This window comes from Hyaena hyaena, unplaced genomic scaffold (genome assembly GCF_003009895.1).
Source record: "Hyaena hyaena isolate Hyena2069 unplaced genomic scaffold, ASM300989v1 scaffold_449, whole genome shotgun sequence".
In the NCBI taxonomy this organism is placed as follows: domain Eukaryota; kingdom Metazoa; phylum Chordata; class Mammalia; order Carnivora; family Hyaenidae; genus Hyaena; species Hyaena hyaena.
The window spans coordinates 863,254-1,005,484 of NW_024081076.1; the positions used below are offsets into that span (position 1 = coordinate 863,254).

The window sequence follows — 142,231 nt, forward strand, 5'->3', positions numbered from 1 at the left end:
GATCAAGATGAGGAGAAGGAGAGAGTTTTGAGGGCACTAAGGAAGGCTATGGTCCAGTTGGGAAGAGCCTTTTGTGTTGGGCTTAGAAATTTGGGCTCTATCCAGGACAAAATGTGCATATTATTTCTCTAACTAGATCATAAATTCCCTGATGGTTTAGAAGGTAAAAAATTTATCTCTCTACCCCACTGCCACCCTACACTGCCAACCGCAAAAATATACAGCAGCAAGCACAGTACTTTATACCTCACAGCCAATCAATAAAGTCCTTTCAAGTTAAGTAGAATGCAGATGACAACAAGTTGAGATAAATTTATAATAAAAGAATATAAATAAAAAGCCAAAGCAGGGCAATATTAGGAAATTAGAAAGGGCCTTGTTCATGTCCAGCTCCTTCAACCTACCCTTTTTAGGGCTCTGGATACACCTCTTTCCCCTATTCTCCCCTTCCCTAGAAGATGCACAGGGTAATGGAGGAAATGGCACTTAAATATGGTATCAGTTACACTTGTGGCGATGAGCACTGAGTGTTATGTGGAAACTAATTTGACAATAAACTATTTGTAAAAAATAAATAAATAAATAAATAAATAAATATGGTGTCAGTTAGACATGACTTCCAATCCATGCTCTGCTGCTTACAGCTATGTGACCATGGGTAAGTCCTTAAGCTCTCTGCTGTTTAGTTTCCTCATTCACAAACAGGGACTCATGGTAGCGAGCTCACAGTTGTGATAGTTTAACCTAACAGGGAAGTCCCTTTCTGTTCCCACTGCATTCCTCTTAGTGAGGCACCAAATCCAGCCCTGACCTTCCTGCAGCTTTCCAATGCCCCAGGATTCCTTTCTCTCCTTCTCCCCTCCTGTGCCCAGCCTTAGGTTCTCCTCCATCTTAAAGGGGATAGCTTGTGATTCATATAAATGAAACTTTAATGGTGTATTTAGAGGCAGTTAGAGAAATATCTTTGTCAGCACAGCACCCAGGGTCGTTTCCATAATATTGATTGGTAATCGCTTTCACCTACAATACATCTGCTAGGTACATTTCAGCCGTAATGTACAAAATTAATAAACCATTAGGAGGCAGAATAGAGCAGAGATGGAGAGCATGATTTCTGGGGTCTATTCACCTCCATGAAAATTCTGGTTCTGGCAGTTACGGGCTATGTGACTTTGTGCAAGTTACTAAAACAATCTTTGCCTCAGTTTCCTCATCTGAAAAAGAGGGAGGATAGCCTCTGTTATGTGAGGTTGCTAAAAAAATTAAATGAGTTAATATAGGTAAAGTCCTTAGAACAGTGCCAGAGATAGAATTGAAATCAGTGGATTAAAATGAGTAAGAAAAATATCCCTAAATGTGAAGAAAATGATATTCTTGTATGATTAACTTTCTGTTATTCAAAACAACTGAACATATAGTGTGAGCAGACTTGCGAACTCTGACTCAAAGGTAAACATTTCAAGCTCTTACCAAATGAAGGTAAGGCACCAGAGATTTATGAAGTGTGACACATACTAGTCATTCTTTCATGCATTGAGAAGAAAAAAAATAGGTGACCTGAGCCAAACACAGGCATCTGTAACCATCTTCTTCTCTTTCTCTGTCTGTCTCTCAGACACACACACACACACACACACACACACACACACACACACACACTTTTTTTCCTATCTGTCTTTTATACTAAGTTCATATCTTGTCTGAAGGATTATTAATTTGTATGCAATTTGACTTTAATGCCATTATGAAAACTATAGTATAGTATAGTTATGAGTACAAGCCCTGAGCCATACTTAATTTCCTTATTTTTCTGCTTGTTTTGCAGAAAACAGATTGAGAAAAGGAGATGTTAAGATACTTGCACAAGAATATTCAGAAGTGGGACTATTTTTACTGAGTGTCTATAATGGGCTAGAGATTTTAGAGTTCATGCCTCATTTAATCTCTATAATTCTTCATAAAAGGCATTATGCCCATTTCACAACTGAGGAAACTGAGCTCCAACAAGAATTAGAAGTTTGTGCAAGATAATAAAGCTAGTAAGTAGCAGAATTGTGATTTAAAGTTCATTTTGCCCACCCACAATGTCATGATTTTTCTTGGTTTCTCAACTCTTGTAACTGATTCTTCAATAGTTAGATGGAACCATAGTAACGGATATGGAATTTTTATGTCAAAATGGCCAAATTTGGGAATTTCATATAATTCAGTGTGTACTTAGAGGTATGCTATGCAGAAATCATGACAACTCCTTGTTATTAGTCTTGCTTCCCTATCTTTTACTTTTTCAAATTCACAGCTTGACAGCCTAATCAGTAGGTATTGACACTGATTTGAATGAAACACTGTTGGGAAGGATTTTGGAGAATCTAAGGTATGGTCTCTGCTCTCAGGTGACTATAATCTGGTTGGGGAGATAAGACAATCACTAAAGAAACCAGCAAAGAGCAAAACAATGAAGGGGAAATTCATCTGGCTATCCATCCATGAATATTTGATATTCCATCAAGCCCTGTCCTTGCCTCAGATGGATGCAGTGATGAATAAAAGAGACATGGTTCGTGTCCTCATGGAGTAATGGAGGAGCGAATAGTGGACAAATAATTAGATTATTACAGATGTAAAATATGCTTGGGGTTCCCATCAGTTCTTTTCTCTTTCAGCTAACACTCTTCTTACCTGGACAAGTTGTGTTTCTTTAGACCCTGTCCTGGGGTCCATCTTCATGGACTTCTCTGACGTCAGTGGAATGTATATTAATTTTCAAAGCAGACCTGTTTTTATTTTATGGACTCCCATTTCTTTGTTTCTGAAGAATGACTTTTCTGGCAATTCAGATTAGAACCATCCCCTTAATGTAAAGCAAATATGTATTTAAGTTGGGTGGGCTCATTTTTTTTTCTGTGACTTTGCAACTACAAATAAGCATCCAGCTTGGGAGAGCTAAATAAAGAATGTGATTAAAAACTTTCTCCTTAAAACATGAAATTACAAACCACAGTGGGCTCAGTTTCAAGTATGCTCATGATTTGCGGAGAGACAAATGTATTCTTGATGCTCTTATGCTATTAGTGGAAACCATGTAGCCACTGGGTGGAGTACATGAAGGAGGATTTAATAAGGTAGATAAAACCCCAGATGTAACCATTGAGGCAGTGAAACTCTTTAATCACATTTTCTTTGTATTATGGTTGAAATTGTAACCAAATTAGATACTTTGAAGATAGATTGTGTTTCATAAACATATTTTATAAAAGGCCTGACTAACTTTAGCATACATTATGATATGCTTTCACTAACTTGAACCTCCTGTATTTCAATCAAGTTTAGCATTCTATTTAACCCAAGTTTTAAGGACTTGTTTAGAATTTCAGTATTGGGTATATTTTAGGGAATGCAAATTGGTTGAAGGATATTTGAATCTGAGTATTAAATCATCTTTTAATGGGAGCCTACTATTTCTCAGAAGCTTTTATTTCATTGCCACAGCATAAAAGATGTCTCAATGCTACATAATGGAGCACTTTAATCAATATGTGAGTCCATTGGGTCATAAGAGTTCCTTCCACTGCTTCCAGCAATATTTATATTGACATTTTTATGCATTGTGCACTTGGTTTCAAAGTCCAGAAATCTTTGGGCTTGGTTCATAGATTAGTAGAAGTATATTGACTAGTAAAAATAAATCCTTTCACACACACACACACACACACACACACACACCCCAAAGGAATGAATAAGCATTTGACAATATAAGGCACTAGCTTCTCCAGAACTCTACCACTTAAAATCAGCTCAACAACAATAATAGGAAATGTGATAAAATGAATATGGCATGCTATAGTTTAATATTTAAACAAATGAAAATATAGGAATTATTATATTATTGCACCAAACAATCCTGTGAGTTAGGAATTATTTTCTCTATTTTATAAATAAGGGAACTGAGGCTTAGAGAGGGTTAGAGCCTCACCAAATATCATAGTTAAGAACTGAGAGAGTTAATATTTGAATCAGGGATATCAAACCCCAAAGCTAACACACTTATCTGTAAATAATATTGCCTGATGGGAAGGAAGAAAATCAGCTATCAGGCTGTCAAAGGCATCTAAAAAGGAGGCTGTAAGTTGATAGCAGTAAGAAATTACCCATTGTGGTTTCCAACTAGATAAAAGCATTTTCAATAACTGATGAGTGAGACATTTTAAAAGAAGAAATGACAGAAAACTGGTAATTTAGATATACATCATAAGCATATTGGATAAAATCAAAGCTAATTTTAGTTTCTACCTTGAAAAGCAATATAGTGATTAAAAGAGCATGAACTGTGGAGTCAGGCTCTTCTGGATCCAAGCTTTTGCTTTGTTTTAGTAGCCATGCAATTCTGGGGAGTTAATTTCTTCCTTTCTTCCTCTCTCCCTCCTCCTCTCCCTCCTTCCCTACCCCCTTTCTCTCTGTCTCACTTTCCTCAATTTCCTAAATGCTTTAAAAATAGGGTTACAAAAAATGATTCTATCCTAGTGTGGATTTCCCCTAATAGCCTGAGGTAAGACTTATGTGGAGGAAATGGTATTATTTTGGGAAGTGGTTTTAAGGAAATGGAGTAGTGAGGGAGGGAATACTAGGAAGTGTCAAACACGAAAGGAAGAAAAAGCAGATCCAAGGACAAATGGGGGATGGTCTTTCTGGTATACCTTTGAAGAGCTAGGTTAAAAAAATTATTTTTTATTTTTTATTTTCTTTATTTTTTTATGTTTTATTTATTTCTAGGAGAGAGAGAGCGCCAGCGCGAGCAGGGGAGGGTCAGAGAGAGAGTGAGTCACAGACTGAAACAGGCTCCAGGTTCCTAGCTGGCAGTCAGCACAGAGCCCGACGCGGGGCTCGAACCCACAAACCGCGAGATCATGACCTAAGCGAAAGTCGGACACTTAACCGACTAAGCCACCCAGGCGCCCCCCCCCAAAATTTTTTTAATGTTTTATTTTTGAGAGAGAGAGATAGAGACAGCATGAGCAAGGGAGGGTAAGAGAGAGAGGGAGACACAGAATCCGAAGATAGGCTCCAGTCTCTGAGCTAGCTATCAGCACAGAGCCCAATGTGGGGCTCAAACCCACCAACCATGAGATCATGACCTGAGCTGAAGTCAGATGCTTAACCCACTGAGCCACCCAGGGGTCCCTGAAGACCTAGGTTAAATGCATCTCAGAATTGTTCCATCAAAGAATGGCAATAGCCTTATTATCAGAGCCATCTCCTGTTGTGCTAACTTCCTCCTTAAAGCTTTGCACATGTGTCAGAGTAGCAGAGTGGACATACCTAGGAACCCCACTTCATGGTGGTAGAGAGACCTTAGGGCAGAAAGCATGAGATCCTCAGGGGGATTGAGGCGAGATCCTTTCAAATTATACATGTGTAGAAGTAGTTGCTATAGTACAAACCGGAATGGAAAGGTAAGCCCCAATACTAGTGATAGAAAGAATATCAGTGATTGCAGGGGCCAGGGGATGGGATAAGGGGATTGACTACAAACACATGCAATAATTTTGGGAAACGTTCCATGTGGTGAAAGTGGTATTGATATACATGTCACAAACTTTATCCAATTGCACCCTTAAAATTGGTGAATTCAATTATTAATATAATCATAATTATTATAAATTACACCCCAGTAAAGTTGATTTTAAAAGAAAGGGTGAACCAAGAAGATGTGCAACACAAACAAGAGGTATCTGATAATAAGTACCTACCTATGATAATAGTACCTACCTAGCTACTATAATAATACCTACCTCGCTATTATACAGTATAATATATAGTAATACTATATCGTATATAGTATAATATACAGTAATATATAATTAATATAGTTTATAATGTATATAGTATATAGTAATAATGATAGTACCTACCTAGCTATGATAATTATTATCAGTTGCTTGAGATAACCGTAATAACTTTGAAGTAAGTGGGAGAGCTGGAGTTGAACTAGTTTGAAGGAAGATTGATTTGTTCAAATTAAGCTAATGTTAGAACATACAAATAACATAAATTGTGAGCAATGTAGAATTTTTCAGTGAGAAGTGTGGAGCTGGATTTTTGAGAGAGAACCTTAAGGAAGGATAGTTAATGGAGAAAAAATAGTAAGTGAGAATAAAAGGGACATTTTGCTGAGAGAGGATAAAAGAACCAAGGAAATCATTGAGTGTACAAAAAGATGAAAACCCATGCTCATTTAATGCCTCCTGTGTGCCAAGGACTTCATCACCACACCATTGAGTAGATACAACTGTTTCCATGATATAGATGAAAGAATTAAGGCTTAGCAAGGTAAACCCACTAGCTCAAGGGTATGCAGCCACTATGTGGCTGAGGGGGCATTCAAACCTAGGATGGGTCTGCCTGATCCAGAACAGTCTGATTTTAATGTGCACTTTTGGAGTGGGACAGTGAGAATTATAGAGACTTAGAATGGCATAGGTCCTGAGAACTAATGTAAGGATTTGGAGACACTTGATATAATAACTGATACACAGCCGTAAAGAATAACCTCTAACGGTGGTGTGTGTGATGACCTTTCAGTGTATAATAAGGTTCAAAAAAAGATGTGATGGTAAAGAGAATGTAAAGTTAGTGAACATAGACTCACTGATGGAAAACTTTGTGAGATGAGATGGATGAGAAATATAGTAATATAGGTATAGCCACTCAAGGCCCAGGATACAGATTTTTTTTTTAATTCAAAAAGTCTTTTACATTTATTTATTTTTGAGAGACGGAGTCAGACAAAGCATGAGCAGGAGAGGGTCAGAGAGAGAAGGAGACACAGAATCTGAAGGGGACACAGAATCTGAAGCAGGCACCAGGGTCTGAGCAAGCAGTCAGCACAAAGCCCGACGTGGGGCTCAAACCCACGAACCATGAGATCATGACCTGAGCCAAAGTAGGAGACTCAACCGACTCAGCCAGACAGGCACCCCCCAAGATACAGATTCTTATTTAATGCAGCCAGTGTAGACTATATGGGTTAACTTTATTTTTTATTCCCTATTTATGTTTATGCCAAAGAAAAAAAGACAATATGAAACATCTGCATTTAGACAAGAAAATGTGATTACATTATACTAAAGGACACTTCTTGGGGCATCTGGGTGACTCACTCTGTTGAGTGTCCACCTTCAGTTCAGGTCATGATTTCATGGTTCTCAAGACCCTCATGAAGCTCACTGCTGTCAGCCTGTCAGTGCACAGCCCCCTATTGATCCTCTGTGCCCCTGTCTCTGCCCCTCCCCACTTGTGCTCTCCCTAAAATAAATAAATACTAAAAAAAATCTGAAGGATGCTTATTGATACAGGAAGATAGTGGCACTGAAGCAGATGGCTCTTGGCTTGCTTCTTCTTGTTATTTGCTGCCACTGTTTGCCAAAGATCCAGCATCTGTGTTCCAAGAGAAGCCAAGAGGCTGGTGCTCAGATGGTGAGATGAAGACCTGATTTACTGTCTGTATCTGTGCTGATTTTACCAGTTCCTTTAGTTTTTTATTAAAAATTTTTATTGGAGTTTTATATATTTTTTTTTTTTTTCAGAATTAGATTACCTTCCCAGCTGCTAGAAAGCATGGGGCATTGGGGGAGTCAGCTACTGCCTGGACTAAAAGATAGAAAATTTGGTGCTAAACCTTGGGTATATCATTCATTCATAGTTCTTGAGAGTCTTTCTGCATCTGGCACCATTCTAAGTGTCACAGAAACCATAGTGAAGAAGCAGCAAAACCTGAGCCTCTATGTAGAGCATATACACAAGTAAATGTGCGTGAGAGAATAAATTAATTTATAGAGTCAGAAAGAGATAAATGCTATAAAGCAAAGTAACACAGGTTAAGAGTATAGTGATGTGACGTCATTATCTTAGGGTGGGTGGCAAAGTTCTTTCCAAAGAAGTGACATTTGCATAGAAGCTGAATCATGTTAGAGAGTTAGCTATTAAGCATCTGTGTGAAGATCTTTATGCAGGGAGACTAGCAGATGCAAAGTGCTCGGGGAAATAATGGATAAGTGCTTTTTGTGATTGAGGAACAGCAACAGGACAGCATGGCTGGAGCATGATGGGAGATGTGGGAAATAGAGATTTAGCCAAGCCCAGATCATGGAAATACAGTATTGCAGCCCCACTGACAAGAAAGACATTTAAATTTTCCCTTATGTGTGATAGAAGGCCATTGGCAGATTGCAAGCGGTGGAGTGTCATTTCTAACCTCAGGCTCTGTCCTAATTAGGCATGGGAGAGAATAACACCCTTGTTCCTTATCATTTGCTGAGACAGTTCCCCATGATCCGTGTAGTCGGGGAACCAATGCCATTTTCCTGGTAACAGGGCAGAGTTGAAACGCCACCCTAGGCATTTATCTTGGTAATTACCAACATGCGCATGAGTGCCAAGTATTAAATCAGTGTTTGATGACCACAGTGGTTCCAGAGGCTAGCCTGCAGAGTGAGCTTTTTCTAGGAGAGGGAAGAATTATGAGATGGTAAGCTGTGATGAAGGTGCTAGTAGACAGGACTAGAGCTTATTGTAAAGCTGCAGCACCTAAAAAAAAAAAAACAAAAAAAAAAAGGTCAAGATTCAAAGAGATAAATTTTGCAACTAAACAGACATGGCTAGGCCTTTGAAACCAGGGAGTAGTGAATGAGGAATCTGTATGGAGTCAGAAGGTACCTACAAATTCCATACACATGGCTGAAGCAGCATTTTTTTTTTTAATGTTTTTTTATTTATTTCTGAGAGAGAAAGAGAGAGAGACAGTGTGAGCAGGGGAGGGTCAGAGAGAGAGGGAGACACAGAATCTGAAACAGACTCCAGGCTCTGAGCTAGCTGTCAGCACAGAGTCCGACGCGGGGCTCGAACCCACTAACCATGAGTTCATGACCTGAGCTGAAGTCAGATGCTTAACTGACTAAGCCACCCAGGTGCCCCTGAAGCAGCATTTTGAGAAGAAAAACAACACCCACGACTGGTATCCCTACCTACTAGTAAATCTAGGACTTTGCCTCTGTCAGTCAATAAAACTGTCTCATGTTTGTTACTTTTTTATGGTTTCCAAACTCCTGTCATGCTTATGATTTGTTTGACTTTCACAACAACTTTGAGAGATAGGCAGAACAGGTAAGAGCCTTAATATTCAAAGATGGGGTACCTGTGGGTCAATGAAACAAAGTCATCTGTTCAAGGTCATTGTGCTGTTCAGATTATCATGGGTCAAAGACAAGAATAGAGTGTAGGTCTTTTGATTCCTGGTTTAAAGTTCCACACCTTAGAGCATGCTATTTTATGAGGATTGTAGTGTGTTAAAAAGTTGATCCTTGAACCCCATGGGTTTGATCTACTTTTGCATGGTATTTTTTTACAAATATAATATAGTACTATAAATGCCTTTTCTCTTCCTTATGATTTTAACAAACTTTTCTCTAGTTTACTTTAGTGTAAGAATATAGTATATAATACGTATACTATACAAAATATGTTTATGTTATCTCCAGGCTTCTAGTCAACATTAGGCTATCAGTAGTTAACTTTTGGGGAGTCAAAAGTTATATGCAGTTGTTTGACCATGCAGGGGTCAGTGCCCCTAACTCCCACATTATTCCAGGGTCAACTGAAAATGGAGTGAATGAAATTTTTAGGGGTTAAAAAGTAATAAATGCCTATTTGTCCCAAAAGGAGGAAACTGATTCTAGGAGATAAAGTCTTGATATGTAGAGAAATCAAGAAAGCAGACGGATCCAGAATATAGACTGGAGGTGTCACGTCCTTTCTTTGAATACCAGGAGGGTAGAGGGTGGAGGATTCATCAGATGACTTCTCAAGGCCCTTCTGGTCTCCAGAGTATAGCTCATGAACTTGTCCTCTTCAGAGCTAAATCCATCTACTCGATCAGGTTGCTAGAATAAAACATTACTCATATGCAGGTGTTGCTCAAGTGTATACATTTAACTTCCATACAGCTCAGGCTTTCATACATTATATACTGACACTCCTTAAGTGTGTTCCCTTTTTTAATTACTTTAGATAATGAGAGAGAGAGCATGAGCTGGGGAGAGAGGCAGAGGGATAAAGAGAGAGGATCCCAAGCAGGCTCCACACTGAGCCCTGAACCCCATTTGAGGCTCTATCCTGGGATCATGACCTGAGCCAAAATTCAGAGTTGGAAGTGCACCCAACTGAGCCACCCAGGCACCCCTAACATGTCTTTCCAATAGTAAATTCATACTTTTACTTATCAGTTGGCAAACAGTTATTTCAATCTGCCAGTTAATAGTTTTATTTTCGAAGTATCACCATTTATGTCTTTATAGTTGTGTTTCTATTTTTACTTAAATACTTCAGCATACCACCCTTAGTCTAGGAAACAAAAGGCAATTTTTTAAAGTTTTTATTTTAATCATCATGACAAGTGGACTCCTTAATGCTCATTAACAAAGGGCAATTAAAAAAAATAAAAGTGCTACCAGATGACTGTAGTAACATTGAAGCAAAGGCCAAATATTCTTGAAACAAAGGGAGAACTCATTTGGAGGGCTAAAGAAAAAAAAAAAAGACAGTTTTTTTTCAAAGACAGTTTTATTTTTTAAAATCCCAATCCAATACTTAACTGTATATTTGACTGCATTAAAAGAGCATGTATTCATTATTCAGAACATAATTCTGGAAAGGTATGGTTGATGATTCTGTTGAAAGACGCAGGATGTAGCAATGGAGGAAAGAAATAGATCCTTAAATTGTAAATGGATAAGCAACATAAAATATTTCAGTGATAAGAATACAGAGAAAATTTCTTAAGAGCTCAAAGAGTTGTGGGTAAGATAGAGACCTTTATCAAAGGAACAAAAGAAGTTGATATTATATAAGCACAAACACCATAAAAAGTTCCATTTACTTTGTGCAAAATCATCAACATTAAATGTTTGCTCATATATGTCACTTCCAATATGGGACAGAATCAAGAAATATAAAACACCATTTTATAAAATTATAGAAAAACATTATCACATTTATTTTTATTTAATCTACATAAAACAAAGACCGTAGTTATCTGTTCAGACCGTAGGTACTCCACAGTACCTAGCAGAGTTCTGGTATACAGGAAGAACATGAAACAAATCATGTTGTAAACATCTTACTAGAATAAAACAATGATCAATATTCAAGAAGAAAAACCAAATACTTGTATCATAACTAGTGATTTATCTTGATCACATTTAAGACTATTGCTTGACATATGTACATTCACATTTCAAACACAATTCCAAAGCATATCAAGTGAGGAATTGCCTACAGTCTCAGATTGCTTGACCAGAACTGATGCATTCCTAGGTTTAAATAGGGAACAGATAGCAAGGTATAGAGATGGAAGGAAGGAAGGAAGGAAGGAAGGAAGGAAGGAAGGAAGGAAGGAAGGAAGGAAGGAAGGAAGGAAGGAAAAAAAAGGGGAAAAAAGAAGGCAATTTTTAGTTCCACAGTTAACCATGACCTTCACCAAAACATTTACTAGGCCTATGTCCTCATCTGTAAAAGGTAATTCTCAGTTCCAAAATGTCAATAGAAAGGGGGGAAAGAAAGAATAGCCTAAAAATGAAGAAAGGTCAAGTCTTCCCTGGTCATCTCCTCCTTGTTCTTAAATCACTGAATCCCTACCCCAAAGTCAGTCACTCCCTGTTCAGCTCTGTCAAGGCCTTCAGCTCAGACCACTACCTCACCCCTCAGTACACCAGAACTCATCTGTTCCCCCCACCTTAGTCGTAATTCACCTCATCTCCCAATGTTGGGGAGCTGGCGGTTTGAAAGAGTATGCACAACACAGAACCAGTTCAGAGGAGCCTGTGAAGAGTAGCGCCGTTCACTCTGTTCAAGACACTAAGGGACACAGGCGCAGGGCTAACGCAATATGGGTGAGTTCTCTGAGAGCGGCTAGATTTTAGCACATTATGCCCCACTCTATACCTACTACACCCCTGGGGAGGTGGGTGCTGTGTTCTGATTTTAAAGACGAGGCTACTGAAGGTTCCAGAAACTCACCCCACGCCATCCAACTTTTAAGAGGCATTGCTTGAATTCGAGCTCAGGCCAAGAATGTCTGACTCGTCCCCATGTGTGTTAGAGAGATATCCGGTTGGGCGCCCAGGAGGGAGGCGCCTCTAGGAGAAAAGTTGAGACCCCCGCCCCCCCCCCCCCCCGTAGCAGGTGGCAGAGGCGGGAGGGAGACGCTGCCGGAACCTCGGAGACCCGCCCACGCGCCCGGGCCCCCTTAAGGAAGGGGGGCTTTTTCTCAGCCGACAAAAACTAACTCCCCAACTGGGCGAGGCTTCCCACGCGGAAGGCGGAGGGCTGGGCAGATGGAAGAGGACCCGGCCGCTCGGCGGGGATCGCAGGAGGAGGGTTTGGGGAGAGGGGAGGGGGCAGCTGGGGAAGGGCAGCCGTCTCGGGCTTGGGACGACCGGGGGGAATGGGGCCGGCAGGGCCTGTTGGCGGGGCCGGGCGGCCAGGAGGGCCGGGAGGCGGCGGGCCCCGAGGCGGCGGCCGAGCCAGGTCCCGCGGACTCCGGCGGCCGCGGGGGAGAGGGGCAGGCGGGCCGCGAAAGGGCGGACCCCGAAGGCAGGGCGGCGGCGGGTCCTGGGGGCGGGAGGGGCGGAGAGGGGCGGGGAGAGAAGGACCTGAGCTACGGGGAGGGGCGGGCCGGGGAGGAGGCGGAGGCCCTGCGCGCCTCCGAGTCCCGCACGCTCCGGGAAGCGTCCTGGGAGGGCTCCCAGAGACGCCACCGCGAGAGGGAGGAGAAGCGCAGGGCCAAGGGCACCAAGCCGGTCGGGAACAAGAACCCGCTGGAGAAGAAGCCCAACTTGCCGAAGGACTCGAAGCCGGCGGAGACCGAGAAGAACGCCGTCCTCAAGGGGGAGACACGCAAAGCCTGTACCTTGTTGGTGTCAGAGCAGCAGAGACGGCGGCCCACGATCCGATTCAGCCTCTTCCCCAGACCCCGCCGCCCGTCGCAGTGGTCCTCGGTGTGCCACACTTCGGTCAGTGTGATTAACGAGCTGGCGAAGATGGGCGACCCGGACGTCCTGGAGATGGTGCAGGAGGAAGGTAGGAGCCGGCGGCCTCGGTGGCGCGGGGGAGCGCGGGCCTGGGCGCGGGGACCCCGGGGGACGTTGGCGGCCCTGCGGCCTGGATCCCCGGGGACGTTCGCGTGGTGGCGTGCGCTGCGCGAGACAGCTGCAAAATAGAGTCCCTGCGCCGGCGGGTGGCTGCGTGTCGGCGCACTCAATTTCCTCCGCTACTCGCACGAGCCGGGCACCTGTGCCTGGGACCCGCGCGCTTCTGCGGCCCCGTCCTTGCCCCTGTGTGCGCCGCCGAGCGGCTGACTAGCGCAGGGAGGCGAGGCGAGCGCGCTGGCCGCCTGAGCTGGGGCGCTCCGACCTCTGACTCCGACCGAGAGCCGCAGGTTGGGGTGCCTGACGGGGTGGCATGCGTGGGGAGCTGGCCCTGGAGTCCTTTCGCCTCTCTTCATTTGCTGATTACGGACCAAGCTTTGAGATCCCTGTTGATTATGCGAGCGCCAGACCCTAAGATCCATCAGCTCGGGATTCTTGTGCACCTGTGAAACGCTGCTGTTTGACCAGCTTTCATTGAATCCTGAGTTCCGCTGGGGAAATGTCTGTTCATTGTTTGTTAAGGCCGTTGCACAGACTTCTGTTCTGTGGACGTGTTTTGGTACCCACGTATTCCTGAGAATGCACGTGTTTTCCTGGGACTGTCCAGGACTCTCAATGATACTCAGTTCCCTCCGTGACTCTCTGTCTTGTTTGGTATTAGATTGAAACATGGAAACAGTGTTTTTAGGTGATAAGACATCTAAGTAGTCTTATGATTCAGTCTTGAGAGGCACCAAGAAATAAAATGCATTACTGCATCCTCTTCTCTTTTCTTAACAGCTTTATTGAGATGTTCTTTAGATACCATAAGTCCCCCATGGAAAGTGTGCAATTCACTGCTTTTTAGTGTATTTACAGAGTTTTGCAGTCATCACCCTGATGTAATATTAGAACATTTTCATCACCATAAAATAAAAACCTTAGCAGTCCCCCCACCCCACCCCCACTCCCCAGTGCCTACTCTTACCTCTAGGCAGTTAATTACTAATTTATTTACTCTGCAGATATACCTGTTCTGGACACTTCATGTAAACAGACTCCCACAATATGTAGTCTTTGGTAACTGTCTTCAGTTCTCTTACCCTAACGTTTTTGAAGTGCATCTATGTTGTAATTTGCATCCTTCCTTTTTACTGCCACCTAATACTCCATTGTTAAAGATAAATCACATTTTACCCAGTCATCAATTGGTGGACATAGGGGTTGTTGTCACTTTTTCACTACCACGAATAATGCTGCTCTGAACATCCATGTACACATTTTTGTTTGAACACGTTTTCATTTGTCTTGGGTATATCCCTAAGAGTGGAATTACTTGATCATATGCCAGCTTTATATTAAACATTCTGAGAAACTTCCAAGCTGTTTTCCAAGTGTCTATAGCATTTTATGTTGCAACCAACAATATGTAAAGGTTGCAGTGTCTCCACATCCTCTCTAACACTTGTTATTGTCTATCTTTTTTTTATTTATAGCCATCTAGTGGTTGTGAAGTGGTATCTATGTGGTTTTGATTTGCATTTCCCCAGTGATTTCCCAATCAAATATCTTTCCTACTGCTTATTGGCCATTCATATATCTTCTTTTGTGAAATACATATTTAAGTCTTTTGCTCATTTTAAAAGGTAAATTATTTCCTTATTGCATTGTAAGAATTCTTTACATATTCTGTGTATATGACTTGCAAGTATTTTCTCCCATTCTATAAGTTGTCTTTCCCTGTCCTTGATGGTATCACTTAAAGCAATTCCTCCTTTCTTAAATCAAAAAACAATTGAAGATAGAAGGAAATAAGACTACTGAAAACTTTAAGGTTTGCCTAATGGTTCTGCTAAATGATGCAATGAATTTATTTGTTAACGAAAATGATTGGTTCAGTGTACAAAGTGAAATGACTTTAAAGTGTCATTTAAAATTAAATTAAAAGCCCCTTTGTATACTTAATGGTTTCCTTTATTGCTGAGAATTACTTTTCAGTTGTAATTTTAGTAATCTGCAGGTCTTAATAGATTTTTTTTTCCACTTGAAACATTCGGTAATTCTTTATAATCAGTCCTTCTGAAATAAATTTATGAGAAGGTACAGAAATAATATTTTTCATTGAGGGAAGAGAGGAGGAAAAAATGCGGAGTATGTAACTTTCTATGCATAATGAAGAAAAAAATCTACCAATGTGGCATTACAGAGATTGACCATCATTCTCTTTCACATATTAGCAGTGTGATCTAATTTAGTTTCAGGATAATTCTGATTCCTAGAATGTATACTTAAATTAGTATAACTTCAGCCACGAGGTTAGACTTCAGCTTGAGTCCATCTCAGGAAGACTTTAGAACTTTTATCAAACTAATTTGTTTTCCCTTTACTTGGCAAAGACCTTTGTAAATTGTCCTTAGTCCCTCTTACTCTGATTGAAGCTTTGCCTCTGCTTTGGGTGGAGGTAGCAGAAAGGAGATTGATATGGAATACCATGTATCTGATGGTTGAGGGTGATGACCACATCCAGCCCAAGTTCCTGTTTCCGGTTTGTTCATAGATCCAACATCCAAGCAGGGGAGGAGCAGAGCATTGGTGAGAGCAAGGCCTAAGGTACCACTCAGATGACTCTTGGTTTTCTAAATGTTTTTTCAGTATGTCAGTTGTTTTGCTGTGTTGGTTTTACTGCCCATTACTGAGACTTGTGTTATTACTGGAGTTGTATGAAAAGTGCATTAAAACGAGGGCATATTTTTTAAAATATAATTTATTGTCAAATTGACTTACATACAATACCCAGTGTTCATCCCAACAAGTGCCCTCCTCAGTGCCCATCTCCCATTCTCCCTCCCCTCACCCCTGACCCTGTTCACCCTCAGTTTGTTTTCTGTATTTAAGAGTCTCTTGTTGTTTGCCTCCCTCCCTCTAACTATTTTTTCCCCTTTCCTTCCCCCCTGGTCTTCTGTTAAGTTTCTCACGATCCACATATGAGTGAAAACATATGATATCTGTCCTCTTACTGACTTATCTCAATCAGCATAATACCTTCCAGTTCCATCCACATTGCTGCAAATGGCATGATTTCATTTTTTTCTCATTGCCAAGTAGTATCCCATTGTATATATAAACCACATATTCTTTATCCATTCATCAGTTGATGGAGATTTACGCTCTTTCTATAATTTGGCTGTTGTTGGAAGCGCTGCTATAAACACTGGGGTACATGTGCCCCTACGCCTCAGCACTCCTGTATCCCTTGGGTACATTCCTAGCAGTGCTATTGCTGGGTTGTAGGGGAGTTCTATTGTTCATTTTTTGAGGAACCTCCACACTGTTTTCCAGAGCGGCTGCACCAGTTTGCATTCCCACCAACAGTGCAAGAGGGTTCCCATTTCTCCACATCCTCGCCAGCATCTGTAGTTTCCTGATTTGTTCATTATAGCCACTCTGACCGGCGTGAGGTGGTGTCTCAGTGTGGTTTTGATTTGTATTTCCCTGACAATGAGTGACGTTGAATGTCTTTTCATGTGTCTGTTAGCCATCTGGATGTCTTCTTTGGAAGAGTGTCTATTCACGTCTACTGGGGGGCATATTTTTTAATGTTATCAATCCAAGGGATTTTCGGAAGCCATTCTAAATAACTTAAATATATGTTTCTTCCTGGAGTTAAATGACATAGTTATAAAAACTAAAGGGTTGGTTGAGGAGGCTGAAAATGACTGGGTTCCACAGTATCCTTTTTTACGAGCTACTTTCAATTTTGTGTTTTGAAATATAAATGGATTTCTTCAAGTAAATTTACTGATACAGGTAAGCCTGGATCTTGCTTATTAATGTATTTCCTAAATCACCTTTGAAGAGTAAACATGAGAAAGTTAAACGATTGAGTTACATTTAATGAGATTTTTCCCCCCCAGAGAGAATGCTAATGTTCTACCTTTTAGACATAATAGTTAACAAAGTGTTCCTAGGATTTGTTAGGTTTTCTCAATTTATTTTTTTCAAAATTGAACACGTAAGCAGTCTTCTCCAGTTAGCTCTTTTCCCACTATCTAATAATTTTTAAAAAGAAATTGTAAAGGCAAAGCGTATACCAGAATATATAAATAGTTATGTAAACAAACACTGCTAGTAAAATATCAGTGCTGAAGTTGAACTGTTGACTGGTTGACATTGTAAGGAAGTCCTCATTTGAAATATTCATTCCTTAGCTGATTTATGACTCATTCAGCATGGGAAATGACAGTTTAACGGTTTAGCATTGGAAAATTCACTTTCACAGTTGAATGTAAAGTTTCTTGAATGTTTACAACTGCATTAAGCATTGTATTTAACCAAACCACCCTTCCTTTGGGGATGTGAATATTTATTTGATTGCATATATTTTATTTTATGCTGCTGGAAGGGATGAGATGTAAACTGAGACGATCATTTGGTAAATACAAGGGCTATTTTTGGGCTCAGGGTTTGTTGGAGTATATATTCTTAGCAACTTGCTTTCAGTTGAAAACTCACAGCTCAGTCTTTGGGCTGGCTTTACCTTTAGCTCATATTTTATGATTTCCATAGCAATCAGTATTAAACCCTTCCTATCTCTGGTTTCTAGTCCACAGGAAGAGTCTAATCATTTCCATGGGGTTTAGGGGATGCTGGAGGAATGACAAGAAGCTGATTTAGAGTTGTTGGCTTCAAATTTGCCTCCTCAGATATGTTTCTGTTTTGATAGATTTGGTGATTATATGTAGCGATGACAGCCTCATACTCTGTGACTGAGTGTGACAGTTTGTCTACATCTCTGGCATGTGCAAGCATCTGATTGTGTATGTGTGTGTCCGAGAGATAGAGGGAGCTAGTAAGCACTATGTGTGAGGGGGCGCATAGTGTGTAAGGAAATTCATCTTTTTTTTCTAAATCTTCCTGCTTTTAAGAAAACGATACAATTTACAAAGTGTACTCCTTGTTGGGGGTGGGGAGGGAGGGTGTTTACCCTCTCCTGAAGGGTGATATACTTGGCCTTGGGACTCTGAGACGGTCCACTCAGGACTCTATGACAGCAGGTAGGATGCTAACGCAGGAGGCAGATGAGGTTTCAGGCCAGCGCTGAAAGGAGGGGGTCAGAAGTGATACAGTGTGAAAAAGAAGCAATAGTCAGTCGAGGAAGAAAACGGTTGTTAGTTCTAGAGAAAGGAAGCGGCATGTTGAAAGGGAAGAGGGTAAGAAAGAATTAGTAGGGATAGGAGATAGTCCGGAGGAACTATTCTGTCCCTTTTCCACATTCTCAAATAAACATACTGCATCAAACTCTGATAGCAATTTGCAAATGTTCTTTTGAGGAGTTGTTTTATGCTAAACACAGGAAAAATAATTAGGGGAAGGAAGGGTTAGTGCTTACAGTTTTTCCAAAACCAGAATTATAAAATACTCTATAATCCTAGTTTGAGGCGTGCACTTCTTCACCCTGTACTTGGAACACTTCTTCAGCATAATGACCATTTTTGTTCTTAGGAAAATAAAAGCCTCCCCTAAGTCGGCATTCAAGTACCATACATTGAGAGATAAAGTGTGTATTCCTTAGAATCCTATTTTTTATATACTCATTATAAGACTTTGCAAGATTGGTTTGCTTCACATTCAGTATTCCAATGAGAGATGGTGGCAACATTGTGCAGTTTTGAGCTGTACATGTAGACAGTATTCATGGGTAAAATGTTTTGATGATGGTACTGGACTATGTTTTATATTTTTCAAATAATTTTTACTTCTATTTATAGTCTTTTAGATGAGAAAGCCTGCACTCAGAAAAGTTGAGTAATAGAGCTACAGCCATAGTTTGTTAGCTTTCATGCTTCGCTTAAGATAACTATTAACTTTTTTTAACAATTCTTTTTTTAAAAAATGTAATGTTTATTTATCTTTGAGAGAGACAGAGTGCACACAGGGAAGGAGCAGAGAGAGGGAGACACAGACTCCAAAGCAGGCTCCAGGCTCTGAGCTGTGAGCACAGAGCCTGACATAGGGCTTGAACTCATGAACTGCGAGATCAGGACCTGAAGCAAGGTCAGACACTTAACCAACTGAGCCATCCAGGCGCCCCACTATTGCAATTTAAAAAATTTTAACATTTATTTCTGAGAGACTGAGAGACAGAGCACGAGCGGGTGGAGGGCAGAGAGAGATGGAGACACAGAATCGGAAGCAGGTTTCAAGCTCCGAGCTGTCAGCAGGAAACTGTATGCAGGGCTCGAACTCACAAACCGTGAGATCATGACCTGAGCCAAAGTTGGATACCCAACCTACTGAGCCACCCAGGCACCCCACCCACTATTCCAATTTTTAATCGTGGATCCTGTAACAAGAAGATCTGCATACAAAAGAAATTCTTTTGTCTTTATTCTGACACTCTCAAATTTATCTCAAAGAATTAAAGTTTAAAAAAAAATCTAAAGTTTATTTATTTATTTTGAGAGAAAGAGACAGAGAGAGAGAGAATGAGAAAGAGAAAGGCAGAGAGAAAGAGAATCTCAAGCAGGCTCTGTACTGTCAATGTGGAGCCCGATGCAGGGCTCAAACTCATGAACCATGAGATGATAACCCGAGCTGAAACCAAGAATCTGATGCTTAACTGCTTGAGCCCCCCAGGTGTCCCTCAAAGAATTTAAGTTTTGAAAATTAACAACAGAATATATCCTAACAATAATAATATCATCAAACAACTAACATTGACAGACCTCAGTGCTGCATGAAGCATTTACATAAACTCATTTAAATGCTTGCACAAACCTGATGACATAGACATTAATGCCATTTATATGACACTTGAGAGCTTTCAATTTGTCTTATTCTCAGGTTGCAAGGAAGGCTGGGAAGTGTGTTTTTGTTTTGTTTTATTTATTTATTTATTTATTTATTTATTTATTGCTGGAGCACGTTGCTTCACCTAATAATTAGGGTTTTGTTAGTAAAGAGGAAGGAGGAGAAAGGATATTTGAGGACAGCCAGTGGCAGCCTCTCCTGTATTATTTAAAAGAACATTTTTTTAATGTTTTTATTTATTTCTGAGAGAGAGACAGAGAGAGAGAGGTATAGAATCTGAGGCAGGTTCCAGGCTCTGAGCTAGCTGTCAACACAGAGCCCGATGCGGGGATCATGACCTGAGCTGAAGTCAGACGCTTAACTGACTGAGCCACCCAAGTGCCCCAAAACATCACTATTTTTAGAATTATGTTAGAATCTAAATTTAAAAATAGTGACAGTATCAAATGCTAGTGAATATGCAGAGAAACTGTATCTCTCGCACTTTGCCAGTGGGAATGTGAAATGGTATAGCCATCCTGGAAAATAGTTTGGCAATTACTTTTTTTCTTAATTTTTATTATTTTTTTAAAAAAATTTAATGTTTATTTATTCTTTAGAGAGAGAGACAGAGTGTAAGCAGGAGAGGGGCAGAGAGAGAGGGAGCCACAGTATCCGGAGCAGGCTCCAGACTCTGAGTTATCAGCACAGAGCCCAACATGGGGCTCGAACCCACAAACCGTTGAGATCATGACCTGAGCCGAAGTCGGATGCTTAACTGAGTGAGCCACCCTGGCGCCCCCAGCCTCTCTTGTATTAGCCAACCATTAGTAATCTTACTTATTTCATTAAATAGAATCTTCTCAGACTGCTCAAGCCTAGAAGAGTTCTCAGTCTTCTTTGTCCCTCAACTTGCACATCTGAAATTCACAGCAGTTTGTTTTAAATGCTTAGACAGATATCAGTAACGCACTGATGTGCCTTCATACGCACTGCCCCCACTGCAGTCCACACAGCGGCACCTCTCTCCTGCTTCACTGCCGCAGCCTCCTAATGTCTCTTTGCTCCATTCCAGCTTCCTTTTTTTCTAAGCTTTTTTTTTTTAATGTTTATGTATTTTTGAGAGAGAGAGTGAGCGAGCGAGCAAGCGAGCAGGGAAGGGCTAGAAAGAAGGAGGCAGAGGATCCGAAGGAGGCAGATGATCCGAAGCAGGCTGTGTGCAGTGAGCTCAGCCTGATGCTGGGCTTGAACCCATTAACTGCAAGATCTTTTCTTGCTGAAATCAAGAATTGGCCACTTAACCTACTGAGCCACCCAGGTGCCCCCTCCCTGCCCCCCACTGCTTCCTTTTAACCCATTCTTCACTGAGGGACCAGTGCTTTTCATAAAATATAAATAGGACTTAAAACCTTTTTGGACTTGCTGTTTTACTTAGAAAAAAAACCCAGGTATACAAAGTCTTCCATAAACTGTCCCCCACTCCATCCCTCTCCAACATCAGGTCATATCACTCTGCCACTTACCTACTCATCTCTAGCTTGGTCTTAATTTCTTTGAACACCTCAAAACTGTTCCTGCTTTACAGCCTTTATGAATTCTCACATGGTTTGAATGACCTCAACTTTCAGATCTCAGTATATATATTATTTGCCTCAGAGAGATTTTATGATTTCTTCATGTCTAAACTACCCCACCCCCAGCTCTGTATATAGCATTTATCTCAAGTTTTGGTCTGCTTCCACTATAGTACTGTAAACTTCTTAACAATAGAGAATCAACAAATGTTAACCATTATCACATTATTATCATTATATGTTAATCATCAGTATCAAGAACTGCAAAAGGTCTGAGATTTTACTGTACTTGGAAGCTAACAGAATATCCTTTTACAGTTTCATGGATACTGGTAGAAGACATAAAATACATAGATCAAAGACAAAGAACAGTGTATTACTCACAGCATTAACTGTAGCCAGAATGGCTGTATTTGTGCCCATTTCCTGTTGTCACAAATCAATGCAAAGGCGGCCAGAAAATACCTGTGTATGTGGTGGGTTGCAATAACATGAGAGCAATCTGAACTCAAGGAGCTTGAGTCTTTTGTATTGGTCAGCAATTATGCCTTCCATTTGCTCTGGAGGGAGACATTACTCCAATATTCCCAGACTGTGAGCAAACCTGCCTTTTGCTACAAAAGGAGACTCTAAATCTTACAGGGGTGTTTACTCAACCAAGATCCTTGAAAAGATAATCCAGAACAAGGGCAATCAGTGACTCACCTGCAAGATGTACAGAAATGTGAGAGACCAAAGGAGAATTGTCTCCAGACAATAACTACCTTTAGGTATTCATTCCTAAGTAACATATTTTGGTTTTGCATAATTAATTTTATATAAGTGAAGTATTAAATTTCTGTCTGGTTTCTTTTTGGTAAATAATATTCTTTGGAGATTTATCCATTTTTTTAAATATAATTGAAATTCATTTAGCTTTGTTGCTAAATATAACATCTGGCAGAATTATTCCACATTGTATGTATCCATTTTACTGTTTCTGGGTATTTGAGATGATTTGGTTTTCTAGTTATTCGCAGCACTACTTTTATGAACATTCTTATGCATTCCCATAATGCGTGTATTCTGTTGTTTATATGTAAGATAGTACTGCTCAAACTTTTTATTTCAGGACCTCTCTACACTTTAAACAATTAATAAGAACCTCAAGTTAACTTTTATTAATATGAGTTATGGCCAGGGGGAGGAGCCAAGAGGGAGGAACAGCATGGAAGGTTTTTTTCTGTCTCAGGCCCATGAAATACAGCCAGATCAGTGCTGAACCACCCTGCGTACCTAGAAACCTTCTTTGAGGATTAACACAGCAATGTGCACAACCTGAACCACAGAGCTCAGCAGGTACCGGCGCAGAGAGGTGACCTGGGGGAGAAGCCGTGGAGGAAAGGGGGCTGTTTTTGCTTTCGGAGAGAGGGCGGCGAAGCTGGGGAGGGAGTATGGGAAAAGCACCCTCCCCACCACAAAAGCAGCTGGAGAGAAAGTGGAAAAGTGGAAACAGCCGCAGGGACTGAACTGAAAAGGGAGAGGGGAGAAAGGAGAGGGATTAAAGTCCATTAAGACTCTGAAACGGGTAGCGCAGTCTGAAACTCCGCAGTTGGGTACCTGGCGGTGCTCCGCGGGGAAGGGCGAATCTCCAGGAGCAGAGTGAAGTCCGGGGTCCTCGGGCCACACAGGGAGAGGCGGTTCCCCTGCTGGGAAGGCAGCGGATAGAGCTGCGGCAGCCTCCCGGTCCCAGGAGACCCCAGAGAACAACCGCGAAGCCGGGTGCCACGTGCGTGCTGTGATGTTCCTTAATCCCTGAAACGCTGCTGCTAACACGAACCCGAAAACTTTTTTTCTGGGGCGGGCTGGCACCCAGCCGCAGTCTCTGGGCATCGGCAGCAGCTCAGTCCCTCGAATGTTCCTGGGTGCAGCCGGCACCGGCCATTGCTCGGTGAGACCCCCCCCAGGGGCTCTGAGCGGGTCAAAGCCGCAGTCCCTCAGAAGTGAGGGGTCGGGAAACACAGCTGTGTCTGAGGTAACTCTCAGGAGGGAGGTGTCGCCTGGCAACCTGAAGGCATGGTCACGGATGATATAAAAGCCGGGAGTGGACGGAAGCCAGAGACAAAGGACGGGTTCACGATTTCTGATCAGGGAGAGTACAGAGATCTGATCCTAGAGACTGGGTAGCTCCGTGACGCCATTTTCACTCTTCCCGCGCATGCGCATACACTTGTACAAGCGCCCCAACAATCCCTCAGTAAGCTAAGCAGCACCGCCTAGTGGAGAACGGAGCCATTACACTAAGCACCACCCAGCTGGGCCAAACTCCCTCTTCAGGAACACCACACTTCTCCCACCTTGTTTTAAGGACTGTAAAGTGCTTCATAGGTTGACTTCTAGGGGAAAACAATGTAATTAATATCAATCACATTTCAGGCTGTTCATGGTTCATTTTTCAATTTTCTTTTTTTTTCTTGAATACAGAAAGGGAAAATTATTTTTATTTTCAACTTTTATTAAAAATACTTTATTTTTTTCTACTAAATTTTTTTACCTTTTTGTAAATTTTTCAATTTCTATTTTACTTCATCACTTCATTTTATTCTATGTCATTATATTCATTTTCTCAAAATTTCAAATGTTTTCCTTTTGTTTTTTTCTTACTTTCTTCTTGTTTTTCTTTTTTCTCTAATCAGTCAAGCTCCTTTCAATAACCAGACCAAAACACACCTAGGATCTAGCACCATTTATTTGAATTGTGTGTGTGTGTGTCTTGTTTTTAATTATTTTAATTTTAATTTTTTACCTTATTAATTCTTTTTCTTCCTTAAAATGTTAGTATATGTGCTGCCAAAGCGAGCACATTTTCTTCCTTAAAATGATGAAACGAATGAATTCACCCCAAAAGAAAGAGAAGTAAGAAAAGACAGCCAGGGACTTAATCAATACAGATACAAGCAGATGTCTGATCCAGAATTTAGAATCATGGTAATAAGAATACTAGCTGCGTTGAGAATAGATTAGAATCCCTTTCTGTGGAGATAGAATAAATAAAAGCTAGTCAGGATGAAATAAAAATGCCATAACTGAGCTGCAATCTCTAATGGATGCCACGGTGGCAAGGATTGATGAGGCAGAACAGAGAATTAGCAATATAGAAGACAAACTTTTGGAGAATAATGAAGCAGAGGAAAAAGAGAATAAAGAAAAAGAGCATGATTTAAGAATAAGAGAAATCAGTGACTCATTAAAAAGGAACAACATCAGAATCATAGGGGCCCCAAAAGATGGAGAGAGAGAAAAAGGAGTAAAAGGGTTATGTGAGAAAATCATAGGGGAAAACTTTCCTAACCTGGGAAAAGACACAGACATCCAAATACAGGAAGCACAGAGGATTCCAAGATTCAACAAAACCCGACAATCAACAGGGCATATCATAGTCAAATTCATAAAATCTTCCGACAAGGAAAGAATCATGAAAGCAACAAGGGAAAAAAGTCCTTAACCTAAAGGGAGGATAGATCAGGTTTGCAGCAGACCTATCCACTGTTTAGTGGATAAACAAAAATGTTTAATTTTTGATAGAGACAGAGAGACAGAGCATGAGTGGGGGAAAGGCAGGCGTGTGCGCGCACACACACATACACACACACACAGAATCTGAAACAGGCCGAACGCTCCGAGCTGTCAGCACAGAGCCTGGCATGGGCTTGAACTCACAAACTGTGAAGTCATGACCTGGGCTGAAGTCGGGTGCTTAAGCGACTGAGCCTCCCAGGAGCCCCAAGAATTCTTTATCCAGCAAGGCTGTCATTCAAAGTAGAAAGAGAGATTACAAGTTTCTGAGACAAACAAAAATTAAGTGGTTTTGTGACCACTAAACCAGTCCTGCAAGAAATTTTAAGAGGGACTCTCTGAGGGGAGAAAAGATGGGGGAAAGAAAAAGGCCAAAAGCAACAAAGACTAGAAAAGACCAGGGAACACCACCAGACTCCAACTGTATACGTAACATAATGGCAATAAATTAATATCTTTCAGTCCTTACTCTACATGTCAGTAGACTCAATGCTCCAATCAAAAGACATAGGGTAACAATGGATAAGGAAACAAGATCCATCTATATGCTGATTACAAGAGACCCACTTTAGGCCTAAGGACACCTTCAGATTAAAAGTAAGGGGATGAAGAACCATCTATCATGCTAATGATCAACAAACGAAAGCCAGAGTAGCCGTGTTTATGTCAGACAATGTAGACCTTAAAATAAAAACTATAATGAGAGATGAAGAAGGGTATTATATCATAATTAAGGGGTCTATCCACCAAGAAGACCTAACAATTGTATACATTTATGCTCCAAATGTGTAGTAGCACCCAAATATATAAATCAGTTAATCACAAACATAAACTCAATAATAATACTCTAATTGTAGGGGATATCAACACCTCTCTTACAGCAATGGACAGCTCATCTAAACAGAAAGTCAGCAAGGAAACAATGGCTTTGAATGACACACTGGACCAGATGGACTTAACAGATATATTCAGAGCATTTCATCCTAAAGCAACAGAATATACCTTCTTCTCCAGTGCACATGGAACGTTCTCCTGAATAGACCACATACTGGGACACATCCCTCAATAAATACAAAAAGACTGAGATCATACCATGCATATTTTCAGACCATAATCCTATGACCTTTGAAATCAACCACAAGAAAAAATTTGGAAAGGTAACAAATATTTGGAGGCTGAAGAACATCGTACCAAAAAATGAATGAGCTAACCAAGAAGTTAAAGAGGAAATTAAAAGGTACATGGAAGCCAATGAAGATGATAACACCACATCCCAAAACCCCTGGGATGCGGCAAAGGCCGTCATAAGAAGGAAGAATATAGCAATCCAGACCTTCCTAAAGATGGAAGAAAGGTCTCAGATATACAACCTTACACCTCAAAGAGTTGGGAAAAGAACAGCAAATAAAACCCCAAATCTGCAGAAGACAGGAAATAATAAAGATTAGAGCAGAAATCAATGCTATTGAAACCAGAAAAACAGTAGAACAGATCAATGAAACCAGAAGCTTGTTCTTTGAAAGAATAACAAAATTGATAAACCACCAGCCGGTTTGATCAAAAAGAAAAGGGAAACGACTGAAATGAATAAAAGTAAGAATGAAAGAGGAGAGATCACAGCCAACACAGCAGAAGTAAGAGACTCTGATTAGTAATTATATGCCAATAAAATAGGCAGTCTGGAAGAAATGGACAAATTCCTAGAAACATGTAAACTATCAAAACAGAAACAGGAAGAAATAGAAAATTTGAACAGACCCATAACCAGTAAAGAAATCGAATAGGTAATCAAAAATCTCTTAAAAAACGAGTCTAGAGCCAGATGGCTTTCCAGGGGAATTCTACCAAACATTTAAGGAAGAGTTAACACAACACCTACTCTCTTGAAGCTGTTCCAAAAAATAGAAATGGAAGGAAAACTTCCAAACTTTCTATGAAGCCAGCATTACCTTGATTCCAAAACCAGACAAAGACCCCACTAAAAAGAAGAACTATACCAATTTCTCTGACGAACATGGATGCAAAAATCCTCAATAAGATATTAGCCAACTGGAACCAACAATACATTAAAAAAATCATTAACCACGGCCAAGTGGAATTTATACCTGGGATGCAGGGCTGGTTCAGTATCTGCAAAACAATCAATGTGATCTGTTACATCAATAGAAGAAAGGACAAGAACTACATGATCCTCTCAATAGATGCAGAAAAAGCATTTGACGAAATACAGCATCCTTTCTTGATAAAAACCCTGAAGATCATAAAAGCCATATATGAAAGACCCAATGCTGATACTATCCTCAATGGGGAAAAACTGAGAGCTTTCCCCCTAAGGTCAGAAACAAGTCATGGATGTTCACTCTAGCCAATGTTATTCAATATATTATTGGAAGTCTTAGCCTCAGCAATCAGACAAACACAAAGAAATAAAGGCATCCAGATCAGCCAGGAGGAGGTGAAACTTTCACTCTTCACAGATGACATGGTACTGTCTATGGAAAACCAAAAAATTCCAGCAAAAAACTGTTAGAACTGATCCATGATATTAGCAATGTCACAGGATATTAAACCAATGCACAGAAATTGTTTACATTCCTATACATCAACACTGAAACAAGAGAAAGAGAAATCAAGGAATCAATCCCATTTACAATTGCACCAAATGCATAAAATACCTAGGAATAAATAACCACAGAGGTGAAAAATCTGTACACTGAAAACTATAGAAAGATTATGAAAGAAATTGAAGAAGACACAAAAAAATGGAAAAATATTCCATGCTCATGGATAGGAAGAACAAATATTGTTAAAATGTCAGTACTATCCAAAGCAATCTACATATTCAATGCAATCCCTATCAAAATAACACCAGCATTCTTCACAGAGCTAGAACTAAAATGTGTATGTAACCAGAAAAGACCCCAAATAGCCAAAGCAATCTTGAAAAAGAAAACCAAAGCAGGAGGCATCACAATCCTGGACTTCAAGCTGTATTACAAAGCTGCAGTCAGCAAGACAGTATGGTACTGGCACAAGAACAGACACTCAGATCAATGATTTTCAGAAGAGAGAACCGAGAAATGGACCCACAAACATATGACCAACTAATCTTTGACAAAGCAGCAAAGAATATTCAGTGGAATAATGACAGTCTCTTCGGCAAGTGGTGCTGGGAAAACTGGACAGCAGCATGTAGAAAAATGAATTTGGACCACTTTCTTACACCATGTACAAAATTAAACTCAAAATGGATGAAAGACCTAAATGTAAGACAGGAAGCCATCAAAATTCTCGAGGAGAAAGCAGGCCAGGACCTCTTTGACCCTAGCCACAGCAACTTCTTACTCAACACGTCTCCAGAGGCAAGGGAAACAAAAGCAAAAGTGAACTACTGGGACCTCATCAAAATAAAAAGCTTCAACACAGGGAAGGAGACAATCAGCAAAACTAAAAGGCAACTGATGGAATGGGAGACAAATGATTTGCAAATGACATATCAGATAAAGGGTTAGTATCCAAAATCTATAGAGAACTTATCAAACTAAACACCCAAAAAACAAATAATCCAGTGAAGAAATGGGCTAAAGACATGAACAGACACTTTTCCAAAGACATCCAGATGGCCAACAGACACATGAAGTGATACTCAATGTCACTCATCATCAGGGAAATACAAATCAAAAACATAATGAGATACCACCTCACACCTGTCAGAATGGTCAACATTAACAACTCAGGCAACAACAGATGTTGGTGAGGATGTGGAGAAAGATCTCTTTTGCACTGCTGGTGGGAATGCAAACTCGTTTAGCCACTCTATTTTTTAAAAATGTTTTATTTATTTCTGAGAGAGAGGGAGAGGCAGCATGAGCGGGGAGGGCCAGAGAGAGAGAGGGAGACACAGAATCAGAAGCAGGCTCCAGGCTCTGAGCTAGCTATCAGCACAGAGCCCGATGCAGGGCTCGAACCCATGACCTGCAAGATCATGACCTGAGCTGAAGTTGGACACTTAACCATCTGAGCCAGCCAGGCACCCCTAGCCACTCTTGAAAACAGTATGGCAGTTCCTCTAAAAGTTAAAAATAGAACTACTCTACAACCCAGCAATTGTACTACCAGGTATTTATCCAAGGGATACAGGTATGCTGTTTTGAAAGGATGCATGCACCCCAGTGTTTATAGCAGCACTATCAACAATAACCAAAGTATGTAAAGAGCCCAGATGTCCATCAATGGATGAATAGATAAAGAAGATGTGGTATATATGTACAATGGAGTATTACTTGACAATCGAAAAGAATGAAATCTTGCCATTTACAATTATGTGGAGGGAAATAGATGGTATTATGCTAAGTGAAATTAGTCAGTCAGAGAAAGACAAATATCATATGGCTTCACTTATCTAAGGCCTTTAAGATACAAAACAGATGAAGGTATGGGAAGGGAAGCAAAACTAATATAAACAGGGAGGAGGACAAAAGCATAAAAGACTCTTAAATACGGAGAACAAACAGAGGGTTACTTGAGGAGGTGTGGGAGGGGGCATGGGCTAAATGGGTGAGGGGCATTAAGGAATATACTCCTGAAATCATTGTTGCACTATATACTAACTAACTTGGATGTAAATTAAAATAATAAATGAAATAAAAATTATTAAAAAATTAATTATGGCTATTGTTATTTACCAAGGATAGTCACTTTTACCCTTCTACTAAAAATAATACTGTGAGTTGCAGCCAAGCCGCTCGGGCAAGAAAAAGAAATAAAAAGCATCCACATTGGAAGAGGAGAATTAAATATCTTTGTTCACAGATATGATCTTTTATGTAGGAAAACCTTTGAAGTCCACTAAAAAATTGTTAGAACTTATAAATGTATTCATAAAAGTAGAATACAAAGTCAGTACACAAAATTCAGTTGCATTTTTGCACACTGACAGTGAGCAATCTGAAAAGGAAATTGAGAAAATAATTCTGTTCTGTGTCTCTAGAGTAAGAGACATATCTAGCAAAAGGTTGCTACGGCTAATGTCAAGGAAGTTAACTTCCTGAGTTCTCTTCTAGGATTTTTATGATTTCAGGTCTCCCATTCAGGTCTTTATCCCAGGAGTGCACTTATCGTGATAAGCACTGAGTGATGTATGGAACTGTTGAATTACTATATTGTACACTTGAAACTAATATAACATTGTATGTTAACTAACTGGAATTAAGATTAAAAACTTAAAAATAAAGACTAAGATATTTAAGAATTAGCCAAGAATGTGAAAGACTTGTACAATTAAAACTACAAAACATTGCTGAAAAAATTTTAAAAAGAAAGCATTTATTTATTTATTTTTGTTTTATTTTATTTTATTTTTTTACAAATAGTTTATTGTCAAATTAGTTTCCACATAACACCCAGTGCTCATCCCCACAAGTGCCCTCCTCCATGCCCATCCCCCCTCCCCCCCACATCCATCAGTCCTCAGTTTTTGTCAGCATTCAAGAGTCTCTCATGGTTTGCCTCTCTCCCTTTCCCCCACCATTTCCCCCCTTTTTCTCCCCCTTATTCTTCAGTTAAGTTCCTCCTAATCCTCCTATACGTGCAAACATATGATATTTGTCCTTCTCTGCCTGACTTATTTCGCTCAGCATAACACCCTCAAGGTCCATCCATGTTGCTACACGTGGTCAGATTTCATTGTTTCTCAATGCCATGTAGTGTTCCATGGTATAGATAAACCACATCTTCTTGATCCATTCGTCAGTTGATAGACACTTAGGCTAAAAAGAAAGCATTTAAATGAAAACATACCCCATGTTCATAGATTGGAAGACTTAATATTGTTAAGATGCCCATACTACCCAAAGCGATCTATAGATTCAGTGCAATCTCTTATCAAAATTCCAATGATGTTTTTGGCAGAAGTAAAAAAAAAAAAAAATCTGTCCTAAAATTCATATGAACCCTTGAGGCACTGCTGAATAGACATTCAGTCTTAAAACAGAAGAACAAAGCTGGAGGACTTACACTTCCTGATTTCAAAACTTATTACAAAGCTGCAGTAATTGAAGCAGTGGAGTACTGGAATGAAGACAGATATACAGACCAATGGAATAGAATAGAGTCCAAAAGTAAACCCTCATATATATGGTCAACTGACTACTTTATAAGGGCACCAAGACCAAGTGGGGGAAAGGACAGTCTTTTCAACAAACGGTGCTGGGAAATTTGGATACCCACATGCCAAAAGAATGAAATTAGTCCCTTACCTTCCACCATATACAAAAATTAACTAAAAATGGATCAAAGGCCTAAATGTAAGACCAGAAACTATCAATTTCTTAGAAGAATACCCAGAGCAACAGGTTCATGATACTGGATTTGGCAGTGGTTTCTTGGCTATGACACCAAATGCACATGCAAAAAAAGAAAAATAGACAAAATGACCTCATGAGTATTAAAAAAAAAAAAAAGAGCATCTGGGTGCCTGGGTGGCTCAGTCGGTTAAGCGACTGACTTTGGCTCAGGTCATGATCTCACAGTTTGTGAGTTCGAGCCTCGCATCAGGCTCTGTGCTGACAGCAGAGCCTGGAGCCTGCTTTGGATTCTGTGTCTCCTTCTCTCTCTCTCTCTCTGCTCCTCCCCCACTTGTGCTCTATCTTTCTCTGTCTCTCAAAATTAAATAAATGTCAAAAAAATGCATCAAAAGAAAATATTAACAGAGTAAAAGGGCAAACCACAGAATAAGAGAAAATGATTCCAAATCATATATGTGATCCAGAATATATAGAGAACTCTCAAACTCAACAACAACAAAAAAATCTAATTAAAAAAATGGGCAAGGGACTTGGATAGACATTTGTCTAAGACAATATAAAAATGGCCAATAAGACATGAAAAGATGTTCAACAGCATAATCATTAAGGAAATGCAAATCAAAACTAAAATGAGATACTACCTCAAACTCATTAAAATGGTTACTGTCAAAAAAAACCTCCAAATAGCAAGAGTTGGTGAGGATGCGGAGTAATTAGAATCCTTGTGCACTGTTGGTGAGAACGTATAATGGTATAGCTGCTGTGGAAAACAATATGGCAGTGCCTCAGAAAATTAAAAATAGACTTGTCAGATGGTCCAGCAATTCCACATTTAGGTATATAGCCCAAACAGTTGAAAGGAGGATCTTGAAGAGATATTTTTAGAGCCATATTAATAGCAGCATAATTCAAAATAGCTAAAATGTGAAAATAATCCAGGTGTTCATTAACAGATGAATGGGTAAATAAAATGTGGTATACACATACAATAGAATATTATGCAGCCTTAAAAAGAAGGACATATAGTACAATATTGATGAACCTGGAAGACATTATGCTATGTGAAATAAGCCACCCACACAATGACAAATACTGTATGATTCCACTTATATGAGGGACACAGAAGAATCAAAATCATAGAGACAGAAGGTAGAATGGTGGTCACCTGAGACTGGAGGAGAGGAGAATGAGGAGTTATTATTAATGAGTATTGTGTTTCAGTTTTACAAGACATAAGAGTTCTGGAGATATATGGTGGTGATGTTGCTCAATATTATGACTATATTTAAATCCTTTGAACTGTATACTTAAAAATGGTTAGGATGGTAAAGTTTATGTTATGTGTATTTTACCACAATAAAAAAATGGGCAAAGAACAGCAAGAAAGAAAGAAAGAAAGAAAGAAAGAAAGAAAGAAGCAGAAAAAGGAAGGAAAAGCAAAAGCTATATGAATGGTAGGTTTATATTTTCTGTATTTTAAGAATATGTTCTAACATTTCCTAAAATTACAATTACTGTGGAAGGCCCTTTATTTCACTCCCACTGTGATTTTCTCCAAAGAAATGTTTTTATATGGGAAGTTTTTGACTTGAGAAATATTTCTCAGGGTTTTTCCACATTGGAGTCACTGAAGAAAATGAATCTTCTACATTTAACTTTCTGTAGTGTCAGAAACTTATTTGTAGATGTATTTTAGTCCAAATGACTCAACAGTAGCTATCACGAAGATACCTGTGTGTGAGGAAAGTAATTTGGCCTATTTAGAACTGGTAGTGGCTGTTAGTGCTTTCCTTGCAGACAGTTTGGTTCAATTCCAGGAAAACATGCTGACAGAATATTAAATCTCACACAGTGAAAACTAAGACGTAACCATGGACATCCCTGTGGGATGTCTTCCTCTATGCGGTTTTTTGGCTATGGATTAATAACTGCATTTGTCAGGGTTAATTTTATTTCTTAGTGAGTGAGATTATATCCTACACATCAGTATTTGCTTTTCCCCTAGATTATAGACCGTTTTTGGTGCTGACTTCTATTGGCAGCTATTTTGAACAACTTTGCTCCAGGAAGGTCTGGATGTCTCCTTCCCATATTTTTCCTTTGAACTTTTTGGTTTAATTTTAGAATTTCTATTTTGTGCTCACACAGACTGTTAACCTATTCTGATCAGTTGGCCATTCTAACATGTTTTTTTTTTTCTTTCTGTCTTATTTAATTTAGAGAGAATATCCAATAGAGAAGCAGAATATATTTTTGGAATGAATGAGGTAAGTTAAATGTATATATATTATCTTCTTATAAGTCAGGACAAAAAATCAAGACAAAGTTGGAAATGTACTTTGTATGAATACTTAACATCTTTGTACTTCAGTTATTTACTTATACTACATTAACTTTATTATGTCCTCTAGTGTATTTGCATTTTTGGTAAAGAAAGCAAATTCCATGTTTCATGCAGATATTCTATCTTGGTATTTATAATAAGGGAGCAAATAGAAGTATGGATTTGTTTTGATGCTCCCTGTGAACAAACTCAGATATGCTAAGTCTCTCTGTGCAAGAGAATAGTAATTGGGCTCAAAACTTTGCTAGAGGATAATGCAGGGAGGATATGGGACAGCTTTTTATGTTGCTGTTACTCGTATGTGATGAATGCTTATTCGTTCCAGTGACTCAACTCAAATTAACTAAATATATTAAATGAAATAATAAATAATAAAATGAAATACAACTTATAAAAATAAAAAATTATTAAAAAATTTTATAAAAAAACCTAAAGCCCTTATTTTATTTATATAAACTTGTAAAAAGGTCCTACAATTTTAGATTTCTTTATATATAGAGTATAAGCATTCTAAAGGTATTTTGGATCAAATAATCTTTCTGCTAGGCTCTACACTACTCACAGAGGTAGATTTCCTTGAAACGGGATATGGGTGACCAGCCGGACAGAAAAAAGTTTCTTTAAAATTATTTTTTTTTATGAATGACCAAAATTCCAACCCTGGGAAAACAAGCCACCAGAATAGGTTGGCTGTTGCTAGTTAGCTGCATAGACTGGCTGGGTAAGCTCATTGCTGAAGATTCCCAAAAGTTCTGGGGTTCCTTTAAAATCAGTGACCAAAATGCTGAGAGAAATAGAATATGAGAACCAAGGGGACCATGAAAATCATTCAGTCCAGTGATTTTTACAATGCAATTTGCAGACCGCCTGAATAACATTTATATTAAAAATTTCTTAAAAATGCAGACTCCTGGACCCAACCTTACACAATTAATCATATTGTTGGGGAATAAGGTTATGGAGTCATGATTTAGAAGTAACACCCCAGGTGATTTTTATTGCTACTAAAGTTTGAAAACCACTGTCATAAACAGAATCTCCACAACTAGAATGATGTAATGTGGTGCAGGGAGTAGGTTTATTAAATGAGTAAGTGAAGATGTTAAAAATAACATGAAAAATTAAAGTTTGTATGTCTTTGGAGTGGGCTGAAGAAAGTTATTGTGTGAGACTGATTCAATTTAAATGATAATACATACGTTGTCATTTTCATTTGTTCACATTGATATAATAGTAATATACTCCTCACAGATCTCTATATATATTGCTCAAGTTAACTTCCATTACAGTTCATATTCTGAGCATTTTATATTTATATATATTCTAAACTTTTATAAGAGAAAAACAATTTCATCAAGTCATATTTGTTCTAGTCCCTAACCCTTTGCACATTTTTTAATGTTATTTATTTTTGAGAGAAAGAGAGAGAGAGAGCATAGGGGAGGAGCAGAGAGCAAGGGAGACACAGAATCCAAAGCAGGCTCCAGGCTCTGAGCTGTCAGCACAGAGCCCCATGTGGGGCTCAAACTCATGAACCTGGGCTGAATCCAGACGCTTAACACTTAACCGACTGAGCCACCCAGGAGCCCTTCCCTTTGTACTTTTAAAGAGCAGTATTGTTTACTTGCATTCAACCTTGGATAGGTCTTCATTGGATACAATTTTGCTTAAATTTTTAAGGGTTTACATTTGGCTTGCCACACTGAGAAATGTATCCAATTAAATTTAAGCCACAGTATTTAGAAATACCATATGTCGGGACACCTGGGTGGCTCAGTCAGTTAAGCATCCGACTTTGGCTCAGGTCTGATCTCACTGTTTGTGAGTTGGAGCCCCACATCGGGCTCTGTGCTAACAGCTTGGAGCCTGGAGCCTGCTTCAGAATTTGTCTCCCTGTCTCTCTGACCCTCTTACCACTCATACTCTGTCTCTGTCTCTGTCTCTGTCTCTCTCTCAAAAATGAATAAACATTAAAAAAATAGAAATACTATATGTCTCAATTTTTAGCTCTTTTTTTATATAAGCTTTACTTTTGTTGGGAAAGCAACAAGTGAAAGGGGAATTGATTCAATTTTAGGAGAATAGCACTTTTTTACCAACCTGCCCTTTACACTCAACCTAAAGTCCTGTCCAGCATACCTTTTTTCACATAAAACACTTTGGAATAAAAACAGCATTTCTCTGCAGCATACTTGAAGAATGCCTAGTAAATTTTGGAATTATTAAATGGGTATGTTATTGAATTAATCAGTTCAAAAGTGACTGTAGCTTTTGCTTCCAGAAAGATGGAGCAGACACAACTTTCTGTGTTCTTCTTCTAAATACTACTAAAAACCCTGGACATTATATATAAAACAGACTGGACATTATATATAAAATATTATATATAAAAAAGAATACTTTGAAAGTTAGAGAGAAGAAGAAAACTGTCTAGTGACCTCAGGACCCAAGGAACAACACTGAACTTAATTACCTAGGTTTTCTGTTCACTTTATATATTACAGACTGGGTGCAGGAGAGGCATGGTCTCTCTACCATTTCTTGCAAAAGAGCTTGAGTGAGGAGACTAGACTTTAACCTCCATCTGGTGGTAACAAGATGCCCCAACTCCTCTAGAGTTTGTGCCAAAGAATTCTGAATGGGAAGCCAGGACTTTCATCTCCATTGGATGCTAATGTGTCCCTCCTCACCATCCTCTGTGTGATGTCAGTGTAGACCATGTAAGCAGTGTAGACTTCTACTCTCATCGGTAGTAACAAGGTGCCCAACCCTCTCCTGCAGTGTTGGTATCAGAGGTAACCCGAGGAGAGCCAAGAGTTTCACCACTGTCTAGAAGTAGAGAAGCCACCCCATACCACTCCCTGCCCTGGTACCAGTGAAGGCCATGTGAGGAACAAGAGAAGGCATGCCCTGACTAGCTAGCTTGAGATCAGTGAAGGTCTAACAATAACTTTGAACTCCAGCCACATTGATGAGAAATGCTTCTACCACCTTACCACTCCCTCATGTCCATGGAGGCTGAGTGGGGAACCTGGACTTCTGCCTGCATCAGAGAGTGAGGCTTCAGTCCCCCTTCACCCACCAGAGTGGTGTCAGAGGAACTTAATAAAACATGACATTTCAATAAAGTCTAGACTCATAACATAGTACTCTGAAGTCCAGATTTCTGGAGAAAAATCACATGTAATACAAGGAACCAGAAGGATATCAATTTGAATGAGGAAAGACAGATAGCAATGCTTAGCTGACACAGATGCTAGAATTCTTAGCTAAGGATTATAAAGCAACGATGATAAAAATGCTTCAGGGAGTATTTGTGAACATTCTTTGAACAAATAAAAAAATAGAAAGTCTCGGTAAAAAAAAAAAAAAAAAATTTAAAAAAGAAAAAAAAAGAAAATTTAAAAAAAAAAAAAAAAAAAAAAAAAAAAAAAAAAAAAAAAAACCTCAACAGCAAACTGGAAAGGATAAAAGAAAGGATCACTGAATTTGGAGATACAGATTCAAGAAGCTGAGGGAACCACAAAAATGAAAAAAAATACAAAGAAATTCACACCAATTCACAAAACTAAATACAAGAGAAAGAAAATATTGAAAGTAATGAGAGGGAAACAATACCCTTAATTGTGGGGGGAACAATAAATAAAATGACAGCAGATTTCTTATCAGAAACCATGGAGGCTGAAAGAACTGGTAAACATGTTTTTTCAAGTGCTGAAGAAGAAGAAGAAAGGAAGGAAGGAAGGAAGGAAGGAAGGAAGGAAAAGAAAGAAAGAAAGAAAGAAAGAAAGAAAGAAAGAAAGAAAGAAAGAAAGAAAGAAAGAAAGAAATTGATGATATGAATAGTCCCATTATTATTAAGGAAATCAAATGAGTAGCTTAAAAACTTACTCTTCCAAAGAAATCTCTAGGCCCAAGTGGTTTCACTGGAGAATTCTACCAAATGTTTAAAGAATAATTAACATGAGTTTTGTACAATCTCTTCCAGAAAATGAAGAGGAGTGAACACTTCCCAATTCATTTTAGAGGCTTGCATTAGCCTGGTACTAAACCACACAAAAATAATACCCAAAAAAGAAAACTACAGGCTAATATTTTTCATGATCATAAACACAAAAATCCTTAGTAAAATACTAGCAATAGAATATGAAAAGAATTTAATGCTCTCACCAAGTGAAGTAAGTATATCTAATGATGGAAGGCTCATTTATTGTACAAAAATCAGTCAATGTATCTCATCATATTAATGGCTAAAGAATAAAAATCAGAAGATTTTATCTATTTTTTCAGAAAAAAACATTTATTATTTTATACAAACACACATATCTATCTGTATCTATATCATCTATCTATCTATCTATCTCTATATCTCAGAAAACCAGGAATAGAGAGGAACTTCCTTACTTGAAAAAGAACATCAATAAAACATCAACATCATATTAAGTAATAAAAGACTGAATCTTTCCCACTAGGATCAAAAGCATAGCAAGAATGTCTTCATTTATTCCTCCTATTAAACATAGTACTGGAAATTCTTGCAGTAAGGTACGAAAGTAAAAGGCAGATGGATAAGAAAGGAATAAATAAAACTCCGCCAGGTGACTTGGTGGTCATTTCTATTTAGGAAAATACCAAGAAATCTATAAAACAAGCAAAAAAAAAAAAAACAAAACCCTCCAAAACCCAAAATGAAACCAAACCAAACCAAACCAAAACAGAAAAACCACCAAGACTGTCCTAAAACTAAGAAACAAATTTCATACAGAAATCAATTTCATTTCTATATATGAGCTGTGAACATGTGGAAGCCCAAATAAGTATATAGGTTAATGCAGTTACTATCAAAGTCTCAGCAAGACTTTTTGTAGACATAGACAAAAGTGTTCTAAAATTTTATGAAAATGCAAAGTAGAGGAGGAGATAAAACAGCTTTGAAAAATGAAAATGGAATGAATCACTCTACCCAATTTGAAAGACTTTTTTTTTAGCTACAGCTTAATCAATATATTGTGGTACTTGCAGAGGTCAGCATGTAGATTAATGAAGGAGAATGGAAACTGTAGGAATAGTCCCACACAAGCACACCCAAATGATTTTGGACAAATGTGTAAAAACAACTCAACAGAGGAAGAATATCTTTTCAGCAAATGGTGCTGGAGCATTTGGATATCCATAGGCAAAATAGACTTCCTCACACCTTATACAAAAATTAATTCAACGTTGATCATACAGTTAAATGTAAACTAAAACTTAAAAATTATTTTAAATGTTTATTTTTAAGAGAGAGAGTGAGAGAGAGAGAGAGGGAGGGAGAGAGAGAGAAAGAGAATGAGAGAATCTGACGCAGGCTCCAGGCTCTGAGCTGTCAGCACAGAGGCCGATGCAGGGCTAAAACTCACAAACCGCAATTATGACCTGAGCTAAAGTCAGACGTTTAACCAACTGAGCCACCCAGGCATCCAAAACTATAAAGCTTTTTGAAGAAAAAAAATAGAAAATTTTTGGAAAGTAGGTCTCAATGAAGATTTCTTAGACAGGACACAAAAGCTTGATACATGAAAGAAAAATTGATAAATTGGATTCTTTCAAATTTAAGAACTTTTATTCTTTGAAAGCGCCTGTTAACAGGAGCAGACAAGCTATAGACCTGGAAAAAATATTTGCACATCAGTTCATGTGGTTTTATAAAGAAACAGCAAAACCCAATACTAAAAAACAACCAAACCAAATGGGTAAAATACATGATGGTGTATTTCCCTAAAGAGGATATGGATGGCAGATAAATACATGAAAAGATGTTCAGTATCACTAACAATTAGGGAAATTGCAAAATAAGACCAAAGGGAGGTACCACTGTATGCCTATTAGAACAGTTAAAATGGAAAATCATGACAATACTAAGTACGGGTGAGAATGTGGAGAAAATGGATCTCTCATACATTGCTGGTGGGGATGTAAAATGGGGCAGTCATGCTTGGAAACTGTGGGGAAGTTTCTTAAAAACTAAGCATACAGTTACCCTGTGACTCCATAATCACACTCTTGGGCATTTATCCCACAGGAATGAAAACTTATAATCATACAAAAACCTTTGCATAAGTGTTTTTAGCAGCTTTATTTGTAGTAGCCCAAAGTAGAGACAATCCACGTCACCTATAGTAGGTGACTGGTTAACTGTAGCCTCGGATTACCATGGAGTACTACCTGCCACTAAAAACAAACAAACTATTGATATGCACAACTTAGATGGATGTCCAGGGCATTATGCTGAATGAAAAAAAAAAAAATCTCAAAGGCCGCATACTGTATGATTCTATTTTTATAGCTCTCGAAATGACAATATTATAGAGATAAAGAAAAAAATTAGTGGTTGGCAGAGTTTATAGATGTTCAGGGGGAGGAGAATAGATATAAGTTTAATGGAGGAGCACAAAGGAGATCTTTGTGGATAGAATTGCTCTGCATCTTAGCTGGGCTGATTCTTACTCGAATACACACATGTGATACAACAACACTGTACGAACCACACACATTGCGCACATGTCAGTTTCCCAGTTTTGATGTTGTTCCATAGCTCTGTGAAGCATTCGTCATTGGGAGAAACTAGGTGGAGGGCACATGGGATTTCTCTGAGGTCTTTGCAAATTCCTGTGAATCTATAAGTGTTTCAAAATGAAAAGTAAAAAAATAAGTGAATACAACTTATTTAACTTTTCCTCAGTGCCAACTTGATTTCCTTTTATTGACACTCAAATGCTATAAAAACACAAAATCTACATTGCAGTCAATTTTTTAATAAAACATATTAAAAGGAGAATATTCATTCAAGCTTTGGATTGAGGCAAAAATGACTAGAATAATTCAATTTAGTCCATTAAATTCATAGCTATGAATCTTTGGGCCTTTTACAAGACATAAACATTCTAGGATCACTATTTTAAAATTGTTTCATACTTTCAAATAATCTCCACTTTCAAGATTGTTTAAACTTTAAAAGGACTAAATTCTAGAGTATTACCTCTGACTTACAATTAATGTAGGTCATCACTGAACATTGTTATAATTTTTTTGGGGATCCAGAAAATGCATGTGCATTAATTTATGGTATGATAAATATATTAAACTTATGATATTGTCACTAGAAATTAAGCAAAACTTAATTTTCACATGTTTCTTTATTTTTTTGAGAGAGAGATTGAGAGAGAGCATGAGCAGGGGAGGGGCAGAGAAAGAGGACAGAGAATCCAAAGCAGGCTCTGCACTGACAGCAGAGAGCCCGATGTGGGGCTTGAACCCGCAAACCGAGATCATGACCTAAGCTGAAGGTGGACCCTCAACCGACAGTCACCCAGGTGCTCCAAAGCAAAAATTAATTTTAAAATGTCAACATTTACTGAGGTCTTCCCATGTGTTACCATATTTAATATCACTATATTGAAATTATGGCATGGAGATGTTAACTTGCTCAAGTTTATATATATAAAGTAATTAGTTTTGTGTAATTGAAGAAAAAAGTTTTGTGTAATTGGGACATTATGAAGAATCAATAAAATGAGTCCATCCATAAAATTCTGGTAATGGAATTCTTAACCCAGGTGTGGCTAATTCTAGAGCTTGCTCTCTTAATCACTCTACAGTATTCTTTTTAAAAATTTTTTTAAAATTATTACATTTATTTATTTTGAGAGAGAGAGAGGGAGAGACAGAGCATTAGCAGGGGAGAGGTAGAGAGAGAGGGAGACACAGATGCTGAAGCAGGCTCCAGGCTCTGAGCTGTCAGCACACAGTCTGACGCAGGGTTCAAACCCACAAGCCTTGAGATCATGATCTGAACCAAGTCAGACACTTAACCTGCTGAGCCATACAGGTGTCCCTACAGTATTACTTCTTTAAGAATCCTATCTAGAAGGTTTTTTTTCTTCTGAATTTTAATCTACAAATAATTGCTTCTTATGTTTAGATTAGTCAGGATTGCTACTTAGTTTTTATAGTGAGCATTGCCATGTTCATTTCATTTCATTGCATTTCATTGCATTTCATTTCATTTCATTTCATTATTTCATTTCATTCAATTCCTTAGTTATTGGGGTCAGGGAAGGAGGCAGCCTGAGACAGAAAAGCCAATGCTGTTGAAGAGGGAAATGTAGACTTGAGAACAGCACAGATTTTCCTTTGGCCTGAGACTAAGGTCAGTGACAAATGAGATTATGAAATACTCAGCAAAGAGTATGAAAGAAAGTATGCGAATTTTGCTTTGCAGTCAGCTTTTGTGTAGAAAGTCACAGCAAGCTCGGATTTCCTACAGTGAGAGATTGTAAAGTGACTAGACTTGTTGCTTTTGGGACATTTAATATATGTGTTTTTTGTACCTTCTTGTAAGTTAAACAACTGAATGTTCTATAGCATAATTGAAAATAATTATGAGGAGTCAACATAAAGTAGAGCTATCATAAATTCATATACTGTCTTAAAGGCAAGAAATGTAGATGCTTAATTTATTGCTAGAGGCTGCCGTTTCAGAATCGAGTGATCAAGAAACTCATTAGCTCACATCTGACGTAGTTAACAGAATTCATCTAAGGTTTGTGGGCAGATCACACATCAGTGAAAGAGGATTTGAGCATATTATTTACTCATAGTCTCAGTCTACCCTACTTCTTCCCACTGGTTCAATATAGCTTTTATACGATGAAATTCTTTTCGTGGAATTTATTTTGAATTCGATAATATGAAAATCGATAGGTGCTCAAAATTCTCTTCCTTGTCTTCCTTAAGAACACAGATAAATTACTGTTTGTTTTTTTTTTTGGTGTGTGTAGCACTTTCTGCAACTTGGCTTATGTAGCATTGGATGTATTTCCCAGATGCTCTTTGAGTTATTTTGCAAAACTATGTCAATAGTACTTTGTATCTCCTATTTTCAGAACTGGTCTGCCCAACATCACCCAGGCATAAATGAGATGCTGTTTGTGATTTTCCAAGAGCCAAGCAAATGAAGTCTAGTCATGAGTTTTGGGTCATTTTGCTGGCGGCTGCCTCTCCAGGCCGCCCGGCTGTTCCAGTCACTAGAGAATGACGAGAAGTGACGGGGAGTGGTCCCTGGAGCACGTGCTATGCTGTGCAATCTGTCATGGATCATGAGGGTTTAAAATCCACTGTATACCAAGGGAGGGATTGCTATTGCTTTAATTACAGGTGTTTTGTGTGTCTTTATATCCATGCATGGCTTTTTCCTTGGGTTGTAAGTACAGATCTTTAGAAATTCTGGTGGTGTGTTTCCTAAGGTATTCACTTTAATGATTCCAAACAAATGCTCAAAGGCCTAAAACAGCCGATCGATCCTACCCTTCGTTGTGGTCCTGTTCAGGGCTCCGTATCATGAAAACAATGGCACTCCTTGTTTTTTCTCTGTAATATAGTAGTCCTTAACCATTTCTTGCCTCTCAGATTTTTTTTTATGATTTGATAAAACAGCCTCCAAAATTATCATTCTCTCTCAAGCTCTCTCTGTCTATACACACATACACAACACGCACACATGCATGCATGCACACATGAGCATGAACACACATGCACATGTATCCACATATCCACACACAGTTTTGCATTCACTTTCGTAAGTCCTCTGAATTAACTGCAGGTTTAGTATTTGAGTATTGAGAACATGGAATTTTTGTTGAAAGTGATATGCTCCCTACTTGCATTATGATTAATGGCATTATATCTTCCCCACGGCGCTGTTAGCAGTCCCTGAGCAGCAGAGAGACCAGCTTTCTCATCACTGAAGAACCAGCGGTAAGCATCAGTCAGTACGATACTTTCCTGCATGGACACAAATGGGGTATTATTTTGTAGCCTGAGATGGAGATGCTCTGTTTCCAGGTCACAGTTATTTTTCAGGTCATCATATATGAAATTTGAGAATTAATTACTTTTGGGGAAAAAACTAGTTTCTTATGGGGAAAAAGTAACACAAGACATATTAATGAGAAAGACAAAGCACGGTCATTTGCTTGCATTTTAGTTTCTCAGTTTTACAAATGAAGAAAGATGAAGGGTCTGAGGGGCTTAATGAACTTATTAAAATTACCCATTATGTTTGAGAGGCAGATTCGGGACTAGAACTGGAATTTCTGAATTCTAGTTTAGTATTGTCTCTTCATACCTCGTTTCTTTCACCTGTAAGTACATGCCTAAGAATAATCGTGAAGTATAGTTTGTTAAAAATCAAATTTGAATATCAATTAAGAGGTTAGTAAAGGGATTTAAACATTTTCACTAATTACTTAGTAAAAAAAGAAAGATGATGTTTGGGAAGATGGGAAAATAGAGTTCTATTCTTATAGTGACAATTTTAACATAGGTGATATTTTGCTTTTCACTAGCATACTGGTCTTTAATCTTCCAGAATGAAGGTTGTGGTTTGATCAGTTATAATAATTGAAACTTTGCTAGGTTTTCTTTGTTTTGTTTGTTTTATCATGTGAAACATTTATATGATGCCAAAGTTTAAAACCATAGATCAAATAAGGTTGGGTGGAGCCTAAAGCTTATGCTATTTTGGTATCACTATGAGAATAGTGGTACAATAATGTACCTCTAAAAATTCATAGAATACTTGACCATGAGAACAAATTGCTAGAATGTCCTTCTAAATCCTTGGAAGGGCTGGTACAAGCAAGAAACCATGAAGCATTGCCTTCATTAGCTTGAATGTAAATCTATCACGAGATGAAATTATGAAAAAATTTCAGGGAAAATTCTCTTCCTTTTTTTTCCTTCTTAATCCTCTATAATAACCATTTTATATTTCATTTATCCTTTTAATGTGTCCTTTACTTTTCCACGTGTGTGTGTGTGTGTGTGTGTATACAGATACATATGTAAATGTATATTCCTCCTGCTTGTTACACTAGAGCCATCATGCTAAATAGACTGGTCTGTTCCTTGGTTTTCACTTAAAAGCATATCCCAGAGTTCATGCAATATTATATATAGATTTCATTCCCATTCATTTGTGTGTTGCATAATATCACATTCTGGGGGTTTAGCGTGGTATATTCATTCAGTCCCTTTATTGATGTACATTTGAGTTGTTTTTAATCTCTTGTTATTACAAATACTGTTATAATATATACCCTAGGGAATCAATCTAGCAATATTTTGGTCAGTGCTATCTTTCTAAATAGGATTTCAGTATTAAAGAATAAACAAATATGTAATTTTGCCATATATTGCCAAATTCCCCCCTGTTTTGCATTTCTAACAAGTGTAGGAGAATACCTATTGCCTACAGCCTCATCAACAATGTGTTGTCTTGAGTTTAGATTTTTGCCCATCTGATAGTGAGATAGCTAGTAGCTGTTGGGAGCCCTTTCAGTTAGCTGTGTATCTTAGTGTGGTTTAAATTTGTATTTCTCTCAGTGAGTGAGATAGTCACCTTTTCCTATGTTGATGGTCACTTAATTAATTTATTTTTTATAAATCTGTTCAGTTATCCTATTTTTTTGTCAAACTGTTGGTTTTTTCTTTTTTCTTTTGAATTTTTTGGAGATGTTTACACATTTATTGTTATCCCTTGCCCGAGATATGAGTTGCAGGTAATTTTCCAAGTGTGTCATATGCCAGTAATTAAAATTATAGATCCCAAATGATTTTAAAGTGATTTATGGTATTTCTTTTTTTATGATGACATTGTCTTTGGTTAAACAGTAAGTGGGTAAAATGAAACAGTAAGCTTCTTTTTTAAATAAACTTATTTTATTTTAACACTGCAAGGTGCTCTCAGCTCATTTTATACTTTCCCTGCATCAGTCCTGGAATCAACCATTTCTCCAGGGAAAATTTTTTTTTAATGTCACAGATGCATCACAAAAGAAAAATCTGCACTAATCAGGATCACATTGACTATACTCAGAGTAGGATAATTTGTGGAGAGCCTAATGAAAAACTTTTACAAATATAGGATGCTGAAGAATCCTGCAGTGTATACATCTAGAAAACATGTGTCTGTTATTATCCCTAGAACTGATGGAATAGAAAGAGCATCATGTACTGAAGACCTTCTTGAGAGGCCAATGACCTTCAGTGGAGGGATACAGCCTTCCTGAATCTGACTTTAGGAAGGAAGGCACTCACTCTCTTCCTTTTCTCTAATCACATTTGGGAAACCAGAGGTCTAGGGGGCTCTTTCATATCTATACCAGCCATCCTCACAAGAAAAAGCCAGGTAGAGAGCAAAAGAGAGGATCTGCTGGGATGAACCAAAGATATCCAGCAGAGTATCATTGTACATGTTTTCATTTTCACTATTAGTGATTCTATAAATAGAGAAGAATTTACATAATTTAACATTTTACTTGAAATAAAGTGGTCAACAGTAGATTTCATTGAGTGACTAGCTAAGTGGCTAGCTAAATTGCTAGAAGACACTAGAAGGACCCTAAAGCCATTAACTAGGAAAATTCAGAAATTCAGAAAAATTGGAAAGCCCATATCTAAGAAAACTTGTCCCAGAGCAAATACCATCTGTGCTTGGGGTATAATTTAATAAGTATTTAGAGTTTAAAGAGGGATGGATGGAATTGGAAAGTTAAACTAAAGGCATGCTTTAGGAACAGTAATGTGCCATTGACAGGTTCTGAAGGGATCTGGGTATTTAACCTCAGGGATGATATTCCAGATATTTAACAACTTATATGACACAGAAGCTACCTTTGAATAAATGGACCAGAACCAATCAGTATAAGTATGGCATAGTATTTATAATTAATCAATGTATATATTTAGATGTGGTTACTCCAGGGCTCAGAGATTTAATTCACTATCCTGGCTTTAAATACCATTGGTATACTGTCAACTCTCAAATTTAAGTTTCTAGGATAGACATCTTGCCTGAACTTAAGACTGAAACATCCAAGTGCTTTCCCATCATATGCACATGGATATCTAAAGATGTTTCGAGATTACTATGTCTGAAATCTAATTTTTTTCTTTCTACATAAACAAAAAAAATCTCCCTGATGAAGTGTTTCATATTCCAGCTCCACACAGTCTAACCTTCTAGTCATTCAAGCCAAAAACTTTAAGAAATTATTTTTATTTTTATACATTACATACAATGAAATGCAGTATTTTAAGTGTATGGTTTAATGAGTTTTAATAAATCACAACAGTCAAGATACAGATTTCTATTACCTGCTGTTTCACCTCTGTTCTGGGCAACCAATGATTTGTTTTTTATTTTTCTAAAGTAGTATGTGAATCACATCAGACTCTATAGGCTATTTTGTGTCTGGCTTCTTTTGTTCAGCATAATGTTGCTGACATGCATCCAGAGCTTAAATGATATTGCTATATTGAATCTTGTTGAAAATATCTATAATTTTTTTCTTTGATTTATATTTTTTATCACTAAATAGTATTCCATTGTATGGATATACCAAAATTTGTTTATCCATTCACCTGTTGATGGATATTCATATTGTTTTCTGTTTGGGGAACATTATAAATAAAGCTGTTATGAACCTACACATAAGACATGATAAAGTTTGTATAGATGTATACTTTAATTAATCTTCGTTAATTTTCTAAGAGTAAAATTTCTGGATCTTATGAAAGAGTATATATAACTTTATAAAAAATTGCTGAACTATTTGGGAAAGTGGTTCTACCACTTTTCTTTCCTACCAGTAATGTATGAGAGTTCTACTTGCTCTCCACCCTCACTGGTACCTTGTCCACCCTCAAATTTAGTAATCTAATGGTAGGTAGTGATATCTTGTGATTTCAATTCTGAATTCCCTGATAAATGATGACATTACACATCTTTTCATGAGCTTGTTAGCCATTCATATATCTTCTTCCGTAAACTATCTGTTCAAATCTTTGTGTATTTTTTAAAACTCAAGTTGATTAACTTCCTGTTGACTTGTAAGAGTTGTTTATGTACTCTGAATGTGAGACCTTTGTCAACTGTTTTCATTGCAAATTTTTTCTCCCAGTCTGTGACTCACTTATCATTTACTTAAAAATATCTTGACATACTTTGAATTCTATTATATTTGGTAAAAACTTCCAAAGTTTTTCTCAAAAAGAAAAGAGCCCCAAAACCAAAAACAAAACTAAAAACAAAGAAAATGACTAAAAGAGAGTGAATAGTGACATTATTTATGCCATTACTATAGAAGGGAGTGTTTACTTCCTAGTGAAACTGACTAAGAAATTCAGACATTGAACTTTTGATTTTTCCTGGCCATGTAAGACTGGCATTTTTTTCATTTTTCTTCGTGTTCTTCTCATAAATTAGATTCTCTTTCTATGTGCAAATATCCATTTCCTTAATCTTTTTGCTGCATGGCTATTTGTTCCTCTATGGTTGGTTTCTATGTGCTGGTCTTCAAGGAACAGTCAAAGATTGGTGTTTCACTGTACATTCTTAAGGTCCATTTCAGGTATTTATGAAATTTCTGTGCCTGATTAATCCATCTACTACTTCAAACTAGAAAAATAGAAAGGAAATTTTCATATAGTTATTATTGTTTATTTTGAAGCTACAATATAAACAGAGGAATAGGTAGACCACAAAGACTGGGAATATGAAACGCATTCCAAGCAATCTTGAGGGAAATTACACAAATATTGTCAGGGCAAATCTATTGCTGATTCCACAAGCACTGGCATATCCAGACGTTGTTACATATAAATGGGAATTCTCCTAATTAACTTCCATTTACTAAATTGAAACTTACATATAGAATATTAAATTGCATTAGAAGCTCAACATTTATTTAATATTTAGACAAACATATTTTTCAAGAAGGAGTATTTTACCGGTGTCTTAAGAAATTGCTGGTAGTGACTTTTATTGTTTTTATTATATTATAGTTGCTGGCTTCAAGGTTGCACAGCACTTACTAGCCAGCCTTTTGTGTATTTGGCTGGTGGTATGTCTTTATTACCACTTGCTGATAATTAACAAGATCTACCTGGTAACATTAAAGATACAGAGTACACAGTGTTTAGCACAGAGAAATCAAGGTATGCTAGCTACTGTTTAATTGCTGTGGTTTTGTTTAAATTTAGAACTTCTGTAGGGTCCACTCAGTAAGTCGGTTTTATAGTTTGTAGAGTGAGTATCTACATCCTTAACATCAAGGGTTAATGTAGTTTTTAATGTGACATCGAAGTCTCAAAGCAATTGGACTTTTTCTTGCTTAGAAATTCACAGCATTGAATGGCTTGTGGTATTATAACTACATGAGTTATATTTATTTTCGTTCTCTTACAATACATATTCTAGAAATGTCTACGATATTGGACTCCCCCCACCCTACCCTGCTAATGTCTCACCAGTGATCTAGTAGCTGAGACAGGAGCTGGAGCCTGCAGTCTCTGAACTGCTGCCCTCTCTAGCGCACCAAGTAGTAGTGCCCATATCGGTCAGTGGCTGGCCTGTTGATGATATTCAAAAATGGCCAAGGAGGAGTATGAGAAAAAATAAATTCATAAGGAGGAATGTGTGATAAAAATTATGTATAATGAGACTACTGACACCTACTGTTATGTGGCATAATAATATGGGTGATCAACTCTCTTCCCAGAGAAAGGACTAAGTGTCTTCTTACAAATAGATTAGTTTACATTTTAATGAATTGAAATTACATAGAGAAAATTGTTTTTATGAAAGATCTATAATATATGAAAATTTATTTTACTATGATGGTAGTATTATGAAAAAGGTAAGAACAATGTATACATTAAATACAATGATTTACGATATTAAAAAATTCAGTGCTTAGACAAACCAGAAATAAATACACCAAATAGTTACTAAAGTAACAAGGAAATAACAATGATTTTAAAAATACCTTTTCATTACTTTAGTGCTACCCATATTTTATTTGTATTTATTTATTTATTCTTATTATTATTTTAATTTATTTTGAGAGAGTGTGCAGGAGATTCAGAGAGAGAGGGAGACAGAGAGAATCCCAAGCAGCCTCCACAGTGTTAGTGCAGAACCCAGTGTGGGGCTTGAACTCATGAACCGTGAAATCATGACCTGAGCCAAAACTGAGTCGGCTGCTTAACTGACTGAGCCGCCCAGGCACCCCAAGTGTTGTCAGTATTTTAATAAAAAGCAAACATAATTTAGCACATGATGGAAATATTTAATAAAGTTATTCTATAATTTTAATCAGAATGTTAATTTTATCTCTTTGTAATCAAGTCCTTTGGTGGTTTATTGATCTTTTAATATGTTTAAGATCAAGTTTTAAAAATATTAAATATTGAGTCCATATGTTTCAAGACCAGCTGCTGGTATTGATCCCACTGGTTTTTTGTTTTTGAAATATTTTTGTAAAGTTTATTTATCAAGGGGGAGGGAGGGCAGAGAGAGCGGGAGAGAGAGAGGATCGATCCTCCACACTGTCAGCACAGAGCCCAACGCAGGGATGGACTCACAGACTGGGAGATCATGACCTGAGCTGAAACCAAGAGTCGGACACTTAACCACTGAGCCACCCAGGTACCCTGATCCCATTGGCTTTTATATTGTGAAGATACCATATGATTTGGGAAAGCTGCAAACTAACTTGATATTAGATGTATTTATTACAGAAGGCTTTTTAGCACCCATCTAAGTAACATTTTAACCCTGCATTCTCAGCAGATCTTGAATATATGGTGCCTAGTTAATTCAGGAGCCTACGGTCAGCTTATTCTTTAGGCACAGTAAGCAAAGTGCCTTCTAGGGCCCAGGATGCTTTTTGGAGCCCACGGAAATGTTTTAATTTTAATTTCTTTTAAAATCAAACTTAAAGAAAGAAAGAAACAAACAAAAAATCCCACCCCATAAGTATAATAGTGTGTGTGTGTGTGCATATATACATATATTCATTTAATTCTTTTTAAATTGAAAAAAAAAAAACAATTTAATGGAGAAAGGAGCCCACAGAAAGTAAACAGGCCCAGACAGAGCCCATGAAAATCATAATGTGGACCTGCTCTGCCCCATAGTGTGTAAGTCTTTCCTTTCCCTTAATGATTCTGTAATGAATTTCGGAAAAGCATCTGAGAATAACAGTAACTTGTGGACCTCATGAAAGATTCCAAGGAAATCAAAGTAGTAAGATGAAAATTTCCAGCCCAGCAGAAAAATACAGTTTAAAATACACTTTACCCAATGACCGATATCCATCCTGTACCTGTTTGCTCTAAGCAACAACGGTATTAACCCTGTCTATACAGAGTAGATTCCCAGGTTATGGAGCAGGGGTTTTTCATCTGGCATCACCCCTGCTTAGGGTTCTAGCTTATTTAAGAAAACAACAGTTTTAGCAAAACTTTCCATGACAAGAACTCAAACTTTTAATTTATAATTTTATCAGGTATCATTTCATTATAGTATAAAATACACACAGTACTTCTTTTTGTGGCATTATTTGGTTTTCTTTCAAATGTTATTGATTTTCCCAGATGTTTTAAGGTAATTGCATTGGTGTCTTAAAAATACTGGTCACAGTAACTGAGGACTGAAGACAGCCCAGCATTGAAATAACTGAATGATTTCCCTTTCCTTCCCCCAGTATTTTGGGAGGCTGTGAAATATTGTCTACTTCTAGGTGAACTTTCTATACCATACAGTATAATTGTAGTAATTGTACTTTTTTCCCCAATGTATACGGGCATACTTAACTGAATACATATTTTACTTTTACATTTCCCTTTTTCTCATGTTTTCCTTCATTATTTTTTGTCTCTTTCCTTTCTTCCTTAATTCAGTTCCACAAATACATATTATTTAATGTTATAGTACAAAGAACTTAAGGGAATTTACTTTGGAGTCTCTTTTATTTCCCCTTCCTTTATTCTTCATTGCTTTCTTCCTGTATTTATTCTTTCCTTCTTTCCTTCTTGCCAGCTTCTCCCACCCTCCAACTCTAAATATCTCTCTCTCTCTGTCTCTCACACACACACACACACACACACACACACACACACACATTCACCTGAGTGATCAAACTGAAGATTTGTGTTTTTGTGTGTCTGTATTTTGGGAATCTTTTCTTTACTCTCAGGCAGGATTTGCTAACTTTCTGTTGATTGTTTCACAGTCTACAAAGCGATACAATTTGTTCCTGAAGCGACGTCTTTTGGTAAAAAAGTGCTGAATGCTGCTGCTTATGCTTTGGATGGCTGTAGTAGTAGCCCAGTCCTTTTTATTCCAGTGTATACTATTGATCTGGAGGGACTTTGTCACTGATTCCCAGTCTCTAGGGAATTGAGATTTTAGAATGGTGTTTTTTTTTTTAAATATTTTTTTATTTATTTCTAGGAGAGAGAGAGAGAGACAGCGTGAGCAGGGGAGGGTCAGAGAGAGAGGGAGTCACAGACTCTGAAATTGGCTCCAGGCTCTGAGCTGGCAGTCAGCACAGAGCCCGACACGGGGCTCGAACCCATGAACCACGAGATCATGACCTAAGCGAAAGTTGGACGCTTAACCAACTAAGCCACCCAGGCGCCCCTAGAATGGTGTTTTTTAATTGTTTTTGGATCTGATTAAAGATGTAGATGCTCTTTCTAAAAAATGTATATGTGTGTCTGTCTATATACATATAATTTATATGTTATATATATTTGGGCTGTATATTTATATATTACATATATTTAGCATATGTAATATATATTTGGTATATATATTTTTTATATTTGCATATAAACACACATATATATTACACACACACACACACACACACACACACACACAGACAATTTACCTACAGTTTTATAGTTTATGAACTCCCAGTAGGAATCCTCGACTATGAACCTCAGAATAACTACCTCATTCAAAGAAAATTCACCCAGATGTTCACCCATTATACATTGGGATTTCTAAGAGCAAATCAAATATAAACGCAAACACATATACATGTGGCAAAATGTTATCTTAATGTCATGCCTTGAGCAAAACAAAAGAATGATCATGACCTGAGCTGAAGTTGGATGCTTAACCAACTGAGCTACCCAGGCAAGCCAATTTCTCCATATTTTTAAACATTTTACTCTATATCAGGGCACGACATAGTGAGAGAAGTTTGGGTTTTCCTAGGTAGCATCTGGCTTTCAGAAGGGAAGTATATATATCCATTTTGACTGAACACTGAAAAAACTATTTTTGGGGTTACTTTGTTTACTCACTAATAGTCAAATACTACACATGTGATTTTTGATTTCCATGTGCACGACTTCTGTCATCAGAACTTCTCTTTGTGGACTTAGGTTTAGCTTGCCCAAACAATAAAACACTGGTAAATATATATTCTTTTAAAAATAATCTCTGCCGGGGCACCTGGATGCCTCAGTGGATGGAGCATGCAACCCTTGATTTCTGGGCTATGAGCCTACTTAAAAAAAGAAAAAATCTCTACCATGCAAATTTTGGCTGTCACAAATTTTGATTTGAGAGCAAAAGGATTATTAGTTTTCTTTCCTCTAATTTTTTGCTTTGATTATATTTAGTCTAATTAGTCTCTTATTTCCTGCTTCAGTTGGCTTCCATGAGTTTTGGTGAATTTCATGAAATATGCTAATATTATGATATACAGGCGCTCAAATGATTTTTTAATTTTGTTTTCTTTTTCTTTGTATAGTGAGCTATAAATCAAAGGGTAACAGGATAACAGCTTGAGTTTTCTCAGGTTCTTTTGCTTTCTTTTAGGCAAAAGGAGATGATCATTCATCTTTTGGTTAGGTGCAGAGAACTCAGATGTAATATTTGAGTTACTATTTTTGACATTTATTCTCTAGACTCCCTGAATGTGTTTTGTTTTTGTTTTTTGTTCATTTTTCCACTCATTTCTTTCTGTGCATTAGGAGCTACTTCTTCCTGAGACATATCAGCTGTGCCTTCACATAGATAAAATACAGTTCTTTTTTTCATAGAACACAAGTCAAGCATGAGATGTTTGTCTTATTATACATGACTGTTCTATATCCATTCTTTTTTAGGGGAGGCCTCCCTGGCTTTAGTTGGGTGAAAAACAGCATAGAATACCATAACAGAAACTCCTAAACTAACACAGATACTAGTTATGAAAACTAAAAGCATCCAGTTCTCCATTCATGGGTTAGCTAAAGCAATTGGAAAATTGCCGGTGTTAGGTTATAACTGCATCACAGAATTAGAGAGATCGCTAACCTCCACTGCATTGTCTGTTTGCATCAGTCTAAGTTCGATATATGTGGACTATTCCAAACATTACATATTATACATTACATATAAACCTGAGGAAGGGCCACATCAGTCAAATATGAAATCTCGTCTTCTAAAGCTTTCTAGGGTTTTTGTAGTTTTTAAAGGGAAGGATGAACTATACAACATGTGAATGCTGAATTTGTCAGTTTGACTATTCCACTGAGAGAATTGAGAACACGGATTTTAAACAAAGATGGCCTCTGGCTCACGTAGGGATCAGTGCTGAAAGGAGATCTGCATGAGCATTTACATGCAGTAAACTCAGCTGGCAAGCTACCTGCTTTCTAATTTTTAACTGCACTTTGATTTTACTTTAACCCTTCAGGAGTTGAATTAGAAAGTGGCAATTTTGTGAAAACAGAGAAGCATGAGTTGTAAGTTAATTTTCTTAGAATGAGATTCATTAATTGGTCTGTAATGAATTACACCCCAAAAGTAGTGTGTGAACATGAATTATTTGTCAGACTCATTGGCATGTTATTTAACAAAGATAACAAGTCTCCAAATATGCATTTTGGGATCCATGTATCCCCTGTGTTCATTTTATATTTCAATACAATCACACCATTTTTGTTGTGTGTGCATGTAGTTAATGCTTACCTTCATCTTGAGTCTTCCTGGTGTGTCTATATATATCTTCTCTATGGAAGTTCACTTTCTGAAACAAGCATAATCTTCTGTTGATGAAAACTTAGGCTGTTTGTCTTCAGCCTGTCAAATCAGGACTGAAACAAATTAGACCAAATGTCGGCGAATTCGTTTCATGTTTTTGCCATTTGAAAATAAAACTGTAAAGTTGTGTCATTCCTGTCTCCTGCAGTTTAAAAAAGACGAACAAAGCAAGGACTCTATCTTCTTCAGAGATGGGATTAGGCAAATTGATTTTGTGCTTTCCTATGTTGATGACCTAAAGAGAGAAGCAGACCCAAAGGCGGTAAGTACTTAGGGGAGAGGAACTGGGAATCGTTAAAAAAAACACTTGCTGTAGTTCATCAGGGTTGTTCCCACTGAATTACGTTGTAGAAGTTAGAGACCTCTGAGGTGTTATTGAAAGCTAAGGCTAGGGGATAAGATTAGAAAACAGGCCTAAAAATGAATTGGATGTGTAAAGTCAATTTGATTTTTTTTTTTTTTGGACATTTTGAACACTACCTTCTTTTTCTTCTTCTAAGTGACTCGTATATTGTTTACATAGCTCCAAAATGTTAAACGTGACCTCCAAAATGTGAGGTATGTCTCAATATATTTATTTTCACCTTAAAAATGTGTGGCTAATCCATGCCATCTGAAATGTCCTTCATGTTATGCTCTATTCCTTATCCTGTTTTCTTTTCATTAGAACACATCACTTTCTGAGCTTATATATTTGCAGTTTCACTTGTTTGCTGTGTCCAGCATTCTAAATTAAGTTCATAAGACCAAGGACTTTGTCCTGCTCCCTGCTGTATACCCGAATGTCTAAAATGGTGGTTGCAGCATCGTGGATGCTCAAGAAATAATTATAATTGAAATAATGAATTAATACTTTAACCCCTATGTGTAAGCATGTACACACACATTTACTAACATATTTACCCAGGAAATAAATGTCATATAAAATAAAAATTAAAAAACAACAGATATTATCCCCATAAGATCCTGTCCCTTTCTTCCACACTTTCCCTATAAACCCCTCCATCAAGTCCCTGAAATTCACTCACTGACATCCTTTTCCTTTTCTCAGAATGTCCCCCATAACTGGGCTCTTCATTGAGTTCATTGCCTTCTCCAAGTGCTTTCAGGTGATGGTTGGTGTTTCCTCATAGAGCCTTTTTCTGGAGATGGGCAAATGCCTGCTCTGACCTCCTTGTATCTCATTGTTGATTACAGGCCCTTCTCCCTCCCTCATCCCTAGAATTCCTGAACTTTTACTCTCATCAGATTAATCATTGCCCTGCTTTACTGCTGTCATTAATGTGTCCCTGGGTTTTCCCTTTCATTTCTCTACAGTTTGAGCCCCTGGTTCACTATGATTCTCTTCACCAATACTCCTTAAATTCTTGTTTATTGCAATTCATACATAGATGATTATTTTATTAGAATTTTTTTAACCTTTATTTTTGAGAGAGAGAGAGAGCTTGAACAGGCGAGGGGGAGAGAGAGAGGGAGACAAAGATTCCTAAGCAGGCTCCAGGTTCTGAGCTGTCAGCACAGAGTCTGATGCGGAGCCCGAACTCATGAAAGCGAGTTCATGACCTGAGCCAAAGTCAATCGCTTAACCAACTGAGCCACCCTCGATAACTATTTTAGCATCCTAGCCTCTCTCTTCCTTGAAGTCCCCTTTCCATTTGTGTTAGTCTCTAGCTCAGCCATTCACTTCCCTAGAACTTGTCATTTTTGATAATTGCAACTCTTTGTAATCTCACCCCCAGGCATCTGACTGTCTGACCAGCCCCTCATATATTTCTGACCAATACCTTTCCTTCAAGCAGAACCAGATAAGATGCAACTACCTTAACCCCCTTTTCGCTGCTGGTCCTTATCCTCTGTTTCCTTTGCTGATCCAGCTTGAATCTAATGGTCAAGAAATGTAATCACTCTGTTACATATGCCTTCAAATCTTTGCCCTTTTCTAAAGTGTGTTTCCTTAGCAAAACAGCAATTATAGTTAAATCCAGCTTTCTACCTACTCTGTGCCAGACCAGACAGAAAGAAAGACTTGGAATTCATTTGGAGATTTTACCTCATGTTTGTGCTCATGGACTTCAGCTGGGCCCTGAAGGCTGCCTGGCAGTCATGCTTTGCTTCCTTATTCTATGCAGCTTCCCATTCTCCTGGACGACTGTTTTGTAACTCTGCTCAGGCTTACCGATACCTGCTTCCCATCTTCAATCTAAGCTGACCATACGTTTCTGTTTCGTTGAGAAAACTGAACCAAGTAGAAGAGAAATTCTAAATTTTCATCATTACTTCTGTCCATCCACATGCATCTTCACCTGGATAATCTATGTTTCTCCTGTTACCATAGACAGATTATCCTTCTATCTGAAGCCAACACCTTACACTTGTGCCCTGGGTCCCATTTCTTCTTGCCTAATCTTCAAGAGTCACGAAGGCCACCCTCAAGTTCGGTGATTCAATAGAAGGACTCACGGAACACAACAGATAGTCATACTCAGTGGCTATGCAGTGAAATAGTTCACAGCAAAATCAGCAAAGGGAAAAAGATGCATGGGGCCAAGTCCAGAAGTAACCAGGAGCAAACTTTCAAGAATTCTTTCCCAGTGAAGTTGCATAGTAACAATGTTCACCATCAAATGTAAAGTGAGCTCATTAAAGACTCACTGCCCTAGGATTTTTTTGGGGGCTGGTCACCTTGTGCTCTTCTGCCTAGATGTACCAACATTTCATAGTCCCAGAAAGAAAGCAGATGTTTAGCATAAAATACATTGTACATACAGTGTAAATAAAGTAGGCCATTCTTATCAGATCTGGGAATAGTTGGAACCCTTCTGAAAGTTTTCAGACACCAGAGCCAATGTTGCAGGCAGGGCTTTCTAAGGGTACCAGTTTCAAACCTGTCCTATTAATTATTTTCTGTGTATCTACTTAGGGTTATTGCTCTTACAATTTTTTCCTGTTCTAAATTATATTTTGTGCTGTTCTTTGCTGGACCATCAACAAACAAATATGCTGTTAATGCCTCCATATTGAAAAAAAAGAAAGAAAAGCCAAGAACAAAAAACTTCACTTGATCTCAGTTTTTCTGCCAGCTACTATTCTCTTCTCGAAATCTTTTCTGCCTCATTTTCTCTGAAGCCTATTGCTATCAGGCCATTGCCTTAACCATTCTGATTATCTTCCTATAAATAAACAGTGATCAAGTCTCAACCCTCATTTTACTTGACCAATTCGCAGTGTGTGCCACAGTTTCTCATTCCTTCTTTCTCTCTTTTTTTAAAATTTATTTCTGAGAGAGAGAGAGAAAGACAGCATGAGCAGGGGAGGGTCAGAGAGAGAGACACACACAGAATCTGAAGCAGTCTCCAGGCTCTGAGCTAGCTGTCAGCACAGAGCCAGACGTGGGGCTTGAACCCACGAACTGTGAGATCATGACCTGAGCCAAAGTTGGACACTTAAATTGACTGAGCCACCCAGGCATCCCTCTCATTCCTTTTCGTATGCTTGTTCTTCACTCGGCTTCCAGAAACTCCATATTCTCATAGTTTTTCTCTTATTTCGTTGCTACTTCTCCATCTTTTCCCCTCCCTGACCCTTCATTATTGTAGTGCCTTGGGGTTCAGTCTTTAATCCTCTTCGTGTCCCAGCCTGCATGCATTTCTTTGATGACACAACCTGTCAGCTGTAAAACCACATCTGTGCTAATTCCAAAGTTCACCCTAGTCCATTCTCTCCCCCATATGACTGTTTTGCATTTTTACCTGGAAGTCTCATAGGCATCTCTAATTTGGTAGGTCCAAACTGAGCTCCTGAATACCCCCCACCCCTCCCTGCTAAAATCCTATCTTTCTACAAGTCTTCCCCATCTACAGTTATTTCTGCTACATTTCAGGAGTTGCGAAGGATATAATTTACAGTGTATTGATAATGGTCCAGTTAAATCACTTTTTGGAATATATCCATAGAACATAAATATGGAAATTTGACACCCACTATAATTCATTTTAAAAAATGAATTATATGAAGAAATCCTTCTTCAACACTTGAAATTTTACATCATTTTACGTCATTTATTTATCTCCTTCACCTGAAATTTCTGTTTCATTTTCCCCACTTAAATTTGTCCTGAAGTAAATATTTCACCTTTGGGGGTCTTTTATTTGTTCAACTGTAAGTTTGCTGCAACAAATATATGTGTCCACACTAAAATGTTATTATTTCCCTTCCCCAGAAGAGCATAAGCCTTAAACGTTTTCTTTGTTTTGAGTTTTTTTAACAATTCTACAAGTCTATAATTGATAAAGCATCATGAATATGTTACAACATTTGACAGTTATCAAACAAACAAAAAAATAAACTCATCATAAATTCATTAGTTAATGAGATGAACAGAGGGGCTTTAAAAATATTTTCTTCTTGGGGCACCTAGGTGGCTCAGTTGGTTAAGCATCAGACCTCAGCTTAGGTCATGATCTTGCAGTTTGTGGGAGCTTGGAACCTGCTTCGGAATCTGTGTCTCCCTCTCTCTCTGCCGCTTCCCCACTCACTGTCTTCTGTCCCTCTCTCTCCCTCCCAAAAATAAAAAATAAACTTAAAAAAGTATTTTCTTCTCTCTTTCCCCCTCCTCCACTCTCTCTGTCTCTCAAAATAATATTTATTTTTGTGAGTGGAGGAGGAGCAGAGAGAGAGGGAGACACAGAATCCAAAGCAGGTTCCAGTCTCCAAGCTGTCGGCACAGAGCCTGACACAGGGCTCAAACTCACGAACCATTAGATCATGATCTGAGCTGAAGTTGGAGGCTAAATTGACTCAGCCACCCAGGCCCCCCCCAAAATATTTTCTTTATTTATAAAGAAAGAGTTTTTCCTGGAAGGAGGTGGTTCAGGTTCAACTATACCCCTGTCTTGTTTTTTTATGGCAGTGTCAATTAAGCATGTTCAGATAAATACATAGATTGGAATAGAAAGATTATTGTTTAAGGAATTTTAATCTTTTTTGGACACCTGAATTATATCTCCAAATTATAGTGATGTATCATAAAAGTGGTGTTTAATGGACTATCAGCTACTAATCCTATTAGCTCTTCAGTTTTGTTGAACTCAGAGAATTGGCAGCCATGTTACTTGCAGAAGCATTTGGTACTATAATGAAAAGAGTTGTTCACTTTCTCAATTCTTATAGCAGAATTTTGAATGCCTCACTCCTTTTTTTTTGGTCCTCCCCTGCTCCTTTTTTGGTTTTCTGGAAGTTTGCAGTCTGCCTCCCTCTGGTAACATGAAAGAAGGACAATTATGAAAGGGTAGTTGAAAGGAAAATCTGCACCAGTCTCATCGGACTGTGCTCAAATGTGGCAAACTATCTTTTATTCTTTGTGAACTTTGAAGATATATCAAGGTAGACTTATCTGTTTGAAGATAGGCATTCTGTAATAACATAATAAAGTCTTTTAGAATTTCATTTACTATAAAATTCTTCAGATTTAGGTTATAAGTAAAGCCAAAAAATTTCAACAATCAATGCATTGTTTTGAAGCCCACAAATAATGATTGTTTTAATAACTTAATTTAATTTTTTTCTAAGTGAAGATATTCTCTTCTTCAAAATTAGAAAGTTATAATGAGGAGCATCTAGGTGGCTTAGTCTGTTGAGTAGCCTACTCTTGATTTTGGCTGAGGTCATGATCTCAGTAGTTGTGAGATCAAGCCCTGTGTCGGGCTCTGCACTGGGCCTGGGGCCTGATTGGGATTCTCTCTCTCTCTCTCTCTCTCTCTCTCTCTTTCTCTCTCTCTCTCACTGTTTACTTATTTTGAGAGAGAGAGGGAGATACAGAATCCCAAGCAGGCTGTAGGCTCTGCACTGTCAGCACCCAGCCCAAAGGTGCTTGCTCGCTTGTTCTCTCTCTCTCTGTCTCTCTCCCTGCCTCTGCCCCTCTCCCCTGCTCACACATATTCTCTCCTCTCTCTCTCAAAAAAAAAAATAAATAAAAATAAAAAGTCATAATGAAATTTTGGCTTAAATTTGAATTAAATATATCCTTTCTTTTTAAGACTACTAGTATGTTTCTGATACTGAGTCTTCCCAAGCAAGGGTGTGACATGTCTCTCTGTTTATCAAGTTTTTACAAATGTTACTTAGTAAAGTTTTGTGCATACTTTCAAATAGCAGTTCTGCACATTTCCTGGAAATCATTCCTAGATATTTTGGATTTTTATTGTTATATTGTGAATTTTAGTACAGGTGAAAATAGGACATGGTGCTAAGATGGGGTAATGGATAAAGGACTTTTATAGACAACCGGGGGAGGGGCAGATGACCACCTGGAATAGCAAGTCTGTTTATCGCTGGGCAAATACAAGTGTTCTACATAATTCTACTGATTTTTTTCCATAGGAAAGGAGGAAAGAATTTGAACAAAATCTCAGAAAAACAGGTCTTGAGTTGGAAATTGAAGACAAAAGGGTAAGTGTAGCCATTAATTGGTACCAGAGTCTTGATGTTTTAAGCAATTGTTTTCTTCTGCTATGGTGTTTGACTCAATAGACTTTGTGTTTGGGAGCAGTACAATGTTTTTTTGGTATTGCTAAAAATATACACAAAAATAAAATAGTTATGTAGATGGTAGGGGGTTTGGTCTTCCTGGTAAAGCAGTAGGTTAGGGCTCTGAATATAAGACAGTGAGTGGAACACTCTAAAAATAGACAAACATAATTCTATTCAGGATACAAAGAAAGTAAAGATACGGTTCTTGTTTTTTATATATCTCATTTTGAAGGCTGTCTTTAATCTGACACTGTAACTAGTTAACCTGGCTATCTTCTGCACAACCCACTTCTTTTTTTTTAATGTTTTATTTATTTCTGAGAGAGAGAGAGATGTGAGTAGGGGAGGGTCAGGGAGAGAAGGAGACACAGAATCTGAAACAGGCTCCAGGCTCTGAGCTGGCTGTCAGCACAGAGCCTGACACGGGGCTCAAACCCACAAACCATGAGATCATGACCTGAAGCTGAAGTTGGCCACCCAACCGACTGAGCCACCCAGGTGCCCCTGCACCACTCCTTTCTTAAGCCAAGACTTGCTTTGCTCATGAATATGGAAAATTCTTTTATTTATTTATTTTTAATCTCTTTCCATCTACTGGTTTCCTAGAATTACCTTCAAAATGTTTTTTAAAAAAAATTTAAGTTTATTTTATCTTTTTTTTGAGAGAGGGGCGGGGAGGGGCAGAGACAGAGAGGGAGAGAGTGAATCCAAAGCAGGCTCCATAGTGTCAGCACAGAGCCTAATGCGGAGCTCGAACTCACAAACTGTGAGATCATGACCTGAGCTGAAACCAAGAGTCAGATGCTTAACCAAGCCACCCAGGTGCCCCTCCTTCAAAATGGTTTTAAAGACCTATCTCATATCCCACTCTGCCAACGAAACTCCAGTACTCTGTAGTTCTTATTCTTTCCTATTTTTACTGAACTAATAAAAAATTGTGTTACACCACACAATCTATAACTTAGTCAATTTTACCTGTGTAATGAAGCCTTATTACCTACAGTTCTTCCTCTAGATATGGGCTGTACATAGCTGGGTGAGAAGAGGAAGTACATCTTTTACTTTGTATGTATCCCTCATATATCCTAAGCACAGTTCTGAGCTCATGGCTAGTTACTATTAACTGAAGAGATTGTCCAGAATCACATACGTTTCTGTGGATTTGGGGCTAGTGTACAGTGACTCTGAAATTTATTTTTCAAATATTCTTTCTTTGTCTCTATCACACACACACACACCTTATATACATATACATACACATATATGTAAGTGTAATAATACAGATACATGTTTTGAGCATTTGTTCCTCTAAGAATTTTGCTGAAAAGTTTCGATAAATTGAAAATGCTCTGACATCTGTGATTTGTTTGTGGTGTCATAAAACTTTGTGTCTTTACTCAGTTCGATAACAAGTAAATCACAATGCTTCCTGTTGTTTTGCCTTCTTTTTCTACAGAACTCTGAAGATGGAAAGACATATTTTGTCAAGATCCATGCCCCTTGGGAGGTACTGGTTACTTATGCTGAAGTGTTGGGAATCAAAATGCCTATTAAGGAGAGTGATATTCCTCTACCCGAGAATATCCCATTCAGCTGTATGCTTGAGCCTCTGAAGCTCCCAAGGAATGTGAAGCGCCCCCATCCTGAATATTTCACTGCCCAGTTCACCAGGCATCGGCAGGAACTCTTCCTCATTGAAGACCAGTCAAGCTTCTTTCCATCCTCATCAAGAAACAGAATTGTAGGTAGAGATGACCTATGGGCACATCCCTTCAAGTGAGGCTTGTGTATCTGCATGGGCTTGGACACGTGTGCTCGTGCAATGCTGTGTGTGCACCGAGTTCGTGCATACATTTTGATATGTACTGGGTGGTATTGAGCAGGTTTGAAAGTCCAGCTGGACTACTTAAACCTGTTCTCCTACCGACTTTTCAAACTGCTGTTTACACATGAAAGGTGATGATGTGGACACAGCCAAGGCCGAGGCTTTGTGCAATATCGGGAAGGCTCTTAACTTAGAGCTGGGGCTTAGGTTTTATTGGTTCTTTGCAAAATGGTTTTATAATCTTAGAGTGGTTTTATAAATTCAGTGCATAGCAGGAGGAATATTGGTCATTCCGAATGGAAATGGAATTTTAAAATTTCTTTATATATAGATAGCATTTGAGAAACCTCAAAACTTTCTCTTTTCATTTAAAACAATTTTCATTCATGGATAATAATATCTCCTTCCCATTTGTAGTCAATAAGACCTTTAAGTTTCCCATGAAAAGCCTCTCTGTAAAGAATCATGCTTTCTGTGCCACTGTTCCTTTGTGTTAAGATAGGAATAAAGTCTAGCTCATAGGTTGCCCTGAAAATGAAATGAGTTAAGGTATGAAAGGCTTCGATACTTGGAATAAACTAGGTGCTCAGGAAGTGTTAGGTGTTATTATTATTGACTTGACTTTAGAGAGAAAAACAGTAAGGTTCCTAGTTGCTCTGACCCTCCTCCCTGTTGCCTATTAATGCAATCACAGGGGTCCTAATCACTTACTGCCTTTCCCTACTTGAGACTTTTCTTTCTTTTAGGGTCAGTACTCTTCAGTGTCTAAGGATTTTGAAACCATAATTCTTTCTAGTTTCTCAATTTTTTTAAAAATTCACGGGCAGGAGTATTAAACATAATGTCTAGAATTTACATATAAAAATATGAACCTACAAACTAAAAGTTTTCTCCCTTTTCCTACCAGGAAAAAAAAACCACCACCATCACCACAACTACATCCCTAAGGGGCAATCTCTAACAAGGGAGTAAAGAGTGTATGACATGGAGTCAGAAGATCTGGTTTCAAGTCATAACTCTGCTGCTTTCTAAATAAAACAACCTCTCTTAAAACAGAGATAATGACGGTCAACAGTAGCGTTACTGTCCAAACCAAATGAAAGAATGTGTGTGAAGCACTCTGCAAACTGTAAAGTGCTTTAGATAGACTCGTACATTAAAAAGTAGCTAGGGGCACCTGGGTGGCTTAGTCGGTTAAGCGTCCGACTTTCGCTTGGGTCATGATCTCACGGATCGTGGGTTCGAGCCCCGCATCGGGCTCTGTGCTGACTGCCAGTTCAGAGCCTGGAGCCTGTTTCAGTCTGTGACTCCCTCTCTCTCTGACCCTCCCCTGCTCACGCTGTCTCTCTTTCTCTCTCCTAAAAATAAATAAAACATTAAAAAAAAAAAAAAAGTAGCAAAAAAAAAAAAAGGCTGGTGAGCCAGAACAAATTAGGAACTTGATCAGGTATAGAAATATTAGTATCCATTTATCTTTACTGCTTCTGATTAAAGAATGTCCATACCTTAGATTAATTCAACATTAAAACACAATAATTTTCCTGCCTTCATAGTAGTACAGAACTATTTTTGGTCTGTTGAGGAAGTTATTCAGGAGATTAATATAGAAAAGTCTCTTCTTTACTATCTTCATCCAGGATATCTATGTTCATACATGTATATACATCTATGTTCATGTATGTACAATTTGAGATTTTACAAGAGCACCTTGCATTGGTATTAAATTTCATACTTCTCAAAGCATCTTCAAACATCACAGCATCTGATCCTTGTGATATATATTTTATGATATCCGAGTCTCATGATATATATTTTATAACATCTAATATATATATGTCCCCAGTTCTGATGGCTGTTGAGTTTGTTTCCAACTTTTCTGAGTTACAAGCAATTTTGTAGTTTTACAGCCTGGTATGTACATATTTCAGCACATATGTAAATTTTTCTGCAAAATTGATACCTCACGTGAAATTTCTGAATATAAGGGCACAGACATTTAAATTTTCATATTACATGGGGCGCCTGGTTGGCTCAGTCAGTTAAGCATCTTACTGTTGATTTTGGCTCAAGTCACCATCTCACAGTTTGTGGGATCAAAGCCCACATTACACATTAGGCTCTGTGTTGACAGCAAGGAGCCTGCTTGGGATTCTCTCCCTCCCTCTCTGTGCCCCTCCCCTGCTCTCTCTCTGTCTCTCTCTCTTTCAAAATAAATAAGATTTATTTTAATAAACGTTAAAAGATACTTATTTTAATATATGTTAAAAATATATTACATTACCACTCTTGACAAAGAGATGCACTGAGTTAGGGTCCTAGTAACCACAGAAGGAGTGCTCAGTGCTCCACAGTGTTCTTGACACTGGTATTTACGAAGCTTTCTTTTTCTTTCTTTTGTACTTGGAGCATAACACACATAGAGATAGGCCCTCAAGTCATAAGTGTACAGTGCACTGAATCAGCACGAAACAAACATGGCCATGTGACCACCACCCAGATCGAGGAGAAGACTTTGCTAGCCTCCCTTCACCCACCCCAAGACCTTGCTGCCTCTTCCCAATCACTATTCCATCATCCTCAGCAGAGGTGGGCTTTAACTTACAACAGCAGAGATTAGACTGTTTTTAAACTTTATAAAAATGGAATCATGCAGTATATATTCTTTTGAGTCTACCTTCTTTGGCTCAACATTAATTTGGGTGAATAATTTAGCTCTTATATGAGTTTTTTGTGCATTTATTTTCATTACTTGATTTTGAAATTTATTTGTATATGTGTCATGATGGTTGTTTTATTTTGTGTGAGAGACAGAGCACGTGAGTGGGGAGAAAAGCAGAGAGAGAGAGAGAATCTTAAGCAGGCTTTACACTCAGTGCAGAGCCCAGTGTTGTGCTCAATCTCATGTCCCTGAGATCATGACCTGAGCTGATATCAAGAGTCAGTGCTCAACAAACTGAGCCACCCAGGCGACTCTTGTCGTTATGATTTTAATTTGCATTTCTCTAATATAAATGGGATTGATTCTCCTTGTATATATTTACTGCTTATTTAGATATGCACTTTTGTGAAGTCCCTGCTAAAATCTTAATCTATTTTTCAATTAGGTCTTGTCTTTACTTGTTGATTCGTAGGGATTATTTATATATTCCTTATACGAGCTCTTTGTTCATTATATATGTCTACTGATCTTTTCCTACTTTTTCCTTCCTTTTTCTTTTAATGGTTTCTTTTGCTCAACAGTTGTTTTTAATTTTAATGTCCAATTTCTCAAGCCTTTACTTTATGAATCATGCTGTTAATCTTTACTACCAACACCATGAAGTTAATATCCTATATAATTTTTTTGAAGTTGTATTATTTAACTTTCCACATTGAAGGCTACTGTCCACCTGGAATTAATTTTTGTGCATGGTACAATTTTCCCACCATATGTGTGGCCATTCAGTTTGTAGCAATTATTTATTTTTTTAAATGTTTTATTTATTTTTGAGAGAGAGAGATAGAGACAGCATGATCAGGGGAGGGTCAGAGAGAGAGGGAGACACAGAATCCGAAGCAGGCTCCAGGCTCTGAGCTAGCTATCAGCACAAAGCCCGATGCGGAACTCGAACCCACGAACCGTGAGATCATGACCTGAGCCGAAGGCAGCCGCTTAACCCACTGAGCCACCCAGGTGCCTCTGCAGCAATTATTAAAAGAGTTCAACTTTTTATACCATTTTTCAGTTCCACCTTTGTCATAACTCATATATCTATATATTCCTAGATCTACTTCTGGGCCCTATTCTGCAGCTTTGACCTTTTTGTCTATTCTTGTATCAATACTGGCAATGCTGAACTTTACTTGTTTACTTGCTTACAAGTTTACTTATAGTCCTGGAACACAGGGACAGTTAAAGAAATCTCCCACTCCTCTCATTCTGGAAACCTGTAAAGGATCGCCCTTCACCTTCACCATGTGACTTAAAGTATATTCATAGATAACCACCATTCCCACCTCCCAATGTGACTTGACAGCACCATTTGCCACATAGTTTATCCTAAATTCTCCTGGTGTGTCCATTTATATTAGTTGTCTTTATACCCAGAAAAAAATTAAGCTTCTCGTATCTCTATGCCAAGCAAGTAGTTACAAGTTGGAGCCAGTTGCCTGGGCTACATTACCATAGAGACAGGGAGGTAGTGATGCTGCCTTTCTTGAATCATCAAGAGAGATGGCTCGGGGCACCTGAGTGGCTCAATCGGTTGAGCGTCCGACTTCTACTCAGGTCATGATCTCACGGTTCATGAGTTGGAGCCCCGCATCAGGCTTTGTGCTGAATGCTTGCTCAGAGCCTAGAGCCTGTTTCAGATTCTGTGTCTCCTTCTCTCTTTGCCCCTCCCCCGCTCATGCTCTGTCTTACTCTGTATCTCAAAAATAAATAAATGTAGAAAAAAAAATTAAAAGAGATGGCTCCTAGAAAACTTAAGAAAAACACTCCTGCATTGTAAAACTGTCAAGAGGCTGATTTAGCTTCTTTACAGATTTACATAAATCTCAAAGGGATAGAGAAAGAATTTATAAGTTCTTTAAAGGAAATACTCTAAGAAAAGAGATGGAGGAAGTCCTTTTCCCTTTGGTGCCAGGAAAATTTCAGTTCTTTTAGATTTATACGTAACCTTATAATTTCTCCCTTTTGATATTAGTTTTGGTAGTACGAGTCAGACACAGCCCCTCCACATTCCAACTCTTTGTCTGATAAATTGCTACTTGAAGTATTTATCTGCACTGACCCATCAAAGTAAAGTATTTGTTAGTGGAATTGACCAAATTTTAATTAAACTTTCCTCCTACAGGAACCAAAACTTTGTCTTTAACCCAAGCCAACACTGGCAGGTATAATAATCCTTCCTTAACACAAAGAAAGACACTCCCTGAACCTGGCTTCCCTCTCCCAAATGAACGAATGAATGAATGAATGAAAAGTCCCTTTCTGCTTGACTTTTCAGATGTTCGCAGATTTCCCTCTTGCAATAGTTTTCCTCCCCCCCTTTTTTTTTTATTAAATATTTATTTCGAGAGAGAGTGTGCACGCACATGACTGGGAGGTGGGGAGAGGGGCAGAGAGTGGAAGAGAGAGAGAATCCCAAGCAGGCTCTGTCAGCACAGAGCCCAACCAGGGAGTTGAACCCAGGAATCATGAGATCATGACTGGAGCTGAAATCTAGATTTGGATGATCAACTGAATGAGCCACTTAGGCACTCCCTTCCCCTCTTATAATAATCTTTTCACATAAAGGCTTTCCTAAGTCCAGATTTGTTTTTACTTGACAATAACATGCTGTAGTTGTTTTGTTTGTATGTTTGTTTGTTTGTTTTTTACCATGGCTTCATAATAAGATATAATATCTGATAGAGTACAATTTTCCACTTTATACACACCAAGGATAGAGTTCTAATTTTTGTGAGTCTTTCCTAAAGAAATAATCCAAAGTATGTAAAATAATTAATAATTTTCACATTCTTTATAAAACTTAAAACTGCTTTCATAAATTATGATTTATTTACCAAGATAGAATATTAAGCAGTACTGAAATAAAATAACCAGATTAGATAATAATGATTCAAGAACAACCGCCATTACAATCAATAATTCCTTAGATTATGAAATGTAAAAAAAGGGGGGGTGGAAGGGAAATATATCCAAAGCAGTGCTAAAAGACCAAATTCAGCAATCAGAAAAGGAGAAATTCTGAAAAGCTGCTGGAAGACAAAAAAAGCAGACAAGATTGAATTGGCAGAAATAAGAGAGCAGAGGACACCAAAGCCTAAATGATACAGAGGAGAAAACTGATACAAAGATAGAAATGATTGCAAAGTAGTGGAGAGATAGGATGATCTTGAGTTAATAAATTCAGATATCAGTAAAAGGCCCTGTATAAATCCTCAGAGTAATTGAAGGAATCAGCACAGCCAAGTATCAAGTCTCTCTCATATTCCCCCATCTGAATTGTTAGTAGTGATATTATTCTCCAACTTGAAGCCCTGGTTATAGTAGTAATTTTGGCACAAGGCACTCTCAGAGGAACTTGGGTTGGGAGAAGCAAAATAAATCATGAACCATTCCTCCCATCCCCACCCCAAGGGAATAGGGAGCTTTCACACCCAGGAGCTAAACTACCTACAAACCACACACAACCCCACCCGCTGCACCTTCCTTCAAACAACAAAGGGAAGGTTCCTTCTGTGATCAGGGACTGTTTCTACATTCAGACAAAGCTGGACATTGTTAATTTGTGATGGAAACAAAATGGGAAGCACAAAGTTCAGAAATGTGTTGTCTAATACTTACCTCGCATTACCTCATAGGTTTATTATATTCTCTCACGGTGTCCTTTTGGCATAGAAGATGGGAAGAAAAAGTTTGGGATTGAAAGACTACTAACTTCTAATACCTATTCATCTGCCTATCCACTCCATGATGTAAGTATAAGCTTGGTTTTGAAATACTTAATGCCTTTTTCCTCTCCCACATTCAGAGGTTGCCTTGTTGGGAGAGAGAATTTTCCCTTTGCTTCTTCTTTAAGACAGGTTGCTTAATTCTTTCTCATGTTGGGAAAATCCCCCAAAGATTTCCTAGTTCTAAGCTGAGAACTTTAACAGCTATGCTGAAGCGCATAGTTAATACGTCTTTACATTGAGGTTTTAGTGGAAATTTATTTTAAAAACTATTACATTTGTGTGTGAATTTTCTTTAGAACTCATATTGAAAATAGCAGTTTTATTAAAAGAACACTACAGAATAGAATATGTGGACATTTCTGTGAGTCCATCAGATCTTTTCTAATTTATCAAGTTTTTTTTAATGTTTTATTTATTTCTGAGAAAGAGAGAGAGAGAGAGACAGTGACAGTGTTAGCCAGGCAGGGTCAGAGAGAGAGGGAGATACAGAATCTGAAGCAGGCTCCAGGCTCTGAGCTAGCTGTCAGCACAGAGCCCGACGCAGGGCTCCAACCCTTGAACTGTGAGATCATGACCTGAGCTGAAGTTGGACGCTTAACTGACTAAGCTACCCAGGCCCCCCTAATTTATCAAGTTTTGAATCCATAAAGGACTTAATGTCTTAAACTACACTTACATGCTTTCATGTATTCATTTATTAGATACATAGGTGGTTTAAATTATAGGCATTTTCTTGTGTGTGTGTGTGTGTATGTAGTTTTTGGGTTTTTTTTTACAAATTGAATCAGGTTTGTGGCAACCCTGTGTTGAAAAAGTCCATTGGTGCCATATTTCCAACAACAATCACTAATTTCATGCCTCATTTTTTAATTTATTTAAAAAAAATAGTTTTAAATGTTTGTTTGTTTTTGACAGAGAGAGAGAGACAGAATGTGAGTGAGGGAGAGGCAGAGATGGAGACACATAATCTGAAGCAAGCTTCAGGCTCTGAGCTGTCAGCACAGAATCTGACACAGGGCTCAAACCCACGGATCGCAAAATAATGACCTGAGCTGAAGTTGTACGTTTAACCAACTGAGCCACCCAGGCACCCCTCATGTCTTGTTTTTTTGAGACGTGAATTTTTTGGTTTCCCACTGCATATATGAATTGTTTACACAATACTGCAGTCTGTTTGCAATAGCATTAGGTCTAAAACAACAATGTACATACCTTAATTGAAAAATACTTCATTGCTAAAAAAATGCTAACCATCATCTGAGCCGTCAGCAAATTGTAGTCTTCTTGCTGGTGGAGGGTTTTGCTTCTGGACAGCTAAGAACTGATTGCTGAAGGTTGGAGTGGCTGTGGCAATTTGTCAAAATAAGACAGTGAAGTTTGCCACATTGATTTGATTCTTCCTTTCACAAACAATTTCTCTATAAGATGAGATGCTTTTTGATGAACTAGGTCTCTTTACTACTGTCTAGTTGATTAAGCAGAATTTTCCTAAATGGGTGGCAGTTTTTTTTTAATATTTTAATTTTTAAAAAAAATTTTTAAAAATGTTTATTTTTGAGAGAGAGAGAGAGAGAGAAAGAGAGCGCAAGTGGGTAAGGGGCAGAGAGAGAGGAAGACACAGGATCTGAAGCAGGCTCCAGGCTCAGAGCTGTCAGCACAGAGCCTGACACGGGGCTCAAAACCATGAACTGTGAGATCATGAACTGAGCCAAAGACGCCCGCTTCACTGACTGAGCCACCATGGCACAACAAATGGGTGGCCGTTTTTAACAGGAGTGTCAATTCAGGCGAATCTAATTTAAGTGTTAGAGATCTCATCCTCCTTCGCCAGCCCTCTCCTTCCTTTCACACACGTATTTCTTTCCCCTGGGACAAAAGAATTTCTAAGGGATTATAGATTCAAAATCATGCCATGACCATTCAGTAGAGAGATATATATAGTGGGCTAATAAATACTTCACAATGCATTCTCTTGTCTGTCTTCATAGAAATAAAAGTCTTTTTGAAGATTTTGACAATTACTTGTTTTTAGGGCATTGATTCTCTTCTAACTATTACCAAACTAATATCCTCTGTCACCAGCAGCTTTAATCCATAAATCTAGCCTTCCCACAGGGTTCTTTATGATCACTAGAAAGCTTAGTTACCTGTTGTTAGGGATAGTTGTAACTTAACATTAATTTTACTTTTTTTTTCTTTTTTCCTATCCTGAATGCAAGTCTAGATACTAGAGTTTCCCTTATGTGCTTTGAAGAATGGTTTTTCAAGAACCCAAATAGGCTGCCTTTTTATTTCTTTTATTTCTCAAGATTCAGTAGGATTAGTTACAGAAGAAGGAAAAAGAGGGAATCTACGTGATAGAAAAATCTTCCATCTTATATAGGGATTTTCCCATGTGCTTAATTTAAATTGGATCCTTATCCATTTGTCTTCAGCAGTTCATTTGTCTGGGCCAAAAGTTAAAAGAATGTGTTGAACCATCTTGTGTAGATAGTACTTTGCTCTGTCCTGAAGGGGTATTAATAAAGCTATTCAATTTGTAACAATGGGGAAAATCTCGGGCATGAAACAATACTGAGGTTCTTTGGTGCTGAAGTTTGTGACACATATTTTAAGTTTTCTGGCAAAGGGTGGCAGTGATTGCCAGGGTGGACCAGATGAGTTTTCTGGAAGAGATTCCCATCATAGCAGTATGACTTTGGATCATTCACTGGACGTTGCTTGGGTCTAATGTTTCTATACATAAAAGTGTTAACCTGTTTCTAATGTCCCAGCCCGTTATATAGTTATATGAACCCCTGAGCTGTGAATATTCTAGTAGAATTTGAGTAGAGAAGAAAGGGCATTCCACATGAAAGAGCAGCTTGAATAAAGCCAAAGCTTCAAACTTTAACTTGTAGTTTTAAATAACTCGGTGTGAGAATTTAATGCATCCCTATTGTCATAGTTTGTTGTAGATTTGGGGAGATAATTGCACATCAATGGAATATGAAAATCCAAATCTAAAAGTAAAAGAGAACCGTTGCTTCATTCACTAAACTTCTTACGAAAGAGTATTAATTTACTGCACCCTCATCTTTTGCTTTGTCATTCAAGTACCTTCATTTTGACTATCTGTAGGGTCAATATTGGAAGCCATCAGAACCTCCTAACCCTGTCAACGAGAGGCACATACTTTGCCAGAATTGGGCTCGGTTTTCCTATTTTTACAAGGAGCAGCCTTTAGATTTGATTAGGTAAGTTCCTTATACACTATCAAACTGATTAAAACTTGATGATGTGACTTTTATTCAAAGTGGTATCATATTCCATTCTTTTCACTGCTGTTTTCACCCACTACATGTTACATCTTCCCAGTTTTGTATCCACTCTTGGTCATTCATTTGTGAGCAGAATGCTATCGGTGGAACGCGCTTAACCACCATGCAGAGGTAGCTCAGTAGTTCAGAGGCTGGGCCTTGGTATTTAGGGTGGGCTGGGTTCAGATCCAAGTTGGTCAAATTATTTAACCTTGTGAGGCTCATCAGTAAAATGGGAATAACAATGGTACTTTCCTTATGGGGTTATTTAATAATAAAATGAGAGAATGTATATATATATATGTATAAATATATATATGTATAAATATATATATGTATAAACCTATATACATATATATATTTAGCACAGGGAGTAGCACTTAGTGCTTAATACATATTAGCTTTGTTTTGTTTTGTTTTTCTCTGAGTCCAGGAATTTAGAAGACAGCAGAAAGGTTGTGTATGGACGTGTGTGTGTGTGTGTGTGTGTGTGTGTGTGCGCGCGCGCACGCGTGAGTGTAGATCTCAGAGATCTGGGAAGGCATTTGTCCTGTGACCATTTCATTGGCTAAGCAAGAAGACTTTAATGGCAGGTTCCTGCTTTGCACAATAACAATACTACATACATACAGGATGTTAGGAGACTCTTGCTATGATTTCAGTAAAGGAACCATAAGATTAGACCTCTGGTTGTTACAGACCTTGTGTTTCACTCGATTTATGCTTGTAGTAGTATGTTTATATAGCATCCCAGTATCCTTTTTATGAGACTGATTTGGATGCATACATCCGAACAGGTGAAAAGTTAGCCCAGTTGGTTTGTTTAAGGCAAAAAGGAAGGGAAATTTTTAAGAATAAATGAAAGGGGCACCTGGGGGTCTCAGTCGGTTAAGCATCGACTTCAGCTCAGGTCATGATCTCGCAGCTCGTGGGTGGGTTCAAGCCCCGCATTGGGCTCTGTGCTGACAGCCTGGAGCCTGCTTCAGATTCTATGTCTCGCTCTCTCTCTGCCCCTCCCCTGCTCATCTCTGTCTATATCTGTCCCTCAAAAATGAATAAATGTTAAAAATTTTTAAAAAAGAATAAATGAGAGGCAGATAGCATATATAAGCTGGTACTTTTAGTAAATCATTGTCTAAACTGTTTGTTCGATGGATGTTTTAATTGTTTTGAATAATGGTCACTTCATTCTTAAATGACAAAAGTAGCACATTTATAAAAAATTCAAATAATAAAGGGGTGCAAAGTTTTTTTCTAGTTTATTTTGAGGTGTCTCTCAAAATTGGTTTGTTTGCATATAAGTGCAAGCACAAGCAAGGTGCTTTCAGAGAGAAAGGGAGAGAGAGAATTCCAAGCAGGCTCTGCACCCGCAGCACAGAGCCCAGTGCAGGGCTCAAGCCCATGAACCGCGAGATCGTGACCTGAACCAAAACCAAGAGTACCCAGGCACCCCAAGATGTGCAAAGTTTTCAGTGAAATTCTACCTCTATTGAACTTTGCAGAAGTGGCTGCTCTTGATCTGGTATATCTGTTCAGTTCTTTTTTTATGTGCATGCATAGTAAAATGCATACACAATCATATTTTTTCCTTAGAAAAACAATGACATCTTTAGTTACCTTTTTGCTGCAATTTTCTTTTTGTACTAAATAATACATTATTGGTACTCCTCCTATGAATACATGCAGATCTATCTCATGCTCTTTAAGAGAACACAGAGTGCCATATAATGAATTTTGCATAATTCATTTATCTGGTTTTCTACTGAAAAACGGGCTGTCCCAGATTTTTCACTGTTACAAATGTGTTGCTAAGAACGCTTGTCGACATTGTGCCCTTGGAGGATATTTTCCTCGCATATTTTCAAAGAAGCAAAGTCATCTGAATGAAGGTTTTCATAGTTACATCGCTCAAAATATATTGAAAATATGTATTCATTTAACATTTTAAAACTATCAGCAGGTGTTCCTGCTATGAGTACTCCCCAAAGATTTGTATTTATAACCCTAGATGCACACAAACTCATTACATCGTAGATCAGTGCCAGTGTATCTGTAATACTTCATTAGCCCTTGCTAATTTCCTTTAAAAACAAAGTCGAGGCTCAGGTATTTAATCAGATGACAGTGTCTACCTGAAATTTAAGAGCTTTTAAGTTTTTCATTTTCTTATTATAATAACTTATAATTTGCAGCAAGTTATACTCCCTTTTCCATTTCAACAGTGAAATATTTTTACATAAATGTAAATTTTTAACAAAATTTAATGTAAATAAATGATAACTTAGGTGAAAAGTTTTTAACTAGGTAACTGAAAAGACAAAAAAGAAAACTCTCTGTTATCACAGTGGTAGCAATTGCAGAAAACAGCTGCAATTATTATCCCTAGGGTTTCTTTTTAGTGGTTATCTAAGATAATATACTTTTTCTAGGAACAAACAATGAAGTATTTAGGGGTAGAGGATCATATCATATTCAACCAACTGACTTTCAAAAGGCTCATAAAAAGATATCTAAATCTATATAGATATATCAATGGACAAAAGATTATAACAGATTATAATATATCTATATAGATATATTAATGGACAAAAGAGTATAACAGATACTGCACCAAAGAAAGGTATTTATGGATGGCCAATTAGTACATCAAAAGATGCATAACATCTGTATTCACTAGAGGAATATATCTATCTGTACCGATATCTATATCTATAACCATATTTCTATATACCTGTATCATCTAAAGATCGATATATATAGATGTATAGATAAACATATATCTTTTATATCTATATATATGGAAAGAAAATTTTGCAAATGCAACAATATTTTTACAATAAAAAAATTAATATATGGAAGTTATTTGAATTATTCTTGCAACTTTTCTATATATTTGAAATTATTTCCAAATGAAAACGTTAATAAAAGGAGAGTCCAAAAGTAGATTCACACATATATGGTCAAATGATTTTCAACAAAACTGCATGGTTATTCACTGGAGAAAGGATAGTCCTTTAAACAAATGATGTTAGAACAAATAGATATCCATATACAAAACATGAATCTTGATCCTTTCCTATACAGAAATTTAAACTAACTTGAATGGGTCAAGGAACTTAGTGTAAGGGCAAAAATATAAACTTTTGGGGGCACCTGAGTGGCTTAGTCGATTAAGCCTCCAACTTTGGCTCAGGTCTGATCTCACTGTTTGTGAGTTCGAGCCCCATGTCAGGCTTTGTGCTGACAGTTCAGAGCCTGGAGCCTACTTCAGATTCTGTGTCTCCCTTTCTTTCTGACCCTCCCCCACTCACACTCTGTGTGTGTCTCTCTTTCTCTCTCTCTCAAAAAAATAACATAAAATAATAAACATTAAAAAAATTAAAAATACAAAACATCTAGAGAATACTAGGAGAAAAATTTCTATGGCCTGGGATTAGACATAGACTTTTCACAAAAGACAAAGTCCAATTTAAAAATACATAAATCTGACTTAATTAAAATTAAATATGTCTGCTCTTTAAAAGACACTTTTAAAAATAAAAAGGCAAACCATAGACTGGAGAAAATACTTGCAACATACATATCAGTAAAGTACATCTAGAATATTGAGGGAACTCTTTAGAATTCAGTGATGAGACAAAATTATTTAAAATGGACAAAAGATTATAACAGATACTGCACCAAAGGAAGATACTTATGGATGGCCAATTAGTACATCAAAAGACGCATAATACCTGTATTCACTAGAGGAATAAGAGTTAAAATGTTTGCCATTGAGATACCACTACACCACCCACTATAATAACTAAAATCTAAAAGATTGACAACAAGAGCTGACAGGGGTGTGGAGCAACTTGAAATCTCAGAGTGCTGCTAGAATGCAAAATGGAGTAGCAACTGTACAAAAAAAAAAAATTGACACTTTCTTTTCACATTAAATACCCATTTCTGTATACTCAGCAATTCTGCTACTCTTTGCCCAGGACAAAAATAGCATATATGTCCACAAAAACACCACTGTTTGAATGTTTATAGCAGATTAATGAATAATAAGAAAAAATTGGAAACAACCCAAAAGTCCATCAGTTGGTAAATGGATGAACGAATTACCATGTATTCATACAATGGATTTTTTTTTTCTCTGAGAGAAATTACAGATACATGTAACATCAGAGGATGAATGTTAAAAGCATTATGCTAAGGAGAAGAAGCAGGCCAAGAAAGGCTGTGTAGTCTTATGTTTCCATTTATCAAACACTATTCTGGAAGAGGTAAAGTTATAGGGACCTAAATTAAAATAGTGGTTGCCCAGATCTGGGGTTGGGGAAGGGGTTCACTGCAAAGGACCATAAGGGAACTTCTTGAGATGATGGAAATGCTCTCTGTGTTGACTGTGTGGTGCATGCATCTGAACTTACCAAATTACACATGTAGGTGTATTCTATCGTATATGAGTTACACCCCAGTCAGTTTGATTAAAAAACAAAAAGAGAAAAACCCCACCACTCCTCTTAAAGGATTAACTTTCTGGGACTGAGGGTGAGATGGGGTTTGGTGGATTCCTTCTTGGAGAAATGAGCACTGTTGGCCCAGAGGAGCTGCAGTCCTTAACACAGTGACCTGGAGATGGTGTTGAACGCTGCCCCCTAAAGATAATCCCAGTATAGCTGCGACAAGTCTGGGAAATTCCCCAGGACCCGAAAAGGAAATGACCCAGGAGATGAGGGCCAAGACCTGCAGTTGTGCAGGTAGGAAAGTGGCAGATGAATAGTGGATTCCTCGATGAACACAATGTGATCTTATTTATACCACGTACCCATCATCAAGCTGCGGTTCCTCAGCTGCAGCCCACCTTTCTATAATCTGCTTCATGACCTTGAGGCTGGAACTCTCAATATCACGAGTTTGCTTTGCCACTTGGCTCACTGGGACTCAGCCAGCAAGAAACACTGGAGGAGGGAAAAAGGATTTGTTTCTGTTGTTTTTGGTGGGTTTCCTGTTTACTTCTCGTGAGTCCCCAGCGCTTCTAGTCCTGAATATGGCAGTGTCTTCCGGTGGCTGCAGCTGCATGCAGCTTACAGTTTTGCCAACGCTTGCAGATCCGACCCCATCTGACCTGCTCTGAGATCCCAGCACCAGCCTGCCAGGACCTCCTTCTCAGAGACCGGGGTCCCAGCCCCACAGGCCCTCTCCTGTGACTTTAGAGATACCAACAGCAGCTATGACCCCCCTCATTTGGGATGACATCAGCTCCCAGAGCACCAGGTTGTTTATGATAACTTTGGTCATCCAAAGTGTGATTCTGTATCACAGCGCTATAGTTTATAGGTTTTCTTCCTTGCTTCCAATGAGCCCCTCAGTTTTTATATTTTGGTTATCCAGCTACGGATTTTGTTTGATTTCTCCACTGTTTTTACCCTGCTTAGTAATAAACAATCTGTGGGAAGTTCTGCTACTCATGAAAATTTCTCCCTAGTTGTAGCATGTAGAATGGTTCTCACTTGAACCAATATTCACTGTTTTGGTTGTAACATGAGTTTCTGACTGTAGCACTCCTTCCTCATTTAGACATTGTCACTCCTTTGACACAAGTTGCATCAGGAGCCCTGGGAACTGGATCCCATGTCTTTATAACATTCCTCCCTTTTCCTCACCAAAACTCTACCCCTCTCACTTCACACATAAGATTTCAGTTTGTTTTCAGTTTTAGTTAAAACTCAGGAAAGTGGCACTCTACCTGATCCCTTTCACCCCATTCCTTGCCCTCTTTTCTTATTCATTATCCTTTATAGCTGTCCAGCTTCACTGTTTTCTGGTTTATCTTTAAAAAAAGCAGGTATATGTATTTTCTGAACTTTCTCTTTCATTTTCAAGTGGCATTCTATATAGACTCTTCAGCAATTTGCTATTTTCACTTAACCATGTAGCTTGAAGATCAACCCATATGCATTCATTGAGACATCCTCCTCCATTTTTCAGCTTTATATGTACCTATTTCACCATTATATGTACTTGGACATTTAAGTAGGCTCCCAGATTTCATAATTACAAAGTGCTTCCATGAGTAACAATGTACCTGGGTATTTTTGTATTGTTGAGAGTGTATTTTCAGGGTAAATCCATATGTATGAGATTGTTGGGTTGCAGGGTAAATGTGTATGTAGTTAAATATCACCAAATTCCCTTCACTGGACCATTTAGAATCCCCACCAACGGTATATGAAAGTGCAGAGAGCATGATCAAGTTTTCTAATTCTTGCTAACTGATGGGTGAGAAATGGTATTTTAGTGTAGCTTTAATCTGTACTTCCCTTATTATGTACACAATTGAACATCTTTTTGGATGTTAAGGGACATTTTTGTAGCTTTTTAAATGAATAGTATATTCATATCTCTTGTCCATTTTTTCTATAGGATTTTTGCCTTCTTTCTCAGTGGTTTTCAGTTTTTTATATACTCAGGTTTTATAACCCTTTATCTGTAATATGTATTCTTAGTATTTTCTCCAAGTTTGCCTTTTGCATTTTGACTTTGCTTATGGGTTTTTTAAAAATTTGTTTGCTTGGTTCTTGCTACGTAGAAATACTTTCTCATTTTTGCATGAAGTCAAGTTTATCAAATTTTTATTACATTTGGATTTTTAATGACAGAATGCCTTTCTATAAACACAAATTATAGAGGCTTTCACCTACATTTTTTTTTTTACTTGAATAGTTTCCATTTTATGCTTAGATTCCTGTTCCATTAAAAATGTATTCTTACATATTGGGTGAGGAGTATATCTAGTTTTATCTACTTGTCCCAACACCATTTATTAAGAAGTTTATTGAGATTGCAGTAATTTGAGGTATGACCTGTATCTTCGAGGGTTTTTTTTATAATGTTTTATTTATTTTTGACAGAGAGAGTATGAGAGGGGGAGGGGCAGAGAGCCAAGGGGGACAGAGGACTCTTAGCAGGCTCTGTGCTGATGGCAGTGAGCTCAGACTCACAAATTTTGAGATCATGACCTGAGCCAAAATCAAGCATCCGACTTTGGCTCAGGTCATGATCTCACAGCTTGATTTTGAGCCCCCGAGTGAAGCTCTGTACTGACAACTCAGAGCCTGGAGCTGTCTTCAGATTCTGTCTTGCTCTTTCCCCTCCCCAACTAGTGCTCTGTCTCTCTCTCAAAAAAATAAATAAACAGTAAAAATTAAAAAAAAAAAAAAAGAGTTGGATGCTTAAACTGCTGAACCACCCAGGCACCCTGTTACTACCTTCATCTTATATACTAGATTTCTATATGCAGTTGAGTTTATTTCTGAATATTCTATTTTATTCCTTTGATCTAGCTACCTACTCATGCATCAGTACCACACTGCTTTAACTATAGCACTTTTGCTGTAGTATGTTTTATTATGCAGTATGTTTTACTATGTTTTAAAGTCTGTCTGGGCTGATAACCCATCATAGCTTTTACTCTCAGTGTTTCTTTGTACATTCTGCATGTTTGTTCCTCCATGTAAACTTTATTATCAACTCATCTAGTGCTTTACTAAAAAAAAGATCATTGGTATTTATAAGGAATTAAATTTATAATTTAACTTAGGCTGGCCTGATAGTTTGATGGTAATTCAGTCATTCTAATCAAGGAAAAGCCATGTGAAGGAAAAGATATGTCTTTGTTCAAACATATTTTTGGGTTTTTCAAGAGTGTTACAGACTTTTCTTTGTATACATTAAGTAACTTTCCTAAATTTAATCCTATTTTATTTTATTTAAAAAAATTTTTTTTAATGTTTTATTTGTTTTTGAGAGAAAGAGAGAGAAACAGAGTGTGAGCGGGAGAAGGGCAGAGAGAGAGGGAGACACAGAATCGGAAGCAGGCTCCAGGCTCTGAGCTGTCAGCACAGCCCAACACGGGGCTCAAACCCACAAACTGCGAAATCATGACCTGAGCTGAAGTCCGACACTTAACCGACTGAGACACCCAGGCGCCCAATCCTAACTATTTTATATTTTTGTTGCTTTATAAATTATGTATCTCTTAAAATATATAATTTAACTTGTTTTTATTTATATATTGAATGCTGTAAATTTTGCATCATAATTTTATATTCTGATGCTTTAATGAATTTTTCATTAAACTAGTTTTATCATTGATTTTTTAAGGTTATCCAGATATATTACCATGTCATTGTTTTTGAGAGAGACAGAGAGAGAGAGAGAGAGAGAGAGAGCGCATGTGTGAGAGTGAGTGGAGGAGGGGTGGAGGGGAGAGAGAGAAAGAATCTTTTTTTTTTTTTTTTTTTTTANAGTTTATTGTCAAATTAGTTTCCACATAACACTCAGTGCTCATCCCCAAAGTGCCCTCCTCCATGCCCATCCCCCCCACCCCCCACCATCCATCAGTCCTCAGTTTTTGTCAGCATTCAAGAGTCTCTCATGGTTTGCCGAGAGAGAGAAAGAATCTTAAGTAGGCTACACTCACATCTATCTCGGAGCCTGAGTCTGGCTTGATCTCACGACCTTGAGATCATGACCAGAGCCCAAATTAAGACTTGGACACTTAACTGATTGAGTCACCCACGCACCCCACCATGTCATTTTTAAATAGAAATAGTTTACTTTTTCTTTACCAATTCTTATGTCTCCAGTTATTTTCTTTTGTTCAGTTGCATTGGCTAGTAATTCCAGAGCATTTTAAATAGTAATGGATAGTGGGTGTCCTTGCCTTGTAGAATGTTTATAGTGTGTCCTCATAAGTAGAAAATTATTTTGCCCTTGTACATTACTTTATCATTTTGCTAGGAAGCTTCGAGAGTTTTGTTTGCTTGTTTGTTTTGAAGTCTGACTATTTTAACACATTATGTTTTAGAATTGATTGTTTTAAGTTAATTTTTCCTGGTTCCTTCTGGATCCTTTAATGCATACCTTCTATTTTTGTTTTGTGTGTGTGTGTGTGTGTGTGTGTGTGTGTGTGTGTGTTCAGGAAATTGTTCTTGGGTTGTAGTTTTATTTATTTATTTTTTTTTTTACAAATAGTTTATTGTCAAATTAGTTTCTACATAATTGGGTTGTAGTTTTAAAACATTAGTTCTTTTCCATTGTTTTAATTTTTCCAATTATATGTATATTTGGGCTTTTTTGCCTGTCTTCATATCAGACAATTTCTCTGGGATTCTTTTCACTTCTCCATGTCATTTTCATACTTTCGATAGGTTTCCTGTTCTTCTTATTGTCTTTTATTAGATTTTCACTGAATTCTCCCTTTATTCTTTCTTTTGAATAGCTTGTAATTTCAGCATCAATTTTGATATAACCTTATGTGATTTTACTTTTTCCTCTCTTTATGGAGTTTCCTCTATTTATTCCATTCCCCCCCCCGACACTTGTTATTTTTATATTTCTGATGCTTTCTTATATTTTCAAATATTTATTTGAGAACATTTAATTCAGTTTGTAGTGTTTTATTACACTGTTTCTTTTGTTCTTTTGGTAGAATATTCATTAGCTGAGATTATTTGTTTAACATTTTCAGTTTTTGTAACAGAGAGTTGTATGGTTACGGTTGGCTTTTGTCTCTGTATTTAACACACACACACACACACAGTCTCTAGCATTACAGTGGGCTCCTCTACTAATCCTTAATTGTTCTGTGCAGTTTCTTTTATGGATGATGGCATGTGCTTACTGTGTGCTATTTCTCTCATTTCTACAGGATCCTTCCTCTCATTTCTTTCTCTTTACTACAACACCTTTAAAAAGTACCAGCCTTTATATCTGATTATTCCCCCCAAATATCACTTCTCTGAGACTACCACTTCCACTCTTGCTTATTTTCAGATCCCTTCCTTTTGCCCCATGCTGTGAATTACCATGTCCCAGAGAGGTTCAGTGTTATGACATTTAGCGACATCGTTTCCCTCCCAGGGGGTGATTTTGTCTGTAGGTGTCTAATGTCTCCACCTTACTTTACATTTTTTTAATTAGAATTTCTTTTTTTTAATGTTTTATTTATTTCTGAGAGAGAGAGAGACAATGTGAGCAGTAGAGGGTCAGAGAGAGAGGGAGATACAGAATCCGAAGCAGGCTCCAGGCTCTGAGCTAGCTGTCAGCACAGAACCTGACGCGGGGCTTGAACCCACGAACCACGAGTTCATGACCTAAGCTGCAGTTGGATGCTCAACTGACTGAGCCACCCAGGCGCCCCTAAATTCGAATTTCTTATGCACCGTCTTCACTGCTCTTTGACTCCTCAGTTTTGTGGCAGCAGGTGGCACACGGTCTGTTGGATATAGGTTTATTTCTTTACCTATAGGTAATTTGATGATCATGGTGTTCTTTGTCATGATACTGAAGGCCAGCATCAGGGGTGGTTTTATTTCCTCTCATTGTTGATTTTATGTTTTTTAGGAAAAGTTTTATAGATTTGATGGCACCTAATAGCAAGAGGGTAAAAATAAAAACATCCTTAAAAAGAGAAAGGAATTGTCCATAGATGCATGAATACAATGCACAAATTCCTTTAATTTTTTTGAAGTTATTATTTTTGAGAAAGAGCAAGAGAGGGGGAGAAAGAGAATCACAGGCAGGCTCTGTAACATCAGCGTGGAGCTCGAACCCATGAACTGTGAGATCATGATCTGAACTGAAATCAAGAATCAGAAACTTGGGGCACCTGGGTGGCTCAGTTAAGCATCTGACTTCTGCTCAGGTCATGATCTCATGGTTCATGGGTTCGAGCCCCACATCGGGCTCTATGCTGCCAGCTAGCTTGGAGCCTATTTCAGATTCTGTATCTCCCTCTCTCTCTGACCCTCCCCTGCTCATGCTGTCTCTCTCTCAAAAATAAATAAAACAATTTTAAAAAATTAAAAAAAAAATCAGAAACTTAACTGACTGAGCCATCCAGGTGTCCCACACAGATTCCTTTAATGAACAATTATTAAACATCACTGGATATCAAGCAAGAGAGGAGGGATACAATGATAATCAGAACATCATTTCCTAATATGAATATGTTCCCAGGAAGACACAGGAATGTGTAATTATAACAGAATGATAACTCATGGAAGAACAGCACAGACGAAAAAGTACCCACCTTTATGACAAGCTCAGGGAAAGTTTCACAGCACTGCTTCTTGAACTGACTCTTGAAAGATAAGTAGCAAGTTGCTAAGTAAAACAAGTGGGGTAAGAATGTCTCAGGCGGAGAGAAGAAGTACACAGCACGGGGCTGAGAAAAAACACTGCACATTTAATTCATCACGTAGGAGTAGAAGCAGGTGAAACTGAATGTTCATCAGCAACGTCATGCAGGACTCTGCTAAAAGAAGTGATAAAACCTTTGAAGGAGGAAATGGGCAAGGTTCAGTTTTTTGCTTTAGAACCATCACTACATTGGAAATGAGGAAGACGGTTGAGAGGGATGCAAGACTGAAGTCAGGAAAGTAAGAAAGCTATTATGAATTTTCAGTGATAGGTACTGAAGGTCATATTCAAGGTACTGCTAATAGAAAAGATAGGAGAGACTATGGATCAGAAAAAGATTTTTGTGACAAAATTTATTGCAGTTAGTGGATGATTGGATGTGGAAGTTTCTTTAAAAAAAGGAAGACATTGATGACTTGGGAAGGCTAGAAAGAGATTATTTATTTATTTATTTATTTAAAAGTTTGGGAGAGTGCCTCCACATGCACATATGTGGGGGAGAGGGAGAGAGAGAAGGAGTAGGGGGGAGAATCCCAAGCAGGCTAGCAGGCTCCATGCTGTTAGCGCAGAGCTTGAAGCAGGGCTTGATCGTGGCCTGAGCTGAAATCAAGAGTCAGACACTTAACCAACTGAGCCACCCAGGTGCCTCTAGAGAGAGATTTAGAAGTTAGGAGTCTGACTTTCTAGGTTTCACATATTTAATGTTACTTCTACACCAAACTTAAGTTCCACCTTAAAATATTTGTAAATAGTTTTGCTGTCAATTGTGCACTTATCATTCTGTCATATTAGATTATATTTTTTAAAGAAAAAGATGGAAATACCAAGGTTGCTATAATTAGATTATCAGTCTTTAATTTTATATGCCTTCTGATCTTTTTTATCTTGCCAGTTTAAGAGCTCTCTATATTTTTTCTTTTGATATCCCCTATTTTGAGTGGCTTAATACTTAGTAGCTACCTATATAGTAAATAGCTTAGAATTTATTTATGTAAATAAATATATTTATATATAATGAATACAATGAATATAATGGTGCTATTAAAATGCTATGAAATGTAACAGCTAAGTGTCTCAGATGTCCATGAACTCACTATAAAAATGAATCACTTTATTTATTTATTTATTTTTTATGTTTTATTTATTTCTGAGAGAGAGGCAGCATGAGCAGGAGAGGGTCAGAGAGAGAGGGACATACAGAATCTGAAACAGGCTCCAGGCTATGAACTAGATGTCAGCACAGAGGCTGATGCAGGGCTTGAACCCACGACCGTGAGATCATGACCTGAGCCGAAGTCGGATGCTCAGTCAACTGAGCCATCCAGACACCCCAAAATAAATCACTTTAGATCATATGTTTGTATTTGTTTGTTCATTCTTCAAGTCTATATTCGGTTAAACGTTATCATTGTTCTTTTGATTATTTGCTGTGTCTCAGACTAAGTCTTGGAAATACAGTATTAGACCAATGCTTTCTGACAAGTCTCACAAACAATGAATATCTTCCACCTGTCACATGCTGTTTAGATGATATAGGGCTACAGATGTGTTCAAAGGCTAGTAAGTAAAACAGGTTAAGAAATATCCTAAGTGTGAATATAAGGCATATTTTTCTAAAAATAAATACTTAAAAAAGAGTTCCCTTTGTACTTGAGTCTTTATAGGGTGTCTCTTGTTATTAGGTTTCTCTCATTTTAATTGTTATGAATAGTGAGATAATTTAACATCTTAAAAGTTATTTCAACACTGTGTACATTTTTACCGAAATACACATCTAAGATATGTCTTTTGCTTTTTTACACTCTTAAGAGATGAGTTAGTTGTTAATCTGTGATTATTAAGCTTTCCAAGTCCAAAGTTCAGTAAAATAATTTCTATGATTCCATATATAATAATTGCTTATCTCAAAATTTCTCTAAATTTTAAAGAATTTTTTAATACAAATAAAGGTTTGGAGTTCTTGAAGGCTTCCTTTTTTAAATTCTCAAGAAATAAGATTGTTGACATTTGAAAGGGAGAAAAATGTAGTTCTTTAAAAATAAGGTTGTTGAAATATCCAGTTTCAACCAGTTTATGAATTCCCATAGAATTTTTAGGTTAAATCTGTAGCAATAATATCAATGTCTTAACTTAAAAAAATGATTAGTTTTGTCATTTTTAAAACATCAAGTGGAAATAGATATGGTAAATAGTAAATTCCACAAAATTAAGTATTGTTATCCTTATTAAAAGAGTCTGATGTTATGCAGTATTGCAGTAATTGCTATATTTTTCAGCAGAAAGAAAAAAGAAAAAATGAGTTCATGTATCCTCAGTATAAGGGAAGCTAACGAAGTTGTGAGTGTCAAATTAACAAGGGAAGATGATGGAATTATAATTTAATTTCAAATTTATACTGATTTGAGGAGCAGCACAAGAGAAAGCAACAGTTCAAAAATGTTTATAATTAGTGAAACAAATGAAAGATGGTATAAACATAAATCTAATTAGAAAAGATTAGGAATTTTGGAAACTGAAGAATATGAGATTCAGTAAAATAAATATTGAATATGAGAATATATTTAAATATTAGGAAATTAAGTTTATACCCTTTATGTTCTGAGTTGCCTTCCTTCTGAGCGTGCATTGAAATAATAATTTAATATTAAGCAATGTAATAGATTTATATATAGCATGCTATTAGAAGCCAAAAGTGATCACATCTATGTACCTTGGAAACTGTGGAAAGGCAGATTTAGTAACCTGAGCTCTGTATGAATTAGGAAGATTAATCTGTTTGTTTTTTTTTAATGTGGTTTTCTGAGACAGACACAACTATGTTCTCTGGCTCCTTAAGAGATTCCTTAAGGAGGACTTGGTTTAAAATAAGTCAGAGAAAGACAAATATGTAGAATTTAAGAAACACAACAGATGAACATAGGGGAAGGAAAGAGAAAATAAGATAAAAACTGAGAGGGAGGCAAACCATCAGAGACTCTTAAATACAGAAAACAAACTGAGGATTGCTGGAGGGGAGGGGGGTGAGGGGTGGTTTAAATGGGTGATAGACATTGAGGAGAGCACTTGTTGGGATGAGCACTGGGTGTTTTATGTAAGTGATGAATCACTGGATTCTGTTCCTGAAACCAGTATTACACCATATGTTAACTAACTTGAATTTACATAAAGTCTTGGAAGGAAAAAATAAAAAATTAAAATTAAAACAAAAAACAAAACGAAACAACACTTGCTTTTAAGACTTGAACATTTATGACAAGTAATGCTATAATTTTTCAAATTTTTGTACAGCAAAAGCTGACTTGCATATTTTATGGAACTTTTTTTTAAATGTTTATTTACTTTTGAGAGAAAAAGAGAGAGCAGCAGAGAAGAGAGACACACACAGAATCCGAAGTAGGCTCCAGGCTCTGAGCTCTCAGTACAGAGCCCAACACAGGGCTTGAGCTCATGAATCGTGAGGTCAAGACCTGAGCGAAAGTTGGATGCTTAACTGACTGAACCACCCAGGTGCCCTTTTATGGAATTTTTATTAAGCAGCCCTACTTAATTCCTTGGTTTGCTACCTAGATCACAATTCTATAAACATCCAGCAGAGATCCAAATTGGAGGAAGATGAAAGTTTATACATATAACCACTCTTGCGTAATGTGGTCAGAGTACCTTCTTCTATATTAGAAAGAGAAATAAAGTGAAACTCCATGCAGATTATGGATGTGATTTTGATTTGTTAATTGCTAGAAGTTACATTACAGAACATTCTACAATTCATTTCAGAACATTTAAACTCTCCTGAAACTTTGGAAGCTTTTCAAATTACCTTATTATTTCAAAATTAAAATTTAACTTACATTCAACTGGCCCCCTATTTATATGTGTTAACTCTTTTAGTCCTTGCACCACTTCTTTTGATAAGCATCGTCTTGCATTTTATGATGTGAAAACCAAAGTTCAGAAAGTTGAGTGACTCAACCAAAATGACAGGGCTAGAAAGCAGTGGAGCCAGAAGTACACATCTCGTCTGAATACAAAGTCAAGGCTTTCTGGATCATATCATTCTCCTTAACTTTGATACTATTTTTTCCCTTCTTTCACAGGAATTATTATGGAGAAAAAATTGGCATGTATTTTGTCTTTCTTGGATTTTACACAGAAATGCTGTCATTTGCGGCTGTAGTTGGCTTAGCTTGTTTCATTTACGGCTTATTATCAATGCATAATAACTCAAGCAGGTAAGTGCAACTGAATTGCCCAAACTGAGAAAACATCTTGATGTTATACTAACTGAACCTGCTGTTATTATCTCCCTGGCATTTGTTTCAGAATGTTTCCTGATGGCAGCAGATAATTGATATTTCTGATAAAAACCCAAACATAAGGGCTGCCCTCACCTGGTGCTTTACAGAAAATCTGTAAATGATCAGCTCTAAAGATTCTATTCCTCAAAGCATGACTTGACCTACTACAGAAATTGCTGCTTTGTTGCCCCTTCTGCTGTATTTAAGAAGCTGTAATTCTGTTCTGTCACCTAAAAACACATCGCTTTTAAAATCACTTTGCTGTCCCCTCTGCAGCACTGAAATCTGTGACCCTAATATTGGAGGGCAGATTATCATGTGCCCACTCTGTGATCTAGTGTGTGATTATTGGAGACTAAATACAACGTGTTTTGCTTCAAAGGTATGTATGTATTGTGGAATGATGAAAAGACTTGGAATTTCTCTCTTTTTGTATTGCATTTGATACTAAGTAGTCTTTGTGACGTTATCGTTGTTTTTGCAGATCTCCCATTTATTTGACAATGAGTCCACAGTGTTCTTTGCAATATTCATGGGAATTTGGGGTGAGTAAATAGTCACATAAAAAACAAGTCTCTCCATGTTATGTGTTATATCATCATATAACATTTACAGATGGCATACTTTATATCCCAAATATCCCCAAACTTAGGATATTTGTATGTTTGCCAGTTAGCAGCAATACATTGATGGAGACTACATCAGTGGTCTGTAGTCCTTGGTCCTTGGTCCAAAAAAGGTCTTTATTCGTCATCTGTTTATTTCTCTGAGAGACAATATAATTTTTGAAACTGTGTGTGTAATCAGCTCACACCGTTTTCCAGCATTATGGTGAAAAACCAGTTCAATAAGTACTTAATTCAGGAGAGAATACACATAAATATTGGCTGGCTGGAAAGTATTGAATTATGGATACAAAGTTGAACAAAAATCGACAACTGTTGAGGGCTATTAAATCAATATTTGAGTCTAAATTCCCTATGAATAATTCTGGTTCCAGCTTCCAGTTATATATTTTTTTAAAAATCTTCCATATAAATTAGAATTCCTCTTAATTTTGGAAATGTCCCAGTGTTTCATCTTTCTTCATGTTTTTTTTTTTTTTTTCATCTTGTTCCTGCCATCAGTGAGGAACATATTTTATGTAAAGACTAACTCAGTAGGAAGAAACCTCAGGACTTCTAAAACACGTCCCAAATTTCAGGGGACTCTGGGAAGAAATAGACATTTTTTTCTTTCCAATTAAAAAAATTATTTAACAATCACAAATATGTGCGTTTAAAAACTGAGCAACGGAACAAGGGTAGCTCCATCTAGGGAAAAAGACACCAGAATTTTGTGGATGTGTTTGTGAAGCAGAGGGATTTATGGGTTTCTACCACTTCTGCTTGGCTGCTATGCTCTGAAGAAAGCAGCTTCAATTCAAAGAACAGAGAATAGAGAAATCTTACCAACAGTTCTCTAATAACCCTAACTTTGTTAAGTACAGATACATCCTTATCACGTAGCTGCCACATCTTTCCTTGATCATTAGCAATGAACGAGAGGTACACAAATTACAGCAAATATAGTGGTTTTCAGTTGTTTCCATTGAGAGAGATTGTGTACCAACACCATCTTCATACTTCATCACGAACAGAGACTCAGCCCTATGTGAAACACCCAGACACTTGAAGTATTTTGAAGAGGTGTTACCATCTGTTCTTTCAGAAAAGTTTACTTTAATAGTGAATTGGTTTACCTTTGTTTTTTGAGGTTCATGGTCGAATTCTAGGAAAGCAGAACTTTAGGGATATTTGTTTTAATACAATCATTAATAAATCATTAAACTGAATCAAAGGATGGGTTGACAGAATAGATGTGAAGAAAAAAAACATTCCAGGTTAAAGGAATAACACTAGTTCAAGGTGTTGAAACCTGAAAATAATGCTTCCTGAGCTTAGTCATGGCAGATAGGAAATGCCTTTTATTTTTTTAAACTTTTTGTTCATAATGAAAATACATACTCCTCATAGGAAATTCAAGTAGTATACAGAAGCAGGGAGAAAGTAATGTTAAATTACTAGAAATAGAAACATTATCATGGCCATGGTTTTTCAGAATCTTTTGTTCCGTGTGTGGGCATGTGTGTTAATATAACTTTACATAACTGATATACATAGTCTTAAATCTACATTTTTAAAAAAATGAGTGATGAGCCTCCTTCCAGGGTAGCATTTGTGTGTGTGTGTGTGTGTGTGTGTGTGTGTGTGTGTGTGTGACTGAATAGAATTGCTCTTTTAAAAAAACATTTTCTGGGGCACCTGAGTGGCACAGTTGGTTTAAGCATCCGACTTCGGCTCAGGTCATGATCTCATGGTTTGTGGGTTCGAGCCCCGCATCAGGCTCTGTGCTGACAGCTAGCTCAGAGCCTGGAGCCTGTCTTTAGATTCTGTATCTTCCTCTCTCTCTGACCCTCCCCTGCTCATGCTGTCTCTCTCTCTCTCTCAGAAATAAACAAAACATTAAAAAAATTAAAAAAATCTTTTTTTAATGTTCATTTGTTGTTGGCATGGGGGGGGAGGCAGAGAGAGAGAGGGAGACACAGAATCCAGAGCAGGCTCCAGGCTCTGAGCTGTCAGACCAGAGCCCGACTTGGGCCTCAGACTCATGAACTATGAGATCATGACCTGAGCTGAATTTGGATGCTTAACCAACCCAGATGCTCTACTGTGTCCATTTTTTAATTGGATTTTTTTTTTCTGTTGAGTTGTATGATTTCTTCAGATACATAAAAAATGATACCAACCACTTATCAAATACATAATTTCCAAATATTTTCTCCCATCCTGTAGGTTGCCTTTTAATTTTGTTAATGGTTTCCTTTCCTGTGCTTTCTAGTTTGATATAAGCCCTACTTGTTTATTTTTGCTTTTGTTGTCTTGGCCTTTATGTCGTTCCAATTTTAGTATATGTGCTGCCGAAGCGAGCACTTGGCCTTTATGTCAAATCCAACAAAACACTGCTTTGACCAATGTCAAGGAGCTTACCCACTTCTTCCAGGAGATTTATGTTTTCAGATCTTAGGCTCAATCAGTCTGTAATCTATTTTGAGTTGATTTTGGTGTGTGGTCTAAGACAGGGATTTAGCTATGTTCTTTGGCAAATGAATATCCAGTTTTTATGAAACCATTTATTAAAAAAATGATCCTTTCCCCATTGAATATTCTTGGCTCCTTTGTCAAATACTAGTTTATCATACACGCATGGGTTTATATCTGGGCTCTTGATTATGATCTGTAGGTCTGTGGGTCTGTTTTTATGCCAATATCCTGTTGTTTTGATTACTACAGCTTTGTAATGTAAATTATAAAATGTCATTACCATAGCTTTGAAATCAGGAGATGTGATGCCTACTGCTTGTTCTTCTTTGTAAAGATGGCTCTGCCTATTCCAGGTCTTTCATGGTTCCATACAAATTTTAGTATTATTTGCTCTATTTCTCTGAAAAATGTCTTTGGAATTTTGATAGAGATTGCACTGAATCTAAGGACTGCTTGGGTAATATGGACATTTTTACATTAATTCTTGTAGCCCATAAGCATGGGATATTTTTCCATTTATTTGTTGTGTCTTCTTAAGTTTCTTTGATCAATATCTTGTAGTATTCAGTGTACATATCTTTTACTTCCTGAGTTAAATATATTACTAGATATTTTATTCCTTTTGATTCTATTAGAAATGCGATTGTTTTCTTAATTCCTCTTTCTGTTAGTGTGTGCTTAGTGTATAGAAACAACTAATTTTTGTATGGTAAGTTTTATCCTCAAAATTTACTGAATTCTTTTATTCTGTTTTTGGTGGAATCTTTAGGACTTTCTTTACATACTTTAACACCATTTGCAAATAGAGACAGCTTTATTTTTTCTTTCCAAATTGTATGCCATTTATTTCTTTTTCTTGGTCAATTGCTCTGGATAGAACTTTCAGTGCTGTATTGAAAAGAAGTGGCAAGAATGGCCATCTTTTTCTTGTTCCTAATCATAAAGGAAAAGCTTTTAGTTTTTCACCACTGAGAATGATACTAGCTGTGGGCTTCTCATATATGACTTTTATGATGTTGAGGTACATTCCCTCCGTACTCATATTGTTGAGAATTTTTATCATGAATTCTGTCAAATGCTTTTGCTGCATCAGTTGAGATAATCATAAGCTTTTTTTAAAAAATCATATTTATTACTAATGTCATATACTGCATTGATTGATTGTGCATGTAGAACCATCCTTGTATCCCTGGAATGAATTTTACTTAATCATGGTGTATGATCCTTTTAATGTATTGTTGAATTTGATTTGCTACTATTTTATTCAGGGTTTTTTTTTGTTGTTGTTTTTTGTTGTTGTTGTTTTGTTTGTTTTTTGCATTTGTGTTCATCACGGCTATAGGCCTGTATTTTTCTTTTCTTGTAATGTTCTTGTCTGGCTTTGGTATCAGAGTAATGCTGCTTCATAACAAGTGAATTTGGAAGTCTTCCCTCCTCTTATATTCTTGGCAAGACTTTGAGAAAAGTTGACATTAATTCTTTAAATGTTTAGTAAGAATGCACGAGTGAAGTCATCTTCTCCTGGATTTTTCTTTGTGGGGAGGTTTTTGATTAATGATTCAAGATCCTTCCTTCATTTGTCTGTTCAGAATTTCCATTTCTTCATGCTTCAGCCTCAGTAGGTTGTGTGTTTATAGGAATTTATTTTTTCTTCTAGCGTACCCAATCTGTTGGCATATACTTGTTATAGTTGTCTTTATGATTCTCTGTATTTCTGTGGTATCAGTTGCCGTGTCTTCTCTTTCATTTCTCATTTTATTTATTTGAGTCCTCTCTCTTTTTTCTTGGTAAGTCTAGCTAAAAGTTTATCTAATTTGTTTATCTTTTGAAGAAGAAAAACAGGTGTTAGTTTCACTGATCTTTTCTAGTCTGTTTAATCTCTATTTTATTTATTTGCGCTCAGATCCTTGTTATTTCCTTCTTTTCTACTAGCTTTGTGCTTAGTTTGTTCTTTTGTTTTTATTCCATGTAGTCTAAAGTTAGGTTGTTTATTTGAGCTTTCTCGTATATCTTAATGTATGCATTTATTACTGTGAACTTGCCTCCTAGAACTTCTTTTGCTGCATCCCATAAGTGTTGATATGTTATGTTTCTATTTTCATTTATCTCCAGATATTTTTCTTTCTCTTTTTGATTTCTTTTTGAGACATTGCTTATTCAGAAGAATGTTGTTTGGGGCGCCTGGGTGGGTCAGTCAGTTAAACGTCTGACTCTTGAGTTCAGCTCAGGTCATGATTTCACAGTTAGTGGGATTGAGCCCCATGTTGGGCTCTGTGCTGACAGCCTGGAGCCCACTTAGGATTCTCTCTCTCCTTCTCTCTGCCCCTCCCAGCCTCTCAAAATAAATAAATAAACATTTAAAAAAAGAAGCATGTTGCTTAATCACCACATATTTATGAATTTTTCAGTTTTTGTCTTGTAACTGATTTCTAGCTTGCTACTATTGTGGGTGGAAAATATGCTTGATACGATTTCAGACTTGTTAAATTTATTAAGACTGGTTTTTTGGCCCTAACATTTGATCTTTCCTAGAGAACATTCCATGGACACTTGAGAATAATGTTATTCTGACCCTGTTGGGTGGAAAGTGCTGTAGGTGTCTGTTAGGTCTATCTGGTCTAACATGTAATTTAAGTCCAATGATTTCTTATTGATTTTTCTTTCTGAATAATCTATCCATTGTTGAATAGCTATTGAATTTCCCCACTATTATTTTTTAAAATTTTTAAATGTTTATTTTTGAGGTATAGAGAGAGACAGGAGACAGAGACAGAACATGAGTGGGGGAGGGGAGAGAGAATTGAAAGCAGAGGTTTTAATAAAAAGTTAAGTTTAAACATTCCTTTAGATTCTCTGAATGAAGAGAGAGTAATGTGCCTGAATTTTATTTTTCTTGCCGGGATTTCTAAGCAATTAACTTGAATTTGATATAGGAAAAATGGTTCAATGTTTCTACACAGCATTAAGCCAACATTCATAATTCTATAATTTTATCATCAAAGTAGTGACACAGTTACCATCATTCAGCCACAATGGTTTTAAAGTAGAGAAGAACACCAGGTTATTTTCTTATTCACATGATTTCTCCATCTCTTGATTATATTTGTTCTTGTACATTTCTTTGCCTACAGTCACATTGTTTTTGGAGTTTTGGAAACAGCGACAAGCCAGAATGGAATATGAGTGGGACCTGGTGGACTTTGAAGAGGAGCAGCAACAGCTTCAGCTGAGACCTGAATTTGAAGCTATGTGCAAACACAGGAAGATAAATGCCGTGACTAAGGTAGATCAGGAAACCAAAATGGGAGGCATATCTCAATGGACACACCTCACAAATAATTATGTATATTTTAATTTGCCTTTAAAATATTCTCCAACATATAAATCTTATAAACTCCTTTAGTTGTTTCTAATATGTATTTCAAGTATATACAAACAAAGTAGATAGAGAAGTGTAATGAACCCCAGGATGGACCCATCACCCAGCTTCAATTCATATTAATTCACGGACAATCTTGTTTCATTTACACTTGCTCCTTCCTGAAACTAGATTATTTTGCAGCAAATACAAGACATCATGTCATGAACTTACATAGGTTTGTAATAAATGATGTAAAAGGAAAATGAAAACTAAGGTGTCTGCTGTGTGAGCTTAGTATATGTGTATATATACACACACATATATATATATATATGTATACACACACACACGCATGCATGGATATGATACTAAGTTATTAATATGCAAATATTACAATAGTATTGTAATAAGATAGTGGGCTTATGAGTGATTGTTTTATTAGACCACATTTTATTCATCTAGTCCTTTTCAATTTATTATAATGGGAAGATCATTGCAGTAGTGTCTGCATGGTAAAGTTTGGATTTGGGGATCCTTAACTGGCAAATCACTTATATGTTGTTGACTGAGTAATTTGACTTCTTAGTAACTCTTTTTTGTTTTTAATGGGAAAATGGAAAGTACTTTGCCTTCAAAGACCAGACTCGTGGCTGCATATTCTTAGTGTCCCTAACTTTCCATAATCTATAATCACTGTGTTGCTTGATGCTATTAAAGGGTGAACAGAATCTGTCTCTTAACACAATCCCTTCAGTAGAATTTCCTACTTTGTTCAGGACACTATTCTTGTGGTTTAATACTCAAGATTCTTTTCATAGTTTAGACACTCACTAAACACTTAGTAACTTTTATTGAGGCATTACAAAAAATTCAGTAAGTGAGCAAAGGGGAAATACACCTCAGAAAATACATTAACAGCTTGGATGGCTGCGTTGACATTAAGAAAATATATTGAAAGAGACATTGTCCTAATAATGACATGATGTGTGTCTATTCCTATTTCATGGAATAAAAAAGAAACTCAAAGTGAGCCTAAAATTACTGAAGTAAAAGTAGTATGTACTGAATGTTTACATATGAAACCAGCTGAAAACCAGTGTGGACTGATCCACTGTGAATCATCCACTTTAGTGCTTTAGAAATCAAGGGTTTTTTGACTCCTTCGCAGTGCTTCTTCAGTGGTTCAGTAAAACCAATCAGAACCCTCACACACGCGTGCACAAACAAGTATGCACACACAAACATACGTATTGGACACACATGCACATGCATGTATATAGTCACATATATGCACAGACGCATACACATCTGGGAGTTCAGTAGAGCTCTCGGATGGCTATTTTGCCTGTTGAGTTCTGTTTGCATTCAGTCTTCCCTAAAAATCCTCAAGATGTAAAAATCTTCGCTAAAAATCCTATCCTTTAGATAGAATGACATAATTTAGATTTCTGTTGACAGCTCTTCTTTTACTACATGGCAGTATTTTTTTAAATAATATCTAACTGCCTCTTGATATAGCTGAGAGTTTCAACTGATATAATTAATATCTTCCATTAATAACTTAAAAAACATGAATGTAGAAAAGACTGGACCCACGAACTGTGTAGAAGAATGAAATCCTGTTAAGTATAAAGAAGGGGCCCTGTTTAATATCATGCGTAGCAATTATGGAGCAATGCAGTGCGATTCAATTCAATTAGAATAAAACTATAAAATCATTGAAGCATGTCAACTTAACAGCAGCCCTCAGGTTATGGCTTTGTCTACCAGGCCTGAATATCACTCCATCTCAACACTGAAGAAATAGTGTGTATCCATTATGGGTCACATTATGTGTAAAATCTCTCCCCTAAGGGCCATAAAGGCTTCTACGGAAAGGGAAGGAACCACGGCTAGAATGTGGCTTCCCAGGAGCTGTAGTGGGCAGTTTGGGGGAGGTTTCTATTCTCACTGGGTTTTGTGGTTTTGACTGCTGTTGGGAGTCCCAACGTGGCGGGTAGGTTTTGATTTTTGCTGTGATTTCTTCCATATTACAGGAGATGGAACCTTATATGCCTCTATACAGTCGCCTCCCGTGGTACTTTTTATCTGGAGCTACAGTGACGTTATGGGTGAGCATTCTTTTACAACTGCTCTCATCTCACTGACACACAGTCCTATAGTAGGGTTATCCTAGCCATCTTTTTTTTTTTTTAATGTTTTGTTTATTTCTGAGAGAGAGAGAGAGAGAGAGAGTGTGTGTGAGCAGGGGAGGGTCAGAGAGAGAGGGAGACACAGAATCTGAAGACAAGCTCCAGGCTCTGAGCTGTCAGCACAGACCCCGACACGGGGCTCGAACCCACAAACCGTGAGATCATGACCTAAGCTGCAGTTGGACGCTTAACCGACTGAGCCACCCAGGCGCCCCTATCCTAGCCGTCTTATCTGCAGTGACTCCTGGGCCCCTCTCCTTCCTCTCCCTCTCCAGTCCCTTTCTCTTGAATACAGCTCCTATATAAAATAAAGTGTGATCTATGTGGATGTGCCATAACTGAACCTTGGGGAAAGAGCTGGGGGTGAGAGCAAGGCCTCATCTTAGAGACTGTCCTTCCGCTTCTCCAAGCACTTCATTTATTAGGTGAGAACTTGAAACCAGAACCATATAACACACTGTTATAGTGTGGTTGCAGACTATCTGGTTAGTGGTTTTTAAAAATCATTAATTTATCTTTATCTCCACTTAAAATAGCTACACAGAATGCAAGAAAATAAAAACATATACTCTTGAAATTTATTTTCTTGCTGAGATAAATAGAAGAAAAATTTAGCTAGCATGTCCCATTGTGAGGGAGTCAGGTTTTCTCCATGCTTTTGAGCTGATAGATTTCATTCCTCCATCACCACAATTTATTTCCTGCCCTCCCCTCTCCAAATCTGTGCCCTCTTACAGTTGGCCTTTAATTTTAGGAAAAGAAGCAATGTTACCCCCTGAGCATTACTGAAATATAAATAATTAGCAGCTATAGACTATAGTTTAACCTTACCAGTCCACATTATCCCATAATAGTTTATCTTTAGTATTTCTAGTTAAAGGAATTGATTTTTCTGTTTTAAATGTATGTTTTCTTAGGTGATGCAACAGTCACTGAGGAGAAATGATAGAGTAAATGGGGGAGGTCAATAATCAAGTCAGGGCACTACTTGAGAAATAATATAGAGTGTGGTCCCAGAAAGATTGTTTTGTCTTTTCTTTCTAGTACTCATTCAGCTTGGTTCAGTCCCTCAATGTTCAGAATCAAATTTTCAAATCATTGAGATAAAGACATCCCTCGATCTTCATGTTTTTCCAATTTGGGAAGTATTTAAAATTTATGCAGAATCTATACAGATACCTCAACTACCAGGCATATCAGACCACTAATAGCAATAATCTGAGGGCTAATGAAATAGAATTTGTAACCGTGTTCTTGCTGGGAAAGCACATGGTCTTCACACCACCCTGTTTGGAGCAGAGGTTGGCAAACATTTTCTGTAAAGAGGCCAGATGTATTTTAGGCTTTGTGGGCCTTGTACAAATAGCCTCTGGTATCTTTGCTTTTTCTTGTAACCTTTAAAAAAAAGCAAAAACAAAACAAATTTTAACTCAAGAATTATAAGAATAAGTAAGTCTACAGGCAGGATTTGGTCTTCTGTATAGTTTTCCAGTGCTTGGAAAAGGATGGGCCTAAAAGTTGGGCAATGGCTACTTTTCTGTTTTAGGCTCACTCAGCAGCTGCCACCGTAGGTCTTGTCTTATCTCCAGTCCTTTCTCCTTGCCAGTGTTCTTTTCCTGGCACCTGTGGTGAGTGAGAGAGCCTGGCTTGGTCTGCTTTCCATGTCAGAGGCATTAACGTTAACATGATGTGAGGAAGAGATTAGTATGTTTCAGATGTGAGCACATCGCAGAGATACAGAGACCGCGTGACCAATTCCTTCTCTCCCTCTTCCAGATGGCTCTTGTCATTGCCTGCATGGTAGCTGTGATTGTGTACCGCCTGTCAGTCTTTGCAACGTTTGCTAGCTTTATGGAAAGTGAAGCATCCTTGAAGCATGTCAAAAGTTTCCTCACTCCCCAGATAGCTACGTCACTCAGTGGATCCTGCTTAAACTTTATTGTCATCTTGATCTTGAATTTCTTTTATGAAAAGATATCTGCATGGATAACAAAAATGGGTAAGCTGGCCAAATATCTGTGTGACACTGAAAAAGTGTTCCCGCCAGTGCTATACATCCACTTTGGATCATCCCCTGGGGAGTTCATATTTAAGTCAGTTTTTAAAGTTAGAAAGCAATTTTGTTCTACAGGTAGATGCATAGGCTGATATTCAGAACCCCCAACACTCATATTTAGGCCCATTGTATTGGAAGCCAGAAAAAGAACTAGACAGGAGAATTAGGACTCTGTAGGTCTTTTTTTTTTTTTTTTTTAATATTTTTATTTATTTTTAGGAGAGAGAGAAAGAGACAGCATGAGCAGGGGAGGGTCAGAGAGAGAGGGAGTCACAGACTGAAACAGGCTCCAGGCTCTGAGCTGGCAGTCAGCACAGAGCCCGACGTGGGGCTCGAACCCACGAACCTCGAGATCGTGACCTAAACGAAAGTCGGACGCTTAACCAACTAAGCCACCCAGGCGCCCCCTCTGTAGATCTTTTTTGAGTATCTTTGTCTTACTCCTCCTTTGAGGGGGCTAGTTGAATTTTAAGTAAAATCCTCACTTTCCTCAAGACATAGGTAATTTTTATTTCCTGTGTATGGTTTTTAGAAGGTATTTGATTTTGAAAATTCTTTTTCTTTACATTTTTTTAAATGTTTCTTTATTTTTCATAGAGAGAGAGACAGAGGACGAGTAGTGGAGGGACAGAGAGAGAGGGAGACACAGAATCTGAAGTAGGCTTCAGGCTCTGAGCTGTCGGCCTAGAGCCCAATACGGGGCTCAAACCCATGGCTCATGATTTGAGCCAGAGTTGGGAGCTTAACCAACTGAGTCACCCAGGCATCCCATAGAAGGTATTTGCTTTTGAAAAACATCGTAGAAAAAATGGAGCAATCGTCTCTTCCTGAGTAAATCTTACATGTAGTGCTTTTCTTTTCAGTTGCTATGTCTTAGATCCTGGAGCATTCTCATTTTAAATGATTAAAAATGCTCCCACAGCCATGAAGGCTATTAAAGGGGTCACAGCTGAAGTGGAGATTTAGTCCGGGAGAGGAGTGCAGAGCACTCTCTTGTTTACGGTTTTGCCCCAGCAAGTTGGAAATGAGATCAGAGACCCTGCTCCGGGCCTGAGATTCTCCTCTGTGTGCTTAGCTCCCTCCTCTAAGTCAGGACACCGTCACTGTGCCCACCAGTAACCAGAAAGAGCACAGTATTCCCTGGACACTGGAGTATGCACTAGGAAGCAACTTGCATTAAATGCTATCCTTAAATTTGTAGTTCTTTTTCAATTTTACTGCTTTTTTCCCTGCTAATTACAATAAAAAATATCTAGCAGATAGCACTTAAAAACAAACCATCTAAAAAAATCACAGTTTTCAGTGACAAAAATTACTTGTGTTCATATTAGAGATATGTTAGAAATGCAAGGGAATTATCTGTGTCTTTGGAATAAGATGTGTTACTATTTTAGTATTGTTGAAGCTGTGACAAATTTGGCTGAATCAGCTCATGCTGTTGGGAGATTATCAACTAAGAAAACATACCCCCTGACTCTTTTACACCTCCGGATGCTTCTCTGTGCTGTGAAAGGAATCTAATTTTTTTTTTAATCTTTGGAATTCATTAAATGATAGATCATGATCATGCATTTTAAATAAAGGAGAGAGAAAATGAATTATTATTGCCACCATCTGTATGATATTATTTTCAAAATTGATATAACCATTTAATTCATGAGAGGAAAACGCAATTTAGTTTGGAAATCATCCTCTGCCCTTAATATGAGTTTACTTTGATTAAACCTGATTGAAAACAAACAAGAGAGAGAGAGAGAGCTGAGATGTTTACAGGGTATGTGATATATAAGGGGGGCGATTATAAGCCTCTCCAGTCTGATATGGGTCTGAATCCCATATTCTGACTGTGTGACTCCAGGCAAGTATTTGACCCACCTAAATATAGAAATGACTAATTCCTAGCCTTCTCCAGGGATTAGATTAATACAAGTCTCTAATAAAAAGTCGAACACAAATCTTAATATTGGTCTGTTAGAACAAAGACTTGGTCACTTTTCAGCAGTGCGTCTGAATAATGACTTTCCCAGGGAATACAAAATTGAAGGAGAAACAGGAAGGTGCATAATTTAACGTTGGTGTTTTATTACTTAACAGAAATTCCTCGAACTTACCAGGAATATGAGAGCAGTCTTACCTTGAAAATGTTCCTGTTTCAGTTTGTAAATTTTTACTCGTCCTGCTTCTACGTAGCTTTCTTTAAAGGGAAGTTCGTGGGCTATCCCGGAAAATACACATATTTGTTTAATGTGTGGAGAAGTGAAGAGGTAGGAATTCTCTTGAGAGGTTTGGGGCTTTAGTAACTCAATATTAGCTAAATACTTTTTGTATGTTCAGCAGTAACTCAGATTTTATCAAGATTTAAGAGAAGTCTAAGACACCGACTCTCTCCACAGAGAGTATTGGTCTTACAATCCTGTCATCTGATAGACCTTCCAGTTCTTTCTGGGCAATAATTGATATTGTGCCTATTGTTTGGTAGTAATATATGAGCTATAAAATGGGATAAATAGGTTTTATATTCCTGAAGGCTTCCTGCAAAAGTTGAATGATAGTGTTGCACAAGTATAGCAAAAATGGCTCCATAATGGGTTATAGAGTTAGACCAGTCAGTGGTTTCCATCTGTGGCTGTGGAGAAAATAACAACTTCTAGCCCTAATTCAATAAAGATTCAGAATCTTCTAAGAGTAAGACCCAGAAATCTGAATCTAATGCAGCCATCTCATAACTCGTTAGTGAATGTGCTTGAAACTGTTGAACTAAATATCTCTTTACACCCCTTTAATATCCATTCCCATCAAAAATTTTTAGATTGTAATCTTATGGTTTGAGATTTCTTTTTTTGCAAAAGTCCATCTTTCATCATTCACTCTTTTTTTCTTTTTGTCTCTGCCTAGTGTGACCCTGGAGGCTGTCTAATAGAATTGACAGCCCAGTTGACCATCATAATGACTGGGAAACAGATCTTCGGAAACATTAAAGAAGCCATTTATCCGTATGTATGACTTACAATTTTTTCCTCAATAACCATGAGAGATTTCCTCTGGAAGAAGATGGAATTCTTTGATTATCATGGTATCTTTGTTAGCATATGCTTAAGTCAACAACAATAACAAAAACTCGCTTTTAACCAACAGTCAGTAATGCACTAAGGTAATACAGGCTTTTAAATATGGATTGTTATTGCTTGAGTGAAGTTGAGGGAAAGGTATTATACCCCTCTCCTATGAAGAATCCACTGGTAAATCTAAATATTATATTCTCTCTATATTATTCTATATGTTGCATATTATTTCTCAAGATTAGTGTAAGTTGAACTCTGTTAAAAATATCCATGTGAGGGGCACCTGGGTGGCTCAGTCAGTTAAGTGTCCCATTCTTGATTTCCGCTCAAGTCATGATCTCATGGTTTGTGAGTTCAAGCCCCATGCCGGACGCTGCACTGACAGAGCAGAGCCTGCTTGGGATTCTCTCTTTCTTCCCCCCGCCCTTCCCCACAAATAAATAAACGTAAGAAATATATATATCCATGTGACATGGACACACTTAGGCACAAAAATTGGTCATGAATGAAGTTTGAGTATATGAAGGGATTGCTCCCTATTCCAAAAGCATAGCAATAATGAATACATTATAAAAAGAGAAAACCAAAATGACAGTTGATCTCAAATAGAAGTTGAAATTTTCCATGGATAAAAAGAGAAAGAATCATAAGCCTGTAATCTTGCAGTGCTTTTAGTTAGGAAATGACAGTGTCAAGGTTAGCACCTACACAATCAAGTGGACTAAAGTGCCCCACTTAAGACTAGGGCGTGGCTGTTGTAACTGTACTTGAAGTTAGGGATTGGGTTTATTGTCACTTCTTCATGAAAGAAGGTTGAAAACACCCTCCCCTTCTGCTGCCACTTCTTTCCACAGTTTTGTAGCACTCCTGGGGTTCTTTTTCATGTGCTGACAAAGGAAAAACATAGACTTATCTTTTCAAACAGGATTTGATGTACTGCATCCCAGTTACCCCAGAAAAATAACTCGAAGCTGTTATTTTAAGTCCTAGCTCTAAACTAGGAATCTGGAGGGCATAATGGGGATAACCCCTAAACCAAACACAGAGAGGAAAAGAGAAAGACACACAGGGAAGCAAAAGAAAAAAGAAGGAAGTAAAATTAAGCCTACAGAAACAAAAATTCCAAAATTTATGGTAAAATTTAATGCTACCGAGACTGCCAACAAAATCAATTTTTAAGAAGTGAACTTACTCTAGCTAGAATCTTCTGGCAGCCTAAAAGCATAAAGAGAAGTGATGCTGTCATTTAGAAGGATCAGGAAAGAGTTTAGATAAAAACATATATAAATGAAACAAGAATAAGTTAACAGGAGAAAGAATCAATTATACATAAATGAAAAAAAATGATACTTTAAATAAAGATAGGTGACATCAATGGAACACTGGACACAATTGGAGAGTGAATTAATGAATTGGAAAATAGTACTGAGAAACTTCCACATTAACCAAATGCAATAGAGTGGCAATAAGATTTAAAAAATTAAAGTGACAGGAGGCTTTATTAGAAGGCTTCCACATCAACTTAGTAGTAGTTCCAGAAAAAGAATTGAGTAAATGGTGGAAGGAAAAATTCTTTAACTAGGTAATTGCTGAAAATTTTCCAAAACTGAAGGAAAACATGAGTTTCAGAAATGAAAACAAATTTGGAGTATGAGGTAAGACAAATAAAATTAAATTCACACCCAGATATGTTATGGTGAAGCCCCAGAACATGAGAGCTAAACAGTCTTAAAATCTTTCAGAAGAAAAGAGTATCCTCTACACTGACAACACATTTCTTACTCCTCGCAATAGATACAGAAGACGGTAGAGTAGCTTCAAGATTTGGAGTAAAATTAATGCACACCTTAGATTTCTAGAAACAGCTTAACTAGTTTATAAGTGCAGGTGAAATAAAGACACTTTTAGACATAAAAACAAGAATTTATATTTATAGACCCTTAATGGAAGATCTACTGAAAGGTATAGTTGAGCAAGAAGAGAGCACAACATGAAAGTATGGGAAGCAAGAATCATTGATCAGTACAGAAAGAGTAAGCACCAAAAAAATGAAACACTTTGATATAAATTTTTAAAATATATGGGATTTGTATGCTGAAAACTACATATCCTGGTGGAAAACAAATTATTTGGAGAGAAATGTGTTCACAGATTGGAAGACTCAAATTAGTAAAGATGCCAGTTATTCCCCAAGTTGATATATAGATTTGTTATTCCAATCAAAACATCTGCTGAATTTCTATACTTATAGACAAGCAGATTCTAAAATTGATATGGAGGGTAAAGGAACTAAAATAGGCCAAACAATTCTGATAAAGAAGAATAAAGTTGGAAGAATTGCCCTGCTCAATTTTAAGGCTTACTATAAAACTGTATGAATCAAGAGGGTGGGATTGATGAAGGAATACATATATGGATCAGTGGAACAGAGTAGAGATTGCAGAAATAAATCTGCACAAATGTGGCCATTTTGTTTTTGAAAAAGTGCAAAAGCAGTTCCTTGCAGAAAGAACTGTCTTCTCAACAACTTCTGCTGGAACAATTGGACCTCTATTCGCAAAATAGCAAAGCTCGGTGTAAACTCACACCTTATTTAGAAAGTAACTAAAAATGGGGGCATCTGGGTGGCTCAGTTGGGTGAGCATCTGACTTTGGCTCAGGTTATGATCTCACGGTTCATGAGTTTGAGCCCTGCATCAGGTTCTCTGCTGTCAGTGCAGAGCCTGCTTCGGATCTTCTATCCTCCTCTCGCTCTACCCATTCCCTGCTTGTGCTCTCTCCCCCTCTCTCTCTCTCTCTGTCTCTCTCTCTCTCTCAAAAATATATCAATCTTTAAAAAAAATTAACTGACAATGGATCATAGATGGCAAAGGCACATTTAGGAAAGTAAGGAAGTAATCGTTACCAAATTCAACATAATGGTTACTATGCGGGGACTGAGGAGTTAGTAATTAGGATGGAGCATGTGGAAATACTTTGGGGACCCCTGCCAAATTTTTCTTTTTCCAACTGGGTAATCCCCTTTTCTTTGTGACTCCAGTTCCATGTTTGCCTGTCTTTTTGATAGTGTCAGAAATCTCAGGTGTTCTGTGCCCTTTTCACCATTTTTTTTCCTTCTTGTCTTTCAGTTCAGAGATAAGCAGTGTATAATTGTTCATTTTAATATACATTTGCTATAGTTCTTCATAGTGTCTTGTTACATTTTGCACATTTGGAAGGTATAAATAATATCTCACACTAGCCTTGGTTTGGATTTCCCTGATTAATAACATGAATGAGCTTTGTTGGCCCATATGTGTTTCCTCTTCCATGAAATGCTTGCTGGTATGGTTTAACCATTTTTTCTACCTGCTTATCTTTTTTTTCTGATTGATTTGTAAGAACACTTTATAACTTCTGGTTACTGTATTTTTGCTTGGTTGGTTTTTGGTCATATGTGCTGCATATATTTTATCCCAACGTAAATTTTGTCTCTATTTTTCTCAACCCCAGTGGTCCTGACATTTTGGGCCAGTTAATTCTTTGTTGTAGGGGGCTGTCTTCTGCATTGTAAGAGCTTTAGCAGCATCCTTGGACTCTATATATACTGGATGCCAGTAGCCCACTCTCCCTAGGTGACAACCAAAAATGTCTCTGCCATTGCAAATGCACCCCAGTGGGCTAAATCACTCGCGCTAGGCCATCTCTGGTATAGATGGCCGAAAGTACATACTTTTAATACATTAAAATTTACCAATCTTTCTTTTCTTGGATTAGCATTTTTTAGGTCTTATTTAACAAATCCTTTCCTACCCAAATAAAAAAAGATATTCTCATATCTTTATCCCTTTATCGGGTATGCCATTTGTATATCCTCTCCTATTCAGTAGGTTGTCTTTTGGTTTGTTAGTTGTTTCCTTTGCTGTGACTTTCCCTTATTCGGAATGATGTTTGCCCCAGGATTTTGGTAGATGGTTTTGATCCAATTGAAGTACTTTCCTTCTTTTCCTACTTTTCTGTCATATCTAAGTTTCGATAGGTGCTTGAAACATATCAAATGAATTTTCCTGCATTTGTCAACATGATTTTATGTTTTTCTCCTTAAATCTGCTGATGTGACTTATTACATTGATCAATTTTCTAGTAAAAAGGCTTTTTTAAAAGTTCCTTAAAGTAACCTAACATTATCATGGTATATTATTTTTTAAATAGTATCGAATTTAGTTAGGTAATATTTTGTTTGGGATTATTGTTTTTATTTTCACATATTAGATAAACTATGTTTTCTTTGTCATTTATTTTCTCTTGTAACCAATTTCTCATTTCTTTTTTTTTTTTTTTAAATGTTTTTTATTTATTTCTAGGAAAGAGAGAGAGAGACAGTGTGAGCAGGGGAGGGTCAGAGAGAGAGGGAGTCACAGACTGAAACAGGCTCCAGGCTCTGAGCTGGCAGTCAGCACAGAGCCTGACGCGGGGCTCGAACCCACGAACAGCGAGATCATGACCTAAGCGAAAGTCGGACGCTTAACCGACTAAGCCACCCAGGCGCCCCTCCAATTTCTCATTTCTTTGAGCATCCTCCATGACAACATAAAGTTTAATAAATAGAAAAAAAAAATCGGTCCTATGGTGAACCTCTTGTCCACATGCTCTTTAACAGAACTGTCTCTGACTAAATATATTTCCATGGGAGGAGTCAAGGTTGTCTTATTTTCTTTATCACCCAATAAAGAATTTTGACTGTAGCATGTGTTGTGAAAAGAATGCTAGATTTTCATTTCAACTTTAGCTACAGTCATATCTCTCCTTGCTCTGTGATCTTAAGTTACTTACCCTGTCTTACTGCCAATTTCTAGATCTAACACCCTTATTAACTCTGACCTTTCTTTTAAGTTCTAATCATGTATTTACTTTTAACACCTCCAACAGTATGGTTCTGAATTGGTGGAGACGTCGAAAAGCTCGGACCAATTCCGAAAAGCTATACAGTCGATGGGAGCAGGATCATGACCTTGAAACTTTCGGATCTCTTGGGCTATTCTATGAGTACTTAGAAACAGGTAATTTTTAACCACTGTCTTGAAACATAGAGTCAGGCTGAGTAAAGTAAGTGTTTTTGCAGCTATTTATATTTATATATATATATTTATATTATATATTTATATTTATATATATTTATATTTATATTATGTATTTACTTTATATTTAAAAGTATGGATTACTTTTAAATCCCTGTCTCAGATTAGCTTGCATGGGTCTCCTGTTTGCCACACTGACAGCCCAGAGGGAGAATGAGTCGAAACACATTCCCAGAGTCTGACATACATTTAGTGTCAGTCCTTTATTTCAGGCTGAAAAGAAGCAGGCTAAACACAGTTGTGCAAGGGAAGCTCACACTGAACACAAGAAATGCATAAAAAATGCTAAGGGTTGAACAGAGAAGAGATTTTTGAGGTGAAATTTTAGGAGGGATGATTGCGGGGGCTACTCGTAAAGTCTACTTGAGTGTTGCCTCTCAAATTACCTTCTCTGGTGGAATAATATTCTTCACTTACTCTCCAGTCCCATAATGATAGAATGAAAAAATGACCTGAAATTGTTACTGATTCTCCACTGTGATACATACATGATACCTGGATCGAAATAGGTAAATTTAAGACAAATCGAGAGAAGTCTATTTCCTATAGCTGACTGTAAAATTGGGCACTCTTTGCTTTAGGGGTGATGAGGCTGTAGTTTTGAATTAATTAGGTAAGTATCAAATGCATTTGTGCATAGATGCATTAGGGATTATCACTGAAATTTTTAAAAATGAAATCAAGCTTTCATAAGAAAATTAGCTACCATTTATTTATGGAGACTCAGCCAAGAGTTAGTTTATTCTGGATGTTCAATGAACATTATCCCTACTCTTGAAATGTTCTGCAGAGGAATTATTACTCACTACATTCTGTTTTAAAGGATACTGAAATTTGGATAGGTTAGTTTGTGCCGTGGGCTTAAATATTTTAAGTAAAAACCTGGGATTTGAACCCAGGAAATTCAAGCTGTTTCCACATAACACTTCCTCTGAATTTTTGTCTCTTAGTTCAGTAGAGGTGTTCAGTTGATTTAGTAAATGGCAAGGCTGATTATGTTGAGAAATTCTTCTGAGAAAAGCTGAAATCCAGAAACACTTGGGATTCATCTAAAAATAGAGGACTAGTGGAAGAGTCTTTTCTTCTCCCTTTAGTGGGAAGCCATTCCGTGTCTTGTATTACATTTTTCACTCATGTGGGAAGCCCAGACTGCCAGGTGAATAGATTCTTGTACCTTAATCATTGTTGGAAACAAACAAAATCAGAAAGAGAAGTGAACTTACATAGATGCTAAGTCTTAATGAGAAAAGAGAATAAAATTTATTTAGAAAGATGTCAAAGTAGTATAGAGGATCAGGACCTTAACAAACCTTAAACAATGTATTCATTCATAAGGCTCATAGTTGAGTATATTTATACACCCAACACATGCTGACTGTTGGAAATGTACAAATGAATCGGTCATTATCCCTGATCTCACAGATTTAGCAAGACAGAAAAACTTCATTACCCCACTAATGTGCCAATACCAGTGTAAAGACTGGGCCAGCATAGACCTAAACATAGCCCTGAAATAAAAGACTATGTTTTAAGAAGAATAAAGAGAATCTCTTATCTAACAAGAAGAGATGCTTCCTTCAGACAAGCAGATGTCAAAAGAAATAGCCAGGACAGAACTGAGTTGTATGTGCTCAGTTTCTCCTTTCTATTCTAGTAACCAAGTAAGTCACTAGGCTTCCAATGAGGAGGAAGGAGTGGACAGATGGAAAGAGGCCTGGAGTGTTTGGTTGGTATAGATTCCTCCCAAAATGAGGAAGTTGCAGGAATTGGGCAGAATGTTCCCTTTTTCTCTTTCACAATAATGAGTTTACTATTTTTTTCCCCCTACAGTTATCCAATTTGGATTTGTCACATTATTTGTGGCCTCTTTTCCTTTGGCTCCTCTTCTTGCTCTCTTGAATAATATTATAGAGATCCGAGTGGATGCCTGGAAACTTACAACTCAGTACAGGAGACCGGTAGCTGCTAAAGCTCATAGCATAGGTGTCTGGCAAGACATTCTTTATGGAATGGCTGTCCTTTCTGTTGCAACTAATGTAAGTGGACCCATTTTGGTTGGGCGGCTTTGTATTTTATTTTGTTTTCTTGGGGATGGGGAGATGTGAATGATGCTTAATTCAATCTTTATTTATGTTGATTTCATCATGGTGACGGTCCATAATGATCAGTCATCCCTACACTTTTATGCACTAGACAACACAGAGAAATTCTTGACATGCAAACTCTTAGAAATACAACGAAAAATGTAAAACCACTGTCCTTAAAATACCTTGATATAGTTTCATAGCATGTGACAGAGTAGACGGAAAATATGTAATGGTATAAAAGATTTGAATAACACAATTAACGCTTGATTATACATGGGGTTGTTTAGTACAAATAGAGAAGATACAACATTTACATATTATGTTTATGGAGCACTTATTAAAAAATGATAATGAGAGTTCCCTGCGTGGATCAGTCGGTTATGTCCGACTTCGGGTCAGGTCATGATCTCACAGTTTGCAAGTTTGAGCCCCGCATCAGCTCTGTGGTGACAGCTCAGAGCCTGGAGCCTGTTTCAGATTCTGTGTCTCCCTTTCCCTCTCTCTCTGCCCTTCCCCCACTTACACTCTGACTCTCAAAAATAAATGAATATTTTAAAAATTGTTTAAATGGTAATGAAATTAAATTCTCCAAAGCAGAAATTTTATAATATCTATTTAGATACAATAATGGTATAAAAATTGAAGTCAATAATAAAGATTATAAAAAAAATCTATCCACCTAACATTCACACTCTTAAGTAAGCTTTATTGTATAAAATGGAAGCAAAATTCAAACTATAAAGAGAGCTTAATTAAAATGAAAACCTATAGGAATTAGCTAAAACCACAGAAAAATTCATAGCAACAAATGCTCTTATTACTGTTTTAAGTTCATTTTGAGAGAGAGAGAGTTTGTGTGTGTAAACAGGGGAGGGGCAGAGAGAGAGAGGAATAGAGAGAATCCCAAGCAGGCTCTGTCACGTCAGTGCACAGCCCAATGCCAGTCTCAATCTCACGAACCATGAGATCATGACCTGAGCCGACATCAAGAGTTGGACACTTAACTGCCTGAGCCATACAGACACCCCTGTATGCTTTTATTATTAAAAAAGAAGACTGAGTTAAGCACATCAGAAACTAAGGAAAAACATAAAACTAATAAACAAAAAAGCAATAAAAGAATTAATACAGATGCAGTCAGAAATAATCAAATTAGAAAATAAATAAAAAGCAATATTCTTCCTATGTGAATCAAGAGTTGGTTGAAAAGACATAAAACAAGCCAAAGTCTGACAATCTCAAACAAGAAGAAAAGAATTACAAGATACAGGTAAGAAAATTATGAGATGGTTATATGTGCCTTTATTAAAAAATTTTTTTTAATCTATTTGAAATTGTCACCTTTTTAGAAAATAAAAATTGCCAAAGTTTATTCAGTAAGTAATAGAAAACCTGAATGGATAAGTAGCTATAGAAATAATATTAAAAGTTTTTAGGGGCACCTCGGTGGCTCAGTCAACCGGCTTGGGCTCAGGTCTTGATCTCACTATTCATGAGTTCAAGCCCCTCATTGGGCTCTGTGTGGACAGCTCAGAGCCTGGAGCCTCCTTCGGATTCTCCTGTCTTCCTCTCTCTTTGCCCTACTCCACTTGTGCTCTGTCTCTCTCTTTCAAAAATAAATAAACATAACTAACTAAATAAATAAAAGTTTTTAAGCTCTACACTGAAAATGTAGATGGCAGAGCTAGATGGTTTTAAATGGACTTACATAACCTAAAAGAAACATGCTATTTATATTACTCCAGATCGTAAGTAAGGATGGGAAAATACCATTCCCAAAGAATTAAATACTGAAATTAATTGCACTGAACTTTGGGAAATTTACCGTCACATGGTCTTCTATCTCTCCATTGCTTCCCAGCAGCCACCTACTAGTATGTGCATGTGCACAAACTTGCACGAGCGCAGGCACACGCAGTGTCCTTGCTTAACGAGTTGATTCAGCCAAATGGATTTGGTTAAGGACCGTAGAACTCTGCTGTGAAACAAATGGAAGAAATAACAAGGCATTGTGGAAAGACCATGGTTTTTGTAGCTAGATACATTTAGGTTCACTTTTCAACTCAGCCACTTTCTAGCTGTGAAATCTTGGAATACTAATCATACATTTTAAAAGACCTATTTCATGTTTTAGACCAAAGACTCATATATTAGCATGATTTGTAAGGCCATTTTAATCATTTGCATCCATAGGGAACTGAGAAATATGCAAATCAGATATTCTTCAAATGAAATAGTTAGCTCAAGATCTCCCTCTTGCTTTGTCCTTTAGGCTTTTATTGTTGCATTTACCTCGGACATCATTCCTCGTTTAGTTTACTACTACGCCTACTCAAAGGATGCCGCTGCGCCCATGAAAGGATATGTCAATGACAGCCTGTCAACATTCCTGATAGCTGATTTTCCAAACCACACTGTGCCTTGGGAGAAACGAGATTTCACCACTTGCAGGTTCCCTCTTATATTCTTAGCTCTTAATTTTGCTTTTTAAATGCATTTTTTAAATTCTCCATTTTCTTCCTGTCTTATAATGTGAAGGATTTATTTGGGGCAATAAAAATCCCAGGTAAAGTGCATCAATTTTGGAATTCACTCATCATATGAATCTGATTTGGAAACATAGAATGTCCAAGAGTAAAAGAATATCATGGGTAAAGATAATATCAATTTTGAATTGTCTCTTATTATTTTAATTTATTGGGAAGAATTCCGACCAACAAATGCCTCTTGGTCCCAAAATGTAATATCTATAGACCATACAGCATGATCATATTATATATGCATTTAACCTACTTGAATTTAACTATGTATCCATAAAAAGAGGTAGAGTGGGAAAGGGAGAAATAATATGATAAGTTCATCACCCATCCCACTTAAATGGTTTCTTTCACACAGGAAGCATGAAATTAGATTTGTGAACATATTTCCACACTCAGCATCTCATGTACTGTGAGGAGCTTCTTACTCTATGACTTAAAGATTATATATAATAAATACATATGACATAAATGTATATACATGTATGCATGTATATATACACATATATACATAGACCACTTAAACCTTAAGCCAGCTACTTCTTCCGGATTCCAACAAAGAAACAGCAAAATCTTGATAGAGGAATAATAGTATACTGTGTAAGAGCATGGATATGTGTCAGTTTTCTTGATTTCATCACTTCCTAGTTGGACTAAATCTTTGAAGAACATCAATATCTAGCAAGTTTGTAGAAAACAGTGAGCTTCCAAGGTTGAGCACTAAGAAAAGTCCAGAAGAATAGTAAGAAAAACAAAAACAATGCACTGTCAAATAAGCCAAAAGAAAATAGAGTTTCAAAAAAATAGTCAACAACGTCAAGTCTTGTTGTCAAAAGATCAAAAAAGATGAGGATTAGCATGTTTCTTCAGTTTAATGATAGGAGACAGTGTGTTTCAGGGAAGTGGTGCATAGAACTGCATTAAAAGTAGGAAGAGTGGGAACGGGGAGACAGCATCATTTTGCTAACATTTTTAAGAAATATGACTTCGAAGGGCAGGAGAAAAGTTTCACTTGTGCCTTCTGCTACACCAAACTAAATATAAGTAACATGTGGCCTTGATTTTTACCTGTACCGAAAAGAAACATTTCGTAACAGCAGTTATCTTCCTATGACTTGACTTTTGTAGTTAATTAAGCGTGTCTCTTGGAGAAATAATAAGAATTTATGCTGGGTCTCTGTTTGAAACCATAGCTAATATTTTTTTGGCATTTACTTCTGTTTTTCAGGTACAGAGACTACAGATATCCACCTGACCATGACCAGAAATATTTTCATAATATGCAGTACTGGCATGTCCTTGCTGCCAAGATGACCTTCATCATCGTCATGGAAGTAAGCCTTTCTTAATTGTGTTCCAGTTAGTCTGTCTTCTCCCTTCAGGTTTCTAAAGGTGTCTGCTCAGCAGAAAATTAGCATTATCTCAATAAATTATTTTTAAGGAAGTATTTGTTGTCCTAAAAAGCAGCTTAGGGATATCTTCAGTACAATGAGTTGCCTGTTATTACCTACTATTTTTGAAGATACCAAGGTGACATAAAAAAAGAAAAAATATGGCATCTTCTCTCAAGGTCAATAAAAGGACAGAGAACTCACTGATCTTACTGAGTATCTATTATGTACTGATTCCAGACACTATAATAATAACCCTGTAAGTTAGACTTTATTAGTGACTCTTGAAAAATGAATCTCAGACTCAGCAGAATTAGCAGTGGGTTTAAAGATAATCAGCTAGGGGCACCTGAGTGGCTCAGTTGGTTAAATATCTGACTTCGGCTCTGGTCATGATCTTGCGGTCCGTGAGTTCGAGCCCTGGGTCAGGCTCTGTGCTGACAGCTCAGAGATCTCACAAGACAGTTTATTGTTATTGGACGATATTCATTTTTCTGGACACTTTGCTGGGCACTGTAAATCTGAAAACATACTTACCCTTCAAGCTGAGAAAATTTGCTTGTATGTATTTTTTTTCTTTTCTCTGTTCTGTCTTTCTGGAATTTCTATTACTCAGGTGTTATACTTCCTGTTATGAAATTCTTATTGTTTATTTTCTCTCCTATAAGTGATAGTCTCCTGTTTTTGTCTTTTGTTTTGTTCTTTCGTTCCTTCATTATTTCTCTTGCTTTTTAGTTCCCATTTTTCTGTTTCAGTCTTTTTCTTTCACGTTAGACTTTCTTACATAATTGATGATTCTTGCCAACCTGCTCATACTGTAGAGTGAATAAATGAGAGCTGATTATAAGCTTTGTGTGCATAGAGGAAGAATGTCACTTGGTGGGTTTCGCTGGTGATGAGTTGGTGAGGGGACCTTTTCATTTGAAACCTATAAAATTTGATATCTGCCATTCTGATTTCACAAACTGGTTACGGTCTGTGAAAAATCCTCTGAACTCTTTTCTGTTGAGCTATTTTATGGCTACCTGTGTTCAGAGAGCTGAGCAACACAGAAGAAGACTAGGGATCTTAGGATTCACTGAATGTCACTTAGTTGCCATGTGTTCAATGTGGGGCCACTTCTCCATCCTCCACTGTCTCTGGTGCTCCCGAGTTCACAGCTCTCTGTTTTGATTTCTGCTGAGAGTAAACTACTCATCTTTGCTGAGTTACTTGCTGCCAAGGTGAGGATGGAGAGAAGCAGTACCTGGGTGAAGGTAGGAGAGAGGTCCTGAAAATTCACCTGCTCCTACTTATACCATATTTTGGCTAATCCTCTTGTTTTCAGCTCCACCCCCATGTATGCTTTCCAAGTCCTTAGGACCATCTTTCTTGAGCTTTATTGAAGATCTAAAATAAAGTTGGCTTTTGTCTTGTTGGTTTTTACCATCATCATATCACCAGTTGCAAGTTTAAGTCCCAGCTGTCTTCAATCTCTGGAGTTTGTTACTACTGTTTCCTCCTCCTCCTCCTCCTCTTCTCCTCCTCCACCTCCTCCTCCTCCTCCTCCTCCTCTTCTCCTCCTCCTCCTCCTTCTTCTCCTCCTCCTCCTCCTCCTCCTTCTTCTCCTCCTCCTTCTTCTTCTTCTCCTCCTCCTTCTTCTTCTTCTTCTCCTCCTTCTTCTTCTTCTCCTCCTTCTCCTTCTCCTTCTCCTCCTTCTTCTTCTCCTTCTCCTCCTTCTTCTTCTCCTTCTCCTCCTTCTTCTTCTCCTCCTCCTCCTCCTCCTCCTCCTCCTCCTCTCCTCCTCCTCCTCCTCCTCCTCCTCCTCCTCCTCCTCCTCCTCCTCCTCCTCCTCCTCCTCCTCCTCCTCCTCCTCCTCCTCCTCCTCCTCCTCCTCCTCCTCCTCCTCCTCCTCCTCCTCCTCCTCCTCCTCCTCCTCCTCCTCCTCCTCCTCCTCCTCCTCCTCCTCCTCCTCCTCCTCCTCCTCCTCCTCCTCCTCCTCCTCCTCCTCCTCCTCCTCCTCCTCCTCCTCCTCCTCCTCCTCCTCCTCCTCCTCCTCCTCCTCCTCCTCCTCCTCCTCCTCCTCCTCCTCCTCCTCCTCCTCCTCCTCCTCCTCCTCCTCCTCCTCCTCCTCCTCCTCCTCCTCCTCCTCCTCCTCCTCCTCCTCCTCCTCCTCCTCCTCCTCCTCCTCCTCCTCCTCCTCCTCCTCCTCCTCCTCCTCCTCCTCCTCCTCCTCCTCCTCCTCCTCCTCCTCCTCCTCCTCCTCCTCCTCCTCCTCCTCCTCCTCCTCCTCCTCCTCCTCCTCCTCCTCCTCCTCCTCCTCCTCCTCCTCCTCCTTCTCCTTCTCTCTCCTTCTCCTTCTTCTTCTTCTTTCTTCTTTCTTCTTCTTCTTTCTTCTTCTTCTTTCTTCAACTCTGTGAGTTATACCATTTTTAAAAATTCCTTTACAAATATTTTATTGGGTTTTCAGGAGTGAGTGAGCACAGATATAAAAAGTATATTCAATAACCAAGATCAACTGAAAGGTCTGTAATTACACATTTTAGTATGTATTTATTTGCTTAATGTTTGTCTTTCTGGGACAAGGACCATATCTTTTGGCTTTTCCTCATACTTCTGTGCTGAGCACAGTTTATTGAATGATTGAAGCGGTTTGTAAGAATTTCCTGCTGAACAGTTGACAATTCTAATAGTGTCCTCGATTTTCTTTTGTTTTTCCTCCAGCATGTTGTGTTTTTAGTTAAATTTTTGTTGGCCTGGATGATTCCTGATGTTCCAAAAGATGTTCTGGAGAGAATCAAGCGAGAGAAGTTAATGACTATCAAGATTCTCCATGACTTTGAGCTTAACAAATTAAAAGAAAACTTGAGAGCTAATTCAAGTGAACTTGCCAAAGAAGTCCTAATTCAGGAAAACAAAGCACAACTGGCTAAATCAGCAGTCTAATCAACATAATGAACAAGCCACTAGATGCCTGTTAGGCTTCACAATCTCCCCTGGGTTTTGGGCCAGAGGCCAGAAGCCACATATCAGTTTCACCCTGCCTCCTCCTCCTTCTTTTTTAATTCTGAGTTTTCTGTACACTTTTACAGAGGCCAGCTTTGTGAGGTTGGAAGAATACCACTTGTCTGCTTCATTGACTGAGCCCTCCCCAGATATTGTTTTCTGGAGTTCTAGAAATGATTGTTAAAAGTGCATATCGAATCAGAATAGTGAAAAATCATGGAATGTTGCAGTTTAGAATGAAACACTGGACTTGGGCTGTCCCATCATGTTCCAGTGTGTCTGCACATTTTCATGGTCTTCTACTGGTGGTTTTATAACTTCTCCCCATCAAGAAAAATGTTGAAACGTGGAGAAAAGAAGTGAAGAAGCCTATTGAGCCGTATATATCCTGCCATCTTAGACCATGTGAATGAAAACCCCAAATCAGATGACTTAAGAAAACTCACATATTAAAAATGTTAAGTAAATATCATGGCAAGGGTTTGTTCCTGAAATCACCCTGAACAACTTAAGCTTCCATCAGAATCCCAGAGAGACCTTCCAGGTCAATACAGAATTGGTTTTTCAAGAGACTGAACATTTGGGTTTCAACAAAAGTCTAACATCTCAGTACTTTTAAGACAACGTTTTGGTAACAGCAATTTCAAGGCTGGATTGTCTTATCTGGAAAACAGCATTAAGAAGTTGTTAGGTTGCTTCAGTTCTTCAAGTAAATGAAAGATATTGTAGAGAAGTCAATGTGTCTTCTTAGTTAACAAACACAAGACAATGAATATTGATTAATTTGTTGACCTTAATCTAAAAAAATCGTTGAATTACTTTTAAAAATCATTTTTCTTCTACCATGCATATTTTGCATCATGAAGCCTGTTTGAGCATAAGCTCTTTGTGTAAGTTAGGTACAAGTTGTTTATGAAATTTGATCTCTCTCTTTAAAGCAATCTCGAATCTTCTAATGGGTTTATACTGTTTCCAATTGATGCATCACTCCATACAGTGCTCAGTGCCTTGTCCCTATGCCTTTGACACACAAGAAGTGGTTGTGCTGTTTATCTGACGTGATGTAACATCTCAAATGTTAGCTTGTTTAGTGAAATTGTCGATTTAACATCAGTCACGGAGTTTAACACCAAAAGTAGATCAACCAAGTAAGAAGGGGGTGATGGATTTTACAGCCAAGTGAAAATAAGTTAATTGAATGATTTCTCTCATATGTAGGCCTCTGGTACAGGTACACCTTTTCTTTTTTCTCTTAAAAAATACTTCATACATATTTTTGACACTATAGACTGGGAGATACAGTTTAGTCATATAGTATTTGCATCTGTAGCTTCAAATTACATTTCGGTTTGAAAAGAATGTTGTTTTTTTAAGTTGTATACAAAAGAAGAAGCTTTATCACAAGATTTTTTTAAGTAGTGTTTCATTATTTGATACTAATACATTTTTGTAGAATTGCCAATTAAGTATATGGCAGCTGGTATTAATTAAGGGTCAGTATTAAACATTTGGAAGAGAGGATTAGGAATTTTATAAAACCATGAGACAGTTACCCCCAAATTGGCAGTAATGTTTTGTCATCCACTAGGTAGATTTTATAAAACATTTTTGTGTAATTTTAAATGATCTCATTATTGAAAAAATGATGTCATGTGAGGAGGAGATGTATTTTTTGCTTAACACCAGTCAATGTTACTATGAAAGAAGCCACAGATGCAATATCTTTGATTTGTTGAATCAAACTCTATGTTACTACAGTGTTGTCCCTTGTGCACAGCTGATATGTATTGCTTTCTTCCTAGGTGCTAATAAAAATAAGGAAGAGTGTGGAACTTGGTTTCCTGGATATAAGTTTTAGTTTGTATAGCTTAACAGTATTTATAGATCTAGGGTGTTAAGATAAATAAAGACAAATGTAACTCGCAAAATTATCTGTACACTGTAATCTTAAAACAGAATCAACTCAAGTGTTGGGTTTCTAGAATGTATGGAGAAACTAGTAAGAGAGGAAATCATTTGAAGACAAGTAAATAGTTCCAGTGGTTGGTAGAACCATTGTGTTATTAACGGAGGGCCCAATTAAGAGACTACCAAGTGTAGGTTGAGATTTATCAGCATGGCTGATGTTTTTATCAATCGATCAAACCCAAACTTTTTTTTTTCAGAAATGCTCCAGGAAACGTTTATTTTATTTGAAATAATTTTAAGTGCAAAAGCCAAAAAATTACATAACCCTTTCCAAATGTCATCACTAATCCTTGCCTTCATTGGTTTTTCTTTGCACACAAGAAGCAAAATCCACCTCAAAACATTTATTTTAGAGGAATCCATCAGAAGGGAGTATCTTAATTAGATGGGCTGCTGTCTTATTTTTCTGCATCTCGTGATTCCTCCTGGCTTTAAAATTCTTCTTTCAACTAAGCCATGAAGCAGCTTATTAAGGAGAATATGGAAAGAAGATGATAATGAAAAGGAGGGGCAGAGGAAGGAGATAAAGTGTTCTCTCCTTATGAAGCTGTGCTTGCTTCCATGGGGAGAGGTGCCGTGAGGCAGCCTGGTGCAGCTGTGGGTAGTGAGGGGAATGTATCACCTAAGGCATCTCTGTGAGGATGAGAGGAAAGTCCAAGAAGTTTCAAGTTGAAAACTACCAGGTGTCGAGAGTGAAAATTGGATTCTAAACTGATTGTGTAGCCTCAGTTGCTATGGGTAGCACTGGATCTCTGTTGATGGATACCGGTTGAGGGTGAAGAGTTTGTATCACTCCTTCAAAAGGGGAATCTATATGTTTTGAAAGATCCTCTCTATAATAGTTGGTTTAAAAAATTTTTAATGTTTATTTATTTTTGAGAGAGAGAGACAGAGCGCAAGTAGGAGAGGGGCAGAGAGAGGGAGACACAGAATTCAAAGCAGGCTCCAGGCTCAGATCTGTCAGCACAGAGCCCGATGTAGGACCCAAACCACAAACCATGAGATCATGACCTGAGCTGAAGTCAGGCACCCAACCAAGTGAGCCGCCCAGGCACCTCAATAGTTGTTTTTAATTAGCAATAGTTATTATGTTATCAAAGAATGTTAATAGGGAACATAGCGTTGCCAGAAGTACCATTGACTAGGCTTTGAAGTCTGACACTGTGATGGACTCTAACTATGACGTTATTCTTTTTCTAGACAGATTTTTACTCTTCTGCTTTATGTATGATTATTCAAGTATGTCAGCTCTGCCAGCATTATGTAAAAATTTCATAAGAATATTAAAAAGAATAGCATGGTTCAAAGTATATGAGATACCTGCTTCCATCCCCCCCTTCCCCTTACATTGGAATAGCATATTTTCCCTGTGAGTGATTCTGGGCCATGGTGTTAACCAAGAAAATGAATACTCCTTTTTCTTTTCTTTTGTCCACTTTATTCCCTCCCCCGAGGAGGTGGGTATGGAGGTATGCACAAAAAGTTGCTCTTAAGTAACATGTATGTAAATCTCAAGAGATTCAAACTCATGCAGTGAATAAATACTTTGACATGAATTCAATTTATTCTTCCAGTAAAACGTTGATATGATTCTTCCGAATTTGAGTGCCCTAAGAGATTTTCAAGCCTCATTTATGTTTAGAAACATTAAAATGCATTACATGAAAAATGTTTATTTCACAAAATTCCATCTTTGTCGCATTTAGAGGTGCAGATTTCTTAAAAGTAAGAGGCTGTATGGTCCAGAAAATTTGGAAAAGGTGGTACTTTTGTTGTTTGGTCTCTTTATTTTTTTTTCTCCTTTGGGAGGTGATAAAGGTGAATAGAAAGACCCAAGGAGAAAGTAGAGTATATTGAGATATATTCTGAATATTTCCTAGCCTCATCTTTCTGAAAACACACACACACACACACACACACGCAAAACCTACAGCTACGTGCATGGGAATTATCTGGACTATTTGCGTGAAATGCATATCCCCGAGCTCTAGGAACACAGTCTTTGAGGAATGATCTTTCAAAAATATCTCCCTGGGGCGCCTGGGTGGCTTAGTCGGTTAAGCGTCCGACTTTTCCTTAGGTCATGATCTCGCGGTTCGTGGTTTCGAGCCCCGCGTAGGGCTCTGTGCTGACTGCCAGCTCAGAGCCTGGAACCTGTTTCAGAGTCTGTGACTCCCTCTCTCTCTGACCTTCTCCTGCTCACGCTGTCTCTCTCTCTCTCTCTCTGTCTCTCTCCCCCTCTCCTAGAAATAAATAAAACATTAAAAAATTTTTAAAAAAATAAAAAATAAAAATATCTCCCAGCGGTACCTGGTGGCTCAGTCAGTTAAGTGACTGACTCTTGATTTCTGCCCAGGTTAAGATCTCCCAGTGGTGAGATCGAGGTCTGCAATGGGCTCTGCGATGGGCCTGAGGCCTACTTGAGATTCTCTCTCTCCTTCTGCCCCACCCCTGCTCACATGTGTTCTCTCTCAAAAAAATTTTTTTAATTAAAAATAATCTCCTAAGTTATGGTGGGTATAAGAATTGAGAATTTCTTAAGAATGCCAAATTCCTAGCTGAAAGCATTTTTTTTTTTTTTTGTAATAACTCTCAGACATATCATTCCAACCATCAGGGAAGCATGTCAGGGCACGTGGACTCAGGATTTCCAAGTTTGTAGCTGTTCTAGTTCTGCGGTGTGCAGAGGTAACTGAAATCTGATACCCTAAGAGCCCTAGACCTGTAGTTTCTATTTATTTAAGAGAGAGAGAGAGAGTAAAAGAGATGTATTTGCTTTTACTAACATATTCAAGAAAATAAAAGTGCATGCTGGCCAGAGATAAGGATGAATACATCATATTCTATGTGTGAAAGACCTATTCTAGGTTGAAAGAATAAACAGATTTTCAGGATTTAATCAGGTCAGCAAAACCGTGAATATTGTAGAATAATGGGTTTCTTATAGTAAGTAGGCCTTTGAAACTGGAAGAAATTGGGAAGTCATGGTCTGGGAGGGAGGTTTGGAAGCTCAGAGAAAGGCACCATTCATCTCTTCTGAAACATACTGCCGTCCGTGGCTGGAAAATTGGAGCACATATGGATATTCAAGAAAGGAAGTGAGATGAGGCAGGAAGGCTTATGAAGAAGTTTCTGGAATGCCGTTGCTTCTGTATAGCTACTTACTTCTGTGAGTTTGCAGCCAAGATTCGCTGCTGGTCAGGCAGATCTGGACACAAAGTGCAAAAGAGTGAGGACAAGCTAGAGCCAACTGGAGCCCTATCTGAGTGTCCTTCATATATTTGTCTGCAAAGATCACCACAGAATTAGCTGCTGCTTCCTTCGCTTATGTTTGCCTCTTTTGCAAACAGAACCTGACACCATGTAAGGGAAAAAAACCAAAAAATAAAAAAAAGAAATCTGAGAAATACAGCTCCAGCTTGACCAAACTACCATACAAACAAAATTTTACAAAATTAATAAAACTATTGATCATTTGAGAAGTGTAATTAAAGAATAGAGCCACTTTGCCTTCATAAAATGTGGTATTCAATAACTAAGAATAAGAATCTCTTTTCAAAAACAATCTACATGTTTACAAAATCTGACCAAATACAAGGACATTAAAATAAGAAACTTAGAAAATTTCAATCAAAAGGTAATTTTCTCTGTCTAGGATAAAGTGAAACTGGAAAACTATAATAAGATAACTAGAAAATTTTGTGACAGGTTTTCAAATGACTTATGGATACAAAAATTTATCAAAATAGATTTTAGAAGATAATTCTGATTATATGGAATGAAAAATACAGTGCAGCTCACATTTTGTGAGTACACTAAATATTTCTTGTGGATTCCTTTTTTTTTTTAAGTTTATTTTAAGAGAGAGCAAGAGAGCTCATACAAGCAGGGGAGGGACAGAGAGGAGAGACAGAATCCCAAGCAGGCTTCCAGCCGTCAGCACAGAGCCATATGTAGGGCTCCAACTCACAAACTGTGAGATCATGACCTGAATGAAGATCAAGAGTCTGACGCTGAACTCAGTGAGCCGCCCAAGTGACCCGCTTCCTTTGTTTTTTTAAGTTTATTTTTGAGAAAGAGAGAGCGTGGGGCGGGGGTCTCTGCAGGGAGTGGAGGAGGGGCAGAGAGATGGAGAGAAAGAGAATCCGAAGTAGGCTCAGCACTGTCAGCCCAGAACCCAAGGCAGGCTTCTGTCCCAGGAACCAAGAGATTATGATGCTTAACGACTGAGCCACCCAGGCGCCCCCGTTTTGTCAGCTGCTTTTAGGGGAAATGTATAGCCTTCATTTGGCTACTCAAAAAGAACAAAGGAATAAATAGGCTAAGCATTCAAAGAAGTTAGAGAATGGAAATATATATATAAAAGAAAAGGAAGGAAAAACTGTCCAACCAGCAATTTAAGTCTAGAAATTTATGTTACAGAAATAACAAAAAAAATTGTAAACTGCAGAGAGAGAAATTTGTGTAGAAAGTTGATAGTTCAAGTATATTCTTTTCACTGGAGAATATAATGTAATAAAATAATTCACTCTTTATGAGACGCAAAAATTGGAAATAACCTGAAAGTAGTTAGTAAAGATTAAATGATTTAACATGATGGGATAAAACACAGTCTTTTTATTAAAACTAATATGGAGATTCTACAAAACAGTATTTTCATTTTATACAGTTGAATTCACAATTTGACTCAGAAGCTGAGATAAGCAACAAGAATATTATTTTTGTCTATAATTACTCTTACCTTGATCGCCACCTGCTGGTAGCAAGGAGAAATACAATTTTTAACCAATACCCAGTTTCCTAGTTGGATCCAAAGAAGTGAACAGTTCCTTCAGGTGGGTCTTAGTAATTCCTGAATAAAAATGCTCAGTCTCTCAGGCCTGCCTCTCCTCTTATTTCTACAGCTAAAATGGTGTCCCAGTTTATTCGTGGGAGGAAATGTGGCATGGGAGAAGGGTCTCTGGTCTCACACTGATTTTGGAGTGTGTGTGTGCTACTCTCCACTGTTCTTTGGCAAATAACCCTCATAGGTCTGCCCCCTGGGAGCGCTGGTGGCTTCCTCCGGCAAGCAAACCTGTGATATCGGCTCGGATAATACCTTGTTAATTGCCTCTGAGTTTCTGTCATAGCGCCCAGGTAGCGCCCTGGCCCAGGGGCACGCGAACCTCTGCTGGATAGTGCCCTCAGTCGGCCATGTGAGCTCCATGGCAGTTTCACAGATTCTCAGCTTAGGACCCGCTATAAAAAAAAAAAAAAAAAGGAGGGAGGCTTGAGGACGACAACTAGATGTTCTGTCTGATCACGCTCATCCTCTCTTCGTTATTATGTTGGGCTGGTCCCTATGAGTGCAGAGTCCTCTATATAACTCCCTAGTTTCCTCCTGGAGACTCCAACCGGATATCAGGGCAAGCACTTCCTGCTTTGTGTTCCCCTGCTTGTTGCAGAGAATGCAATAAGGATTTGGATAACGTACCGTCTTTAGGGTGTGATTCTCGAAGTGGGAAGATAAGACGGGATAAAGCATGTGTTATCAGTGAACTACCATTATGGAACATGAGAGTTCAGCCTCACTGAGAACCCTCAGAGAGGCTGTTAAAAACAAAGCTCAGAATTCTTACACTGAGGGAGGAACGAGATGGGGTTTTTCTCTACCAACTCCCATCGCTCACTGATTAAAGGTTGTTTCTAAAATATCTCTTATGAAGTTCTATTTGCAAGCCAAGAACACTCCTGCGGCTGGAAAAGGTAGAGATGCAGGCATTTGCGGTGGAAACTGTCCACTGAAGCTGCAGGTAAACTCTAGTTGAGTGGAGAACAGTGGGTGGGGTACCAGTGGCATCTGCTTACATCCCTTCACCCTATTAGGATACATATTCCTCTCTGGACTGAAGCCTAGGAAGAGGAAATTGAAATTCATGTCTGATTTATATGCTTTCCTCCTTCTGATTTTGTCTTTTTGTCACGATCCTCCAAAGAGTGAGATTTCCCACTTGTCATACTCTGCCTTTTCCCAGTTCTAAATCCATTCTTGCTGAAGATTTTTTAAAATAGTAAATGAGAATGACTTTTTTCTATGCATTGAAAGAACTCTATAGGTGACACCTCTAAGCTTAGATCTTGGTTTGCAAATGGAAGACAAATGCGTTTATTTTTTAAAAAACAGCTTTATTGAAATGTGTATACATAGGATACACTTCAGTCATTTAAGTATATAATTCGGTGATTTTTAGTACAGTCACAGATATATGATGCTTAAATAATTTGCTAGACATTGATTAATTGCTACTGCAAACTGAAAAGTGGGCCGGTGAGGGAGAACAGTAATTATCAACACCACAATTATGACTTTGTGCTCGAGGACTCACATATGTGAGTATTAAATTCCAGTGTAATAGTCACATATTATTAAGACCCTATGAGGTGCACTTCTGCTTCTGCTGTATCAGAGTAACTGGTCCTTGACTTGTCTGCAAACAGTAAACGACTAGGCTTCACTGGCTTGGGCTTCTTGAGAGAAGGGGGGAAAAATGAGGACAACCCTCCAGTCACTTGGGCTGTCCACCCAAGGCACTTTCACAGCTGAATAATAGGAAAAGGAAGCCCAAAGAAAGCCTGGCTTATGGAGTGGAGGTGACAGATGGGTTCAGGGAGCTTGGGAGGCTGATATTTGCAGGATGTACTACTGGAAATGAAGGATTTATGTAGGAAAAGGAGTTTCAGAAATCTGCACAGGAATGCTCTTGATTCTGTTGCCAACTTCAAAATGGTTTGTGAGATCAGGCAAATAATTACCAGACAACTGCAAACTGAACAATTCTCAAAGCTCACGTTGGCATGAGAAATAGCCGAGTTCTATACATGGTGGAAAGAACTTGTGAGCACCTGTGACAATCAGTAGAAATCCTAGAAAGTCACGCCTTAATATGACACCTTAGAGCTGTCTTGTGTGAGACAGATTTAAATTAGCCCTAGATTATAGGCTACTCTTAAGCCAACTTAACAATGATTGAAAATAAGTCATGAAAGAATCAGATGGATTTATAGTAGTATAACTGCATTTCAAAAATACTTTTTAAAGGAAAAATCTAGACATTCAACAGTGTAACATTTACAATGCTCAGCATGTAATAAAAAATTATCAGACCTGTAGTGAAGTGCGAAACTATGATCCACAGTAAGAAGTCAAACTAGTCAACAGAAACATATGCAAAAATGATGAAGATGATTAAATCATTGGTTATTGACCTTATATTGGCTAATGTCTCTAGTATCTCTCTCTCTCTCTCTATCTATCTATCCATCCAAGGACTTAAAGGAGAGTTGGCTTCCAACTCTGATACCAAAATCAAAAGGAAATATTACAATAAAGTAAAGGCAAAGGAGCATATTCCTCATGAAGATAAACACAAAAATCTTTAAATTGATGTTAGACCAAATGGTGTTTATGCCAAAGGGGCAAAGCAAATTTGGTTTCATATTGGCCACATTTTAAAGACTAAAGGAGAAGAATTAGGCAATCATGTTACTTAAAATTTTGGAGGTGAGAAAAGTGACAATTCAACACCTATTCATGACAAAAACACTTAGCATACTGGTAAGAAAAGAGAATTTTTACAGCTTGATAGAGGGCATCAACAAAAAACTACAGTAACATCAAACTTAGGAAAAATTTTGAGCACAAAATCAGGATTTTTGTTTTAATCTACTTCTATTCAACATTGTGCTGAAGGTCCTAATCAACGTACAAGGCAATAGAAAAGAAATAAAGGACATAGAGATTGAAAAGGAAATAATAAAACTGTATTTATTTGCCAGTGGCATGACTGTGTATGTAGAACAACTTAATAAATATGTGAAAAAAGAGAAAAGAATTAATACTTGAATTCTTACCATTTAAGGTCAGTACATAAAAATAAACTTTAATGAATAGTTGGAAAATGACAAAATAATCTTCAAATTCTGAAATTACTTGTCTCAGCAAAAAGAATTGTCATTGTTTCAGCTCTCTCTATTTAAGGAAATAGAAATGACTTTAGCCATCAAACTGTCAGCCCCTAAAAAGTAGATTGAAAACCTGTATGATTCATGACTCCCTTAAAAAAAAATGACATTTCCATCAGAGGTTTAAAACGGGCCAGTCTGATGTCAAAGCTGCGCTACTGAATTGCCTCTACTGCTGTAAAGGCAGAACTAACACTGAGTGCTCATCAATGGACATACCCATTCAGGAATGCCAATTTCTTCTCAGCGTGGTGAATACTCTTATTTACAACCTTAAAGCTGCCTTTTGGGGGCACCTGGGTGGCTCAGTCGGTTAAGCATCTGACTTCAGCTCAGGTCATGATCTCATGGTTCGTGGGTTCAAGCCCCGCATTGGGCTCTGTGCTGACAGCTCAGAGCCTGGAGGCTGCTTCAGATTCTGTGTCTCCCTCTCTTTCTGACCCTCCCCTGCTCACACTGTCTCTCTCTCTCTCTCTCTCTCTCAGAAATAAATAAAAACATTTTAAAAAAAAAGCTGCCTTATGTGCTCACACAGCAGTGTTGTTGTTGTTGCTGTTTTCCTAGACTATAGAGAAGCACACTAAAAGTCGCAAAGTCCTGAGGGGTTTATGTTCCTCCTAACACTGAAGTGTTGATGCCTCTAGCCTCCCTTCACCTGATAAGCAACTAGGCTAGCCTTGGCCTGAGCTTTTCACTGCCTTTCCAGAGACCTTGCTCCGCCTCCGAAAGACCCGCCTAGGGCTGGAAAGAAATTGGATTCTCTGAACCTTTTTTTTTTTTTTAATTCTGGTTGTAAATGGGATTGTAAAGGCTATAAGAGAGGAAATTATTTGAGGGCAGTGGTGTTAGGGAGCTCTTCCCTGGGGCTTTCTAGCTCCTTTGGTTGGAGAAAGTCTCTAATGAAGACAAGGTCACTGGAAAACTATTGAATTGCCAACCTATTCTGTGGCACAGATTGTATTCCTAGATTTGATCAATAACCTGGCTCGCGGCTCATTCTTTCATTTAACCAACTAAACTCCAGGAGCTGAAAAAATATATATACTGATTAGCAATTTTTAAGCACCTAGGATGTGAGCTATGTGTTAGACATACAGGATCTCATTTTAACCTCACAACAATTGCTTGAGGTAATTCACGTTGTGAAGGCCATTTCATGGGAGGAAACACTTGGGCAGATGGAGGAGCTTGGCCAAGGAGGAAAGGTGAAGGGGCCAGGTTTTCATCCCAGGCAATCTGAGTGCCTCTCAAGCTAGACAGAGTTCTTGTCTCTGTGGAGCGTATACCTCCAAGGGGAGCCACGTATCAAATGTTAATTGCCTAAAGTGCATTCAGTTATTGTTTGTAATAATTGATCACCATCAGATTTGTGCTAAGATCTGAAAAAAAGGAGAACTATTGTATTCCATTGAGGATGTCAGAGAATGCTTCCCCATGGAAGGAAGCATTTCCTTCCCCAAGGAAGGAAACCTTACGCTGAGATAGGAATGTTTAGAAGTTAGGTAAATAGTGGCAAGGTGAGTGAGCCTTCCAGGCAGAGAGACATGCCCTGTAAAACTAAAAAATAATAAAATAAGAAGCAAGCATTTATTAACTGGTTAATGACAATCAGGCTATACTAAGCCCTTTGTAAGGATTACTTCTTTTAATTCACACAGACACTCTTTAAGATAGATATTGTTATTATTATCCTCATTTCAGTTACACAGAAAATGAAACTTGGCATTGCTAAGTAATGTAACCAAAGCCACACGTCCCATAAAGGACAGGGTCTGGGCCAGTGCAGTGTAGTTCTAGAATTTGTTATAAAAAAGGAGACTTGGATATACTTGTAATGGAGTGAATAGTGTCTCCTCTGAATTCAGGTCTACCTGAACCTCAAACTGCGACCTTTTTGGGGCCTTAAGATGAATCATTCTGAGTTTAGGGTGGGCCCCAAATCCAATGACCAAAGTCCTTGTGAGAAGAGAGGACACAGAGACATAGAGAAGAAAGCACTCTGAAGATAGAGGCAGAGATTGGAGTGATCCATCTACAGGCTAAGAAAGTACAAGGATTGCCACCAACCACTAGAAGCTAGGAGACAGACATGAGATGATTTCTTCCTCACAGAAAGATCCAATACTGTTGATGCCTTGAATTTGGACTTTGAGCTTCCTAAACTGTGAGAGAATAAATGTATGTAATTTTAAGCCACCCAGTATGTGGTAATTTGTTATGACAGGCCTAGGAAACTAATACAGTACCTTTGCCACAAGCAGAAGGTAGTGATAAAGTTTAGGAGTATATATTCATTCAATTTGTCTACAGTTTGCCTGTCTGGCAAGAGTTATGGAAAATGCACATAATGCAAATATGAACTGCATTTTCAAAAGACTGCAGGGTTGAAAATGACATTTCATTTAAGAGTTTTAGATAAATCATCATCATCAACATCATCATCATCATCGTATTAATAATTACTTTCATTTGCCAGGTGCTAGAGATATATAGCTTACATGAATTATTTAACTTGCAAAAGATGGGTATAGCTCATTTCATTTCACAGATAATGAAACTGAGGCTTGATGAATTAAAAATAAATTCTTTTTTTAAAAAAAAATTTTAATGTTTTATTTATTTCTAAGAGAGAGAGAGAGACAGGGCGAGCAGGGGAGAGTCAGAGAGGGAGGGAGACACAGAATCTGAAGCAGCCTCCAGGCTCTGAGCTAGCTGTCAGCACAGAGCCCGACGCGGGGCTCGAACCCACGAACCGCGAGATCATGACCTAAGCGACAGTCGGACACTTAACCAACTAAGCCACCCAGGCGCCCCAAAAATAAATTCTTTTAATGTTTATTTTTGATAGAGTGTGAGCAGGGGAAGGGCAGGGAGAGAGGGAGACACAGAATTTGAAACAGGTTCCAGGCTTGGAGCTGTCAGCACAGAGCCCTATGCAGGGCTTGAACTCACAGAGTGTGAGATCACCAGATGCGGGACTCGATCTCACAGAGTGAGAGATTACAACCTGAGCCAAAGACCGACGCTTAACTGACTGATCCACCCAGGCGCCCTGGGGCTTGATGAGCTTAAATTGCCTTCTCCTACATTGTTTATTTCTTCCAATGACAGAGCTGGATCTCAATCTCCAGTTAGGGGAAAAAGGAAGGAACTTCATTTAAGAGCATGCATTTGATCTGGGTGTGGAACGATGAGCCGTGCTGGGCACTGGCAACTGGAGACAAGGGAAATGGCCGAATGGGTGAGTGGTAGTGAACTGACACCCAGAGGAGCAGGGAGTGGGGCTTTTGTGGTAATAGTGGGCTTCAATTTGTTGGAGTGTGTAGAACACTAAAAAGAAAAAGTGGGAAGTCAGTTTGGAACGGCAGATTCAGACCAGCTATTGTCTAATGAACAAATGTCAGGAGGAACTGTGAAATAATTTTTGAAAGAAATTAGTTTTAAAAATTTTTGCTAAAGCAGGTAGAAAGCTCTGAGTGCTGCTGCAGGCAGATAAATCCCATAGGAACGTGAAAAATGGAGTTGATACTGGGAAAGACTAGTGACCAAGGATCCATTTAGGAGCCATGTCATCAGAGAGGGTGGAATCTATTCCCATTCCTCAGGAAACAACTCTAAGCTCCAACATCATTTACGCATTTGTTCAAAAATACCTGCGGAATCTTTCTATGCTATCCAAACAGCTCTGTCTATGAGGCGATGTCCTGGGTATCTGTCCTCACTTAAAGGGAAATGTTCAATGTCTGGAAACCAGATATCTCACGAGGGAAGAAGGATGTCCTCAAATTTCTTGCAGGAGGAGCCCACCTAGGTGGCACCAACTTTGACTTCCAGTAACCCTACATCTACAAAAAGAAATTCGAGATGAGATGCGATGGCATCTATATCATAAATCTGCAGAGGACCTGAAAGCAGCATCTGCCAATGGCTCATGCCATTGTTGCCATTGAAAATCTAGCTGATGCCAGTGTCACATCCTCCAAGAATACTGGCCAGGGGGATGGGCTGAAGTTTGTTGCTGCTACCACAGCCACTCTTACTGTTGGCTGCTTGGCTTCTGGAACCTTCACCAACCAGATCCAGGAAGCCTCTCAGGAGCCACATCGTCTGATAGTTACTGATCCCAAGGATGACCGCCAGCCTCTCAAAGACATGTGTATGCCAACCTGTCTACATTACTCTGCAGTGTAGACTACCCTCTGCACTGTGTGGACATGCCATTTTGTGCAACAACAGAGGAGCTGATGTGGTGAATGCTGACCCAGGAAGTTCCAAGTACGTGTGATGCCCTGTAGGGACCCATGGGAGGTCATGCCTGATCCCTGCTTCTACAGGGATCCTGAAGAGATTGAAAAGGAAGATCTACTTGTTGCTGAAAAGGCTGTGACCAAGGAGGAAGTTCAGGGTGAGTGTACTGCTGAGTTGACTGCTACTCAACCCAAGGTCTGAAGGCATCTGGGTGCCCTCTGTGCCCATCTAGCATTCCCTAGTGAGGACTGGAGTGCTCAGCCTGCCACTGGGGACTGGTCTGTAGGCCACTGAATGGATGCACACAGCCATTGTGTGGTCGTACGCTGTTCTTCCATAGACTCTAATACAGAAAAATTAAAATACGGTTGACTGAATATAAACATGTTTAAAAAAAAAAAAAACAACAACAACAGATAACAAGAACAACAAAAACCCTATTGAGGACATTCTTTGTAGCAGGAGTATTTTAGATGCCAGGAATAGAATTGGCCATAAAACAGGCACAGTTTCTGCCACTTAGGAGTTTCTCTAGCTGGCTTAGAGAGGTACAACAAAATACAAAACAAAGAACCAGTGGATACTATGACAGGCCAGTTGAAAGATGTTCTCATCAAAATCTACAGAACCTATGAATGTGTTTTCTTCCAGAAGCTAGAGAAGACAAGGAATGCATTCTCCCCTGTAGTGCCCAGAAGAATGACATTCTCCTAATACCTTGAGGTTGATCTTTTCACCTGTGTCAGACTTCCAGCTGCGGAGCTTTAAGATAATACATTTGTGCTGTTTAAAGCCACTGAGCTTATGTTCACTTGTTACAGTAGCAATAGGAAACTAAAACACAGAGAGTAAGCAGAAAACTAAACGAGGTAGCTTTTGGTAGTGATATGATCTCGAATGAGGAGAATTTAAAGAAGATAATATGATAGTAGGCCAGTGAATAATCCCTAAGACAAAAATACATTTGTGTAACTTGTGTCACACTGTTCATGGTGCATATAGAGCAAGAATGAGATTAGTTAAGATGAAGGTGGAGAGACAGGCTTCTCTAGGGAGGATTCAGCTAACCTTGATCAGAATGGTATCAGTAGAAATATTAGATTTTTTCTATGATAAATATGTTATGTATTTTTCTATCCCTGAACAAAAGAAACATGAGAACTACTTCAAGGTTTACTTGAAAGAGACTGTAGTCTCTTTAAAAATATTAAGACCTAAGGGTGCCTGGGTGGCTCAATTTGTTAACCCCGACTTGGGCTCAGGTCGTGATCTCACGGTTCGTGGGTTCGAGCCCCGAGTCGGGCTCTGTGCTGACAGCGAGTTCAGAACCTGGAACCTGCTTCAGATTCTGTGTCTCCCTCTCTTTCTGATACTCCCCTGCTCATGCTGTCTCTCTCTCTCAGAAATAATAAAAAATATTTAAAAATTTTTAAAAAGGTTAAAACAATATTAAGACCTATTTTTTTTTTTAGAGAAGTTTAAGGTTCATAGCAAAATTCAGGGACGAATACAGAGATCTTTTATATGCCCCTGTGCCCCACATCCGATATCAATAACCCCAGCTAAAGGAGTACATTTGTTATAACTGACCGACATGGACGCCTCATAATCGCACAAAGTCAATAGTTTATATTAGGGTTGACTCTTGCTGTTGTAAATTCTGTGTGTTTAGACAAATGTATGGTGACATTTATCCATGAGTATGGTATGATATTTTTACTGCCCAAAAAGTCTTCCACAATCCACCCCTCCCTGCCCCACGCCCCCCACAGCCCTGGCAACCACTGATCTTCTCACTCTCTTCATGATTTGACCTTTTCCAGAATGTCATATCATTGGAACCAGCATGTGGTTTTTTCAGACTGACTTCTTTCACTTAGTAATATGCATTTAAAGTGGCTCCATGTCTTTACATGGCTTGATAGTTCGTTTCTTTTGTAAGTTCTGAATAATACTCCATCGTCTAAATGTATCACAGTTTAGTGATCCATTCACCCACTGACAGACATCTCAGTTGCTTCCAAGTTTTGGCAATCATAAATAAAGCTGCTATAAACATCCACGCGGAGGTTTTTGTGTGGACATAAGTTTTCAATTGAGTTTCTAAAGAACTATCAAATGGACACATTTCCGTCTAAGTCTGGATGACTGAACATATAGCTTATGTCCACTCTTTCCTAGGACATCTCTGAAATGATAGTGAAGCATGTTTTAAAGGTGTTCAAGGATAAAGAGAATGAAACATGATTATTTAGAGGGTGCTAACAAGATTTTAGAAGGTGAAAAGCTGATGGACAAGTGGAAAGTGGTCTAGATAGTGGGGAAAGATGAAATTTAAGTGCCTTTCCCTGGGAAGCCAACAAGACACAATCTGATGCATGTGCAAACCCTGGAAAAAACTTGGGAATTGGAGTGACCAGGCAACTCTGAAAGCAGGGCTGTGGGCCTAGGATTGAAAAAAAGTGGCTTGCTGCACTTCATATAAAGAGGATTTACCTACCTCAGCTTGGACATGTAGGCAAATATACCTCACCTATGCAGAATATGGGAATTTAGGCCTGCAGACTGAATTGTGCCTCAATGAAAGCAGGCACAGCTGAGATCTGAGGTGAGATTCCTTACAAAAATTGAGAGGAAAATCAAAGTTTGCATACTGAATATCAAGACTCTCTCTACCTCCTTTCTCTACTCAGCTTCTAGAATAGATTGCCAGATGTATAATCTTCTTTAGGAAAAATATTGGAAGACTCCTACATAGAGAAATCATGGAAGCAAGAAAAAAGACATATTGTTGCTATCCAGAGCGCACAACTGAAGGGGTGAGTGTGTGCGGAATACAAGTGGATCACTGATGACCCCTAGCTGTTTGAGAAAAGAGTCTGAGTCTAAAACAGTGAAAAAGAGGAAATTAACAGAAAAACAGAGAGAGAAAGAAAACTAAAACTAGTAACAGTCTTCTGAACATATTAATATTAGCTATTATTTTTAGTAACAGCTGGATCATGCTATGGGAAAGAAGACTAATTTTTAAAATATTGCATTGACCAATACACTATTGCAATATGTTTTTTTTTTTAATGCTTATTTATCTTTGAGACAGAGAGCAAGCAGGGGGGAGGCATAGAGAGAAGGAGACACAGAATCTGAAGCAGGCTCCAGGCTCTGAGCTGTCAGCACAGAGCACTATGCAGCGCTCGAACCCGCAAACCATGAGATCATGACTTAAGCCAAAGTCAGACGCTTAACCGACTGAGCCATCCAGAGGCCCCTGCAGTATTGTTTTCTGAACTGGGAAGGCTGCCTCCATCTTTCCTCGATAGCTTATGACATCATTGCCTGATTAAACTTCTAAGAATGTTACCTTGGTTATTTATAAGACAAAAATACAACTTTTTAATTAAAATCTGAGTTTTCTGAGAGCAAGATTTGTGTGTTATTTTTCCATTTCCCTGGTAGCCAGCAAAAGACCTAGCACATAATCATAATGTAGAAATGTTGAATAAAAATGTAATAGAATTAACTTGAAACTCAAAGCTTTCTTTTGTCTTATCCTATTCTGTCTTTCTAATATGTTGTTTTAGAATTATTTTTATATGACCCTTCTCTCATTCCAGTGTTTAAAATTTATCTATCTATTCATCCTTTTTCCCCCCTATTCATCCATTTATCTATCTATGAAGTACTTTTAAGGTGATAAATCGGGATTCTCTCAGTAATCCAAACTGGCTTAAATGTTAACTAAAAGGAACTCAGTGACTCAAAATTTTGGAGTCAGCCTAGTTAGAGAGTAGGTTTAAGGTGTGGTTTGATCAGTCTCTGACTCTGTTTCTCCACAACGATTGAGCGAAGGGATAGGCACTCAATATCCAAAGTGTCAGTGAATGACCCTAGCCTCTTCTTTTAGACAATAAGATCTACTCACATTGTTCTCACCACAGCATAACGGTGTCTCTACCATTACCACATTTCCACAGGCCGACATAAGAAAGTTGTTTAAGCTGTGTCACAATTTTTCAGTGCTAATTAATCAGTGCCATTTTACTCTTTGTACTAGGGGGAAAAACCCCACACAAATACTATAAATATTATTTAAGACATGTTTACTGGCTCCTTTTATTTATTATTATTTTTTAATAGTTTATTGTCAAGTTGATTTCCATATAACACCCAGTGCTCATCCCCACAAGTGCCCTCCTCCATGCCCATAACCCCCCTTCCCCTCTCCCCCATACCCATCAGTCCTCAGTTTGTTCTCAACATTCAAGAGTCTCTCGTGGTTTGCCTTCCTCCCTCTCTCCCCCTATTTCCCCCCTTCTTCTCCCCCATAGTCCTTCGTTAAGTTCCTCCTATACGTGCAAACATATGGTACTGTCCTTCTCTGCCTGACTTATTTCGCTCAGCATAACACCCTCAAGATCCATCCATGTTGCTACACATGGCCAGATTTCATTCTTTCTCATTTACCGGCTCCTTTTAAAATAATTTAAATCAGCGTTGCTTTAGGTTAGCGTTTCGAAGTCAAAGAAATCATTTTTCCTTTTCACCACTAGAGGGCAGCGATTAGAAAAGAACCCACCGTTGTATTCATTACATTTCTGTTGCTATTGTTATTGCTGTTGTTTTACTTCTCCAAACTTATGATAGGGTATGCTTACACCAATGAAATATTCTGTATTTTAAATATGCTGTCCTATTAAAAACTATGTACTCATATCTTTATTTTGGAAACTGTCACTCTAAATATTCTAGAAGTGAAATTCCCCTACCTTCTGCCTCTTGATAGCTTAAGTAACTTAGAAAATGTGAATAATTAAAAAAAAAAATATATCTAGATGTTTGCAGACAAGTGGAAGACATCATTAATGTCAGATGCCTCCCTTCAAGGAAGATAATCTAGAATGACAAACATATGATATTCAAAGACAGGGAATCAGTAACCTAGGCTGATGAAAATTTTTAAATAAGATCCCTATAGGACCCCAAAAGAGAGAGAAAGACATTTCAATTAGGTAAGATTTCATCAGACTGTAAGAATGTTACATACCACCTGTCACTTAATCTCTTTATTTACCTGTAAAATATCTTGAGTCATGGTGATATCTTCCTTGGTCTCCTTCATACTGAAGTGCTTATTTCTTTTATTCTCTTTACAATGTGCATCTCTTTTCTGTCCTAATTTCTCTCGGTATTCCATTATACAATCACACACTTACTTTAAGAAAATATTTTTAAGAGTTTAAAGAGAGTTAAGAGGTCTTCTATAATCTATCACATTACTTTAGATCTATAGTATGGGTTTCAAAATTAGATATACTTTTTGAGCATTAGAACAACAGTACTTGATCTCCACTTACTTTAAACTTGGATTTTCCTAAGACATAATGATGTGTAGTGAATAAGAATCTTTTTCTCTGAGTACAGAAAGAAAGGACTGGAATAAGATGTATAAATCTTTCTAATGGTAAATTATACAGGGTAAAATGCACACAAAAAGAAGAACACATTGCATCAGTGATATATACATACATTTTATACATACATTTTTGGTAGTTAAAATCTATACTTAAGATTACAAGTTGTTTTATTTAAAACTTACAGCTTCTAGTTTTTTTTTTTTTTAAATCAGACAGATCACAGGGAAATCAAAAGATAATTTATATTAGGCCACTAAATATAGCAGTGCAGCATATTGGGTTATGTACACAGATGTGGATAAGACAAACTAAATTATATCTTCTATCTCTGGCACTCAAGAAATTGTATAATCATAATTTCTTGGAAATGTCTCTGAGGCTAACAATGTAAAGTAAAGTCAAATAAAGCTGAACTAAAAACTGTTCACTTAAGAAGTCTTGATAAGAAACAAGTCACAGATGAATCCTGGAGCTTATTTGCATAGACTCAACCTGAAAGATGTGTGTAATTATTAGAGTGAATGTTGATTTAGGAATTCAAGTCAAATAATAAGTGATACTATTAAAGAAATAAAAGCTTTTCAAAGCACCTTTTTCTTCAGGAATATATACTCCCTACACCTATTATAAAAACTGTTATACTGACTTCATTGGGTCACTATATTGCAGAAAAGGGCCTAGCCCACCAGGCATGTAAATTATCTGTTAAATGAATATTTGTTGAAAAAAATAAATAGAAAATGTTGCATTTGAAATAGCTTCAGAATTAAACATCTTAAAGAATAATTTGAAATAAATTTGCCTTGAAAGTGCTCTAGAGGGGCGCCTGGGTGGCTTAGTCGGTTAAGCGTCCGACTTTCGCTTAGGTCATGATCTCGCGGTTTGTGGGTTCGAGCCCCGCGTCGGGCTCTGTGCTGACTGCCAGCTCGGAGCCTGGAGCCTGTTTCAGTCTGTGACTCCCTCTCTCTCTGACCTTTCCCTGCTCATGCTGTCTCTCTCTCTCTGTCTCCTAGAAATAAATAAAACATTAAAAAAAAAAGAAAGAAAGAAAGTGCTCTAGCAAAAATTTATGAATAACATTTATATGCTAAATATATTTTGGGGGAGCACCTGGGTGTTTCCATCAGTTGAGTGACTGACTTTGGCTCAGGTCATGATTTCACGACTCATGGGTTCGAGCCCCTTGTTGGGCTCTGTGCTGACAGCTCAGAGCCTGGAGCCTGCTTCGGACTCTGTGTCTCCCTCTCTCTCTGTCCCTCCCCCACTCATGCTCTGGTTTTCTCTGTCTCAAAAATAAGTAAACATAAAATATTAAAAAAATAAAATAAAAAATATAGTTTTGGTAATTGGGAAGGAAACTTACCAAGCTTACAGTACTATTTCAAAATATTTATAAAATTATCACAATTCATTCTATTGGGATTAGACAGGTTAACTCATTTACACCCTATGTGATTACCATGCTATATATAAATCTTAATAGAGTTAAATTTCCTTATAATAACTCTTTGATTATTCTTACACAATGAACTTATTTCTAAAGACATGTATACTTGCTCAGGCAATTGCAAGTATATTGTGCACAAAAGTGACGTCATATTTTTAGTTGTAGATATTAATTTAACAAGTACTGAAAAGAGAAGAAGAGAGAGAGAATATGAGAGAAAGAGATTGAGAGAAAGAAAGGAAACAGTTTTAATTACATAATTAAGGACTATGCTTGTAAAATAATTGTATATGCTTCCACCAGAGGGCAACATTTACAAGTCATTTAAAGGATCTCTCAAAAGTATTCCCTCATAAGGATATAAACAAACACAAACCTATCACATTGTTATTGGGTAGTATCTTCTATAAATTTCAAAGAATACCATAAAGACAATTATTCAAATAATTGCATATAAAACTCAATAACCAATTATAGTAAAACAAGCGATAAATTTATTCTTTAAATATGTAAGAAGATACAACTTTCAGAAAGAAGCATGGTTTTCCATAGTATTGGCATTTTTCTGTTTTCATTATTAACCATTTAGCTCAAATACAATAAAACAATCTTATAGTGGAAGAAACAAGGGAAATGTGGCTTTACATCAATGAATAGATTAATGAAAAATTCATATAATTTTATGCGTAGAAGATGTAATAGAAACCACTTACTATAAGCCTTCATTTGTACACACAAGGAACTGAAATTTATTAAGTTACATGATTAATTAAAAGTTACAAGGATGAGGGTCACCTGGGTGGCTCAGTTGGTTAAGCGTCCGACTTCAGCTCAAGTCATGATCTCACAGTTTGTAGGTTTGAGCCCCGTGTAGGGCTCTGTGCTGACAGCTAGCTCAGAGCCTAAAGCCTGCTTCAGATTCTGTGTCTCCCTCTCCCTCTACCCTTCCCCTGCTCTCTCTCTCTCTCTCTCTCAAAAATAAATGAACATTAAAAAATGTTATACAGATGATAATCTGTGGACTCAAGACCCAAACCCAGGTCAGCTGATTTTCCCTTTCATATTCTACACTGTCATTAGTCAAAGTGTGATCTATGAGCAAGTGGTCCTGAACTTGCTAAAACTGCTGAATCTTGAGCTCAACTTTAGACCTATTAAATCAAAACTGTGTGTGTGTTTTTTTTAATGTTTATTTATTTTTAAGAGAAAGAGAGAGAGAGAGAGAGAGAGAGAGACAGAGCAAGAGCAGGGGAGGGGCAAAGAGAGAGAGAAAGAGAATCCAAAGCAGGCTCCAGGCTCTGAGCGGTCAGCACAGAGCCCGACATGGGGCCCAAACTCAGGAATGGCAAGATCATGACCTGGGCCAAAGCCAGACTCTCACCTGACTGAGCCACCCAGGTGTCCCCAGAATCTGTCTTTTCTTAAATTGCAAGAAACTACACTAACTCATGCTCCTTCTTCATCATTGTTTGCATGCCTTCAGGCAATTCATAAAATCAAATTTTTCTCCTCAATAAAATGGAATAAAATTAGTTTACCCTGAAGAATATAAGGAATAAGTAAGATCATGTAAATCAAAGTCATTGATAATTTGTAATATGCTACACACTTTAAATAAATTCAATAAAATCTTTTATTTTTTAAATAATTTTTAAATAGTTTATTTATTTGGAGGTGGGGAGGCAGAGTCAGAGAGAAGGAAAGAGAGAGAGAGAATCCCATGAAAGCTCTGCACTGTCATCACAGAGCCCAATGTAGGGCTTGAACTCAGGAACCATGAAATCATGACCTGAGCCAAAAACCAAGAGTCCATTGCTTAACCGACTGAGCCACCCAGGCACCCCAAAATCTTTTAGTTTTAGGAGTGCTTGGGTAGAGGGGACAATACTTGTCTAAAAATTCCATTTAAAGCGCTGTTAAAATTAGCTGGAAGAGGATGGGAGAGGTAAGGGAGGTAAGGGAGTAAGGAGGTAAGGAAGGTGTCCACAAAAAGGAAGTCTTTACCATATCACTAAATTAAAACCATATATGTAACTACTAATAGTTTTGCATAAAGATAAATCTGGTGATCTTAAGGTCACAAAAGTGTATGTTCAGTGTTTGAATTTAAGGATCACACAGGAAGAAAACCTATTGGATATGTAAATAGTGCCTGAATATTTGTTTCTGCTATTGGGAGCTATTAATTTAAGAAAAGCCTAAATGGCATTCTTTGGTCTCAGGTGGCCTAGTAACAATTCTTGTAATTTTCCACACACAATATTTTCCCCTTGTTTATGACTTTGCTCAAGATGTCCCCTCTGGATGGGATGCTTTCCAAGTATCACCACCCCTCTTCACCCCTCCTCACCCAATTCCACTGGGCTGCCATCACCTTCACAGAGCTAAGTTTCCCTTAAAGTATAAAGACAGACAAGGAAACATCATTTCCTATGTTCTTTTCTATGTAGTTTCACTCCCAGGCTGGGTTATTTTTTTGTCCAATTTCATCCATAATTATTTGTAATTGTATTTATGTATCTATTTCACATAGCCTGTGAGATCTTTCTGGGAATATTCTCAGAATCTAGTGCAATTCTGGGCACTAAGTGATTATTTTTAGAATGAATAAATCGATATTAGCAACAATTCTGATTCAAGTACTTGCCCTGTTATCAAGAGAATGGAGGAGCCAGATGACATTCATTTCAATAAAGGCGAATGTAATTATTTTACTCTGGAAACAATGTTTTCCTGTTGGATTTATATTGCTTGGTGCCACCACAGATAATCTATAGTGCAGAGTTAACAACTAGGTTTATTGGTAGTTTAGGTCTCTAGTTATCTGAGGTGAAATTCAAGCAGGAGTGCTGAGGAGAACCAGTTTTATATCACCTTCCTAGCATCACAGATATTTATTTAACTTATATTTTTCACATCACCTCCCAGAATTTCAGAATCGTGGATATCCTTAAATGAATTTGGTCTATTGAACTTGGTCACTAAAGATTTAAAAAACATAAATATTTTGAAAAGTACCCTAGATGAGTAAAGTCCTAATTTACTTGAATCTTTTATTTGGAAGGAGGTAGATTGGTGGGGGGGGTTTTCCCTCTTCTTATACTTGATCATCTTTGGGGATAGATACTATTTTGAAGCATTCTGGAGTTTAAGAAAAATCTGATCCACTGTTTTATAGGGATATATATTTTAATACATGTTTATCAAAATGAGAGAAAGATGCCTCTAGTATTCTTTTCTTCATTATAATTCATAATGAAATATAATATGACTACTATTAAATTTAATAATGAAGATGGTTTTAGCTACTTTTGATAATTTTTTTTTTTTTTGGCTATCCATTCAGTGTATACACATCCATAATATTACTTGGCCTTCAGGGGACATTCTTACATGTTTCTGTATTTAGATCCATACTTTTGAGATTTGTAACCAAAATCCCTAAAAAAAAATCTACTCCCCCTGTTGGCTTAAATAAAATCCAAAAATTTTGACCTTGGCAATGTGACTCAAGGGCAGTCAGTTTTGTAATCACTTGGCTGAATTGCATCTAAGAGGTTTGCAATTCATGTTAAATGCATTAATAATTAATACTAAGCTAGCAAAGCTTTCTTGCTTTGCTTAATGAAACAGATTCATTGATGCTACACCTAAGCATATGAAAACAAAAGTCTTACATGAATGCCTCTCCATAATCCTGCTTTAGGGTAAGATGGCATAAGGAAAAAATCACCTTTAAAAGGAATGTAAGCAATTCCAAATAAATCATGAAAATATTGATGATAATTTGTTGACAAGCACAAGATATGGCCACAAATTTTGTCAGTATATTGATATTCTCATCGTGTGCTGTAAATTAGTTAAGCAAAGAATCATAAAATTCCAAGGAATTTATACTAAACTGCCCATATTTTATTTAACCAAGGACACTAAGGTTGCAGCCTATCTTTTCTTTCTCTTTTTCTTTCCTCCCTCCTTCCCTTTCTACTTTCTACTTTCTTTCTCTTTTTCTTTCTTTTCTTTCTGTTCTCTCCTTCCTTCCTTCCTTCCTTCCTTCCTTCCTTCCTTCCTTCCTTCCTTCCTTCCTTCCTTCCTTCCTTCCTTCCTTCTTTCCTATCAAGAATTAAAACAACACATGAACAATATAATTATGCATTCTGTGTACATATGCTTTATATCCCAGTACCCAAGTGCCCCAGAATTCCACAGATATAAATGAAGTATGTTTTAATCTTCCTTCCCTGCAACATTGTCAGAGCTGGCGGTAGCGTGCTGGGCAAAACGTAGGAAACTAGAAGTAACTTGTCAATTTTTAATAAAGTCTTCCTCCCTTGAAGAGTCAAATGCACCATTCTCCCTGCAAACTCTGGCGATGATGACATATTTCCACTTGGTTTCCATAGCATCCGTTCCTGAAGATCCCCAGAATGGTCTTTGGTCAGGGCAACCACCCAGCTCCCCCAGAAAGTTGGCAACCTGGCCAGCCAAAAGCAGCTTTCCCTTTTCCGGAAACTTACTCTGTCCGTGGTGCTGAACAATTCTGCCGAGACGCGCCCTGAAGAGCGCTGTCAGCTGCGCTGAAGAAATCTTCCCTGACGCTGCCCAAATCAGAACTGTGTATCTGTTATTTACTCACGTCCTCAAAGAGCAGCAAGCTTTCTCCATCTTAATTCGACACTACCGCAGAGCAGAGTTGCGCCGGCGTGATAGGAGGAGATCATAGGCAAGGAGGAAAAACTAACATCAGCATTGCTCACCTGAGACCTCAGATGCTCCCATGAGTTTTGGAAGTGCTCTGCTCCCTACAGCAAAGACACCATTAAAAAAATAATACTATTCTTCTGACTTTGCTTTTACACAAAGGATCTGTGATATTTCCGCCCTTCCGTTTAAAAGCCAGAAGATTTGACAGCAATAAGGTTTTCAAAATCGGGAATTTGCATTGTTTTTCAATGGACTGACTTCCAGGACAAGGACTCATCTGCACCCACCCAAATACCATGGCACTGCGTGCGCCCTTT

The 142,231-nt window shown here is 37.9% G+C and overlaps 1 protein-coding gene and 1 pseudogene across 1 annotated transcript; both read left to right on the plus strand.

The window, feature by feature from the left end:
- Window positions 1-15,064: 15,064 nt before the first annotated feature.
- ANO5 (anoctamin 5) lies at window positions 15,065-117,381 on the plus strand. Its single transcript, XM_039253280.1, has 23 exons — window positions 15,065-15,078; window positions 15,688-15,770; window positions 33,622-33,668; window positions 43,490-43,540; window positions 51,865-51,906; window positions 54,826-54,939; window positions 61,056-61,124; window positions 62,662-62,946; window positions 69,379-69,492; window positions 72,592-72,707; window positions 88,061-88,195; window positions 88,538-88,643; window positions 88,746-88,806; window positions 94,476-94,627; window positions 96,742-96,816; window positions 98,674-98,896; window positions 101,048-101,217; window positions 101,849-101,946; window positions 106,924-107,054; window positions 108,963-109,168; window positions 111,492-111,670; window positions 112,985-113,090; window positions 115,851-117,381. The coding sequence occupies exons 1-23, from the start codon at window positions 15,065-15,067 to the stop codon at window positions 116,070-116,072; spliced, it is 2,799 nt and encodes a 932-aa protein (XP_039109211.1). The 3' UTR covers window positions 116,073-117,381.
- A 12,452-nt stretch (window positions 117,382-129,833) lies between these two features.
- On the plus strand, window positions 129,834-130,643 carry LOC120245996 (annotated as a pseudogene).
- The last annotated feature ends 11,588 nt before the right edge of the window (window positions 130,644-142,231 follow it).

Excerpts from the sequence above, each read along its gene's own strand:
- ANO5 (XM_039253280.1), top strand. Across the intron at positions 51,907-54,825 it reads TCCTGAAGCGACGTCTTTTG|TTTAAAAAAGACGAACAAAG; the intron begins GTAAAAAAGTGC and ends TGTCTCCTGCAG. Across the intron at positions 62,947-69,378 it reads CCTCATCAAGAAACAGAATT|GTTTATTATATTCTCTCACG; the intron begins GTAGGTAGAGAT and ends ATTACCTCATAG.